Source organism: Cynocephalus volans, chromosome 1 (assembly GCF_027409185.1).
Source record: "Cynocephalus volans isolate mCynVol1 chromosome 1, mCynVol1.pri, whole genome shotgun sequence".
Taxonomy (NCBI): Eukaryota; Metazoa; Chordata; class Mammalia; order Dermoptera; family Cynocephalidae; genus Cynocephalus; species Cynocephalus volans.
In genome coordinates this window covers 180,002,987-180,147,165 of record NC_084460.1, presented here as the reverse complement: position 1 = coordinate 180,147,165, position 144,179 = coordinate 180,002,987, and the positions used below count along the sequence as shown (strand labels likewise).

The window sequence follows — 144,179 nt, the reverse complement described above, 5'->3', positions numbered from 1 at the left end:
ACATTTTAGTCCCGAGTGCAAATTCCACAGGGCAGCTGGCTGGACACTCAGGCAAGGGTTTCTATGCTGCAATCTGGAGGCAGAATTCCCTCCTCCTCAGGAAACCCTGTCTTTGCTCTAAAGGCCTTCAACTGATTGGATAAGCCCACACACATTATGGAGGACAGTGTGCTTTGCTCAAAGTCTATTGATTTAAATACTGATCACATCTAAAACATACCTTCACAGCAACATCTAGACTGGTGTATGACCAAACAACTGGACACCATGGCCTAGCCATGCTGACATGTAAAATTAACCCTCACAGACCCCTTCCATCCTGAAGGAGGCAGAACTTTGTCCTCACAGAGGTAGATGTATTTCTGATACAGACTTGTCTTCTCTGTTCAGAATACTTTTACCAGCACCACTGCTCATGCACTTGTAGAATGCCCCTTCCATTCCATGGTGTCCTACACTATCACCTCTGACCAGCAGACACATGTCCAGGCAAAGGAAGTATGGTGATGGCTCATTCCCAAATGCCACATCACTCAGAAGCTTCCCACTTTCTAGAAGAGTGGAAGGGCCTGTTGCAGGCTCAGGGACTGTGCCAGCTGGGAGATGACATGCTGGGAGGTTAGAATGCTGTCCATATCTGTCCTACATGCCCTTAAAGAGAGCCAATATATGGTGCCATCCTCCCCTTAGCCGGATGCAAGGGGCTGGGAGCAAGCGGTGGCAGTGAGAGTGTCCCTCTCACTGTTACCCTGTGTAACCGTTTGCAAGTATGTTTGCTTCCCATCATCGTGAACTTGAAGGATTTAGGGGTCTTAGTGCCTATAATAGTTTGATGTGCCACCTTGGCCAGGCTATAATACCCAATTGCTCAATCAAGCACTAATCTAGGTGCTGCTGTGAAAGTATTCTTTCGGCCTGATTAACATCTGGAGATCATCCTCCATAACCTGGGTGGACCTCATCCAATCAGTGGAAAGGCCTTAAGAGCAGAACTTGGGCTTCCCTGAGGAAGAAGAAATTCCACCTGCGGTCTGCGGCAGCATCAGCTCCTACCCAAGAGTCAAACTTGCCCTTCCTGATGGTCTGCCCTACAGATTTCAGACTTGCCTTGCCAGGCCCCACAATTCCATAAGCCAATTCCTTGCAATAAATGTATATATCCCACTTGTTCTGTTTCCTGGTGGAACCTGAGTGATACAATGTCCAAAGGGAAAGTGCTTTCCGAGTCACAGCTTTCTTTAGAGGATCCTGGGTTGCTTAATCAATAGGCAAAAAAAGGGATACCTGTGTTGGCCACGGTGATTGATCCCCATAACCAAAGGACTAGTTACGTTGTAGGGGAATGGAGCTCTATGTGTGGACCCCTGGAGGCTCACTGGAATACATCTTTTTTTTTTTTTTGCAGCTGACCAGAATGGGGATCCAAACCCTTGACCTTGGTGTTACAACATTGCTCTCTAACAGACTGAGCTAACCAGCCAGCTATTAGATACTTCTTAATACTTCCTTGTCCAATAGGCTAGACAATGGGAGAAAAAAAAATCTCCAAGGACATAGATCCTTCTGGAATGAAGGCTTAGGTCATCCTTCTAGGTAAAGAACTCAGTCTAACTGAGGTTGGCGTAAGATAATGGGGTAAGCCAGAAGAGTGGTGGAGAAGGCGGCTAGGATTGCCAACTTAGCTTTGTGACCTACTACATCAGGAACTAGGGCAGTTATATAAATTAACCTTTCCCCACCCCTCTTTCCCTCATTGCCTTGTATGAAGAACACTGGTGGTGGTTAATTTTTTAGGTTTTAGGTGGAATTTAACCGAGTTGATATCACCCCACGATGGTACAGTAATTGATAGGACTTTGTGTGACACCTGTGTGGGGGACACACATTTACCAACTGGATAAAGGACAAGAGAGAAAACTGGGAGCAGCCTGTGCTGGATGTCTTCCACTTGCTTCTCCAGCTCTGCTCCTCACCCCCCACCCCCGCCTGCTCTATGCCCAGGACTCTGACCTCCATGGGCTGCATCCAAGGGCTCCCGAGCTCTCTGACTTCCCGTTGTCAACGGGGACTCATCAGCTGGAGATGAGAGGGGATAGAAATGTAAGGTCGGGCCATGTGTTCTCCTTACCCCTCTAGTGGGGGTGTTGCAGGCTGGCTGAACCCCTCCAACTCCTGTCCCCTTCACCCAGCACTCTGTGCCTCTGGTTCCCACGCTCGCAGGCCTGAGGGTGATAACAGTGTCCACCACTGTCAGGAGCCCAGTGGTACCCACTGTTCCTCGTGGTTGTCCTACATCCTGCCCATGCCTTTGGAAGGGGACATTTTATTAAGCTTTCCTCATATACTACAATCTGAGCATTCTGTCTGTTACGTGCCTGTATCCTCACTGATACAAGACCATTTGGGCTCATTTAACTCTGAGCATTTCTCCAAGGAAGGTTATCAAAAACTCATAGGCTGGGAAAGACTGTGGATATGGGTGAGACCACATTCCGCTCACAGATGAGATGAACTGAGGTTGACAGTCATGAAGAGATAAGCCCAAGGTCATTTAGCCAAGCAGAGGCAGGGCACGGCCCGTCCCAGATCCCCTGGCCTCCTGCTCGGCCAGCTACCCGGCCCTTCCTTTCTCTGTCTCAGTCTCTGTGGAAGACCCTCAGGCTATTCTAGGTGTAAGAAGTCCTTTGTAAATTCTTCTGAAGTGAAGGAGGTAACAGCAAAAGTGAAATCCAAAATCAAGATGAAAGACTGTGGGGAAAATGTTTCCCAGGACCTTCAAACCACTCTGGGAATACTGCGATATATTTGCGGTCCTGCCACTGAGATGTACTATGGAGGGTTGCCAGCTCTAGGTCAGGCCCAGCCGAAACTGTAAAGCGGGGAGCTTGTTTCCTCAGCCTGTGCCTTTTCAGTCAGCCTCTTTGTTCCCTCCTGCCTCTATACCCACCAGCCACCAATCAATGCCTCATTCTTGGGAACCCCTGTTAAGATGTACAACCATTATGGAAAACAGTATGGAGATTCCTCAGACAACTACAGATAGAACTGCCACATGATCCAGCAATCCCACTGCTGGGTATATACCCAAAAGAATGGAAATCATCATGTCAGAGTGATACCTGCTCTCCCATATTTATTGCAGTTCTATTCACAATAGCCAAGATATGGGACCAACCTAAATGTCCATTGACAGATGATTGGGTAAAAAAAATGTGGTATATGTACACAATGAAATACTACTCAACAATAAAATGAATGAAATTCTGTCATTTGCAGTAACATGGATGAACTTGGAGAAAATTATGTTAAGTGAAATAAGCCAAGCACAGAAAGAGAAATAGTGCATGTCTTCACTCATATGTAGGAGCTAAAAAAGACAACAAAACAAAACAAAAACAAACAAATAATAATAAGTCAAACTATTAAAAGGAGAGGGAAGAACTGTGGTTACGTGAGTCAGGAGGGGAGGGGGTATAGTGAGAGGCTGGTTCATAGGCACAAAATTACAGCTAGATAGGAAAAATAAGTCCTGTGGGTATACAGTTGACCCAGGAATCTATAATTAACAACAATTGCTGAGTGTTAACAAAAAACGAGAAGAGAGGAGGTCAAATGTGCACATCACAAAAAAATACAGGGTTTTGCAAGGATGCGTGTGCTGATTGCCCTGAATGAATCAGGACACACTGCATACATGCACTGAGATATAACTGTGTATACCATAAATATGTACAATCAAAATGTGTCAATAAAAACTTTTTAAAAAATAGATGTCACCTGATAACTGAGGAGTTAACTGATTTTTCTGGGGCATTAGCCTAGCTGTTTACAGTGGGTGAGGAAACTCTCTCACATGTGAGTTCCTAGAAGTGATTATGTGATGAATGCATAAAGAAATTGCCTCGCTTAACTAAATCAACCTTATCCTGGGCCAGTGATGGGAGAGAACTTAACTTACAGGATGTGATTAAAGATGAGAACTCATTTCTGGCCCCTTACCATTTGAATATTCAGCAGTAATCATTTTCTCCCGCCTTTGAGTAAAAGTTCCTGCAGCCCAGGAGTTCGACAGGCACATAAAAACACAAACGCTGTCTTTTTTCCAATATTAGAACATTTGTGTCATATGTTGATCACCATTCCAACCCGTTTGTGGTGTCATCTCTCCTCAACCCCAGTTCAGACCTGTTTGCTTCAGGTGGGTAAATTTTATGTTATGTGTATTTTACCATTAAAAAAAAAATCCTTCCAGAAGAAGCAGAAGGAGAAACAGCAGCAATAGCTTAGTGACACACTTGGTTTCTAGACACTTTGGTATCAGTTGCTTTTCATTCATTAGATTTTTAAAAAATCCATAAATTTGGTAACACACTGTGCTAGGCAGGCTGGGGGGGAAACAAGGTACTCTTAGACAATGCTGGTGGGAATGTAAATTGGTACAACCCCTACAGAGGACAGTGTGGCAATAGCTATGAAAATAGCAGATGTGTATATCCAGCCATCCCAATTCGGGGGACATCTACAGATGAATGTGCACATGGGAAGTAACTTATGCCCAAGGCTATTCATTGTAGCACTTTTTGTAAGAGCAAAGGGTTGTAAATGACCCAACTGTCCGTCACTATTAATACGGGACTGATAAATAAATCAGTGCATTTCCACAATTGTTTTACTCAGTTTTGTGTTGCCATAACAGAAATACCTGAGACTGGGTAATTTATAAAGGAAAGAGGTTTATTTGGCTTACGATTCTAGGACAGCTGCATCTGGCACGGGCCTCAGGCTGCTTCTACTCATGGTGGAAAAGTGGCAGGCAGCTGGCAGGTACAAGCAGATCACATGGTGAGAGAGGAAGCAAGAGAGAGAAGGCGCCAGGGTCTTTTAAACAACAAGCTCTCGCGGGAACTAATAGAGCAAGAACTCACTCATTTATCCCCCTCCCCCAGGGAGAGCATTAATCCATTCATGAGGGATCTGCCCCCATGACTCAATCACTTTCCAACACTGCCACATTGGGGATCAAAATTCCACATGAGTTTTGGAGGGGACAACACATCCAAACTCCATCATTCTGCCCCTGGTCCCCCAAAACTCATGTCCCTCTCACATACAAAATACAATCATTCCATCCCAACAGTCCCCAAAGTCTTAGCTTGTTCCAGCACCAACTTAAAAGTCCAAAATCTCATCTGAGACCAAAAGCAAAAGTCCTTCCAGCTGTGAACCTGAAAAACAAAACCAAATTTATCTACTGCCAAGATACAATGGTGGAACAGACATTGAGTATACATTTCCATTCGAAAAGGGAGGAATAGGACAAAAGAAAGGAAGAACAGGTCCCAAACAAGTCCGAAACTCAGCAGGGCAGGCATTAAATCTCAAGGCTGGTGAATCAGGTACCTTGATTCCATGTTTGACTGCCTCTGCACACTGGTGTGGGGATTGGGTCCCCAAGTCCTTGGGCAGCTCCACTCCCATGGCTTTCCTGGTCTCAGGCCACACTTCACCTCTCCTAGGCTGGTGTTCCACTCTGGTAGCTCAACAAGTCTGGGGTCTCCATGGTGGTCCCACTCTCATGGCTCCACTAGGCATGGCACTGTTGGGGTTTCTCTGCTGCAACTCTGACCCCACATTTCTGCTCGGCATTGCTCTAGCGAAGGCTGTCTATGGTGACTCCACCCCTGCAGCAGATCTCTTTCTGGGCCCCCAGACTTTTCCATACATACTTTGAAATCTGGGTGGAGGCTCCCAAGCCTTCCCAGCTCTGGCATTCTGTGAGCCTGCAGACCTAACACCACGTGGATGCTTCCAAGACTTCTGGCTTATATTTTCCAAAGCTGTGGGTCCAGCCACAACTGGGGCTAATTTAGCCACAGCTGGAGCAGCCAAAGCAGCCGGGGTGCTGGTGCTGGAAGCAGCTTCTCAAGGTGGCCCTGGGCAGCGAGCCCATGGAGGGTGCCTCGGGCCTGTTCGCCAAGACCATTCTCTCTCCCTAGGTCTTTGGGCCTGAAATGGAAGGGTTGGCTCCAGAGGCTTCTGCAGTGCCTTCAGGGCCTTTTTCTCCTTCTCTTGATAATCCCTTTCCTTTGTACTGATCTTCTTAGTAATGATCTCTGGGCTGCACCATTGCATGCTCTCTGCTTTTCTACCACATGGCCAGGCTGCAAATTTTCCAAATCTTTATGCTCTGTTTCCCTTTTAAATTCTGGCTTTACATCATGCCTTTTCTGCCATAATTCAGCATAGGCTGTTAGAAATAACCATGCAGTGTCCTTAATGTTTTGCTGCTTGGAAATTTCTTCCACAACTCTTAAGTCCTACCTTCCACAAAGTCCAAGGGCATGGACACAATGGAGCTAAATTCTTTGCCTGTTCACAGCAAGGGTGATCTGTGCCCCAGTTTCCAATAAACTCCTTCTGATTTCTACCTAAGACCTCCTTAGAATGGTCTTTACTGTCCCTATTTCTATCAGCATTCTGCTCACCACCACATAAGTCTCTAAGACATTCCAAACTTTCCCTCATCTTTTTCTCCTCTTCTAAGTCCTCCAAACTCCTCCAACCTTTGCCAATTACCCAGTTCCAAAGCTGCATCCACATTTTCAAGTATCTGTATAGCAACACCCCACTCCTCAGTACCAATTTTCTGTTTTAGTCCGTTTTGTGTTGCTATAACAGAAATATCTGAGACTGGGTAATTTATAAAGGAAAGAGGTTTATTTGGCTTACGATTCTGGGACAGCTGCATCTGGCACAGGCCTCAGGCTGCTTCTACTCATGGTGGAAAGCGGCAGGCAGCCGGTGGGTACAAGCAGATCACATGGTGAGAGACGAAGAAAGAGAGAGGAAGCAAGAGAGAGAGAGAGGAGGTGCCAGGGTCCTTTAAACAACAAGCTCTTGCGGGAACTAATAGAGTGAGAACTTACTCATTAATCTCCCCCCCCAAAGGGTGAGCATTAATCCATTAATGAGGGATCCACCCCCATGACTCAATCACTTTCCAACACTGCCATATTGGGGATCAAAATTGCACATGAGTTTTGGAGGGGACAACACATCTAAACTCCATCAACAATAGAATACTATGCAGTTGTAAAAAGAGAATGAGCAGTGCCATGTAGATTGCTGTGGAATGATCTCTACGTTGTGTTGTAACATACAAAAAGCAGAGGGAAGTACAATGTGTATAGTGTGCTGACTTGTGTTAAAAAGGGGGAAAATAATACGTGTGTATATGTATTTACTTATATACATATGATGATACTCTGAATGTTACATAGGAAGCCTGTTTAGCTATGTGTGAGGATATGTATGGTGGGGGAACAGAAACTGAGAAGATGGGGTCAGAGATAGGAGAGAGACATATGATCTACCTATCTATCCACCCACACACATGCACATATGTATACATACACGAGCAGTGCCGTATGGATTGCTGTGGATATAACTCCATGTGAATATATTTTCTATTCAACACATTTTTAAAAACTTTAGCCAGAGGTAAAATTACACAGAATTTGGAATGCCCTGCCATAAATTGCCTCTCTGTGGTACTTCAGCCTGGCATGACTGAATGGGAGGGGATTCCACCAGTTAGATGAAAACCCTGCCCCATGCCTTGCAGGCTGTGAGCTGTAACCAGTGCTGGGCTGTGTAGCTCTGGGTTCCCTCCCTCATTATTGCTCTGGACACAGGCTCTGACCCACTGTTGAGAGGCCTAAGGAGGCAGGTCTGTTTCCTCATCTTCCACTGCCATTCTCTGGACCTTTAGAGACCAGACCTTTCCCCAAAACAATCAGCATCTGGCCATGTTTGCAAAGGACATCTGAGCCTTGGAGGATCTATTAAACAGAAAGATTGCTGCCTTTTCTCATTTAGATGTGATTTGTTTGATTTCAAAATATAAAAGTTATCCTAATATCGGAAGTCACCTTTTCCCCCCAAAGATATGCCAAAGAGCCTCACACTCTCTCCCCAGGAGAGAGCATTCCCTGCTTTGGATGCTTCATGGTCACCTGGTGTGGGTGGCAGACATTAAGGTGGCCCCAGACCCCACCCCCTGGTGAGAAAGGAGGGCTCAGTTTCACTGGGCTCAGGTTTCAGGACACACCTCTGGGTTTCAAGCCACTCCCCAACATCTCAGGCCCCTCTTCTAGCCCCTCCCCTAGAGGAGAGTTCCTGTTGCTTGTTAGACCTATTTCTGGCACCGCCTCAGGGAAATTGAGACCACAAGGGGCTGGCTTATGCAAATCAAGTGGCTGGGCATGCTCAGTAAGAGGGATTATATAAACCTAGCAGCCAAGCATGCTATTAGGAATTTATCCTTTGAATAACCTTGCACTAGAGGTGCTAAAGGACACAGAATATTCCTGAATATGTCCGGTGTGTATGATAGAATCTGACCAATGAACATGCTCTAAAAAGAGACCAACTGAGCAGGTGCAAGACTATGTTACATAACAGAGAGCCACCCTCTTTATTGAATATTCATTAGACAGAATGAATATGTATTAGGTGGTGAAAGTATAAAAGCTGAATCCTGACAGAAGGCAGGGCTGATGCTTAATCTCCTAGAGCCAGCCTGCACTCTGCCTGTGGAGTATGTATTTCTTTTTGTATCAAACTTTCTTCCAGCAAGCAGCTGCTTACTCTCTTGAGCCAGCCTGCACTCTGTACTAAACTCTAAGTGTGTATTGCTTACTTTTGTATTAAACTTGGTGTGGGTCCTGCTCAGTCTCTGATGCTAGGCCACACTCTCTCTGTGAAATCTGCACCTCTTATTCAGTATATTAAACCTGTTCTCACTTTCTACTGTGACTCTGCTCTTGAATCTTTCCTGTGGCAGAATCAAGAACTTGGTAAGAGGATAGGGTGGGTTGAGGCCTGACACTGGGCCTCCCAGACCCTTCCTCTGGCACCACTGCTACTCATGCCTTTGAGTATGAGTGGGACCTGTGACTTGCTTCTAAACAATAGGGCATGACAGAGATAATGGGATATTACTCTTGTGTTTATGTTATTTGCTCTTGCTCTCTGCCGGCTTTGAAGAAGCAAGATGCCACATTGCATGAATTGCCTGTAGAGAGCCCATGTGCACAAGAAGTGTGAATCATGGAAGAAAAATTGATGAATGGTAATGATGCATGGGAAAAGAGAAAGAAAAAGGGGAGCAAGAAAAGCAAGAGACCCAGAATCAAGGAGTTAAAGGCAGGGTGTTTTTTTGGCTAATGCCAAACATGGACAGTCAAGCAACAGGGTCATTTGTATGATGGGGTATTTAATCATGTTTCTCATCCCTGTCCTACCAGATACCTGCAGAGGAGGCAAAACCCTTAGGCGGGAGCCATGAGAAGAATTAGGGTGGAAAATTGAAAGGTGATACCAGAGGGACATGCTAGGATGGATACAGATTTTCAAACATTGAGATTTAAATATGTCAGCGACCTTGCTTATAATTAAATTGTTCAAAAAACATTATTGAGTTTCATATCCTAGCTTCTGATCACATCAAAATGAGTAAAACTTAGTTCTTACCCTCAAGGGGTACTTAGATCAAGGCAGCTTGTTGGTTTTTAAATTTTATTTGATAATTTGTTGGATTTTGCTAAATTCCAGATAATATTTACAGCTTCAAATCCATGTCTAATCATGCAAAATGAGGGACATGTGAAAACAACTGGGAGTGAATAGAAATTTGTTGAGATAAATCCAAGCGTAATTTGTTGTTTCATTGGAGCGAGTATAACTCTTTGCTGTTACACTGTGTACTGGTGTCCAGGAGCCCAGGTCTTGGAACCTTCTCCATCCAAAGCCTGCTTCACTGTTCTTCTACCAGATTCACTGCCCCATTCTTATGTACAGTTTTCATTAATTTCCCAGACCCTTGTGTTTATTTAGGTGGGGCAAATAACTAGTTCTAGCCAGTGGCATATGAGCAGAAGAGATGTGTACCTTGATCAAGCATAGACAATTGAATATCTGTGCCTCCCACATACTCTCTCTTCCTGTTTCACAGCATGCGTTAAACATGGTGGCAGGACAAGATGGAGGGAGTCTGGCTTCCTGAGTTACCACTTGGAAGAGAACTTCCAATCTAAAATGAGCTGTGATGTGAACAGAAAGACACCTGGATTGTGTTCAGCCACTGAGGTTTGGGGGATATTTAGTCAACACTTGTGACTAATATGCTGTTAGCATCCCTTCCAGGTCTCTCCATTTTTAATGCTACCCCTGGATTTTAGTGGGAAAGAGGTCTCAAGGACAGGGAATGACTCAGTATGTGAAAGTTGATGTTTCCTCTTCCTGTATAGATGAATGTTGGAGAGATCATGTTTGTTCAGAAAAGTTTTCTCAAATCCTTTGCTATGAAGATTTCAGGGAAAGGTGACCATGGACTGTGTTAAGGTGACTTTTTGTACACCAATTAAATAAGCTGATTCAGTGATTGCAGGGCATGAAAAGAACCGGCAACAACCTGGGGTGTTCTGATCTGAGTAGCTCATCAGTGCCTAATAGCTCCTTTGCCACATGTGGATATAAATGATCAATCCTGTGCTTTTTTTTTTTTTTTACCCTCTCTAGGCTAAATTTTCTCTCCTCAAGAAAATGTGAAAATGCCACTGGTCGCTGCCTCTAAGCCCCATAACTTTATGTCTCTATTCTGTGTTCTGGAGGGTGAAGAAATCTCACAGAGAGAAAACTAATTTTTCCAGTTGCTAATAAGCTACGTATGCACAAAAGGTTAGTTTCTGAATTTCTTTCAAAGATTTTGTGATTGAAAGTAAAGGATTTGTAAACTATAATGGATAATCGTGAGAAATGAGAAATTAAAGGGGGTTTGGAGTCTTTTATATATTTCAAGTTTAAAAACAGTTTGGTCTCTCCATCATTAAAACTAAACTTTCACCTGCTACAAATTTTCTTCTTTATTCCAAAGGCTATTGTTTGTGTGAACAGAGAGGAAAGGAAGCTGTCAGAGGCCTTTTACATGGTGCAAATGAGAGCAAAAATCAGCGGGGCCACGAGTGTTAATGAGAGAATGGCTGCTAATCAGAGGGTGGACTTGGCCACGGGAACTTATCTTGGATTTTAAAAAGTTTTTAAGTTGGTCATTGGTGGTCACAGTAAAATAGAGAATTTTTAAAAAATAAATACTGAATGATTCAAAATGTTTTAAATAATTATGACCACACTTTGAAGATCTTGTGTTATGACTTAAACCTCACACTTAAGCAATCAGCCTGTACTTAGAATTTCTAAATCTTAATATATATGACCGCACATATTTGAGTATTTTGAAAAATATATAGATGAACATATAGCATTTATATCGATACATATAAACACAGATTTCTTTTAAAAGATGGGCAAATTCTTCACCTACTCACTCACTGAAGTAATACTTATTTATCAATTTTTCGTATCTCTAACATTTTGTGCATTGGTCTATCAAATAGTTTTTCTGTCTGATAATATCTCATTATATCTTCAGGACGACTCTGCTAGTCAGGGACCACTATCCCCCTTTTACAGAAGAGGAAATTGAGGCTCAGAGGGTGACATTGACTACGACATGCATGTTCGAGCCAGGGAGATGCACGGGAAGATGATGAGTCCCTGAGGAGGGCAAAATAAATTTAAATGAAAGGGTGAATTATTGTGAATACATGAATACTCTAAAAATATGAGAAATATCCCTCCCCCACTCCGAGTGGGAGGACACTAAAATGCAGACAGGCGTTGACTATGAGGAAATATGCTTACACGAATGTTAGAAGGGCTGGAGAAGCAGAAGGCAGAGGCATTCACCAGGCTTCAGGGTCCCATCACCGCAGCTGTGTCCGGAGGGGAGGAAACCGCACCATCATCAGAACGCTCATTCCACACAGCCAGTGCCAGAGTAGAGCACCAGATCTGGCTGGTGCAACACTCGTGTTTATTGGAGCCCACCCACCTCCACCTCCTCTATAGGATGAGCAGCTCTGTCTCACCTCTGACTTCCAAATCATGCCCAAGTACGTCTGACTGGCAGAACCTAAACTGCATCCAGAACCCTTGCAGGAGAGGGCCTGGGAAATGTAGTTTAAGACTTCCAGTTTACGAATACAGGAGGGGACATAGAGGATGGGTATTAGGATAGTCTGAACTATGGTAACAAACAGAGCCCCCCCCTCCCAATTCAATACCTTTAATAAGGAACAATTTATTATTGAGGTAATGTCCAGGGCAAGGGTTTCAGGTTAGTGGCAACCCTGCTCCATGCAGTCATTCAGGGATTCTGGTCGATGATGGCTTTGCCATCTTCCACATGGTGCTTCCAAGTTCGTCTTGGGTGTTTGTCATCTCAATCATTAGAAGAGGGAGAGGGCATGGAGGAGCAAGTGTGAGAAGTTGGTGCGGCTGGGCCTGGAGTGGCACACACCGTTTCCTCTTTCCATCACAAAGAACTTAGTCTTGTGGCCACACTTAACCACAGGAGAGGGTATGAAATGTGCAGCTGAATAAATATGTGCCTGGTGACTTTACATGAGAATATAAATTTTAGGACAGACAACAGTTTCTCGTAATGAGTGGAAAGGATGCCAATTTCCAATGGTAATATTCAGCACAGAGAGAGACACGCTGTCTCTCTTGCCAGTTTTCATTTCTATTATTAGCAGGTGTAATCTGGAGTAAATTTTCCTAAAAAGAACTACCCGTCTCATTATAAAAGGATTTTGTGCATTTTCTCCGTCACTGCTCACAAAGTTAAATACGCACTTTCTGTAACTGAGGATTAATACAAGGATAGTTCAAAAAGTTCATGGAAAGATTCATATTATCTTTTAGTTCTATTTTTCCACAAACTTTTTGAGATACCCCTGTGCACTCTGCTCAAGCTATGTTTTCATCTATGGTCAGTTGTGACATTACAGTTAATTTCACCCATCAAAATACAAATCCCCTCTGCTAATCTGCTGTTACATGTTTTAATTTGTAAATTTGCCATTTGAATCTTTCTCCTCATCCTCCAACATGCACACTTGAGCACATATACACACACGTACATGCACACGCAAACATATGTGGTACTTTGCCTGCAATTAGAGGTGCTGCTAGCAGGTGTTAATAGTGCACTACTCAGGCAGAAGTTCTGAACTAAAGGCAAATGATCTTAGAAATAAAACATAAATTTTTAACTGATTTAAAAAAATAAATAGTGTAATTCTTTAACAAAATAGCCATCCTTAAAGAATAGTACTAAACCATATGTTTTAAAATCTACCCTTCTCAGACCTACATGTATACACCCTCAGAAATATGATTGAATTTACTAAAGCACAGGTCAGATCATGTCACATCTCTAGTCACAATCTCCTAGTACTCTATTAAGTTCAAGTTCTCCTTTGGTTTAATCCTAAATACCCTTATTCATTTACTGTGTTCTCTGGTCAAACTCCATTCCCTGTATGTAGCTCTCTTTTTTTTAACCCCTAGCTTTTGCCCAAAACATGACTTCTGCTTGAAAAGTCTCCCCCCATCTTCTCATTCCTCAATTCAAATTCTTTCTCCTCTATGGATGCTTCCCATGATACCGTGCATAAGGGAGCTCCCTTTCTCTAAACTTACTACTTCTCTCATGTATGAAAATCATTACTGTTTCTCTTGTGGTTGAGTTATTTGTCAAGGTCTCATATTTCTCATTGGACTGCAAGTGCCTTGAGGACAAAGATAGTATCTGACATCTCTGTGCCTCAGGACAACCCATACTTCCTTTCTATGTTTCTAACAACTAAAAGTGGTGTAGTTGACAAATAAATAAATAAGGGCATAGGTGAATTAAAACAATGCCTAAGGTATGAATTTGATACCTTTACCTTTGGAATTCTATTTTTATTTACTATGGCTTAATCTAACCCTTGTTTCCAGAATTCGTCTGCAATGCTTCTCACTGCTCCTATTAGAATCTTCTGACTTTGCCATTTGAATCTCTCCCTTCATCCTTCACATACCCTCCAACTTGCACATTTGAGCACATGCGCACACATGCGTGCACGCACACACACAGTATTTTGTTTGCAATTTAGTCTACAATGCTTCTGACTTCTGTCTTTGGATAGAGAGGTTTTTGGTCATCTTAAATTGTTTGCTTGTCTTATTTTAAATTTTTTTTCATTTTTTATTGTGTTAAACTATATAAAACAAAATTTACCATCTTAGCCATTTTTAAGTGTGCAATTCAGTGACATTAAGTACGTTCACATTGCTGTGCACTCATTGCCACCATTCATCTCCAGAACTTTATCATCTTGCAGAAATGAAACCTGTACATGTTAAATAATAATTCCTCATTCCCCTTTTTCCTCAGCCCCTGGTGAGCACTCTTCTGCTTTCTGTCTCTATGAATTTGATTACTCTAGCACCTCAAGTAAGTTGAATCATGTAGTATTTGTCCTTTTGTATCTGACTCATTGCACTTAGCATAATGTCTTCAAGGTTTATCAATGTTGTAGCATGTGTCAGAATTTCATTCTTTATTAAGGCTGAATAATACTCCATTGTATGCATATACCACGTTTTGTTTATTCATTCATCTGTCAATGGACACTTGGGTCATTTCCACCTTTCAACTGTTGTGAATAATGCTACTATGAACACGGGATACAAATGTCTTTCCGAGTCCCTGCTTTCAGTTCTCTTGGGTATATACTTAGAAGTCAAATTGCTGGATGATATTCTATGTTTAATTTGGGCGAGAACCACCATACCATCTTCCACAGTGGCTACGTCATATTGCTTCTTCTTGAATTCAAATAACTGATATTTATACAGTTACTTAGAATTTTCAAAGTGATCTTTTCTTAGAGTATGTCATGAAATCCTTTTGAAAGTACAGCGAGATGAGTGTTACTTCAATCCCCATTTTACATATGAGGAACTCAGGGTAGGCAGGTAGGTAGGCTCACAGGGGGTCGGGTGGCGTTCCCAGCAGCAAACAGCAGAACCCACTCCAGCTAGCTCAGGAGCAAGGCTATTCATCAAAGTGTTTTTTAGATAATTCAGAGTCTTGAGGAGGGCCGGAAGATCAGCCTGGGTGCCAGAAACCCAATCACATCGCAGAGCAAACCGCCCTCCACCCCACCACTAGCCCACTGGGCACAGGCATAGTGCTTATCATGGCAGCCACTGAGCCCCAAGACCTCCATTACTGCTGCCCCCAAAGCCAGGTGCCTCCACCACCACCCTTGACAGAGAGCAGGTTCCCTGTGGTGCCTGTTTTCTCTGAACTGGAGTCTCACACAAGTGCTCCCATGAGCCTAGCCTGAGCCATATGCCTTCGCCGTGGCCAACAAGAAGGCTGGAAAGTAAGGGTCTTACTTCGCTTTAGGGGGAAGAAAGTCCCAAGGTATAAGAGAGATATTCAAAAGGTGATGGGAAACTAGAAAATGTGACAAATATCCATACACACAGCTAGTAGATGCAGGACCACAACTCACATCCACTTACTTCTAGCTCTCATTCCATCCTCTTGGCAAACTTGTTTCTTTCTTTCTTTCTTTTTCCTTTCCTTTCCTTCCTTCCTTCCTTCCTTCCTTCCTTCCTTCCTTCCTTCCTTCCTTCCTTCCTTCCTTCCTTCCTTCCTTCCTTCCTTCTTCCCTCCCTCCCTTCTTTCTTTCTTCCAAGAGGAGGAGGAGGAGGAGTTTAAAATGGGATTTGAAGCTAGAAGGGCCCTCAATTGGGTAAGTCACTTTGCTTATGGTGGGGGGGGGCTCAGTTTCCTCAACTATGAACATAAGGGAACAAAAGCAAAATATGGAACACTTCACAACTGTGCATGTCATCCTTGCACAGGAGCCATGCTAATATTCTCTGTATCATTCCAATTTTATTATATGTGCTGTGGGAGCAAGTACTCTCTTGGCAAATTTCTACCACTTATTCCTATGACTATGGATGCTGATCTTCTCACATTTAAAAAGAAGAGAAGTCTGGCTGTTCAGCTCAGTTGGTTAGAGCACAGTGTTATAACATCAAGGTCAAGGGTTTGGATCCCCATACTGGTCAGCTGCCTCCTCACCCTCCAAAAAAGCAACCAACAGCATTGCAATACTGAGAGCTCAGGAGCCCATCAAAGGTGAACAACTAAGGGACAAGTTGTCATGCTGATGTTGCCTCTCTTTTTACCATTGTAACATGCCATCATTAAATGCAGACTTATCACATTTAATGTACTCATATGCACCTGCCACATGCAATCAAAGTTCAAAGCGGCTGCTGTCCCTTTCAAGGTGGTAAACTTGAAAGGTTTTTCGTAATGTGCTTATTTCAATAAGCTGCCATCAAATTCACTTAAAAATGGGGGTTTCCCTATTTCTGAATTCTCTTCATAGCCAAAGGCACCTTCTATTGACTGTAATCAGTGATTGCAAATTTGTGCCTCAGTTTTCTCATCTGTAAAATGGTGGTAGTGATAATTTACACATCTTAGTGTTCTTGAGAGCATTTAATGATGCAAAGTGTTCAGCACAGTGCTTGGCATCTATAAGAGTTTAACAAAAGTTAGCTATTACTATTGTTGTTGAGCCCAGTCTGGGGAATAAGATAGGAACTGATTTGAGATGTTATTTTGAGTCCAAAATGAGACACGACTATAAAGAGACAAATTTTCTTTTATGGCTCATAAATGAGCTCTAAAGGCAGTGTGCGGGGCTCCAAAAAAGGCTCACACAAGGGCAGTACCAGTGGCTCAGATCCCTATGGAGTTTTCCAGGATGAGGCAGACCGCACAGGTCTGGCAAGCAGTTCAGGTGTGTGTCTGTGAGTCCACCTGACTCACGTCATGCACACATCCTTCCCCAGTGCTGAGTCCTCCGACATTCTCTCCAGTTCCTCCAGAGACACAAATTCCATAACATGCAGGACTCCTTACCCAATTTTCCTTACATTGTCACAAGTAGCCCCCTCCCACTGACCCACCATATGATGGTGCCCTGACCCTCTGAACAAGTGGAAAGATCATAACAGAAAATCCATATAGATGCTTACTGCTGGCGCTCATCCCCCAAAATCTTTAAGGCCCTCTGTGTTAACATATGTACTCTTAACTCATCCCCTGCTCCGGAAAAGGAACTGTGCTTTGCCAAGTAACTCGATGCCCTCTTCACCCAAGGCTCAAGGTGCAGACTTGGTCAGCTCGGTGAACTCTGTCTGAGGTTTTGCCCTTCCCCTGCAGGGAGGCTTCTATGAATGGACATTACACAGACCCCTGGGAGGGAAACTGTCCCCTAAGATGCTGTCTGTGGCATCCCACAGGGGCCTGTGCACAGCAGGTGCTGGGAAGGGCAGGGCAGATGGCCTGACATTGCCCTCTTATCCATTGTCACTCTGTCACAGAAGGACTCAAGATCAGTAATGTCCAACATTCTCTTTTACTGTCTTTCACTCTTCTGTTGTTTCTTTTGTAGGTAGATGGATAATTGATTGATGATAGATAGGATGGGGGATGAATGGGTAAACAGGTAGATAGATGTGATACAGTGCAATGTAATACATAGCTGAGTTTGTTTAATTCTTTATTTCTTCCCCAAAACTCTATAAATGTATAAAAAGAATGGGCAGGCGATCAGTAAATAGCTATGACTTTTACTGTCATTATCACCTTTATATTATGTGCCAGCTATTCTTCTTTCTCTCACCTTTGAGCAAATATTAACTGAGTACCTAATGTGCCAAGGACCCTGGACAGGCTGACTCTAATTCAGGCTTCCAGACTCACCTCAGGTCACCATCTCAGCTGCCCCCAGGTCTCATTTCACTGAATTACTCACCAATCTTCTGCCCTTTCGGTAGAACTCACCACCTTTTCTGACCTCCTGCTACTCTCTCTGCCTAAAGCAGCCTTTCATTTTCTGCACCTGGCAAAGCTTATTCATCCATCAGGATCTCTACCAAATGTCACCTCCTCTCTGAAGCCCACCCTGATTGGCCTCCCTTCTTTTAGTGTTTATTGTATCCTAATTATTGGTTCATATGTACAATTATCTCCCTTAGGCCATGAACACCCCTTTAATCATCTTATTCTTTCTACCCACTCCCAGCCCCCCCGAAGAGAGTCTCTGGCACATATTGGACCCTCAATTAATGATTGTTGAATGAATTAGGATGCTAAAATTGGGAGGAGATACCAAAAGAGGGAATGAAGGAAGCCCAGAAGACACATGTTGCCCATTTCACAAAGGCAGGTTGCATTCGCCTTGGCACGACATGGCCGTAAGGGCAAGTTTTCCCTCTTCACATGAGTTTTCACTCTCTTCCCCTGGCACCAAATAGCTTTAGAATGGATTGGTCTTTGTATTAGTCTGTTTCTGTTGCTTATAACAAAATACACGGAACTGGGTGATTTATAAGCAAAAGAAATTTATTGCTTATAGTTTCTGAGGCTGGGAAGTCCAAAGACCATCTGGTGGTGGTGACAGTGACCCAGGGGTCTCACATTGCAAGAGGGTAGAGGCAGAGAGAACAGAGAGACAGACAGACAGACAGACAGACAGAGTCTCTTCTCTCTTCTTTTAAAGCCCTCAGAAGAACCACGCCCCTGACCACCATTAATAATCCATTCACTACAGCATGATCCTACAGTCCAATCACCTCTTTAAGGCTCCACATTTCAATTACCATAATAGGATTTCCACCCTCTTAACAGTCACAGTGGGGGCCAAGTTTCTAATATATAAAACTTGGGGACACAATTTAAGCTTCAGTGAGTTTGGGGGGGACATAATTCAATCCACTACAGTCTCGTTAATATTTTAGTTCTTCCCCTTTACCAAAATACATACTCCCAATGGCTGCAGGTAATTTTTGTAGAGAGCAACCACCCTGTGATGGGCCCCGTGAGCTCCGACGTTCCTGTTTACTGCACTGTGTACAACCAAGGAACTGAGGCGGTGTCCCACCTTTCCTGCTGAGGATGAAGAGGAAAATTGCAGATTCTGGAAGTCCAATGAGCACAACAGTCTCACAGTTCACCATGGGCATTTTTGCTGCAGAGGGCTTGGTGCACATGGGTCATTGCTCTGATCAGGCTGTGAAATCCATGCATTCCAAGACTAACAAGCAGATGGGCTGAAATGGCTGGTGGACACCTGCCCCCACTTGGGCTCCTGGTGTTGTCATCCCTGTGGCAATATCTGACAGCGAGCCTTTTGGGTGTCGTGGTGACCTCTCGGCTCTAATCTTGCTGAGAAGCCATTAGTTAAACTTCTGCTGAAAGAGCAGCAACTTCCTTGTACGAAGAGCAGGAGAGTCATTAACATTTCTCTGTGAAATGAGAGCGAGTTTCAGGCACAGCAATGGAAACCAGCAGGTAACGCAAAGAGTTTCCTGTGAAAGATGCTTCTCAAACCCCGGGTCACAACAAGGAGGAAAGGTAAAATTCACAAATGAAAAATATTCGGTGTTATCATATCTTCCCAGCATGCTTCAAACACCTTTTTTTTTCTTTTTTTTCTTTTTGGTTGTGTTGTTAATTAGTCCTATGGATCCTTAAAAGGCAATGCATGCAATTATTGAGCCAACACATATTCTAAAGATTCTATTAGAACATGCTCTGGAAATTCGTAATAATGTGTAGGTATTTTGTCTCACCACATACACATTCACACATGCACACATGTACACAAGCACCCTCTTTTATGATCCATTGAGGGAGACAACTATTGCCTGGTCCACCCCAAACGCCTACTTGTCTGGGAACAGCCTTAGGATTCCCATGGGGACTTCCACGTTCCTATCTCCCCCTGTCCCCAGCCTCAGATGTTTGTTTCTAGGGTTGGTTGCCAACCCAAGTGGACTGGGGCCTCCTTTGCCCTAAGAAGTGTAGATGTTGGACTAGAGTCAGCTCAGTAAGTCTGCGTGGCCAAAGGTATGAGACGTGAGACTCAGTAGCCATCATGACTTCTACATGAGATACACGATGGCTTGCAGCTAGAGAGAAGTGGAGACCGGAGGTGGCTGTTCCTAGGCCAAGCTCTGCCCTTTCCTCCTGAATCTTGGCTGGGCAACAATTCCTCAGATTTTATGAGCTCTCCCAGGATTTGCTGCCTAGATTTTATATGACCTGCAAGCTAAGAATTTACTTTCTTTAATGGTTGAGAAAAAATGAGAAGAATGAAATATTTTGTGACATGTAAAATTATATAAAATTCAAATATCATTTTATTGGAACAGAGCCACACTTGTTTATGCATTGTTGTGGCTGTTTTTGTGCTACAACAGCAGAACCCAGTAGTTGAAAAATATTTTAGCTGAAAAGCATAAACTATTTTGGCTCTGCACAGAAGCAACTGGCCTATCCTAAAATCAGCAACAATGGAGAGACTTTTAAGAAGCCATAAAATTAAAACAGCTTTTATGGGCCGACCCCGTGGCTCACTCGGGAAAGTGCGGCGCTGGGAGCACAGCGGAGCTCCCGCCGCGGGTTGGGATCCTATATAGGGATGGCCGGTGCGCTCACTGGCTGAGCGCGGTGAGGATGACACCAAGCCAAGGGTTGCGATCCCCTTACCGGTCACAAAAAACCAAAAATAAATAAATAAACCAGCTTTTAAAAATGTTACTTATTGCTACAGAAACTCTGGCCCACGTGTACAGTCATGTGTTGCTTGCTAATGCGGAGACATTCTGAGAAATGCGTAGTTGGCAATTTCATCCCTGTGTGAATATCATGGAGTGCACTTACGCAGACCTAGATGCTACAGCCCACTACACACCTGGGCTACATGGTGCAGCCCATTGCTCTTAGGCTACAAACCTGTATATCATGTTACTGTAGTGAATACTGTAGGCGATTGTAATACAGTGGTATCTATTTGTGCTCTAATCATATCTAAACGTAGAAAAGATACAGTGAAAGTACAGTATTGTAATCTTATGGGACCACCATCTTACATGCGGTCTGTCATTGACCAAAACGCCATTTTGTGGCACATGACTGTGTTTCGGGAGAAGTTTTAACTGCAACCATTATCCTTTAGGAAAAGAAAGAAAAAGGGAACAACTACAAAAAAAACCAAATAGCCTCTATATGCACAGGAGACCCTCAGTTATTTGCATGCATAAAATGCAGTGGAATCTCCCACTGATTAAGAAAAATAGCAGCATTGCTATCAGCATGTCATGAGCCCTGCCATCTGGAAGAACTTGACCCATCAGCTCCCCTGCCCAGTGATGTGTTCCAGGAAACCCCACGGCAAGCATCACACCAACCTGGCCTGTCATGGACAGCTCCACCCGATCCTCTTGCAGTGTCATCTTTTCCTGGGGTGAGCTCAAAAAGACCTAAATTTGCAGCCTTTGAATGTCTCCAGGATTGAATCCTAATTCAAACTGAATCTTTAGGGTCTCAGGGGTTGTTTATATGGATATTGGCAGAACGTTCCTGACAAATTACCAGGAAAAGAAATAACAGCGACATCCTGTATCAGACAGCTCTGACTAAAGGAAAGGGGGAATAATCCAGATTGGAGGGTGGAACAGATTGAATTGTGTTCCCCCAAAATTCATGTCCACCCAGAACCTCAGAATGTGAACTTATTTGGAAATAGGGTCTTTGATGATGTAATTCACTAAGACTCTCAAGATGATATCCTACTCAATTTAGGGTAGGCCCTAAATCCAACGACTGTTGTCCTCATAAGAAGAGAGGATGGCCTTGGGAAGTTTGGAGTGATGCAGCCACAAGCCAAAGAATGCCACCAGAAGCTGGAGGAGACAGGATGGATCCTCCCCTAGAGCCTTCAAAGGGAGCATGGCCCTGCCAACAACTGATTTTAGACTCTGGCCTCCAGAACTGTGAGGAAAGGAATTTCTCTTATTTTAAGCTGCTGTGTTTGTGGTACTTTGTTATGGCAGCTCTAGGAAACTCAGGCACTGGGGAATTGAGTTTCCATTGAAGTATGGTTGTGGGTCAGGTAAGAGGCGGGGACGGAGGCAATAATCCACACGGAAGATAAAGGACCTCATGGGCCATCCAACCCTCCCATGCAAGGACTGCCTCCTCTCAGTCCAGTCAACAATACAGGTGGCCAAGACTAAGATACTTCCAGGGAGCTTCTGACACAACAGATTCCAATGGCTGGGATTTCTTTGGACAATTCTTTATACTAAACCCCAAATCTCTCTCCTCAGAGGTTCCACCTAGTAGCTCTTTTTGCTCCTCCTGAGGTCATTCATATCAAATCTACCTTCCCCATGACAGTGTTTCTCTTAGTTTTCCATCCCAGTCCTTTCTTCTGTGTCTCCTGGAACACAGGGCTCCTTCCCTTGAGTATCCCAGTGCCTCTTCTATGAGCATGTTCCATTTCTTTGGCATCTCCCTTTGGAAGGGACTAGATGCCATAGTCCAGCCACCATTTGACCTACCCAGAGGGCAGTGAGATCATTGCTGCCCCTTTTTCTAGAGATTGTCTGTTGACTTCCATTTTTTCCTTTGAGTCATATGATGTTTAACTTAAGAAATCACAATGGTCTGCTCCATCCATTGGAAAAGTGGGACGTTTCAAATAATTCCAAGAAGTGGACCTCAGTATGTGTGAATCTTTCAGTTAGAGAGAAGGCTGCCTGGAATGGAATTCCCTTGGGTAGACAGGGAGAACAAAAGACCAGGACTCCAACTTCAGGGGAGATGGTATCTGCTAAAGGAGGTGGGGAGACACCCTGGATTCCCTACTCAGGGCAAATATCCAACCAATAAAACCTGTAATGACAGTCTTTGAAGAAAACTAATGATGCAAAAATTATTGTATTCACTTTAAAGCCATTTTAAAGAACATTTGCTCTTATTAGCAATAATCAGTAATAACTGCCATCAGTTACTGGGCAATCTCTATGCACCAGGTGCATTATGAAGTGCTTCACATCCATCATCTCAGGGAATCCTACAACAGCTCTATGAGGTGTACATAAGTAGCCCCATTTCACAGTTGAAGAAACTGAGGCTCAGACTTATCCAAAACCACACAAGTAACAAGAGTGAGACATGATTTGAACCAGGTTTATCTGAAGCTGAAGCTCAAGTTCTTGACCACCAAGCCCAAAATGAAGGTTTGGAAGGCCAAAGGTGTCACACAGCTCCAAACTGCACATCATACAGCTCTTCATAAGCCCTCAGTGCTGCTGTCATTACTGTCTGCACAGCCAGGTCCCACCCACTCATTTCTGCTCCTCCTTTTAACCCCAACATTCAACCTTCTTATCCTGACTCGAGAAAGACAAACCAGAAAATGAAGACCTGGTCTCTAAACCATCCCCACTGGACTACACTCTTTCCCCGTTTGTAAAATATTCTGTTTGTAATCCCGTATCCCAATTTGTATTTCCTCTATTACACTCTTTTCCTATTTGTAAAATTCCAACTTTCATATTACTACTGTCCTTCCTGTTCTTGGAGAAATTCCCTGCAGATATCATCATCTCTGTGCACAGGTGGATACCCACTTTCTCCCACAAACTTTAGTACCCACTGGACCATGACAACACCCCCAAACCTCACCAGCTCAGGTGAACAAGAAGGGCAGGTGCTGTAGGCTGGACACCCCCCAAACTCACTGAGGCTTAACCTCCGCTGTAACTATTGAGGGCGGGAAATCCTATTATGGTAATTGAAAGGTGGGGCCTTAAAGAGATGATTAGATTGTAGGACCACATTTAGTGAATGGATTAAAAATGGTGTTCATGAGTGTGTTTCTGGGGGCTTTAAAAAAAGAGCACATGTGAGACTCCTGGGTCACTGTTGTCACCACCAAGACCCTCACCAGAGGTGTTTCCTGGACTTTGGACTTCCCAACCTCCAAAACTGTAAGCAATAAATTTTGTTTTCTCTATAAATTACCCAGTTCCAGGTATTTTATTATAAGCAACAGAAACAGACTAATACAGTAAGGGAGTCATCTAAATTCTGAATATTTTAAATTGTTGCCAATGCATCATGAATAACCAGAACAAAGCTCCTAAACATTCTTATTTCTTTTCATTCCAAAAGTGTGAATGTACCCTACCCCTTACTAATGGTGTACTTTAAAGGTAATTCATTTGCTACTTCCCTGTTGAACTAGCTGAAATCTGCTATTAAAAAAAAATGTCACATATTATTTATACTCTTTGGAATGTCCTCAAATGGACTTTTTTTTTTTCCTGGTGAGGAAGAAAAATAATATTGATGTTAAGCACATCCTCCAAATATATATTTTTCAAGATTTCTGCTCTTCATAGCAGAAGAACGTGCCTATGGCTGACATCTAATATTTTAATCCCCTCATTTTGCATATGTCTTTAAAGCAGGTGAAAAACAAATATTCACTCTTGGTTGCAAATAGGTCATGAAGCTACAGTCAACAGGGCATTACTAAGACCAGATCTTGTCTTCTGTTAACTCATTTTGTGTCCTTTAGAAAATTATATAACTGCTTTGGAGTTTTGTTTTGTTTAAGGCAGGCTGGATTAAATGATCTGCAAAGTAATTTTTGGTTCTAAGAGTACTTCCATGATTGCTGCTCCTCTTTCCCTGTTATTCTGTGTTATTTGTGGTGCTGGTACTTATAAAAAGCTTCCAAACAAGTTCCATGGGCAGAATATAAACGCAATTGTGGGGAGCCATTAAACAGGTTAGCCAGATTCTGTTCTGGCCCATTTCAGCAAAGCTGGTGCCCAGTATTTATCACCCTCCCTGAGGCATTTATCTACATGGAAAAAATCTAGCTCTGAGAAATGATGCTGAATCCCACAGATGCTCGTCCCTGTGACTCATCTGGGGGACAAAGACAGAGCCACCAGCCCTCATTAATCCACGTGGAAATAAAAAAGATTAAGCAGCACAGACACTGTTACCACTGGGAAAATGACAGAAATAAAGATCATTATGTGCATCTGGTTTTCCAGGGGGAAGAAATGGAGATAATGCCTTAAGTCTTTAATAAGGCTAGAAATTAAAACTGGGATTAACAACAACATGAAGCATTTATAAGAAGCTGTACATGACACTCGTGCTTAGGTTTTGCTGGCCTGGTTTCTGGAACATTTTCTGTATTGTTAATATTCATTACCAGCTTTCTCTGTGGTTAAAAAAATAGCCACTGCCCGCTGATTGCAGGCTCACAGCTTTCTCCCTAGACATACTCAGCCTGCTTCAAGATGACACTGCTTTTAAAGAAATCATTCAGCCCCATTTCCACGAGGTCTCTGCAGAGGTGGGGAAGTGTGACTCACTCAGTTTCAGTGGAGCTTTGAGATCTGGCCTTGTCCTGTGATACACAGATAAAACAGCTTCCTATGAGAGGTGACCTGGGTTGGGGAGGGTGGAAGGAAGGACAGAACCTCCACATTTAGATACAATGGATATCCAGGGCACATCCAGAAGGCCCTGTTAAAATGTCATTGTGCCACTTGGTTGAATTGTCCAACCCCCAAAAAACTTGTCCACCCCCCAGAAAGATAAATTGGAGTCCTAACACCTGGTACCTCAAAATGTGACCTTATTTGGAAATAGAGTCTTTACTGAGGTTATCTATAAAATCAGGTCATTAGGGTGGACTCTAATCTAGTATTATATCTACTGGTTTCCTTATCAAAAGGGGAAATTTGGACACAGAGACAGACACTCACAGAGGAAAGAGGATGTGAAGACACACAGTAAATTGCCATATGAAGGTAGAGATTTAGAGTAATGCCTTTACTAGCCAAGGAACACCAAAGATTAATGGCAAACCAACAGAAGCCAGGAGAGAGGCTGGAACAGATCTCGCTCACAGCCCTGAAAAGGAACCCACCTGCTGACACCTTGATCTTGGACTTCCAGGCTCCAGAACTGTGAGACAATAAATTTCTGTTGTTAAATTTGTGGTGCTTTGTTATGTCAGCCCTAGGAAACTAATACACCAACACTTCAATCAATTAGAAATTATTAGTGCCTTAATTACTATCACCTAGCAAAGAAAAGAATTTTAAAGGGGTGGAAAATGTGTTAGAGAGGAAGGCTGGAAAGATCCAGGGAAGGGGTTGGTGTTAGCAAAGGCACATCAGAATGAATACTGTCACAAGGGCCATAGGATACCCAACACTAACCTAAGGGCACCGAGACCTCTGGGAGCTGGGGACAGCGCTGAAACTGAAGGTCAGGAAGGCATTAAAGATAAGCCGTCCCTCTATCACAGTTTGCCGAGGCTTAGGACACCAGGTTTTATCCATACTTGAACTTGTGGTTAATTATGGATTTTCAAAATCGATTATACCTAGTAGCACGAGCTATCAGATTGTCTAGCTCTCTTCACCCTTGACATTAACCGTTAGCAAGAGCAATGGTCAAATCTCCTATTACCCCCTGTTGCTTATAAACAGTGCTGAAGTAATCAGGGCTGCTGAGCCTGGCTGGTTGCAGAGATACAACCTTCGCTGTGAGGATGCTGAGGGGATAGTTGTGGACAGAACAGTCCTGGGTGAAATGAGAGTAGCCTGGCCATGGAGACTGGTCCTGCTGCAGGCCAACCCCCAGCCAAGCTTGCCAAAAAAGGTGAAGCCTATGTTCAAGCCCCTTCTGGTCCTTAGTCTGTTTCCACATTTACTTCTTTTCTTCTTTCCCACAACCTTCCCTGCCTTCCTCTGCTCTTTGCCAAGTTCAGTCCCTTCAAGAATGTAGCCCCAACCCAACACAGCGTGGCAGAGCTCAGTAAATAGAATATTTCAGAGTGCAGAAGGTCAGTGCAATGGTACACTGCACTGATTAGAATGAAGTTCAGCTGTAAGTAACAGAAAAAGACACAAAATAAAAGGGATTAAACAAGATAGGGGACTGAAGGAGTTCAGAGTGGATGGTCTCGAGTGGGTTGGTGCTCCACAGTGTCTGGGACCCTTCTTCCTCGTTGTTCCACTTCAAATGTCTCCAAAGTCATCCTATTGTCCCAATTCAATCTTTGTACATTGAACTTTTATCCTGCAACCTTGCTAAATTCACTAAAAAATTCTAGTAGTTTGTTTGTAGATTCCTTTGCAAATTTTATATACACAATGATATTATCTGAAAATAAAGATAGCCTTACTTGTTCCTTTCAGATCTTTAGGCCTTTAACTTCTTGTTCTTGCCTTATTGCAATGGCTTGGCCATCCACTACATTGTTGAATAGAAGTGATGAGAGTGGACATTCTCGCCTTTGCGGTAGGAGAAAAGCATTAATGTTTCTCGATTAAATATGACGTTAGTTCCAAGTGTTTTATAGATAGCCCTTATTAGAGAGGAAGTTCCTTTTTTTAATTGAAACAATTGACTGTACATATCTGTGGCATACAGTATTGAATATTAATTCCTGTGTGAAATATGTGATGCTCAAATTAGGATAGTAAATTCAACATGACACAATGTAATCATTTTTTGTGACCCTAACCAATTTCTCCCTAACCTCCCCCCACTTTCCCACCTCTGATAACCTCAGTTCTGTTCTCTCCTTTTGAAAGTTCAAGGTATTATTGTGATTGTTCATTCTTTCTTTTTTCTTTCTTTCGTTTATTTATTTATTTTTTTAGCTCCCATTTATGAGTGAGGACATACAGTGTTTCTCTTTCTGTGCCTGGCTTATTTCACTTCAAATAATTTCCTCCAAGCTTATTCATCTTGCTGCAAATGGCAGCATTTCATTCTTTTTTATGGCAGAATTCTATGGAGTTTATGTATCATATTTTCCTTATCCAGTCTGTCAGTGGACATTTAGGTTGGTTCCAACTCTTGGCTATTGTGAATAGAGCTACAATAAACATGAAAGTGCAGGTATCCCTTCAATATGATGATTTACATAACATTGGGTATATACCCAGAAGTGGGATAGCTGGATAATATGGTAGTTCTATCTGTAGTTGTTTGAGAAACCTCCATATTGTTTTCCATAATGGCTAAACTAATTTACAGTCCCACCAACAGCGTAGATGAGTTCCCTTTTCTCCGCATCCTCACTTGCATTTGTTATTCTCAGTCTTTTTGCTAATAGCCAGTCTAGCTGGGGTGAAATGATATCTTAACGTGATTTTGATTTGCATTTCCCTGGTGATTAGAGATGTTGAGCATTTTTTCATGTATATGTTGGCCATTTGTATGTCTTCCTTTGAACAGTGTCTATTCAGCTCCTTTACCCGTTTTTTAATTGCATTATTTGGTTTTTTACTGTGAAGTTGTTTGAGTTCCTTGTATATTCTTGGTATTAATCTTATCAGACGTATGGTTTATAAGTATCTTCTCTAGTTCAATAGGTTGCCTTTTCATTCTGTTGATTGTTTCCCTTGCTGTGCAGAAGATTTTTTAGTTTGATATAATCCGATCTGTTTATTTTTTCTTTTGTTGCTTGTGCTTTTGGGGTTTTATCCTCTGACTTTATTTCATGTGTTTGTTGGCCATTTGTATATCTTCCTTTGAGAAATGCACATTCAGCTCCTTTGCCCATTTTTAAATCAAGTTACTTGTTATTTTAACTATTGCTTGACTTCCTTGTATATTCTGGATGTTAATCCCTTATTGTATGCATGGTTTGCAAATATTTTTTCCCATCCTATAAGTTGTCTTTTTGCTCTTTTAATTGTTTCTTTTGCTGTGCAGAAGATTTGTAGTTTGATATAATCCCATTTGTTTAGTCTTTCTTTTGTTGCCTGTGCTTTGAGGGTCTTATTCATAAAGTCTTTGTCATCCTACTTTCTGAAGTGTTTCCCCTATGTTTTCTTTTAGAAGTTTTGTAGTTTTGGATCTTATATTTAAGTCTTTAATACATTTTGAGATGGTTTTGGTATATAATGTTGGTATATATTCAAGAGTTATTGGTCTAGTTTCATGCTTCTCCTAATGGATGTCCAGTTTTCCCAGCACCGTTTATTGAAGAGGCAGTCTTTCCCTCAATGTATATTGCTGGTGCCTTCGTTGAAGATCAGTTAGTTGGCAGTAAGCATGTGGGTTGATCTTTGGGCTCTCTTTTCTGTTCTATTGGTCTGAGTGTTTTTATGCCAGTACCATGCTGTGTTGGTTACTATAGCTTTGTAGTATAATTTGAAGTCAGGTAGAGTAATGCCTCCAACTTTGTTTATTTATTTATTTATTCGCTCAGGATTGCTTTGGCTATTCAGGGTCTTTTTTTGTTCCATATGAATGTTAGGATGGATTTTTCTGTTTCTGTGGAAAATGTCATTGGTATTTTGATGGGGATTGCATTGAATCTATAGATCACTTTGGGTAGTATGGAGATTTTCACAATGTTTATTCTTTCAATCCAAGAGCATGGAATGTCTTTCCATGTTTTTGTGTCCTCTTTAATTTTTTTCGGCAGTGATTTGTAGTTCTTATTGTAGAGATCTTTCACCTCCTTGGTTAAATTTATTCCTAGGTATTTAATTTTTTGGTGACTATTATAAATGGGCTTGCTTTCTTGATTTCTTTTTTCTGCTAGTTTATTGTTGGAGTATTAAAAACACTACTGATTTTTGTGTGTTGATTTTGTATTCTGCAACTTTACTGAAATCATTTATCAGCTCTAATAGTTTTTTCGTAGAGTCTTTAGGTTCTCTACATATAGGATCATGTCATCTGCAAACAGGGACAGGAATACTTTGTCTTTTCCAATCTGGATGCCCTTTATTTCTTTCTCTTGCCTGATTGCTCTGGCTAGTACTTCCAATGCTATGTTATATAGGAGTGTTGAGAGTGGGCATCTTTGTCTTGTTCCTGTTTTTGAGGGAGAGGCTTTAGCTTTTCTCCATTCAAGATGATATTGGTGGTGGGTTTCTTGTATGTGGTTTTTATTGCATTGAGATATTTTCCTTCTATACCTAATTTGCTGGGAGTCATAATCATGAAGGGATGTTGAATTTTGTCAAATGCTTTTTCTGTATCTATTGAAATAATCATATGGTATTTGTCCTTGATTTTGTTGATGTGATGTGTCACATTTATTGACTTGTGTATGTTGAACCATACTTGCATCCCTGGGATGAATCCTAGTTGATCCTGGCATATAATTTTTTTTGATGGGGCCAGCCTGTGGCTCACTTGGGAGAGCGTGGTGTTGATATAATTTTTTTTGATGAGTTGCTATATTCTATTTGCTAATATTTTGTTGAGGATCTATGCATCTATGTTCATCAAAGATATTGCCTGTAGTTTTCTTTACTTGTATCCTTGTCTGGTTTTGGTGTCAGGGTGATGCTGGCCTCATAGAATGAGTTTGAGAGAATGGCCTCTGTTTCAATTTTTTGGACTAGTTTGAAGAGAACTGATATTAATTCCTCTTTAAAGTTTTGGTAGAATTCAGTAGTAAAGCCATTGTTCCTCGGCTTTTCTTTGTTGGGCGACTGCTGATTACTGCTTCAATCTTGTTGCTCGTTATTGGTCTGCTTGGTTTTTCTGTGTCTTCTTGGTTCAGTCTTGGTAGTTTGTATGTGTCCAGAAATTTATTCATTTCCCCAGGTTTTCAATTTTGTTGGCATATAGTTGTTTATAGTAGTCTCTGAGGATTCCTTGTATTTCTGTGGTATCAGTTGTAATGCATCCTCTTTCATTTCTAATTTTTGTTTCTTCTCTCTTCTTTTTTTGGTTAGCGTAGCTAATGGTTTGTCTATTTTGTTTATCTTCTCAAAAAAACAACTTTTGTTTCATTGATCTTTGTATCATTTTTTGAGTCTCTATTTCATTTAGTTCTGCTCTGATCTTAATTATTTCTTTCTGTCTACTAATTTTGGGATTGGATTGCTCTTGTTTTTCTAGTTCTTTGAGGTGTAGCATTAGTTTGTTTATTTGAAATCTTTGTATGTTTTTGATGTAAGCATTTATTGCAATAAACTTTGCTGTTAGTACTGCTTTTGCTGTATCCCACAAGTTTGGGGATACGTTTTTATTGTGATGTGTCTTTATTTTCATTAATTGCAAGAAATTTTTTGACTTCCTGTTTAATTTCTTCTTGGACCCATAAATCATTCAGGAGCATGTTGTTTAATTTACATGTGTTTGTAATGGTTTCCAGAGTTTCACTTGTTATTGATTTCTAGTTTTAATCTGTTGTGGCCTGAAATGATATTTGAAATGATTTCAATTTTTTTTTTTTAGTTCATTGAGATTTGATTTGTGACCTAACATGTGGTCTATCCTGAAGAATGTTTCACGTGTGATGAGAAGAATGTATATTCTATGATTTTGTATGAAAAGTTATGTAGATATCTGCCAAGTCCAATTGGTCTAAAGTGTAGTTTCAATCCTGTGTTTCTCTGTTGATTTGTTGCCTAGATGATCTGTCCAATGTTGAGAGAAGTGTATTCAGGTCCTCATTTATTATTGTATTAGGGTCTATCTCTTTCTTTAGGTCTGATAGTTTTTGCTTTATATATCTGGGTGTTGGTCCATATATATTTATGATTGTTATGTCTTTTTGCTGGATAGATCCCTTTATCACTATATAATGGCCTTATTTATATAGTTTCTCTTCCTGTGGTTTTTGGTTTAAAGTCTATTTTATCCATAGTAAGAATAGCTCCTCCTGTTCATTCTTGGTTTCCACTTGTGTGGTATATCTATTTTCATCCCTTCACTGTTAGTCTGTGTGTGTTTTTACAGGTGAGATGAGTCTCTTGAAGACAGCATATAGCTGGGTCTAGCTTTTTAATCCAATCAGTCTTTTGAGTGGGGAATTTAATCCATTTGCATTTTAGCGTTGTTTTTGAAAGGTACTGTCTTACTCCTGACATTTAGTTGCTTTTTTATGCTTAATTTAAATATCTTTTGCTCCTTTATTTCCCTTTTATTGTTTGTCTTCAGTGTTCCTTGGTTTTTGGAGGTGGTTAAATATAGTTTCTTTCTCTTTCTTGTTTGCATATCTGCTCTACCAGTGGTATTTGTTCTTTCTCATGTATTTATGGTGGTGATTATCATTTTGGGAGTTCTAGGTGCAGGACTCCCTTAAGGATTTCTTGTCATGAGCTGCTCATGTGGTGGTGAACTCCCACAGCCTTTGTTTGTCTGGGAAATACAGTATTTCCCCTTCATTTCTGAAGGATAGCCTTGTTGGGTATAATATTTTTGGCTGGCAGTTTTTTTCTTTTAGTACTTTGAATGTCATCTCATCCTCTTCTGGCCTGTAGGGTTTCTGCTTAGAAGACTGCTGTTAGTCTAATGGAGACTCCCTTATAGATGACTTGACTATTTTCTCTTGCTGTTTTTAGGATTCTCTCATTGTCTTTGACTTCTGACAGTTTGACTACAATGTGTCATGGAGAGGACCTTTTTTCATTGAATGTTTTTGGGGATCTTTGAGCCTCTTGGATCTGGAATTCCATATCTCTACAAACAACTGTGAAGTTTTCTGCTGTTATTTCATTGAATATGTTTTCAATGCTTTTTTCCTTTCTCCTCCCCTTCCAGAGTATCCATCATTTAGATATTTGTGTAATTAAAGTGGTCTGCTAGCTCTCTTACATTTTCTTCATTTAAAAAAATTTTTAAAAATTTTTTTGTCTGCTTGGGTTATTTTGAAAAGACTGTCTTCAAGATCAGAAATTCTTTCTTCCATCTGCTCTAGGTTGTTGATTATGCTTTCAATTGTAGTTTTTATTTCATTGAATGAGTCTTTCAGTTCCAGGAGTTCTGCTACATTCTTTTTTATGGTCTTTATCTCTTTGTAGATTTCATCCTTTATGTCCTGGATTGTTTTTCTCATTTTGTATTGTCTGAGTCTTCTCGTGTCTCACTGAGTTTCTTTAAGATTATTACTCAGAATTCCCCTTCAGACATTTCAAGGGTTTCCTATTGTATGGGGTCTGGTACTTGAGAATTATAGTGTTCCTTTTGTGGTGTCATATTTTCTTGTTTCTCATACTTCTAGTATCCCTATTTTGATGTCTTATGGTTACTTCTTCTGTTACTCTGGCATGGCTTTTCAGGAGAGAGACTCCCTCCTGTAGATTTGTTATATATCGCCTATTTGGTGGGGTGTTTTAGTTTGGTTCTGGGTAGATTCAGTAGTTTTGATAGTTTTGGGTAGACTAAGTTGTTCTAGGTAGACTCAGTAGTCCTGGGTATACTCAGTATTTCTGGGAAATGCCAGCAGCTACGTCTGTAGCTGGGGCTGCATGCATGGCTGGACCCATGCAGGTGTGTGGGGGCTGTGTGGGACAGCCTGGGCAGCTGGGTCCATGCAGGAGACTAGATGTCTTGGCCCATGTGTATGGGTGGGGTCATGCAGGTGGCTGTGATGGCTGGAAACATGTGGGTGGGTGGGGCTACATAGGGGGCTGGGTGGCAGGTGGAGCCACATGGGCAGCCAGACAGCTTGGGCTGCAAGGGTGGCTAGATGGTTTGGCCCATGAAGGCAGGTGGGGCCGCACTTGTTGATGGGCTGTTGTGGTCACGTGAGTGGCTAGGGCCACGCAGGTGGCTGGCACTGTGTAGGCAGCATAGGCTGTGCAGTGGGGTGTATTGTGCAGCATGAACTCCTGTGCGGGAGAAGGGGCACAGTTCTGGGACTAGGCAATGTCAGAAGCAACTGCAGTGGTGGGAGGGGTAGGCTGGGGCAAGAGCAGGAGGAGGGTTACCTCTGGGAAGTGCTCACAGCTTAGCAGATTCTTTCTGCTGCAAGAGAGAATTCCTCCCAGCTGATCCTGGTTTGGAAGATGTGGTGACAGCTGAAGCCTCATGCCTCTTTTTCCTCTACATCACCCTGCTTGGTTTTTGTGCTCTACAGGGTTCTTAACAGGCTCCTGCTGCCCTACCACACTCTCCGGCCAACACTGTCCCCGTACTTAGCTGTCCTTTCCATGCTCTGGTCCCCTTCTGTGGAAAGATCATGTGCTGGGCACCTCTGCTCTGCCATCTTGCCCTGCCCCTCTGAGAGGAAATTTTCTTGCATTTCTAGTTTGCTGAGAGCTCTTTGTTGTTGCTTTGGTTTGCTATTTTGCTTTATTGTTGACTTTTTAATCCTGTATGAGTGTTGAATTTCACCAAGGATTTCTTCTGCATTTATTAAGATAGTCAGAAGGTTTTTCTTATTTATGACATCACTGATTTTTGAATGTTAAGCCAATTTTCCATACCTCATATAAATCCTACTTTGTCAAGATATACTCTTTTAAATATATTGCTGTTTTCTATTTCCTGATATTTTGGGATTTTTTTTTATGTGTTCTTTAATTTCTTTTTTTAAAAAAATTTTTATTGAATCAAAATTGACTATACAAATTTTGAGTGTTCAACATTGAGATATATTGATCAAATCAACATTACTAGCATATATATGTTGTTACATAATTACTATTTATGCCCCTTGTCTAGTTCCTCTCCATCCCCCTTTTCCCTCCCCTGACCCCCTCTAATCACCCTAGATTTCTTTTCTCACCTTCTGAAATAATAATGGTTACTCTGTTCATTTGCTGCCCAAAAGATCTGTCCAATGCTGAGAGGTGTGATCAGGTCCCCCAATACTATCATAGAGCAGATGTCTCTTCTGTCACTATGAAATGGGCTCTGTGGAGAGAGAGATCCTCCTCCTTTCTTTATCCCTGCTGATGACTCTCCTTGTGTCATCTCACTCCAGTGGCTGGTGGATGATCTGTATGGTGGTTGTGGCATCTAGCCACCTTCACGGCAGCCATGGTTATCGTGGTGGCTGGGGCGGGCCACCCCCATGGAGAAGATGTTTTTGGCATGCTCCTTGGTGCTGGCAGTGTGCCTGGTTGTAGAGAATGTCCGATCATCAGCTCCATACCCCAGGTCCCCAAGTGGGTCTTGAGGCACTGGCACAGTGTGCCTGGTTGTGGCAGGTGGGTCTGGTCCCCTTCTCCATGCTCCAGGTCCCCAGATGGGCCCTGAGGCACTGGCGCAGTGAGCCTGGTTGTGGGAAGGGAGGTCCAGTCCCCTTCTCCATGCCCTGGGTCCCAGAGTGGACCCTGAGGCACTGGCAAGGTGTGCCTGGTTGTGGGAGGGGGGTCTGGTCCCCAGCTCCATACCCTGGCTCTCTGGGTGGGCCCTGAGGCATTGGTGGTGTGCCTGGATGTGGGAGTGGGGTTCAGTCCACCAAGCCTCAGGTTCCTGGGTGAGGCCCCAAGGTGCTGGCAGTGTGAGTGATTGTGGGCGGGAGTCCTGCCCCTGGCCTCATGCCTCATGTCGCCTGGTGGGCCCCAGAGCATTGGTGGTATGCCTGAACTGGAACTGACTTTTTGTCCTTTGCTTACTTCTAAAATGGGGGAACTTCCTGTGGGAAACAGTACTTGAGCTGTGTAGTTGACCTAAATTGTTGTTTCGCTGCTGTTTCCCTAGGGAAGAATTTTTGTGCAGCTCAGGGTTTAATGGTTGACCTTATAGGTATTTCTGGCTCTGATACTCGGTGCACCTGGGTTGTGTAGAAACTCTGATCTGGGCCTGAGTTTTTTCATTAAACTGCACCCCATGCAATTCTGCATTCCCGACCAGTCTCCTCTGAGTGGTCCTGCACTGATTAGGAGGCGGATAGGCTGTCCTTGCTGTGTCCCAGTGATCTCCCAGTGGGCCTGTCTCACCCACCACCTGTGCTCCAAACAATTCCCATGGGACAATCCCTGCACCAGTCCCCTGCATTGACTCACTGGCTTCTGAATGGCTCCCCTTTTTCAGCTGTTCTGGATCCTCGCTCCTGCATGGATTCACGGGAACCCTATTAGTGGTCTTGCTGTCCTAGAAGCCACAAAGTCCTCTTCTCCCCTTCTGCCTCCAAGTAACTCCATCTAAAAGGCACAGCTGTGGCTTCTGCTGGCTCCTGCACCATGCGCTCTAGCATTAAAGCAACTGCAGGCTGAAACGCTGAGAGCAGTTTTTTCTTTCTCTCATTGTGGTTTCTCCTGCCTTCATGAGTTCCATAGGTCTCTCCTCCTCTTCACCTGAGCTCCAGTAGCCCCAGCTTGGCCGATGTTACATTTATCATTGTAAATTTGTTGTTTGTGGGAGAGAATGATGCTGGGGACCACCTATTCTGCCATCTTGACCAGAACTCCTCTTTTCGCTAATATTTTGTTTTCGGTTTTGGTTAATTTCAAGAACAGCTCTAATCTGAACAATAAACTGACTTCATTCTGTCAAAATGAAGGTCTCCACATCCCAGATCCAATAGCTTTGTTGTTGCCAAACAAGCCTTTCATGAACCATTGATTTTTTCTTATCTCATTTTTATTCTTCCTTATGAAAATAAAAAAGTAAAACTAAACAGAATTTACCACACCGAAATAAAAATTTATAAGCTGCAGACATTTTCTGTGAAATACGGATCATGTAAAAGCCATAACAAAAACAAATTCTATTTGAATTAGTAAAGCCAAACCAAAAACAGACCCTACAACCACTGTCACTGAGTGGACACAAAGGAACCTGGCTTTCTATTCTTTGTAACAATGTTTGTCTTTGTCACCTCACTATTCAATGTAAAAATCCTAAAATGAAAATTTTTATCCTAGGATTAAGAATGGTCCTTTTATAACCTGGAAACCAAAATTGTCTAGGAAATGTGTTACCTGAGTTTGAGGAAAAGAGAAAGAACCCCAGAATCCCTCAGAAACCTGGTCTCCTGCCATTTGCCTCTCACTACCTCGATTCCCACCCCAATTCTAGCCCCAACCACATCTTCCAAGTTAAGCCTGTGATTCAGCCTAGATCTTCTTCCTGTGCTAAAGTGGCATACCAATTCTCATGTCAGGGGATCCCAGTTGCACAGGGGCCCTTATAACCGTTCCCTGAGAGCCTCTTTTCATAGCATGCCCTTCTGGGAATGCTCGAAAAATTGCATAAAGGACCCATCTCACTCAGACCTAAAGTAACCTGCCTCAGGAAACTAACTCTTCCCAAACTGCCCATCAGAGCAGGGAATGACCAGGGCTGGGTTACAGGATGCCACAGCCAAAACCTCTCGTCTGGCCTGCCCTGAGGTGGACCCTGCTCCCAGGTAACCTGTCTCCAAAACCATTGCACATGTCCACCCAGCCAAGCCCTCTGGCACGCATGTCTCCAGTTCTGTGGATGGAGAAGGTGGCCTCCGTGCCTGACCAGTCTGCAATGGCCTTTCTTGACTTTTGGTTCTGAAAGCTACCCCTGAATCCTTCCAATAAATCACCCTCACTGCACACCCCTTCCATCTTCCTTATAGTTGCTTAAGGTTTCCGTTAGCACTTGCAACCAACAGCAGCTTGACTAGTCCAAGGGAAGCCAACATGTGTAAAAGCGGGGAAAATAAAAGTGTTGCAAGCGCCCTGCATGAAACAGGGCATAGCAAAGCCATGCTGAGGACATCAAGATAGACATTGGGGCAGTGAATCAAGACTTCAAGGCCACCTGACCCACCAGCTGTGCAGGAGCGGAGAAAACTGAATCACCTTCACAGTGGAGAGCTGGTGGAGGGTGCCCTTGGAGGCACAATTTCAAATCATGCACTGCAGCTGGGGGGTGACAGTGTCAGGCCCAACCTGGCCCACCTGAATGACAACATGAAGAGGTGGGTGGTTTCAGAAAAGCTGGAGCAACAGCAGCAAAATAACAGCGTGTCAGGCACAGCCTTTCCAAGATAAATAAAGACAATAAAGAGAGGCTTGCTGGTCATCCAAGGCTTGTTCCAGCCCTGCATGCATGAAAGTGCCAGCAGGACCCACCAACTCCAGTTTTCACATATGGTTATCACTATAGCCACCTCTACTCATTCTCATGCCAGGCCCATCAGTCAAAAGCTCAGTAAACCAAAGGTGTTTCTTGCCCTCGGGTGTTCACATTCTATCTATTGAGCACCTACGGTATGCTAAGCATGCTTCCAAGCACTTCATCTGCATTCACTCACTCAATCCCCGGAGCAAGCCTATGAGGCAGGTGCTGTTATGAGCTCTACTGTACAGGTGATGAAATGAGGCTCAGAAAGATGAGGGCACTGGCCCAAGGGCACACAGCTGGTAAGTGGTGGAGGCAGGACCAAGCAGCTCCAGAGCCAGAGGCCTTGATTTCCACCTAGGCTTATTCCCCCTGTCTCCCCTCCACACACACACATGTGCAGCTGGAAGCCCTTCTAGGCACTGGGATGCAGCGAGGAAGGAACGTGCGGCCCAGTGGGAGATGCAGCCATGTTTGGCTCTTGACGAGTGGGAGCTCTAGAGAGGGAGCTACTCAGGCCCCAGGATGTGGATTCACAGAGGAAAGCACTCCAGAGAGGAAACCACAAGGACAGGGGCCGAGGGGGGAAAAGCAAGGGACAAGGAGACCAGAGGTCCAGCATCCAGCAGGGCTCTGTGACCAGGCCCTTGTGGGGATGGAAATGAGGCGGGAGCCATGAGGGTGGAATGAAGGATGACCTGTGAGAAGCAGGGGTAGGGAGTGGCAGGACATCCTGTACCTAGCACAGCGTTTGTCACCTCAGACGAAGGGAGAGAAAGAAGAAGCTAAAAAGCCAAGGTGGAGACAGAATTCTGAAAGACTTTCAATGTCCTAGTGAAAACTTCAGGCTTTTTATTGTCAATGGGGAGACATTAACGATTTAATCAGGGAAGTGATAAGTGGTACATGACCAAATCTGTGTTTCTGTGTTGTTTAGATAGATGATTGATGCATTTATATAGGTAGATAGATACAGATCACGTAGATAAATAGAGGTAGGTGATAGATATAGATGATAGAGACAGATATAGATGATAGACATAGAAAAACAAATGGCTACAGACAGATGGATACAGATGATAAATAGATGGCTATAAATGATAGATATGATACAGATAGATATAAATGACAGATATAGATGATTGCGATAGAAAGACAGATGTAGATGATAAATCAGTAAATTGACAGACGTAGGTAGAGGTGGAGGTGGTGATAGGTGGGAGACAGGGATAGGGATAAGGGATCAGGGATAAAGACAGGAATATATATATTTTTTCTCATGGTGTTGGAGGTGTGCAGGTCACTAGGAGAGAGCAGAGACCAGGATTATTTGTTACATTTCTCCCCCTCCAGTGTTCTGCAAATGCCTTAGGCCAAAGTGTCCCTAGAGCTCCTCACTAACAGCGTGGGCTGGTGACCAGAGGACAGAAGACAGGCAGGAGGCGAGCCCTGGACTGAAAGAACAGCCTCTCCCCCTGACGACTGCCCAACACCAGGATTCAGATCACTTGCCAGACCTGCCGAGAACATAGCCACTAATCGCCGCTGACAAAGTCCCTCCCTGGAAATGAGGGGTTTTGTTTTTGTGTTTTCCCTTCACCGTCTTGTCCACATTGGCCTCAGTTTCCACCCCTCATTGTGACTGCCTGTTGGGTCTAAATGTTATTAGGAGGGGACAAATCGCGCAGGTAGCTGCCACCTCACCCACAATGGCAGTTGTTCAGAAAGCCAGGCTCCTGCTGCGAGGGGCCAAGCCACCCTGGGAGGGAAATGACCAAGGTCAATGTTGGGGACGCAGCATCTGCAGCAAAGCATTTGCCCCATTCTCCTCCTGTGGTCATTGTTACTTTCCACTGACCAGCTGCCTGCAGGCTCCAGGCAAAGACAAAGTGGGAAACACAGTCGCCATTCAGTGGAGATTAATGCCTGAAATGCGCCACACCTCTGAACAATTGCTTCCTATAAGAGGGACCGCACTGAATGGCCAGGGAGCCCCATTGATGGCTGTTATAAAGGAGGTGCAAGCTTGCATGGAGGGAAAGAAAAGTTTCACACCGTCCCTCAAACCCAGCTCTGATTCTTCCTTCTCTCCCTGCTTTTCCCCTCTGACTGCCCACTTCGCCCACGTTGCCCTAATCCAGAATCACTCTTTTATGCACAGGGACTTGGTCAGCAAGCTTAAAACTCACAGATTTGCTACTGTAAGTCACATCGCTGTGTGTTGATCACATTAGTCCTATTATCTGCGCAACTTTCCGACTTGACAATTAGTTACTATCATTCACACTGTGCAATCAGCTGTTAAATCCTCATTTATGCTCATTTGAATATGAATGTGCTGTTCAATAACATGTTAGATTGCCATGTTTACAAATATACTGCAGGTATTTAGAAATTTAGATGATGCGAAACATACTGTCTAAGTTGTGCTCAGTGCCAGTTTAAATAACTTAAGCCTATTTATCAGTCACTTAGAAATTCTTTTCACATACTCCTGTTTCCCTCTGTCCTACCCTCCTCAACCAAAATTAAAATATGCTCTTTCTGTTTGTTCTGTTGCTGTATTAAAGTAATCATCTTTAAGATGGAACTTAATTAGCAGTCACCTCAGTGTGGGCCTTCTTTTCTGATTCCTGATGATTTAATTCCTGCCTCTTTTAGAGGCAGATGAGACAGTAAATGGGAAAAAGAAAGAAAAGAAAAATGATCTCTGCAGCTGCAGCGTTAAATATCAACTCCTAACCACGCATCGAAAACAAATAACTTGTGTGTAGCAGAAAGGGGAGAGAAGATGAAATTTTTGAATGAAGGTAAAACCTCAGAGAGCAAGATATACCTGATAGTAAACTCCTGCCAGGAAAGCAACGTGAACGTTAGAGCACGGTTTTTCAATCCTCACTGTGCAATTGAATCACCTGGGGATTCCCTAAGACTTGTAGATGCTGATTCAGTAAGTAGGGCTATTGCTGGGGGCTGCGATGCTACAGTTTCAACCATCTCCCAAGAGCTGCTAATGCAGATGCTAGTCCAGATATCACGCTGGGCAGCAAGGCTTTAAATATTTCCGCCTTCAACTATTATTTTCATGGTAAGGACACACTTTTCCATGAAGAAATTTAAAAATCAAGCTTGGCAATTCCACCTCCGGATATATATCCAAATTGAATGCAGAGTCTTGAAGAGATATTTATACACCATGTTCATAGCAATATTATTCACAATAGCCAAGAGGTGGAAGCAACCCATGTTGTTATCCATCAACGGATGGATGGGTAAAAAAAACGTGGTATATACATACAATGGAATACTACTCATCCAGAAAAAGGAAGGAAATTCTGTCACATGCGGTAACAGGGATGAAACTTGAGAACATTATGCTAAGTAAAATAAGCCAGTCACAGAAGGATAAATACTGTATGATTCCACTTATATAATGTACCTAGAATCGCCAGATTCATAGAGGCAGAAAGTAGGATGGTGGTTGCCAAGGCTGGAGAGAGGGTGAAGTGGGGAAGTGTTTAATGGGCATAGAGTTTCAGTTTTGCATGAAGAATAAATTCTGGGATGGGTTATACAACAATGTGAATATACCTAATCTACTAAATTGTACATTTAAAGATAATTAAGATGGTAAATTTTATGTTATGTGTATTTTACTACATTTAAAAAATTTACAAAATAATTGAAAAAAATCAAGCTTGGTTTTAGGGACATTGTAAAAAAATTTTTTTTCTACAAAGAAAGCTGTATTTCAGCTGATGCCTACTGAATTCTTCAATGAGCTCATCAGATATCACCAGTCCTGACACCAGCCAAGAAAGAATTAATCAATTTTTCTTCATACTACCACATTCTTTGATCGCAGTAATTATCACATTCTGGTTGATGTTCAAATTTTCCGTGAGTGTCTTGTGTCACTCCCCGTAGTGAGAGGTCTTGAGGGCCATGTCTGGACACCTACAGGGCCGCAGCAGATGCTGTTGGCTGCCTTACTCTCAGGCACCACTCCTCTCCTCCTTCCTGACACCATCCTGCTTTTGTTCAGGTGTCACCTTCCCACTCATCCCTGTGCTTCAGAGGAGGCTGGAACCCCACTGTGTGGGACAGGAGGAGTCTAAGTCTATCAGTTTGGCACTCCATTTTACTTGCTGATGACTGTTTCCAGCATAGTCATGGGTCAATTCTGTGGCCAACGAGAAAGTGCTGCTGAGGGGTGTCAGGGACAGGTTTACTTGCTCTTAAAGAGAGACACAAGGAAGAGGTGTTCCTCTGCTTGTGAGGGATGTTGTCTTTCTGGATGAGGCACATGGAACGGAAGTGGCCATCCTGTCACAACCAGAGGATTAAGCGATCACCAGAGGAGAGCATAGCTGGAGGAATCCAGAGAGGTGGTGCCAGAGCCCAAGCCACACCACCTTTGGATCTCTGTCATGTAAAGTAATAAATTAAAGTGCCTTGTGATTTAAGATGGTTGAGTAGGAGTTTTCTGTTTCTTGCAGCCGAAACCACCTTCAGTGATACCAGTACTTGGCAGGTGAGAGATATTCTGGAATCTGCTGGATTGAGTTCAAGTAGGAAGATTGGACTGGTTCACTGTGCTTTGAGGACTCTTCAGGCAGACTGACAACTGCCCCCTGTGCTAAGCAACCACATACATGAAAAGACATTTTCCAACTAGAAAGAAAAACACAGGGTGTTTTTGCTGGTTTGCTTGCTTGCTTGCCTACTTGATTTATTAAAGGATTGTTAAAAGCCTACTTTCCTAGAAAACATTTAAAATGTTGTTCCATTTACAAAATTTTGTTTAATTTTATCTTTTTACAAACCTGTGTCTTACAAGAGCAACATTCAGGAATAGGCAATAATAATGGCTGATGCTTACTGAGCACTTATTACGTGCCAGACACTATACTCAGCTAATGCTACAACAGCCTGCAGATTGAGGCTATCATCACCCTCCTTTTACAAATAAGGAAACAGAGGCACAGAAAGTTTAATTTACTTGCCCACAACCACACAGCTATGCTTTGGTTTGGTGCACTGTGGCATTCCTCAATTCAGATAACTGCAGTCGTTGTTCTCTAGAGGGTGGTCAGAAAAGTCTTCTTGAAACTATTAAAATCTTCTCAAAACTCAAATCATGTTAACCTGCTGTTCACTGCTCTTCAGTGGATTCCAGTGGATATTCCAGATAATATCCAAATGACCAACACAGCCCCCAAGGCTCTGCCAATGCTGGCTGCCACCCTGCTGTCATTTCCAGCCCTGCTCCCCTCCTACTGGACGTTCTGGCTGCTCTGGTCTTCTTGCAGCTCCTCTAACACATTCAGGCTTTTTCACCTCAGGGCCTTTGCACCTGCTATTCATTCTGCCTGGATGCAACAACTCCACTCCCTTGGACAGACGACAGACAGACACACACACACACACACACACACACACACACACACACACACACACACACACCTCTTTTGCTCCTAGGTAACTTCTACTCATCCTTCGAGTCTCAATTTAAATATATTAAATCTTTAGACTGGACTTTGCTGGCCATCCGGCCACATTGGTCTCCCTGTTAGACCTTCCCCTTGTCATCTTTGTCACAGCATTTATCAGAATTTATAATTTCATGAGTCTGTGATTATTTGCTTTGTCTTTGTGCTCCCCAAGGAGAAGATCAGCTCTGTGTGCTATCACATCTGTATTGTCACCACTGTATCCTGAGTAACTGGCAAATCATAGGCCATAGATTCAGGGAAAGGAAGGAGAAGGGAAGTTGAAAGGGAAAGAAAAAAATGGAAGGAAGGAAAGGAGGTGAAATTGGGAGAACACTGCAAGGCAGGAAAGGAGTGTGAGGACACGGAGTTGTCACGCATGGGACAGCCTGTCATTGCGGTATCTTTCTCTATTTGAACAAGCAAGGGGCACTGCCTTAACAACAGCTAGCTTGTTTCCTTCCTTGCTTTTTCTTTCTTCCTGCTTCTTTATTCCTTCTTTTTAATCTCCATAAAACAAAAGTAAAAGTTTAAATGAAACCAGCATTAGAAATTAAATTATCCCTTAAGTTTTAAGGTCAAACATGTGCACTGGGCCAACAGACCCTTTTACCATTGCTTGACAGACAGCCACCAGGCTTTCCTCCCCACATTCTCTTTCACTTTTCAAAGACGTGTCCATACATACTGTGTAGACGAGTCTTACAATCTCCTCCACATTTCAGTGCAATAATACCCACCAAGCTAATGTACCGGAATGAGGCATATAACCTTTAGAAACTAAAAAGACAAATAGATGGTTTTTTTACTTATAGGATGAAGTGGCTACTAAGAAATTGTATCATAAGCTTAAGAGATTTACTGCTTAAATATTTTCCTTTAAGTAAATTAGAAAAGAACCTGTGAGAGAAATATAATAACTTGGAAATATCCAAGCCACCAGAAAACCACTAAAGGTGAGAATCATTAAAACATAGAATAATCTGGGAAAGCAATAGAATTTCTAGTACTTTACATCATTTTAAAATAGACAAAATAAATTCATTCTAGAACACGTCCAGCTACTTAGGAAATGTGAATTATATTTAGTAAATTGTCTTAAAATTTATTTTGTAGAATATTGCCTGAATAATTCTAACTAGGATGGTGTTGACCAACAAATTCTAGCTACACCATGAAACCATACACATTATTCCCCAGATTAGAAAGAGCAAAGTATTGTACTTTAAGTATGGAAAAGCTAGCAGCTGTTTTATTTCTTCTTTGTTTTACTACTTTTCAAATTCATTTTATTTGTAGGAACCATCAATTAATCACCTGGTGTGACAATGAGACTGACAGCAGAAAAGAAGAAAGGAAGGAAGGGAAGCAGGGACGGAGGGAGGAGGAAACCTTGCATCTAAATTAATATCAACATTCAGTAGTGTTACCCTGAGATTAGATATTTATCCTTCAGTACCTCCATTCTTCAAATCTTTTGGGAAGTTTCAACTTGGAACTGCCTTTTCCATAGTAGTTTTGCCAGCAGCAAGGTTAGATTATTCCTTACATGTGTATCACATAGCACGATAAAAGTTTAGGGCTCGAAGGGACTCTAGAGGTTATCAAGTGCTTATTTTATGGATAAGGAAGCTGCAATTCAGTTAATTTAAGACACTTTGGCAAAGTCATAGAACTTTCATTCACTTAAAAAGCAATGAAGAAATGAGAAAAGGGATTTACATCACTTCTACATTGAATTATTCAAAGCATATCATTCTTTTTTATTGGATTCCCTCATCTATTCATTCCATGAATATTTACTGAGTGCCTAGTAAGTGCCAGGCAGGAGACAGCAGTGAACAAAACAGACAACAATCCCCATCTTCGTGGAGCTCATGTTCCAGGGATTCAGTATAATTTAAATTCCTCATTCTATTTTCCATTCAGAGATTGCTGTTTTAACAATACTCAGGAACCACTTAATTAAAACGAAAGGTGTTGAGCAAATGCCTTACTGACAATTTAATGAGTATAAGAATTACAAATATGAGTCGACTCTATTGATTAGGAAGAGAAATGGAAGCAGTGTACCTTCAATTTTTGAAGAGACAGAAATCAGATCCTATGAAAAAGCATAGTTCCGACATAACATCCAGATTCATCAGCCACATCTCCTAAAACGTGGGGCAAGACTGTTTTAAGTAAGACAAAACACAACTAAAAGCATTTTTAAAGGCTCTACATACAGGATAAGAAAATGTTAAACTATTGGCAAGCATCCTGGCAGTTTGCAGAAGGAAACCATTCACTTTCTGCAAGTGTTTAGCCCACAGCTGTTGGAAATGAAGAATGTCAAAATACACAAATGCAAGAATCCATGCACACACATCAAAGAAGCAAAGCTCCAAGAGAAACACAAGGGTCGAAATTGGGCTGGGATGGATTGCTGGGGCACCGGAGAAGAGGCAGGAAAGGGAGATCCTGGACCTCGGCGTAGAAGACCAATCAACCTTGAAGTCACTACCACCATAAAGGGCTGTGCTCATTGGCCTCCTGTGCCATCCTGGAAAATCATCTCCATGACATTCTGAAATGCATTTTATAAGATGCAAAGCCTGCTGCAGTTGCATCATTCTGCTCATGGTGCCTCCTTGACTCAATGATGAAATCATGGAAACTGAGACAAGGCTCCCGTTTTGCTTTGTCTCTTTTTTAAAAAAATTAAACCAAATCTCATATTTACTGCACCAGTAGAAATAGTTATTTTTTAAAAGCCAAAAACGAATCCTATTTTACAAAGAAAAAACACTGTATTTTGAGAAGTCAATGTTCTGAAAATCTCTAAATCCCTGTACTTGTTTGTTTTAAGTAGAAACACCACGTTCCAGCCACAAGGGAGCGGCAAATTCATGAATGGGGCCAACATTTGTGTAGTCTTGTAAATGACCACTGTGAAAATGATGTCCTAACTTGGAAAATTGTAATATGCTTTCTTTTTCATTTTTCAATCTTTATGGAATTTGAATATGCTTTATAATTTCAGTAAACACTTGCCAAAAATAATACAGAACAAATTTCTATGACTAGAGGTGAGAGGTATATGCCAGCATTTGGTCCTTTCACATAAAATGACAAAGGAAGGTGACAAAGGTGGGAAAAGTAGTGGAGAGACGATCGTAGCCAACGAAGTCACAGAACACATTAAATATAAGAATTAAATTTTTTCTCTTACATCACCAATTTATTCAGATAATTCAAGAGACTTCTGTAAGTGTTAGAAAATTGGTCCCTAAAATGTCATATGCTAGTTAGGTGTGGGGGGGGGAAAGGGGGGAGAGAGTGGCAGAGCTACATTGTAAATTGCTCTGATGAGAACCGAAAGAGAAGGTAGAATAAGCCACAGTTACAAGGCCTAAGAGCTGCAGGCTGCAGAAGGCTGAATTAATAATGCAAATAAATATGGCTTCCCGACTCCACTGTGCACCCCACCTCCCGAGAGGCAGCTGGCAGGATTAACATTATAAGATAAATTTCCAGGGACAGAGTGACTATGTATACAGAAAGATACATATCCTTTGACCTAACAATTCTTTGAAGTGTTTATCTGAAAGAGCTAACCAGTGAAGTACACAGAGGTATTTGTAAAACGTTGCTCATTTCAGTGTTCTTTCTAATATGAAAAAAATCGACACCCCCTAAATGGCCCTCAGAAAGGATTAATTAAATAATTAAAGAGTATCTATATGATGGACTCTTACGCTGCCTTTAAAAAGGAATATGCAGATGTAGAGTCAGTGATTGGGGGGGGGGGGATCTCCATGACATATTATTGAGCAAAAACAAGCTGTTTATAAAATGTTATGTATGGTGTGGTTCCATTTTTCTTTGACAAGATGTATAAATGCATAAAGAGACATCTGGAAGGGTGATCTCCAGTCTGTTGGCAGTGGGTATCTCTAGGTGGAGAATTTAGGAAGACTTTCACTTTGCTCCTTAATTCTGTCCAGTATTTCTTGAACATTCTACAAGAGGAGGTGTGGACTTCGTCATCTGGTACTAGAAAGAAGCCTCTAGGACGAAATTGACAAGGCCTCTTGAGAAGTCCTGGGAAACCCCAGGAAAACGATCAGCGGAGGCTCCCGGGATGGGTTGGAGAGTGGGCAGAATGGCTTAAATAACGTGGAAGCAAAGACCGAGCCAAAACAGGTTCATGGCAAGAGAAAGGGCTGTGACGCAGGCGGATTTCCGGGTGCTTCGACTGAGTTCTCGCGAGGCTGCACGGGATTGCGGCCCGTCCGCCTTATTACTCACAGAAGTCCAGCCGTCGTAGGACTCAGCGGGCTTTTGCTTCAGCCTGGCTAACTGGGTTTTTTGTTTGTTTGTTTGTTTGTTTTGGTTATCTTGGGGACTGTCCAGGGAAAGCAAATACCAAGCTAACTTTCTCAAGAAATGACCTAGTCTTTGGAGGTGGGGGAGAGATCATTCCACGGAGCATACTAAATCATCAAGGTCCACAGGTAGGCTGCAAACTATCTTGATTGGCGGTTGCATTGTGCACTATGAGATATAGTATATGATTTTCTTTCCTAAAAAACGGTGAAAAAGGAGATGAAAAGATGCATCTCTCCAACTATAACAAAAATCCTGCAGTATAGAGTGACTATAGAATATTCCTGTAACGATTACATTTACTTTTGAAATCCTCATAAACCAAAGATGTGAATAACTATCCACTGAAAAGTATGGTAGTTCTAATGCTACAAATTTTCAGAGTGGGGAGAAATGAAAAGCAATTTTGGCCTAATTACTAGCTTGACTGATTAAATATTCTTATGGAGTGGGTGGAGCTAGCAACAGAAATCAAAAGTATTCACTTTTTGAAGAATTTTCATAGTGTTGGTCCAGCACAGAAGTACTGTTCAATACTTCAATAACATATTTTCTATTACCTAAATTCAAAAAAGATGTTATAAAAATATATCTAAAATACTTATTGAAAGGAAACTATCTTCAAACTTACTACTCAAAAGAGTTCCAATTTAAATATCTAGGAAAGTGACATCCTAATATACAGAGGGCTTTATTTTAATGGTGGTCAGTTAAAAACTTCACATTGGATTTGCAAACCATACCAAATTAAAAATTAAGCTGCCAAAAGAAAAAAAAAAGGCTGCAACAAAGAATATTGTAAAACCAAGCTGCAAAGAATCCTCAAACATTTGAGACTGTTTAAACATTCTAGAACATCTCAATGTAAAACAAGCATCTCTGTTCAAACTTAGTTACAAAATGTTTTATGTTGTAATACAGATTTTCTATCATGCACTTTGAGTTAACACAGAGATACAACTTATAATAAGCATGGCTTCTCCCATTTGGGATTCTTAAGTCATAAGAAACACGGCATACTGGCTATTTACTTGGTTTGAAGTAATAGCAATGTATATATAGGATATTATTAAAATCAAGTTATTCTACAACCATTTGTTGCTTAAAATTTTTCCATTTAGCACAATCCATACACTGGTAATCTTTAAAATGAGAGTTTTCTGTGACCCGAAAAAAAAAAGTATTTGATTGTGTAATCTTCAATGTGTTTAATTTGTATTAAAGCTAAATCCAGAGGCTCTGAAACCTTAGGAGCTCTTGATGTGGATTTTTGTTCTGGTTCACACACCTTGAGACAAAGGCTCATAGTCAAGATGTGGAGGAAAAAGACGTTTTTTTGTGTGTGTGGGAGATGCGGGGCAAATTTATTCCTGAGGCAGCCTGAAATGGGCTTCAGAAAATGGATAGAGTGTCTTCTTGGAGAAAGGACCTCTAAGTAAACTCGACTGCCATTCAAAAGATTTGCTCTGACACTTAACAAGTGGTGCAGGAAGAAAGGAAAATCTGTTGTCAGGTTTGGGGTGTTTATCAGCTCCCCTCCAGACACTTGACCTAATGCTGTGCTCCCCTAATCCGCTGATCTGCATGCGGTGGCCTCCAAAGCCTCAGCCCACAACTGCCAGCAAAATTGCCTGGAACACTTATCCCAACACATTGATCCCTCAGTATATTGTGCACCGCTCACCTACCCCCCTCCTCCTCCCCTACCCCCGCTCCTCACAACTCCCCCGAAATTTAATTCTGCTCACAAATTGTGAAATAAGTTGTTTGGGCTGGATTTGTCGAGTGAATTGTCCCACTAATGAAACAGTCTGTTCATTATACAGTTGTAGGATGGTAGATTTAGCGCTCCCATACCCCGGGACCCAGGCAGGTTAACGTTTTTAGACTGACAGTTGACAAAAGAATGAATAGCTCTCTCCTGTCAAATCAGGCTTACAAACAGCTTGGCATACAAACAGTTACTGCTTGTATGCATGCGGATTTAGGGTTCCCGTCTGCTAATGCCCCAGATTTGTAAGTACAAATTGGTTAGTCTTCAAACTGTTTGTGAAAGGAATAAAATGACCAAAAATTAGTTTGTTTTAGCCTTTTCCCCTCCCCTCCCCACTCCCGCAAGTGAAACATTAAAAAGAAAAGAAAAGAAAAGGATAAAATAGCGTGTAATGGTCTCATGGAATATTGTTGGGTTTTTGCTTAAGGCATCAAATTAAGCAGGACCATTGTTTGGCAGGAAACATTTTGTTCTGCTTGGGCACCCTGCTTCTCGGAAAGCAGCTGAAAATCTAATGGAATTAATTTAAGATGTGTGATTTTAAAAGATAGAGGGCAGAGGGGGAGGGAGAGAGATCAAAAACTTTCATTTCTATTCATTCTAATACCTGTTGCTTAAAACTGGTTATAATACCTTCCCTCCTTTTAACTGCATTGGTCACTTAAAATGGGTCATTTGTATTTCTGAAACTTTTTATAGGCAATTATGTGTAAATTAGAAAAAACATGTTTTATTTTTCTATGTTGGTTTGAATTGTTTTGTAGATAAATGAATGCAAAGTCATTGAGGGAGAATGCCTTACAGAAAAGAAGGTGAATATTTTTACTATGTGATTTCTTAGTGTAGGGATCATTTTTAGTCTGGATTAAGTTAAATTACTCTTTGGTATATTATAACTGCAGCAGAATAGTAGACATAAGTAATAATCATATATTTCTATCACTTTAGAGGGAAAACAAACAAACAAACAAAAGATAACAGACTAAGAATTTTTTCAACTTCGAGCTTGATCTAACATCTTTGAATTAAGAGCTCTTCTCTTCTTTATCAGCTACAACCCCGGGATGGCCAAACTCCTTGCAACACTATGCCTTACTCTTTTCTATTTCAGTAAGTTCATTATCACATCTTTCCATGTACGCTAAAGACAATTTTTAAAGATCAGACCTCTTGGAAACTTTGCAAGCAGCTGTTATGAGTTCAAACATTTCTTGAAACCTTTTCCCTGATTAGTGTCTGTATCTTGTACTGGTATTTTGCAGCTTTAAGAGTTCCAAGCAATAAGTATAATCTTAACTCATAAATGTACAAAGTCAATGACAGTTGGCTATTGGAAATCAGAATAAAGCAAGAGCATTAGACTACTAGAGAGAATAAGTGGGACAGCCTTTGTCTCAGATATGGTTGAATTGTTTTTTATGAAGTCCCCCAAGCCTATAGAATGTCCTGCACCTGTAAACCCTTATACCAAAATTGGTCATTTAAATCTGGGGACAGAAGTGGGAAAGAAAGTTACCAAAAAAAAAAAAAAAAAAAAAAAACCCAACAGCACAACGGCAAACTAATACTATGGCTGCACATAGAACAGACCCAAGTGGTCTCTCTACATTTTCTACCTATACCCACTGCTCCCAGAACTTTGCAAACATTTTTCTTTAACATTCATTCATTCCTTTTCCATTGAACTTCTTTCCTACTTTTTCACAACATGTTAGGCATTTCAAAGATAGAGGCTATGATTTATGAAGAACTTAGACCAAGAAAATGCATATGTTTAGTGAAATATTTTTAGAGAAATAAGTGTAGAGAAATGGCATGTCGCTATGGATATTATGATGCAATGACTCCTTGACAATGGAAAGCCATGAGAAAATGAAGGGGTTTCAGTCATCAGGTCACCTGTTGGAGGCTGGCTTCTTTATAATCCACTAAGATATCAAAGACTGCAGGGGTGAATAAGACTAAAACTGACCCAAGTTCCATGCAAAGGTTACAGAGAAATGAATAAATACTTAAGGTTGCTTACTGTCTTACTCCTTATGAGACTCAAAAGCTGCTGATGGAAAGCATCATTTAATAGCAAGCTGTAGTGCTAAAATACAAAGCCTTCCTGCCCTAAAAAGGAGCTGAGGCTAAAGAAAGCAACCTGCATCATTAGCAGGAAGAATGAGCGTGCTGCACAGGTCTCTGCAGGAAGAAGTTCCCTTGAACTACATGTACAGTCTTCCATGGTGGTAAAGCCTCAGCCTCCCAGTGACCTTAGACAGATCTCTCAACCTCTCTAAGAGCTTCCTGGTGTCATCTATAAAAGGGGGAACAGTATTCCATACTTTTGTTGTGATGAATAATTCATGTGTAGCACAGTGCCTGGTTTCATAGTCCAGCAATTAAATATATATTTTCTTCTTAAAAAAAGGAGATATGTGTGTGTGTGTGTGTGTGTGTGTGTGTGTGTGAGTGTGTATATATATTCTTATGAGGTTTCTGATCAATCTCAGCAGGCTGAAGCTGAAAAATACTAGTGTTTTATGAGGCATCCAGAAGGCCCAATGGAAAGCAGAGGGTTATGATTGCAGCTTAATAAGCAACCCAATAGTTAAACCTCATTCTCATGGTGCATCTCCAGCTAAGACTTAACTCATCCAAGGGTGGGTCTGAATATCCACCTCCCTCTTCTTACAGATGAGGAAACCGAGGTTCAAATTCACATGGGGTTAAAACTCAGGCCTCCTGATCTCCAGTCTAATAATGTACTTTCTCTTCAGCATATTCATTCTAAAGGAAGTGCTGTAATGCTGTAACCTGTTTTATCTTTTTGATACATAATTCTTATTTCATTTGTATAAAATGGGACATTTGGGTAAGTTCAGTGTATTTTCTGAATTGACATTGTTTAGGTACTTTCTGCCTTATAGATATGTTTATAGATCTTAAGAGCTGTTTTTAGAAGTTAATTACAGTGTGTACTTTTTTCCAGTTAAATGCTGAGGTGGTGGTTATTGTTGCTTTGTTGCTTGTGAAGTCAAATAAGCAAAACAAAAACAGCCTACTTATTTTAAATCTTCAAAAAAAGTAACATCAAAAATACATTTTTCACATTAAAAAAAGCAAAACTATTGATTTGCGAAAACTGTACCTAAACCATGGCCCAAGGGTGAAATGAATGGCGAGCAGGAATGCCAATCAAAACAGGTTGTAGGAGAAATGTACTTGCTTTGCCTTACACAGGTTTTCTAAGAGGGCCTAAGGTCCCACAGAAACCTCTAAAAGGTGTTTGTTTTCTCCTTTGTCATTCCTCTTCTGGGAAGGCTGCCAGACCAGCTTCATTCTGAGCACCAATTCAACATGAAAGGCCAAAGAGACTAAGACAGCTACCACGCAGGGCTCAGGTTAAGATATTACCAGCTTGTTGCTTAGGCTACATATTGCTTTGATTCAACAGATTCCTTCTAAACTTGTAGTATTATCAGTATCCCAGTTTGGCAGAGATTATCCTTTAGAGAAAAGGATACAGAAAGAGAAAGCTAAAGCCCCCAAGATGAACTTCATAATTTTGCCCAGTACAAGGCCATGAGGGAATCTGTACAACAGTCACTGTTTTTTAACTAAAACTGGGGCCAGAACATTAAGTCCCATGTGAAGAGGAATATTGTGTAGGGGTTGGAAAAAACAAACAAAAACAAAGAAATAGGCTGTGCAGTCAGAGGACATGGCTTTGAATTTTATTTCAACTACTTATGAGTGGTGTGACCTCAGTTATTTGGTGAGTTTGTCCATTGGTTTCTTCATATATAAGATGAAGGTGACAATCATACCTCCCTCATGAGGTTCAAAGTAAAGATTAAATAAATGAACACATACAACACACACAGACAGTACATATAACACAGAGTCATACAGTACTTACAACATGTGGTTCATAAATATTAGCTATTACTGATATTCTCAAGATCCTCTAATGCCTTGCTATTTATTTGAAGTGTGGGCCTCAGAGCAGAATCTGTGTGTGCAGCCTCTGTGCAGAATCTCAGGCCCCACCCCAGACCTGCTTTTTCAAAATCTGCATTTTCATAAGGCACTCTGATGATTCATGCACCCATTACAGTTTGAGGCATGCAGGCTCAGGACACACTTCTCCATGCACTCTGAACTTGTCCCTTGAGGCTTTGCTTGGGTGCTGGAGTCTTCAGCTGGGATTCCCTATATGTCAGCACACTGCCCAGTGGTGGGGCTTGCCAAGCTGGTTATTTAATGAGCTTTATGATACATTAAATCTTTCAGACCTCACGGCAATTTGACCATTAAAGAAATAACTTTTTTTTAAGGTAGCCCCAAACAAGCCAACTCAAGCGAGTAATGGGATTAGTGTGGTGATATTGAAATCGGAGTTGTACCACGAGAGTCGCTCTCCATCCATCAGGCTGCTGTCCTCACGGCTGATTCTGGCACATTGTCTCATCAAATTAAACACCAAAGGGATGTTGTAAAGGCAGCATATGGTTCTTTTTCAAAAGTAGTTAGCCTGGCATTGCACAAGCAGCCTCATCCTGGCTCCCCTGAAACATTGAGGGTGTTTGCTTTTGCAAAACAACAATGTAAAAGTGGCTGCTTTTAATTGCAGGCTTGCATTGTCGGAAGCAAGGCCAGGATGTGAGATGGAAAGGAGAGTGGAAGGAATCATGATGGGAGGGGGGAAATCAACTGTCCATCTTTTCCTGTTCTCCCTCTGTGGTGGCAGCAATTGAGTTGGAGGTATTCCTGTTTTACTCCTCTCACTTGGAAGGATGCTGTGCTTCGAAATCGACTTTACCTCCTCTTCATTAGGCAAAAGCAGACTGGGTAGGTTTCAGAATCAAGACAGGAATAATTACATGTAGTTAAAAGACCTGCTGAAAGGGAGAAGGTTTTTTCTAATGATCAGGAGCAACAGAGGAAAGAGCTCGGTGGAGGAGCAGCTAAGGGCACCTTCATCAGCTTCAGGGGGTTCCAGTGGAACTCTTTTAGCTTATAAGGCATTGTTTATATGCCGTTGGAAGGTGAGACCAGCCCAAGACTGAATTTCAAGAGAAAAGTCATTAGACAATATTAGGAGCAAGGTTTGGTTGTTATTTTGCATTTACGTGGCTGGCCTTTCCTCTGAGGAACATGAGGAACACAATGCTTGCCAATGAGTAATTAGCAAATAGCAATCCTCACAGCGCCTCCTGGGAGCTTGGTGTCAAAAGCAGAGAGTGACTCTTTCTCTCACCCTCCCCACAACGCACCCCCAAATAAGCAGGCTTGACCAACCTTGGTGCAAGGAATGGAAATTGCCATGGGGGTCCCTCCTACCTTCGAGAACGCTTCTGACTGCACAGTTGCTACCACCCTGGGTTGCAGCCTATGTCAGTAGCCCCTTCTGTCTCTGCTCAGAGGCAAATGTAACCAGTAGAGCAGGGAATATTTGAATCACGACCTGAAAAAAGATCTCCTTCTTAACTATTCTAAAGCAAAACACGATTGCTTTTTTGTTTTTTCAAAGTACATGGGAGGGGATAAAAATAAAAAGTGAAAGTCTTGTCAACTGACACCTCTTACCAACCTTTCTCCTTCTCCCAAGAGTGGCCACTGTTACTGGTATGTTGTAATCTGGAAAGGGATCTAGGATATGTCCATCAACTTCCCAATGGATGTTGGAATATCAACAACACTGAGAAGGAGCCAAAATCCTCCTGTAACTTCATCCTGGCAAGAATACCTCACAAACAACATAGCCTTTTACCCTGAGAGTTGGGAGGTGCTGGTTTTTATCCTGATTTACTTAACTCTGGTAAAGTAATACAGTATCATAGGGGTGCTGTTTCACTCTTGGTAAAATGGACATGGTAGAACTCACAGCCTTCCTACCAGGGAGCAAAAAGCCACAAATAACTAGGTAACGTGGGGTATAAAATCCACGAGAGCAGCAATTTACGTGCCCTCAAAATTTTAAGTTAGTTTCTTTAACCAAATGAAACCTTCAAAATTTCAAACAGCAGAAATGGAGTAAACAATTGTTAAGGTCATTATCCATTGAAGAAGTTATTAATAAAGGAAAAGTGTGATTTTATAAGAAATAGAACTCAATACTGGTCCGATTAAGAAAATTCAGCACGGAAAGACTTTATTATAAAAGTGAGGGAAACATTTTGTTCCAGCTTGAATAATAGGGGCATTTTTTTTTTTTTAAACATGTGTTTTAGAGTGGAGAGTGGGTTCATCCATGACAAGGCCTAGACCATGTTCTTAGCTTTGGCAGGGCAGGACCTCATGACCAGGTTGCTCCTGGTATAGGATTCATGGGGGTTGATGCATGTGTATAGTCCGTACTGCTTAGCTAAAGTAATGGCTACATTTAACCAACTTAAATGACCTTAATAAACTGTGTAACCCTGGTGTTTTGGCCACTTTGGGATCTGCTGCAACTGAAGTGTAGCAAACAACCAACCTGCTGGGGGAAGGTACTACTCAAAACACACCTGTGGTGAGTTATTTTTTGGTATCAATTTAAAGCCCAAACACTGATGCAATTTGGCTCTCTTTAGAGCTGTGCTTCATCAGCCACTGTCCCGTTAATTAGCGTGAGCTGTAAGATGTTGCTAATAGCTACACATCTTGTAAACATGTTGAGCAGGCCCTGCCCCTGAAGAGCCTGCACTGTTAAGTGATATCTCAGCTGGGGCTGGCAGAGCCCGTCTCCCCACCAGGGAGCGGCCGCAAGGTGTGCAGCCTCTGTTCAGAATAAAAACATCGTGCTCTGAGAACTCCTCTTTTTGTGTTGTCCCCATGGAGGTGCCTGCCTTTTGGTAGTAATGATAACAATAATGAGAGAGTACAAATAAAAAGGAGGAGGAGCAGAAAAGAAACTTGCATTTACATTCACTAGAGAATATTACTGACAAGGCTAGGTGGTGAGATTATGGAATTCTGGTTTCTTTCCACCAAGGTAAACAGAGTCATCAAACCTTGCAGAGAAGAAAGTCTCTGTGATCGTTCCTTAGTTTGCTGAGATGGCTGATCAGCTGCTCTGGAGCTGGCTACCAAACCTGCAACCATAACAATAGATGATTTAAAACAAGTTTGCAAAACAGCATTCAGCTAGGAAACTGCTAACACAGAAGAAAGGGTGAAGGAGGAGGTGATTAGGCACATGGTTGTGGCTTTGTCTGCTGACTTTATGCTTGAATTCTTTTGCAGGACTGTGTTCAATCTTAGGTATTCAGTTGGAAACCAAATACAGAGGAAGCCTGGAGTTAGGGTGAACAACCATCCCAGTTTTCCCACATTTTCCCACTTTTCCCACATTCTCCCACTTTTAACACTGTCCACATCCAGGGGAAACCCTTTAGTCCCAGGCAAATCAGGATGGTTGGTTGCCCTACCTGGAGTCACAGAAGTGCATGGTTGAAAGAGACCCTGGACCCTTGTCCAACTTCCTCATTTTACGTGGGGAAAAACTGAGGCCCATAGAGGTCAATGAGGCAGCACAGCACAGGGCTCAGTGTCTTAATAAATGATGAATGTATCTATTGTCTTGTCACGTGGGTAAAATCACCAGAGGTTACTGAAAGCAAACATGGTGCAAGACAAAGAAACAGCTCTAAAGTGAGGTGATGTGAGTTCTAATCAAGACTGCCACTAAGTGGGGACCTTGGGTAAGGTGACTCCCACCTGCCAGGTATTTTACAGAGATTATCTTATTAATCTGAATGATACTCCTTTTAAGGAGGATTAATATGCCCATTTAATAGATGGAAAAATGGGCTCAGAGAAATCAAGTGGCCCAATGTCACAGTAAGAGGTGATATTTGAAGGTGGGTTTCTCTGACACCAAAGCAAATGTCCTTCCCACAATTGTACATAAGCTGGTACAAAGCTGTCAGCAAATTCCAACAGCCTGTTGTGGGAATTGCAATTGGAAAAGGATTTTTTTTTTTTCTGTTTGTGCAATGCAATTACAGAGGTAACACAGTCATCACTGAATGATTGATAGCTGAGGGGTTAGTACTCTGCCTATTTCCAAGAAGGATTTAGATTAGCTAGATACATGTATTGACCTGTGCTCTCTTTTCTTTTCATTTTTGGTGACAAATGACATCTGATCAGCTTTAAAAATGTTTAAAGCCACCAGTTTCTTATCTACACCAGAATCAAATAAAAATTCCATGAGGACAGGAATATTCTTCACTGTCATAAACCCAGGATAAATATGTGCTATGGGTCAGATGTGTGCCCCAGAAGTTCATGTGTTGGAAACTTGACCCTCACTGTAACAGTGTTGAGGGTGGGAAATTCGATTATGATATTTGAAAGGTGGGGTCTTTGAGAAGTGATTGGATCATGAGGACTATGCCTTCATGAATGCATTAATCCATTCATGGAGTAATGCATTTTCATGGGTGTGGACTGGTGGCTTGATAAGCAAGACATGAGAGAGCTCTTGCCTTTGTCTCGCCATGTAATATACTAGCTGCCATGGGACCTTGTAGAGAGTTCCCACCAAAAGACCCTCACCAGATGTGCCTCCTGGACCATGGACTTCCCAGCCTCCAAAACTGTATGAAATAAATTTTGTTCCTTTGTCAATTACCTAGTTTTAGGTATTCTGTTATAAGCATCAGAGAACAGACGGATACAATATGCCTGACACCTAGTAGGTTTTTAATAAATATTTATTGAAAGAAAGGATGGAAGAAAGATAGTCAAAAATTCAACATAGGAATGTTAAGTAATTTTATTTTATATTTTTATTTTATAATTTATTTAAAAGTTGACCACAAATGCAGTAAAGGAGGAGGTAGAAATAAGAGAAGCAAGGATGTAGCTGTCAAAAAATTTTAACCAAAACAGTTATTGGATGGGCACTCAAATAGATCTATGTATTTTACATTTAGGTACATTAAATACTTTTATTTGTAATAAAGGTTTTTGCTATGTGAAGGAATCTTCTTTGTGTGTGAAATCTGTAGTGAAACAAAGAATCCATTTAGAAAGGTAATAATGACTATAAATTAATTTTTCTAAAACGTTTGAGGGTTTATGCTGGATTTGCTTCCAGTGAAGAGTTCTTTCATGGTAAAACTGAGTCTCTCTTCCCTTTGTTTATGTGGTGACATACATTGGGGAACATAAAACTGAGTGGTTTTCTATTTTATAGTTATTTTTGCCTGTAACATATTTATCAAGTATCTTTTGTCAAAGCAATATTAAATAACTCCAAATTCTGCAAGCTGATTTTTAAAATAAATTTTTGGGTCTTTTCTAAATGTTTGGCATTTTTTAAATAAAAAATTTCTACAAACATATACTAGCATGAACCTCTGTTTTGTCAGCATATATGTTGTAAACAGGATTCTCCTGATACTAAAGATGATATATGTGAGTTTGTAGTATTGGAGGTTTGGGGTTTAGGAGTGAAGATTTATATAATTTACCAAGTTCTGTGTTCTCTAACTACCTAGCACTTGGAAATTGTAACATATCTTTGAACAATGTATATTTGACAGTGAGGAATAAGTAAGAATAAATCACATAGTTTTAAAAACATTGTCAAACATAGCCTCAGCGCTTAAAACACATTTTAGAGGAAGAAATAAGCTATTGTATAGAAAAAATAAGCTATTATATAAGTAAGTTGTCAGATTTGATAGCAACTTGTCAGGTTTGATAGCAGGAGTTCACAAAATAAGTTTAAACACAATATATGGTATTTGGAGTTTATGTGTGAATTTAATGCCATTCTGTATTAGATGTACTATTAAGATAATGATGGAATATCTTCTTTCTTTATGGACACAACAAGTCTAGTAACATAAAAAGTTGCTTAAGTCTGTGACTATTTCATAAAATGCCCATGTTACAACAGGAAATGTGTCACAGCCTGGTTAATGGATGCATGAAACTAGAAGAACTCCACTGCCTTTGGCTTAGTCTTTCTATCTCCCTAGAACTATGACTAATCCTCTTTATTTGAACAACTTCAAAGACTCTGGTTTGACACACATGACACACATATAACAGACACACTTAGTTCCCGCCAGCAGGTAATCAGAAGCAACAAGAAGGTGTGTCTTGATGAAGAATTGACTTGCTGTCCAAGCCACTTCAGTTGGTCCAGCAGAAATTCATCCTGTCGCAGCTCACTGCTCAGAGCAGAGGAGGTCTGCTTTGCAGAGGCAAAAAAATTTATCCAGCCAGTCAACTTGGAAATGATCAATTTATTTCATCCCACTGTTTTCGTGGATAGAAAACCTGTTAACTTTTTATAATGAACTTTGGAATCAGGCACTTTAGTTATCTTGTTGTTTCTAACAGGTTCTCAATTGATTTTTATGAATTTTAGAGATATGTAATATCATCTGCAAATAATTCCCTCCCATATTTATAGCTTTTTTTCTCTTGTCTAATTGCATTGGCTAATACTCCCAGAACAGTATTAAAAAATAGTTTCCATAGTAATCTTATCTTTGATATTATCATGATAGTTTTTCAATTAACACGAGTGTATGCGTTTACATGTGAATTTATTGTGTCCAGAATCTATTCCTAATTAAAACTTTTAAGAACAAAAATGGCTGTTGAATTTTGATAAAAAGCTCTTCGGGACACCAAAAATATAATTATGGGTTTTTTCTCCTATGAACTACTAACCTAGTGAATTATGATAACAAGTTTCATAATATCAAACCATCCTTGCATTTCAATAATTTTTGCATTTTCATAAACTGAATTCTATATGCTAATATTTTCTCTTAGAAATATACTTAAGAATATGCAATATAAAGAAACAGTCTGATTATCCCTCTTCATATTGGCATTTTAATTCTCTTTGGCACTGTAGGAAAAGGGATGCTATTAATACACCTCTAGGGTTTATTTTCTGTAAGCAAGTAATGACAGTAAATGTAGCTGACACTTATATAGTGTGTGTTCTGTAACAGATGCTAATCTAACAGCTTTGTATATATTAATGCTTTCAGTCCTCAGAACAACCCTGTGGGGTAAGTACTAGTAATAGTAATACTGTCATCACCATCATCATCATCTCCATTCTTCAGATGAGGAAACTGGTCTTCAGTAACTTGTTCAAGGTTGCACAGGTAGTAAGTGACGAAGTGCAGGCAATCTGGCATGAGAGTTATGCTCTGACTCCCTAAGTCACTCACTTATTCAACCTGCAACATGAAACCTACTGACTGCCTCCTATTTTGAAGGCACTACACAATATTTTCCTTTAACAAAGCAAATGAACAATTTGACCAACATCTAGGTCTAAGTAGCGTATCTAAAAAGTTTGTATCCCTTTATTCCAGGAACTATTTCCACTTAGCTTTCTCCCCAACTTTTCCGCATTCCTCTCCATCCTGCTGTGATCCAGTATGTCAGACTGAGGGACTATTAAGTTAAGCCCAAGACACTATCTTAGTCTGATGGCATCCTGGCCGATTCTATAGGGACGCCCCTGGAAAAGCATGCGCTTGGTAACAAAGAAGAACTAAATATCCATGTCTGTTTGCTGATGAGGTTGGAAATAACATTACGAGATGCAATGTATCTTGTCTAGAAAAAATAGAAAACTAGCTAGACTACGATGTGCAGCAAGACACACCATCTTTGGTCAGTAGAAGGCACAAGAAAATACCTTAGTGCCAGCTACAGTCAGAGCATGAGTGGAGCAGTGTCCGGGACGTGGTTCTCACACCGTATGTCTTTTCCCTTGTCCAGAGCCCCTGTGGCATTTTTGAAGTGCTGGTCCTTGGTTCCTTCTGCTACCTGGTTTTCATTAACTTCCTGAAGCCCCTTTGTGTGGGTCTCAGTGTCGCATGTGAGGGTGATAAATAGAAGGCACCCCATCAATATTTTTTGGAAAGATCCTTGTGAATGGGCCTAATGAGCTGAGGCGGGGGACCAGAGGAGGCTAGAAGGAATGTTTCTTCTTTAATTCGGCATTTAATTACTGCAGTTGAGGGCAATGGAGGTCCCACTGTCAGCCTCCCAGCACCTGATCCCATTTGGCAAGCCCAGCCCTCATTTGTCAGTCTCACAAGGAAGTCCCACCTCCCGGCGCTCCAGACAAGGTTCCCTTCACAAGTGTCATTGAGATCAAACAGCCAGTACATGGCTGGCCAGCCTCTACCACCAGCACTGGCCCATCCTTCGTAGGCTTTGTTACTCTGTGAATCCATAATTCCAGGAAAAGCCTGATTTTGATGTCCAGGCACTTTCATATTTAGTGGTCTCAAAGTGAGTACAACCCAGTAGAACTAGTTTCTCTATACATTATTTTTCCTGTGAAAATTATGATTCCATTAAAGAGCTAAAGGGTGCCAGATGGTTCACAGCAACATGAAATTAGAAACGCAGTGGCACTAAACTGAAAGGAAACCTCTCAGTGACATTCATTTCATCCCCTTTCCCTTCCAGTCCTTAACTACTACCGTTATCTGATTTTTTTTTTTTCCACACCCATATCTCTGGTGACAGGCAGGGATACTCACCACTATACAAAGAGGATTTTTTTTTAGCTTTTGTTTATTTGTTCATTTTTGGCAGCTGGCTGGTACAGGGACTGAATCCTGGACCTTGATGTTGTCATCACCACTCTAACCAACTGAGCTAATGGGCCAGCCATAATCTTATATGATAATTACAGCAAAGATGTGCTTTTTGTGTACTTTATTTTCAGCCAAGTATTTTTAATATTGCTATGTTGTTTTGTAATGATTATTTTGTTGGCTAGATATGTATTTCGTATAGATAACCTTTCTATACGAAAAGTTGGACACAGTTGTGACACGAAAATGTCTGCTGTTGGACACATATGTGAGGGGGTGTCGTATTACTGGTGAGACAACCCAGCCTTTGGAATCAGAAAACGTCAGTTCTGTTCTGCCTTTTTCTGTCAGTGTGATCTGTGTACCTTAACCACTCTGAACACGAGTCTCTTCATCTCTGAAGTGAGGGTAGCAAGAGCGCCTACCTCCCAGGGCCACCGTAAAATCAAAGGACATGATGTGTCTGACAGCTGTTTCTGAGCTGCAGAGCCAGACAAGTGGTAGTTATTATTAGCTTGTTTCCAAGTTTTCAGTACTAAAAATAAAGATAATAGTGAACATTTTCAAACACATAGCATTCAACTTCTTTTGAATATTTTGCCTAGGATAAATTCAAAGAAGTAGAATCACTGGATCAAAAAATATAAACATTTCGAGAGTTCTTAGATCTGAATTCCTACCTGATTTTCAAAAGGGTTGAACTAGTTTACATCGTAACAGACTATGGATGGATGTAGCATTTTGTCAAGGCCTCACCAGCACAACAAAATTTCATTTTAAAACACGACAGCTAATTATATAAGTTACCATTGCATAAGTTACTGCCATTGCATTGTTTGACTGCTGGTGAAGTCGGAACACTTTTCATGTGTTCACTTACAAAAGAAAAAAAGGTGAGCTTTTATATAGTATTAAGATCATTTTTAAAAGAATGAAAACTTCCCAGGGTAGGGAGAAAAAGACCGTATCATGTAGAGAAACCAACCTGAGCTTTAAAGCTACAATTATGTATAAAAATGTTTGGAGAATTCTGTAGTCAGTGAGCTCTCAACAGCCAAGAATCCAAGTTTCAACTTTTCTCTTGAAATACATTCATCCACGATGGTTTACCTAAATCTGGTGTCCAACCCTGCATCTTTGGTCCTCTTCCATAGTGTAGATATCAGCTTGTGAAGGAGGCAAGTGACAGATATGGGGACTGACATATTCACCTGTGAGAAACTGAGGCCTGGGGGACCAGACTTTAACCAATGCAATAATCAACAAGTATTTATTAGGGTTATTAAGTACATATTAAAACATGGTTGCTACTCTCAAAGGAAACAATAAGCTGAAAGAACAACAGGAAACCATCACAGAACACTGAACACACTTGAAAACCCAGTGGTGTTGTTTCTAAGCACCCTAGTAGATCAGGAAATGGAGAGACCATGCAGCCTAGAATGAAGAAAATCTTCAGAGAAGAGACAAAAATTGCCCTGCCTTGGAACACAGACAGGAGTGGTCAAACTGTAGCATTGATCACCCAATCACTGTGCACAGCACACATCTGGATTTTTATCGATGAAGGGAAATGCTCCTGTTAATTTAAAATTATGACAGTTTTTTAAATGCATAGATGAAAATATTAGCACCAAAATGTTAATAGTGGTTGTATCTGGGGATGGAATTTTGGGAGATTACAATATTTTTCTTTATATTTGTATTTTTTGTACTAACCATAGATTACCCAAATGATAATGAAATATAAAATAGGAAGTAAGATTATGGGTTAACTCAGAAAACTAAGCACTATGTAAAACATTTTAATTAGAAAATGTATTTGGGGGGCTGGCCAGTTAGCTCACTCAGAAGAGTATGGTGCTGATAACACCAAGGTCAAGGGTTCAGATCCCCATACTGGCCAGCTGCCAAAAAAGAAAAAGACTGTAGTTTGAGCTCTAAAAATTTAAAAATAACAACCCCTTCACACATAGGGGACTGGCAGTATCATTTTTGATGACCCAATATGATTATACAACAATATAATACTACTTCTTCAGTACCTACCAAATATTTCTCTGTTCCTACCAAGGTGCTTGCATGGAATAAGCTCCATAAATATCTGTTGACGAAAAGGAGTAATACTAAAAGAAATGTTTTGAAAAGTTGATTGTTGTTGTTTTTTAATTAGGAGGCATGACATAACAAAGTAAGCATCTTATAAGGTGAATTGATCCCTAGCTGGGTAACAGTCAGACCTAAAGCAGCACTGCTTATTTTTCAGATTCTTTCCAAGATGACCGGATAAAGAAAAAAGGAAAGAAAGCTCCAGTCTCAAATCCAAAGTTCGGTCCAAAGACACTCCCTCAGAAAGGTGTGTTTTCACTGGAGTGTTCGCTGTACTTAGGTATACTCTCTCTCCTTTTGCTCACTCACTCTTCCCCTCCCTAGTTCTAACTTAGTCTCAAGCCTGAGGGGCCTGTTAGCATCACTTCCTCCTCCAGGTGAATGGGAGCGGATACCATTTCTAGTTCGGCTTCTTCGGTTGAGAGCAGCTGCTAGGTGCCTTGAGCCCCTCCTGGGGGAAACTGGCCATCCAGTCAGAGAATCTGTATATTTGATTTGGTTTGCAGAGAAACATTGCCCTCTAGTGGAAGAAAAAGCAATACTCCTATTTCTTGAGTTGAGTGTTATCTGTGGATTGAATATTTACAGAGCCATCTCACTGTTAAGCTAAATTACGTTTAAGCTTTCTTAGGAGAAGTTTTTATCATCTCCTTTCTACCTTAAAAGTTGTACCTCAGCAAATTGAAGAAAAGGTAATTGGGCAGTAGTTTCCTATGGGAATTACCAGAAACGAAAGCTTGACAGGAATGAAAATGAGCAGAGAATAAAGGTATCTTTAGTTCATGATCGATTTGCTGTTTCCCTCACTTTCACTGGGCATCTTCCTCTTGTTTATGTACACATTATGACTTCTGTGTCAAAAGATTCACCTAATACAGCCTCATCAACTCAGATTACAGAGGTGAAGACCGGAAGCTCCTGTTAACAAACCTTCCTGGTGTGGTATTCTGATTCAGTGGTCTTCTTTTAGAAATATGCTATCAAGAAATTACTGTCTAAATAGGGATAAGACGGTGGCCCAAAATTCTGTGTAAAGTCTTCAGATTTATGACAGTTGAATTGGGAATAATGAGCATTATCAGTTATGACTCATAAGCCTTGGCAAAGCAAACCTCAGAAAGTTTAGAATAAAATTAGAGGAGGTGATTGGGATAAACAAATAAATGTATTATGGAGTAAGATGACAAAAATAAACCTAAATATGTCAGTAATAATATTAATGAATCAAATTACTACATTAAAAACAGTTTGGATTAAAAATCTGGCTATATTCTATTTACAAACGATAAGCCCAAAATATGTGGACAAGGGAATAGTCAAAGTAAAATTATGAACAAAGATATACCAGGCAAATACAAACCAAAAAAATCTAGGATGCCTATGTTAATTTTAGATAAAATAGCAATAAAAAGGATAACTAACGTTCTGATACAAAATTCAACTTACTAAGAAAACAATTCAAAACTTTAGGGAATCACATAAAAATAGTATCAAAATATGTAAATCACTAATTGGAAAACAAGAAGTTCTAAAATTAAATGCAAACATGAAAGTCTGAGAGTAGCCACGCCAATCTTGAAGAACGAACCAGGACCTATTCATAAAAGACCTGTCATAAAGTTGTAGCAACTAGGACGATATGGTATTGGCACAAGAATAGACAAATAAATGAATTGAGAAACAGACTCACATATATACAGTCACCTGATTTATGAAAAGCTGACAATTAGTCAATGTAGTAAAAAAAAATGTTGATCCCTGCCTCCCACCAAACGAAATCAGTTCTAGAAAGACTGTAGGTTAAATTTGTTAGGTTGAACCATATGAAACTGCTATTTTTGTAAGTTGGATATTGGTAATTTCATATGGTTCCACCTAATACAACAATAAAGCTTTTGTAACAAAACACAGGAAAATATTTTCATGATATTGAAGTAGACAAAGATTTATTTAACACACAAAATGTGATAATCACAAAGATAAAAATAAATAAATGAGAGCATATTACAATTAAGAATTGTGTTTATCAAAGATACCATTTAGAGTGAGGAATTAGCCACAGATTGGGAGAATATATCTGAAATACATGTATTCAACAAAGGACTCATTCAGATGATATAAAGAACTCCTACAAAGCAATTTTTTAAAATGTCAGACAACCCAATAGAAAAGTGGGCAGGATTGGGGGCAATTATGTCACTTCACAAATGTGATATCTATCAAATAGTTATCAAGAAAATGTCAATTAAGACCACAATTCCATACACCCACCAGAATAACTAAAGTGAAGAAGACACTATCAAGTGTGGGCAAGGGTGGGGAACAACTGGATTTCTCATTCACTACCGGTGGAAGTGTAAAATGGCCCAACCCCCTGAGAAAACTGTTTAGCGGTTATCTACTACATCTGAAATACATGTGTACTCTGTGACCCAGCAATTCCACTCCTAGGTGTTTACTCAACAGAAATCTACGTATGTGTGTGTGTGTGTGTGTGTGTGTGTGTGTGTGTGTGTATTCACCAAAACACATTTATAAGAATGTTTATGACCTCACTATTTGTAATAGTAAAAAAAAATTGATACAACCCAAATGCTCATCAATAATAGAATGGGTAAATAAATTGTGTTATATTTACACAATAGAATAATATTTAGCAATCAGTGAGAAGGAATTATTTATAACTGTCAAATCTACAAGATTAAAGTGCCAGCAGATTTGGTGTCTGGTGAGGGCCTGGTTCATAGATGGTGCTTTCTCACTATGTCCTCACAAGATGGAAGGGAGAGAATTCTGTTCTCTTCTGCTCCTTGTAAGGGCAATAATCCATGACTCCACCCTCATGGTTCCACCCCTATAATCCAATCACCTCCTAAAGATGCCACCTCCTGGACCATCACTTTGGGGGTTAGGAATTCAACATATGAATTTTGGGAGGACACAAACATTCGGAATATAGATGGCTCAGAAACAATCTTGTACATAGATAGAAATTTTATATTTGCATATCAATAAATGGAACTGAGAATGAATTAGTTATTCATGTTAAAAGGGTACCTATATCATGCCATATTCAAAATTATAGATTAAAAACTTACATATGAAAAGCAGGACTTTAAAAATTTTGAAAGGAAGAAAATGTAAAAAATATCTTTATAACTTCAGAGTAGGGAATGACACTGGGGCCAGACTATCTGGTTCCAATCGCAGCTCTCTGACTTACTGGCTGTATGAGCTTGGACAAGTTACTTCCTATTCTTTAGTGTCCATGTTTGAAAATTAAGGAGGATAATAATAGTACCTCCTCATAAGGTCATTGAGAGGGTTAATACATAAAACACTGCCTGACTCTGACTCTGTGCTATATAACTTTTTGTTGTTTTATTAGTAGCAGCAGCAGCTGTTGCTGTTGAAGTACTGTACCTTGTTACAAGAGACTGGTACTGGGCCGAGACCGTGGCACACTTGGTAGAGTGCGGCGCTGGGAGCGCAGCAACGCTCCCGCCGCGGGTTCGGATCCTATATAGGAATGGCCGGTGCACTCACTGGCTGAGTACCGGTCACGAAAAAGACAAAAAAAAAAAAAAAAAAGAGACAGGTACTCTCCAGTTAGCAGATATATACCTAACACAGTTCGGAAATTCTATTAGTTGAGGGGAAAAAAAGGATATTCAATATTGGGGGATAGCAAAGAAGAAAAACAAAAACAAAAACATAATACGAAAGAAATTAAGAGTTCACGAACCGTAAACGTCAAAACCCAAAATATGTAAATGAGTTGAATTACTCTATTAATCATTTCATTTAACCATTTTATCTGTGCATTCCCTGCTACCGACCCCCAGGCTGCAGCCACCAGAGCACCATGGGGTCGTGTTCTTGTCCCCACTGTACTTCTGCATTCTGAAATGCACAGTGCATCACAGGTAGCCAGTAAAAGTCAGTTGATCACGGGGACACAGTCTCCAGACTTGATGCCACAAATATGGACAGGATGATGTGCTCTTTCTCTGTTTGGAGGCATATATTCTTGGTAATATGCCACAGAAATCAGAAACATAGCAAAACAGTCTTCTTGGAGGTTCAATAGAGTTTGCAGCAAGCCTCTTTTGTATGCTCATCTCTGACAAGTATTCATACACTTCTTAGTTTTTTTAAAAATAGTCCTTAGATTCCATATTTTTCCTTCATGTTTTTCAAACATTAAAAAACTGCAATGCATAGATTATTATTCACCTTCCAAAGCAAATAATAAATTACACAGATATAACATTTTATATTTTCATCATATAAGGGTGCAAATTTTCTGCAATAATTTTGCTATTATATCATGCTTTTTATTAGAAAATTTATTACTGTCATTCTAATTTTATCAGCCAGTGTAACACATCTGCAGCATTTGCAAAATGGTATTTCAAATACTGAAGAATTGATTTTTTAAAAAATCCTGTGAATCCTGACCTTAAATTTTACTTCTAACTATCCATATAGCAACATTGTTGCAACTGTTTTGTCACCTAAAACCAGAAGGGTTCCATAAGTTTGTAAAAACATTATTTGAGGTGAGTCACACAAGTGGTAGTTTATTGATCTGAAATGCCCAGGATTTGCTATTTCTTCCCCAATATACTTTAGAGATTTATAACCAAAACCCAAATCTCAGATTTGAAGGCTACATGTTAGGAGAAATCAAGTCAGAACGAGGAAGAGCGTGAGTAAGGGATGCAGGTGGTCTTTCTTGCCACCCGCCTGCCTAGTGGGCTCCCCTCTCAGCAAGACAAGAAGCTGTTTTTTGTTTCTGATTTTATCATATCAGTGTCTGGCTTATAATAAAAGTAGTCTCTTATTGCTTCATGAATAGTGCCTCTAACTGGCGTTAATTTTTTGTTAATAGTTTGAAATTTCTAGTAGTAATGGGATAAAGGTGTTGTGAACCTTCATCCTAACCTAACAGTCTGGAAAGGGAAAGTGTTGGTAAGTCATTGGGACAGCAGGGTTTAAGGTCTGAGTCTGTGAGAATCAAGTGTCACCAGTAGGTGGAGGACTTGGTCAAAAGTCCACAGGCCTGTACAGGATGTGGGGAGGTTGCCTGCTCAGCTATGGTTTGAAGAAGAATCTGAGGGGATACTCACAGCCCAGATAGTTTGGCAAATATCGGGGAGTGGGCATTTAGATGAGGCACAAGACTAACTGGGAATGTGGAACATAAGTGAAGAATAGCACCATTAAGTCAGAGCTTCCCCATGTTGAGTTCCACCAGCACCCTCCCTTGGGTGATGAAACCCCAGTCTTTACTGTGCAGCCTCATAGACCTCTCCTCTGGGCCAAGGTCCTCTCCCTGATGCCCTGGAACACACCATGGTGTGGAACCATTGGTGGATTCCAGCAACCTGCCCTTCAGCAGGCAGCTAGCAGACCCCCAGCTCAGCTGAAGGCACACTTTTGGTGTGGATTCAGGAACGAAGCCCAAGGAGTTCTCCAATCACTGGCTCTCCACCTGGATACATACATTTACCCATCCCATCACACTGGTTGTTCAAATATCTGGGCCAGTTGGGCCAATTGGCTTTCCAGATCTCTTACGAGTACCCTCTCTTGGACATATATTTTGCAAACTGGGCTCTTGCACAATCAGAGTTAACAAGTTAATAGCTGGTGGAGGAAGGGAGAATTTTCTCTCTTTGCTTCAACTGGGACATTCTTCTACTCCCATCCTCAGACACTGGTACTCCTAGTTCCTGGTCCTTTGGACTCAAACCCGGACATACATAGTTGACTCCTCTGAGTCTTAGGCCTTTGGGCTTGGACCAGATCTACTCCGTTGGCTTTCCTGGTCCTCTAGCTTACAAACAGCAGATTGTGGGGCTTATCAGATTCCGTAATCAAGTGCCAATCCCTCATAATAAATCTCTTTCTACATATCTGTATATATTTAATTTATTTGTGTTTCTCTAGAAAACCCTGACTAATATATTTCCTTTCTGACTTTTTCAATTACTTTTTTAACAGCTATATTGAGATATAATTCATATACTATATAATTCACCCATGCAAAGTGCAAAATTCAGTGTTTTTACAGAATTGTGTAGTTGTCACCATGATCAATTTTAGAACATTTTCATAACCCCAAAAGGAAACCCCACACAGATTAGTGATCACTCCCCATTTTGCCCCAAGCTTCAGCCATAGGCAACCACCAATCTGCTTTCTGTCTGTATGGATTTGCCTATTCTGGATATTTCACATAATATCCAGATATGGTGTGATAAATGGAATCACACCATATATGGTGATTTAGACTGGCTTCTTCCACTTAGATAGTGTTTTTGACGTTTATCCATGTTGCAGCACATATCAGTACTTCATTCCTTTTCATTGATGAACAATGTTCCATTGTGTGGATATATCACATTTTATTTATCAATTTGTCAGTTGATGGACATGGGTTTCTCTACTTTTCACTTATTGTGATTAATGCTGCTATGAACATTTGTGTACAAGTTTTTGTGTGAATATGTGTTTTCATTTTTCTTGATTATATAGCTTGCAGTGGAATTGCCTGGTCATATGGTAACTTTATGTTTAATCTTTCAAGGAACTGCCAGGCTGTTTTGCAAAGTGGAAAACACCATCAATTACTTCTTACCTAAAAGTTTAAAAGTTTCTCAGTGTTTCAGAGATCTAATCACTATTCAATTAATTTTCTTTTTACTTTTCTATAGTTTTAAAAAAATTTATTAATCCCACATGGACTTTATTCAATATGCACTGACTATCAATATTTGGATTTCCCTCCAGATTCATAGCCAGTGATTTCAGAATAATTGCTGAGTAATCCTTAATCTCCTCATTGATATGTATTACCTTCCTTTGTATATCAAATTTTTACACTTAATAAACTATAATTCTGGTTTGCTTGTACCATTCCATTGACCTATCTGCCTAGGTCCATATCAGTACCACACTATTTTAATAATTGTCACCTTGTATTAATAACTCGTATGACTAATATTCTCTTTCATTCTTCATTTTTGGAATATCCTTTCTTTATAATTTCAACTGAACTTCAGAATATTTATATCAACTCCTTTGAGAACAAAAATCCAATGAGGATTTTTAAAAATCACTATTGCATTAACTCTATAAATTAATTTGAGAGAAGTTATTATTTCTACATTTAATTCCTCCACTTTGAAACATGCTATTTCAGCAGAAGAAATTACAAAATAAGACTTGCAATACTTGGTGACTTGTCTGCTCTATGGATTAAAGGAGAAGAAAGGATCACAATGTTGCTGGGGTGTGGGGTCTGAGTGATTAAGAGAAGCTTAATATGAGCCAACAGAGTATTGTTAAGGGATATCAGAAAGAAGAGGGATGATTTTTTAATGTTAGTTTGGAGAGCAGAAAAACAATGTCTCAATACTCAAAACTGCCATACATAAGAAACCATTTTACATAGCAGAACTCTCCCAAAATGACAAAAGCTGCCATGTAAGGAGGTAAGCCCTTCATTCCTGGAAGCAAACCGAGGATGGATTACAAAGAATCAAGAAAACAGCCCTCCTATTTCTGTTAGTCTAGTTGGGCTTGTTCTCCAAGTAGGGTGACCTTCATATAATTGAAGCAAGGGACTAGAACGCATGAAGAAGATCAGGGTCAAAGACTGCACTTTAAGTAGTGCTCAAAAGAAGGAGAGAGAGGAGCCAAAGGAGAGAGAGAGATGGTGATGAGATCAATAAAATAAGATAAACACCAGAAAAAAATTATAGACAATGGAGGGCCAAGGAAAGGTTGGCTGATAGCCAAGTACCACAGAGAGGGAAAGTTTTGATTAAGGCTTAGAAAGAGTCACTAGATTTGAAAAGCGAGGCATGGGAAGACTCAAAGAGTGATGTTCTTATAGATCTGTGTGACAGTGCGATGACAGCTGAGTGGCACTGTAGAGTCTAGCAAAGGCTTATTTGTTTCAGGATGAGGAGGTTGTACACATCTGAAGTCCAAAGTCCAGACAGATTCAAGACGTGGTAATTTTTAAATTTTGCCAAAGCACACATTGGAATCACATCTGCTGAGAAACTGCTGTACAGGAGTGAGTCACTTATTTGGAGAGCAAGCCTAGCCAGCTGCCCAACATCTGTATCATATGCCTTTGTTTTTCTCTACTAATCTTTGTGTATGCTGTAACTATTACGAAGTGATGGGGATTCTGCTGTTCTGTAGATCCATGTAAGCTCATGGGTCATGTTGCTATTAAGGTGATGTACAATGACAAATTACTTTAGCACTTTAGGAAACCATATACGGGACTGAAGATATCACTTTAATGGTTTGGGTGTTCTCTCTGTCTTATGGAGGTAATCACAATCATGTGTCACTTAACGACAGGGATACATTCTGAGAAATGTGTTGTTAGGTAATTTTGTCAGTGTGTGAACATCATAGTTTACCTACACAAATCGAGATGGTACAGCCCACTACAAACTTAGGCTATGTGGTACAGCCTATTGCTTCTAGGCTACAAACCTATACAGAATACTCTACTAAAATACAAACCTCTACTGAATACTGTAAGCAATTGTAACACAGTGGTAAGTATTTGTGTATTTAAGCATATCAACATAGAACAGGTCCAGTAAAAATATTGTATTATAATCTTATGGGACCACTGTAGTATACGCAGTCCATTGACCAAAAGATCCTTAGGCAGTGCATGACTTTATATATGGAAGGTACTCCAAACAGTGGGATTTTTTAAGCTCTCAGGACACATTCCTTAAAACTATCAGATTCTACTTACTGGAAGAGGCAAGTTCATCATTATAGAAGAAACTCTTTCAAGAGTTGGGAAGGACTGGTTTTTAGCTTACAGGTGGAAGAATTTGTTTTAGAATCTGGAAAGAATAAAGGATATGTTGTAGCCTGATTTCTCCAGAGAGCAGAACATCAGGAGAAAAAAACTCTCTCTCTTTCTCTTAGATAGAGATAGATAGATAGATAGATAGATAGATAGATAGATAGATAGATAGATAGATAGATAGATAGATAGACAGATAAATAGAGATACAGATATCTGCAAGTACTTTATTGGGGACTGTGATCCCAAGAAGCAAGAGTAAAGGAGACTGAAGCTGTGAGAGGCAGCACAAGGCACATTATTGAGTTGCTGGGTCCCGTGGACCACCTGAGAAGCCATATCACACGCATCCCAGGACTGCCTGGGGTAAGAAAGGAGGAGGCATTAATCTTCCAGCTTGAATTCCCCGTTGGTCAGAGGACACCCCATTGAAGCATTAACTCCCTGGCACTTCCAAGTTAAACTGAGGATGCCAAGGGGTGCCTGTAATGTCCCAAGCCACAGTGATAACAGAGAAGCCTTAGCATGGGAGGCAAAAGGTGCTTGCAGGTGACTCATAGCAAAACTGGTCACCTCCGTGGTGGATGGAATAAAAGACAGGTGTGGCTGAAATGATCTGAAATGATGCATAAGAGATCCAAGATGTTTGTGGTTTAAGAGGAAGTGTGTTGGTGTGAGCAGGATGGAAAGGAAGCCCAGGCCAACTTCTCGGCTGCTCTCAGATGCAAGGCCTTCTTAAGCGAATGGGGACACTGTGATAGGAGTGAGTATTTGATACATGTGGATTAGAGATGCCACTTGGCAGGGGCTGACAGAAAGAACAGTGGGAGAGTGTCGGGCTCATGTGAAGCTGAGCATTAGGGACTTTTGGTTCTTTGCATTTTCTCATGAGCACCTGCACCCTATGAGTAGGAGACCAGAAAGCAGACCATGGGGGTAATCTGGGCTGGACTGGCCTGAAGCACAGGGCAAAGGTCATGGATGGAGGTCATCTGAGTGGGGCGAGGGCAGCGTGGAAGCAGTGGATCATGGAGGCAAGGGTGGATGGGGCAGATGAGGTAAAGCCAGAGGCACTGTTGTCTGGAGGTTTCTGTGAGAACGGAGCCGAGCAGGGGCAAAGGAGGAAGAAGGAACGCATAGTACCATGCTAGTGACAACAGCTAGAGCACAATCGAGGCCATGAGTTGAGGACATGAGCGTCCATATCCTTCAACAAGTTGAGAATATGGATGTTGATGTTGCCAAAGAAAGGGTTGAGAAGGAAAGGGAAAACCTGGGATGGCTCCTGAAGTGGCCCAGAATAGAAGAAACAGTGATGGAAGATTCTGGCAGTGATTTGGAGGCAGTTAAGTAGGTGGTGGTGGAGACTTCTGATGAGAATACACAGACAAAGCACGTTGAAAACAGTGGAATTGGAGGCCTTGGGGTAAAAGATTTTAGGGAACCAGAATGTTAATTAGCAATCAAAGCAGTTGCTAAAGTTTGAAAATAAAGCAAGATTTGCTTCAAATGCAGACTTACATCAGGCGTTGTTTCTGCAAGATAAGTTGGAGAGGTGAGTGTAGATTTTCATTTTTAATTGATACATTGGGTACTATTTGAATGTTCTATAAAGAGCTTGCATTGCTTTTGCAATGAAAAAGAAAGAAAGAAAACAAAATTAGTCGAGGACAAAACTAGAATTCAGTCCCATCGTGAACAAACACTTGTCCACGACTCGTTGACTCCACAGCTGAACAAAATGGGCGGTTGAAGGTGTGGTTTTATTAGTCTACTCACCACTTGTTTTTGCTAATTCAATCTAAACTGTGTGACCCAGTTAACACAAACAGCAAATGGAAGTAAATGCTGTAGCAAGATTAGGAGATATAAAGCCTTCGGTAAATATTTAACAGGTCACACGTGGACACCCAACCATATTTCATCAGCAGCTGTTTGTCTGGCTGGTACATTTCTGCTCTCATTCTCTGCCTTTGGCCTGGTGCCCCACTCAGCAAAAGGTCCTGGAAGGCATCAGGGTCATCAGTAATAATGGGTATTATTATTTATATTATATAAACTACCATTATTGAATGCCTTCTTTGTGCCCAGTTTATGCAAATACCTATGTTTTTTGTCTTAATTAATCATTAAGATAAAGAAATAGAAGAGGCAGTTCCAGCAAACTTTCACTTACCTTGTATGACCAGAACTAAGTCACTGGTATGTCATTCAGGGTTCCTGGTTACAGACAACAGAGTCTACTCTGGCTCTTTTAAACTAGCAAGGAGTTTCTTAAGATATATGGATAGTTCCTTGGGTCATTGGGAAGATTGAAGAAACAAACCCTAGGCTGAACTCTGAAAGTCACCATAGAATTGGGTCATCAGGGGAGCCGCTGCCTCTTCCACAATCAGGAAGTTGCTGAATTAAGAAGTTGCATTCTCCAACAGGAAGAGTCATGCTCCAGAGTCATGCTACATTGGCCCCAACCAAGAAGCAATTTGATCAGAAAGCCACCCCCACAGTGTCTAGTTCACAGACCATGCCCCTTCTGCTCAGACTACTGCCGGCAAATGATGCCCAGTATTCTCCAATCTCTCCCCCTAACTCAGCTCCCAAACAATGTCTCATGGTCCTGTCTCCATGTGACTCAGTTCCGATTCAAGTATAAATGATTAGTAAATCTTAAAGCACATCTGGAACCACAGATACAAGGAACTTTAGTAAATTGAGTACTGTGGCTATCCAGCTGCTATAGTAGAGGAAGACAAGAGAGAAAGGTGTTGGAACAGAGGTCAAGTACACCAAACCATTGCATTGGCCACAATTGCTCTGGAAAGTCAGGGCACCTGGTGTATTGCTGGCCAGCCTTCCCCTCCCCCGTCTTCAGGCATCCTTTCCACAAATATTATCTCCTTCCATCCTAGACCTCAACCTTTCAACAAAGTATTATTATCCTCACTTTCTAGATAAGGAAACCGAGGCTCATAAAATATAAATTATGTGCAAGAAGGTAACAGAATAAAAATTCAAGACAAATTCTGTGTTTCACTATTCTCATATGGTAGGATTCATATGTTTATTTTGCTGAAACTAAACACAACAATAGTTGATTCTCTCTGTTCTCAATTTCCTTTATTCTGACTATGATTCACTGGCTTTCAGAATAACCAGATAGGCCTGGTACTCTCCATCTCCAAACTTTTGCTCCAGCAGTTTTCTCAATTGATTGAGCTCCTTGATCCCATGGACCTCCTGAGAAGCCATATGTGGACCTCCTCAGCACTGTCTGGGTCAGGAAGGGAGGGATAATTTGTCCATCAGCTCCCATCCTCCACTGGTCAAAGAATCCCTCCATGAGGTATTATTATCCTTTCCCCCACCTCTGACCACCGGAATCCTACCATTCTTAATGAGTAGATCACATGCTACCTCTCCACAAAGACTTCTCCCCTCTCCCTGGCAAAAGGTAGTCCTGTCCTCTCCCATGTATTGTGTTTTTACCTCTCTTCAAACATTTTCCACAATCAGTTTACATACTTGCCTCTTCTGTAGTGTAACTTCCTTGAAGGCTAGAACCATGACGTTTATCTCTGTGCTCCTTAAATCTCTTGGCACAGGGTATGCGTGTGGTAAGGATTCACTGGATAAATAGTAAATGAATAAATGAATTTCCCTAGTGAGGTGCTCTCTTTAAAATATCAGATAATCTGTGTCTGAGTAATTACAAATCACTGGCCCTAGTCTACTGGTGTTTTTAGTTATTAAGACTTTCCTCCATCACTACTATCCATCTGATTTCTCCCATATTTAGTGAGCCCTCATCAGTTGCTAGGGACTGGATTTGTGTCCCCCCAAAATTCCAATGTGACAGTATTAAGAGGTGAGGATTTTGGCAGGTGATTATGTCCCCAGGGTGGAGCTCTTATGAATGGTATTAGTGCCCTTATAAAGAGCTGAAAACATCAGAGTTCTCTCCATTCCATCACAGGAGGGCACAGCTAGAAGGCACTGTTTATGAACCAGGATGTGGGACCTTAGCAGACACCAAATCTGCTGGCTCCTTGATCTTGGACTTCCTAGTCTCCAGAAATGTGACAAATAAATTTGTTGTTTATAAGCTGCCCCATTTACAGTATTTTGTTGCAGCAGCTCAAATGCACTAAGACCTCAGTTTAATGTGTACAGAATACTTTTACATATTTATTTGTTTTGTGGCTTCTAACATTTAAAAAATTAACTTAAAAGAGAAAGAGACAACAGGACTGCATCTTTGGAGTTGAAATGAGTTCATTTTCTCTTTGGAACAGCCATAATAGGACACTTTTTACACTAGCGCAGGCATTTACCATAAGTAAGAATTCATCCGCCCCAAAAGAGTGGAACAGCTCACGAAGGTAAAAGTTTATCAAGGAGTCTCCATAGTTTACACCTAATCTATTCAATTTCCTACTGAAGTGGAATTTCTTCCGTTTGTGTCAATCCTTCAGGCTCAGAATACAGCAGCAGTCTCCTCTGTTTCTTCTGGAAACTTCGCAGCATAGAACCCCAAAAGAACGGCCAGTAGTCACCAAGGCAGGTTCCTTCCTGCTGTGTGGTTAATGAAACTGGTAGGCTGGCTGCTTCCTCCTGGTTGCCATGGAAATGACCAGGCCGCTGGCCCTTCAAAAACGGAAAAGAACAGCAAGTGCGAGACCACGCATTCCACCCCGGCTCTCAGATTAAACCAGCTGTCACGCCAGGGCGAGGGATCAGCGGCCAAGCAGAGGTCTGCAGAGTGGAGAGGCGAAGGCTCGCGGTGGAGCTCCGCGATGTAAGTAATTCTCTGTTCTTCTTAGAGAGCGTGTCTAGCTTAACAGACAGTTTTTTGTCTTTTGGGGTTTTTTTGGCAGCTGGTCGGTTCAGGGATCCGAACCCGTGACCTTGGTGTATAGGACTGTGCTCCAACGGACAGTTTATAATAGGTTCAGAATTTCTGCTGCATGGCAGGAAGGTTCTGTGACTTGTTCTGTGATGGTGGCTTGAAGAGCCACTGTCAGGGTCACCTCCTTCTTGTAGCATTTGCATTCTCAGAACATAATGTACATATGGGTGATTTTCACTGTGAAACACTTTTTTTAGACTTGCAGGCATATGAATAGCTCTTTATTGAGATTCTGCCTTGAAAATATTTTCATTAGGCAAAGAATGAAATGATCTTCTCATTTAGTCCCTAAATAGATAAACTCATTTAAGGCTCATACAGCAGATATCTCCATGGAATCTGAGCTTGTTTCTATTTTAAAACATCTGGCTATACTTTTCTGTTCTTCAGTGCTAAATAACAAGTAAATACAAGAGATATGGATCATATCTCTTCCTTATCGTGATTGCAAGTAGAGAAAACTAGGAACTTTCAAAACGTCGGCTTATATTGTTTCTGTGTTTTTATCTTTAATAGTATATTTATTGCCTGTTTACACACTCAGTTTTTTACAATTTGCTCATTAGAAAGCACAGAAAGATAAAAAGAACCTAAGTTTAGATGAGCATTAACATTTGGATTGGATGGTTAACTTTTATAAAAATTGGTCTATTTATTCAAAAATGGGAAAAACATGATAAATAATGAATAATAAATGCAAAATAAGGGGGATATTTTAGTTCAAAACCAGTAGCCCATACACTGTCCTGTGTATATGTCATTGTTTAATAAACATGTTTTTGGACAGTTTTTAGCAAAAAGTGTGTTAGTTTATATTGGGGAAAGAAAATATTTCAAAAGCATTGTGCATAGTATTTATTAAAAACCTGCTCTTATAAGACTTCACTTGTTTGAAAATTTGTTTGAATTTTTGTTTAATGACAAGAATGATCGTTGAAAAGTTTTTTACTTTTTTCTTTTAGACTGAATAATGCAATATGTTTGGAAGATAAAAAGATTTTTCATTAACTTTTTTTCTGACAGAGATTTTCTGAAAATAACAATTCCAATAAAGTATTTGTGGAAATGAGTGCTTTTAACAGCCAACTTGGATTTCCCAACTTTCTTTTCCACACCAATATTTTTCATTGCTTAAAGCTGGAATACTGTTAGCTTTTAAAGTTCAGTGCCCAGTGGCTCACGTCTGTGTCTCTGGGACAGTAAGTTGGTGGGTCCTTGGGGAGGACAGACAAACCACACTGTTCTGTGGGCAGCTGTGCAAAGTTAGGGGTTTGAACTCCAGAGATCCAGTTAACTGAGCATATACCAACTCATTCAGGGAAAAATTTGGGGGGTTTGGCTCATTGGTCAAGTAGAAACATACAGGAGCCACATATTTAAGACTTCCCAGTGGCTCAAACTCTGGGGTATCCTTTGTCCCACATTCCATGACTTCGTTAGCAGAAGCAGCACTCAGTTCATATCATCCTCTATTTTGATTATGAACTTAATATTTTTAAATCTAATTTATAAACATTCCTTTTTAAAAAAAAGTTTCTGAAATATTTATTTATCATAGAACCCACTTGATTCCTTTCGTGCCCTACTCATTCAGCATGAGGTTTATAAATGTATTTTAGGTTAAGGATCACAGCATCTAGTAATAGAATACAAAGCATGGAATATCATTTGAGCAGGCACGTGACCCTGGAGTAGGAAATAACACTGTAATTGCCACCCATGACTCCTTAGAGTACGTGGGTACTTCAAAAAGTTCATGAAAAGATTTGCATTATCTTTCAATTCTATTTTTCCATCATCTTTTTGAAGTGCCCTCATATATTTAGCTGTCTGGGTTCAAATCTTAGCCATTACTAACTGGCTCTGTGTCCTTGGACAAGCTATTTAACCTCTCTGTGTCTCCATTTTCTGATATGAAGATGGGGCCATAATATCTACCTACAGGATGATTGCAAAAATAAAATGATATAAAACATGTGAAATACTTAGAGTAGTACATGGCACAAAAGAAGCATCCACTAGATGTTATTATTAATGAATAAAAAGTACGTACAGTTTTTGATTGGATTCTGTTTTCAACATTCATATATCTCTCATGTTTTTTATTTTAAACTACATTGCCCCTTATCAATGACTATTTTCTATATTTAGCTAGCTTAGCCTTGGGAACACAGAGCTGAGAGACAGTAAAATATTGATACAGTAACATTTCTCCTTTACCTAGTAGTCTGAACTTTCTTGGGAAACTAGAGCTGTACATTTGATGTGTTAAGTTAGAGATCTCTATTAGACATTCAGGAAGAGCTATCAAGTAAAATGCTGGACTCACGAGCATGAAGCTCAGGGAAGAGGTTGGGAGCTAGAGATATACCGTGGTTAGTCATCAGCCTATTCCTGTAGATGATATTTGAATCCATGGGGTAGTGTGCAATCACCAAAGAAGTTGATGCATATAGAGAAGGGAGCCAGGCCCTGAGCTGGGACATGCAACATGACAGGGTAAGAAGACCAGATGGCAGCCAAAGGGACTAAGAAAGAGCAGCCATCAAAGTAGCAAGAAAACCAGGAGAGTGTGGTGTTGTGGAGGAACAGAAAGTTCTTCACTCAAGACGAAGGGAGTAGACAACTATGTCAAATGTTGGTGAGAAGTCATGTGAAATGAATGAGGAAATTAATCACTGGATTTGGCACTTTGGAGGAGGTGAGCTTGGAGTCACTGGGACCCTGATGAGAATGATTCCAATGGAGTGAGTGGCTTTTTGGAGTAGCCTAAAAATCTAACACAAGCAGGTACTGGGCTCTGTATGATTACAGAATTGCTTATAAAATCTCGTTTTTAATTTATTTTATTGTAGACTGATATAGCAATCTAAGAAAAACAGGTTTGAGTCAAGCAAGAAGTGTTGCCTATGCCCCTAACTTAGAAAATTTTCATGAAAGAGGTGAAATTTGAAGGCAGTTTAAGAGATGATGATGGTTTCTTAGCTGATAAGACACAGAAGTCATCCCCAGACACCGAGCAACATAAGCAGCATGAGCTGGGAATTGAGTGCAGATTGGAGAATGAGAAAACACAGTGGAATCCCAGAGATCACACAGGTGTGCGCACATGCGCACACCTCCACCCCACTCTGGACTTGTTTCCACAGTACTCCTTGATGCCCATCCTTTCCCAGTTTTGATCTGTTTCCCATAAAAAGGATTACTTCCCACTTGCATCTCTGAAATGCCTGGTCTCCAAGGTCCTTAAGGATACCAGAATCTTCTCTGTGGCCAGGAGGTCTGAAGAATTCATCTGGAGTCATGTCTAGACACCATTTCATGGGCACACAGTTTAGCTCAAATTGTGATGTCCAAATTGTCTACTGGAGCTCTGCTGCTGTCACAGAAGTAATCTTCAGAGAGTCATCAATGAGATCAGGAGGCACTCTTTAAATAAACTTATTTTGGGATAATTTTAGGTTTATAGAAAAATTATGACGATTGTACAGACAGTTCCCATATAGAGTTAACATCTTACATTAGTATGGTATATTTGTCACAATTAATGAACCAGTATTGATACATTATTATAAACTAAAGTCCAAATGTTACTCAGATTTCCTTAGATTTTACCTAATGCCCCTTTTCTGTTCTGGGATCTCATCCAGGACACCACATTACTTTTGGTTGTCATTCCCAGGAGGCATTTCAAAACTCTTAAGAATCTTTCTAGTAAGCAACAAGGTTTAAATGTTCTTTGGTTCCAATATTTGCAACTAAAATCACCAAAGGAAAATTTAATTCTTGCTTTTCTAAAATTTAATGGTTGGAAGTTAAACTTGAACACAGATGAAAGGAAAAAGCTTAGGGCTGATATCTTGAGGTAATAGCTCAAGGTATTTTGTGGGAATGTGGTAATATACAACTGTGAGTGGAATATTGAATCTCCTTTATTGTTCTGGAAGGAAGTGATTAAAATATTAAAGGTTTGCCAGCCTTTTTTTGTTTCTCAGCTCCTAGCAAAAGGATTAGTGTCTGACTCATTCTCCTCAGCAACCTCTCTCATGTAATACTGGCCCAGTAATTTGAGCAAAGCTCTCCCTGAGTTAGCTTTAAGACTGTGCTTAAATGTCAGGTTGTGGGGGAGTTTGGAGCATGGGCTGGTATAATCCCTCAACTGAGAGCAATTAGGGCAATGGCTTTGTGATGCTCCCAAATGTCTGTGAGGCCATGATATACCAACTTGGCTCTTGTTTCCCTTAGGCCCTGGGAGGGTGTGGGGTGAAAAGGAAGGACAGCCATCAGGCTGGACTTGGGGCTCATGGCCCCCGTTCTAGGCAAGTGCATTTTACCCTGTGTCCCTATTAGATTCACAGGAATGTTCCAAGGCAACCTCAGACCTGGACTAGGCTTTTTGGTAAAAGTCATAGGAGGTTAGGGTTATATCCTGGGACTTTGCCAGATGTCATTCAAGGATGACGTACAGCCAAGCCATAGGAGAGTAAGATCAAATTCCCACCCTCTGACCCATACAGAAAACTCATTATGGTTTTCTTGCCATAGCTGGGCCATACAATGAAATGCCTGCTGAGGAAAATGGTACATTTTGCTTGCTGATTTGATAACATAATACACTCCACAACTCTAGGAGGTAAATGGCCAAAGAAGAAGTGAAAGGTCAATAATATGCATCATTGACTTAGCTAATGTAGGGATTCATTTGGATAATATAAAAATTCAGAGAGCACCGCTGTGTGTCAGGCACTGTGCTAAGGACTGGGAAAACAATGGTCAGTAAGAAAACCAAGGCTTTCTCGCATCAGAAACCTGACTTCTACAGCACACCAGCACCAAGAGATCCAGCATCCAATAAGCAAACTAAGGTTGGCCAGTTAGCTCAGTTGGTTGGAGTGTAGCCTTATAACACCAAGGTCACAGGTTCAGTCAGATCTCAGTACCCACCAGCTGCAAAAAATAGATAAAAATTAAATAAATAAATAAATAAATAAGCAAACTAGTGGGTGAAATCGACACCCAGCTGAGCTCAATGCTTTTGAAACACAGAATATCTGCTTTTCAGTCAGTTCTTATTCATCTTAGTCTAGAAGCTCCTAAGCCCTTTAGTCTGTGTCTATGATTAAATTGATTTAATCTCAAAGCAGTAATCCAATCAATACCTGAAGAGATCCTGACTGCACCAGGCAGTGGGCACAGACGAGATTCCATTAACACTAATAACTTGTATATCACTGGCTTGTGCCCCCACCTACCTGATACAGATCCCCTGCCTCTCCCCTACCACTATGTCTACACAACAGCCTCCTCCAATTATTTCTTAGAGTCCCCAAGAGGGTCTTGTGTGTGCTCACAATGGTTCTTTCACATACTCCTGTCCCCAACCCCCATTGGATGTTGACTGCCCCTTGCCTCTGCTGTGGGGCTCTCTGTTGATTCAATGACCAGAGAGCCGTGTCCAGGGGTGTTATCCAGGTGTCCCAGTCTGTTATCAAGGAGGATTTGAATGGTGCTGCCTGCCCTTCTTCCTTACTGTGCCAGAGCTGAGCTGTACTCAGTACAGAAGTGAGGAGAATGCCTTTGTCCATCACTCAGCGTCACACTTTGTCGCCTGGGCAGGGGCCACTTGTGCCCCACATCTCAGAATTCTTGAAAGCACTTCATGCAGCCTCTGCCTGCAGCTCCACTGGACTCAGCCTAAGGCTGGCCTGGGAAGACACAGTGCCACTGTACCGTCTCTCTGCTCATCCCCGCCCCAGGCTCTTATGCATTCTTTTCACTCTTCCTTCTTTCTTTTTCAACAATTCCACTTACGCAAATAACTGCCTAGATGTGCTCACCCCCTCAACTGTTTTTTGTTTTCAAATTGGTAGAAATTTAAAAGTCTGATACCAAGTGTTAGAAAGGATAACGAGCACTGACACTCTAATACATTGCTGTGGGGAAGGAGGAATAACAATCCCTCTAGAAAAACAATTTCATATTATGTAGTAAAACTGAAGATGCATGTACTTGATTCCCACTACCACCACTAGAGACATACCTAACATAAATGCACACCTGTGTACCAGGAGACACATATAACAATGTTCATGCCAGTATTGTTTGTAGTAGGAAAAATTTGAGATAACTCAAATGTTTTTCAACATTAGAAAGGATAAATAGGGGGCTGGCTGGTTATCTCAGCTGGTTAGATCGCAGTGTGGTAACACCAAGGTCAATGGTTTGGATCCCCATACTGGCCAGCCACCAAAAAAGGAAAAGGTAAACAAACTATGGTATGTAGATACATGGAAAAATCCACAGTATTTAAGATGAACAAATTATGGCTCTTGCAACCCGGATCAATCTCACAAATTTTATAACAATGAAAAAAAAAGAAAAGATACAAAATTACATGCGTATTATGTCTGTTCATATATAGTTCAAAACCAATGCTTCCCACTCATTTTCAAATGGTTCAGCAAATAAGATACACATGTCCAGTATAACCATCTATTGAGACATAAAGAAAACGTGGTAAAATGTTAACAACAATTGGGACTGTAGGTGAAGAGTATGCAAAGGCTCATTGTATTATTTTGCTACTTTCCTGTAGGTCTGAAATTTTCCAAAATAAAAAGATAGAAAAGAAGGCAAAAATCAGATGAAGCTAATTTCTATTGTTTAGCAGTAGAAATATTAGTAAAACTACAAAGAAAATAATTATCAAAATTCAGGACAGTGTTGACTCTGGAAAGAAGGATGAACTTGTGATGAGGAGAAGCCTTGTGGGGGCATCTGGTGCTGGCAGTCTCTTCACCTAAGTGCAGATGTATGAATTTTCCTTTATAAGTATTTATTAGACTACATGAATAAATTCTGTGCATTTTTTCTGTATGTGTATTTCGCATGAGACAATAGGTAAAAACAATGTGATGAGGTATACAAAAATACTTTCAAAGAAAAACCACTATATACTTGTTAAACATTATTATTTAAAAAAGACCTGTTTTTGCTTTGTAACAAGCAAATATAAGTAAGGGGGCTTTTGCTATGTTAGTCATTTACTTGAGATCATTCTTCCAAAAGGTACTTACCAAGGACCAATTTTTGAGGCTAACAATATAATAATGTCATCTTATTTTTTCATGAGATAATTCTTATGCAGCCATCAATTTTGAATCTTGTTTAGTTTGATATGAGGTATAACATTCTTCTAAATGATTTCCATGAACTGAATATGATACCCTGATACTTATTTTGGCAGACATTCTAGCATATGCGACTTAAAAATTTGTTGTGGAAAACTCTGGCTGAAAGTTTTATAATTATTCAAATATGATACACAATTTATATTATTCATGTATAAATTTTGCCTAAAACTTTTTCTGATTTCTTCATTAGGATTTCACAGAATTTTTTGTGAAACCCAGAAAGTCAAAAGTTGGTCAGAATTTCACATTTTCAAACTGACTTTTCATGTAGTTATAGTAATCCATTTGATTCCTTTTGCATATTTAAATCAATATCAAAATCTAAATCATCAACACTTTCTTTTTTCTACAGCTTCTTCTACCATTGGATCTTAGATTATTTTCAATATTTTCTGACTTTTCTGGCTCTTTATTAAACGGAATAACAATTTCTTCTTTCTTTCCACATTTTGTACAGACTTCAAGTTCATAGGCACATGGTCTACACATTATGCAAAAGACTCCTTTACTGTTTTTTGTAAACATTTAGCACAGTTTTTAGGTTTTGATAATGATTTGTATTTGCTATATTTTATATGCCATTCAAGAGCTTCTTTACAGTGTTGACATACTCTATCATGAAGTTTTGCATGAATTTTCTTGGTCTGAACACTCTTATCAAACATAATTTTTGAAGCTAAAGGTGTTCTGGTACTTCTGAGGCCTGGAATGAGCCACATTCCCTTTCTGGAAGCTCACTGCTGAAACCACAACCACCTTGAGCCAGATGCAGGGAAGAAGATCCCTCTCAAGACATGTCCAAATGCATCAGTTTAGACTTGGCTGGGTCCAGTACAGGGTGATTGCTCTGAGAGAGCATTGAGCTTCTCACTTCAGAAGTATAGTGAAGGAGCTTGAAACACAGTTGCTCTTAGAGTTTAGGATCCAGTTTAGTGAGAGTAATAAGCCACGTGAAACAATTAGCATACATTGTGTAGCCATGAATAAAGAAGGGTTTTATTGTTTGGTCCAAAGGGATGGTTCAATGTGGTAGTTTAGTTTCCTCATACTCTCTGTATTAGTTTCCTATTGCTGCTATAACAAATTTCTACACACTTAGTGGCTTAAAACAACACAAACGTATTCTCTTACATTTCTGGAGGTCAGAATTCCAAAATCAGTTTGACTGGGCTAAAGTCAAGGTGTCAGTAGGGCTAGTTCCTTCTGGAGACCACAAAGGAGAATCCATTCCTTGTCTCTTCTAGCTTATAGAAGCTGCCAGCATTCCTTGGCTTGTGGCTACATTACTGCAATCTTTGCTTCAGATGTTACATTGTCTTTTTCTTCTCTGTCTTCTCCTGAGTCCCTCTTACATGAACCCTTGTGATTACATCAGGCCTACCCAGGTAATCTAGGACCTTCTCTCTATCTCAGGATCCTTAACTTTATCACATCTGCAGAGTCCCTCTTGCCCTGTATATTCATAGGTTTCAGGGATTAGGACATTGACATGTTTAGGGGCCATTATTCAGTCTAGCACAATATCCATTGGGCACAGTAGACTAGATAGTGGATCTTCACAGGAGACCAGAAATAAAGTGTTTTGTTCACATCCCATACCCCTGCTGTTCCTTTAAACATTTTATACACGTTTAAATTAGTAGAAATGGGAATTTAACAATTAAATGGAAATTTAATTTCCATTTCCCAGACTAGCTTACTAATAATTTTAGGATCTCCTATTCTCCACAATTTACAGGAAGACATTTGTTCTGATTTGATTTGTTGTAGGAAAAAATCATGCAAAGAGGCCTTTTTGTTTTATGCTGGGCTTGTTCTGTACTCAAATTTTTGATACATGTAATGCATTAATAAACCAGTTACTTTAGACTTTTGGGGGGTGGTTTTTCAGATGCCCTGACAGAGCATGCTAATAGATTCCTGTTATCACTATAATTTTGACATTATAAAATATCATAGTTTATGAACAGTACTATAGTATTCTGTATATTGTAGCATACATATGAGGAGTGGTAATAATATTTATGAATAGCACTAACAGATATACGTATATATAACCACATGCATCTTGCTTTGCTCTTGTTATATAACCTTGTGTGGTAGGATTATCATCCCGCGCCACACTGAGAGAAATGACACTCTGAAAGGCTCTTGGACCTGCTCAACCATGTACAGTGAGTTGAACATGAACAATTTCAAAACTATTTTGAATTGTGTCCCCTTAAGACCCAAACTGCATGCTTGAAGCTAATGTTGTCAAAATTCCAACTTATAGAGACATGAACTTTTACTTCCTCTTTTTCTAGCTGAGCAAATATATCAGATGATAGCAGATAGTTTGGATCCTGCTATTACTGATCAAAGGAGATAGCAATACATCAGAATCATGGTGAACTCAGTTCTGCCTCTCACAATAAACGATGTAAGAGCCACAGTGAAAGGGAAGTGGTCTTCATCAACAGAGACTGCACAGAGTGGTGACTTCAGCATTAGACACTTGTAAGGGCATGTGAAAATTCAGTGGCTTGTACCAGGGATGGGGGTGAACTGTTGGGGAATGTGAAGAAGAAAGAAAAGACAACACTGATCACAGTAAGAAAACATTGGGGAGAGACCCAGATTAACTTAACCTTCAACTTTATACGCTTTGAAATATTAAACCACAAGGATATCATTCCCCTTTTAAATATCTTCTTACGTAATGTTTGTCTCTAACCTACCTCCTGCTGTGCATTTGTGGAACAGAGCCAAAGAAAAGAAAAATGCTAAAAATCCATGTTCTCAAGAAAAAGAAATTTTTCAAGGTCCCACACCTAAAGCCTTCACATAGTGCCTCTGTGAGCTTCTCACCCACATTCTGCAGAATAGCCAACCTTCCTTCTTGACCTGAATGGGAAGGGGGACTGCATAGCCATGGACAAGTGGGAGCTGGACCGGAGAACAGGTGACCACTCCCTTTTGGGTCCCTAGGGAGGAGTCTCCATCCCTGTCCCCCCCCCCCCCACCATGCTTTCTATTTCTCCTTGCTGTCCCTCTAACAAGGGGCAAGGTAGGGATAAAGCTTAAAGTGCAAACACCCTTGGGCAAGAACATGTTGGTTGGAATTCCTATTGGGGATTAAACAACTGATACTAGACCCCTCTCTGAGAGTGCATTTTCAGCCCTGGGCACCTGGAAGGAATGGATGAGGGATGATCAGGAATGAAGATGAAGATACGGCAGAGGGTTCCCAGGGATGGGAGAGAGACTCTGCTTACTTCATAGCTTACCCATAGCTAGTCCTCACCAGCAGCTGGGCTTGCTGCAGCCTAACGAGACCACGAAGAGGTTCCTGACTCTCAGAAAATGACCTGTGCTTCTCTCATGGCTGCTGGGGAGCATAGAGGATGTCTCTAGGAGTGGCATGCCCAGGCAAGCCATGTGGGATGCTGTGAATGAGACAGTGAATGCTGCCCAATGCTGCCCATTGGGCCCTCCTGCATCACCGGCTACCACCAGCTACCTCCAAGGGGTTCAGGCAGCTATTTCGACTGCATGCTCACAGGAGGGAGGGAAGCTCATCCTCATCCTCACCTCCCCAGTCCTGCTCTCTTGGTCCTTTCCACTCCCTCAAAGATTTCAGATATTGATATAGATTTAGAAATAGAGCCTGGAGTTAGAAGGAGTCAGCAAGCACAGAGATGGAAACCTTCAAAGAAAATCCAAAAGACAAATGTTCTCTTATTAGTAACTCATTGCCCTATCCCTAGTCTCCCTCCCCACAATCCAGTATCCACCTGGCAGCCTATGTTCCCTTCCTTAAATACAGCTCTAAACAGCTCTCCCCAACCACAAACCTTTACTGCCTCATTTGGTTACTTGCTGGGGCCTCCCAAGGGGGTTCAAAAGGGGCACACAAGCCAAGCAAGTGGGGTAGAGCTGAACATATTCAAACTTACATTTTTATGTTTCATCTCAATTTTTAAAAATTTCTACTGTTTGTGTATTGTTTATAATGTAAATAATATATGGTAATGCATGTATGGACTTTATAAATAAAAAATTTACATTTACTGGGGAGGGTTTGGAGGAATCAGTAAAGAGACATGAAAATCAACTACACTGTATATTGATAAGATAAAAATATATATATATATTTATTGATGAGGTGAAGATCAGAAGAGTTCAGAGACCAAATTGCTTCCAGCATAAAGTCCAAACTCCTTAGCGTGGCCAGCAAAGTCCTATCCAACCCTGTCTTGCGTATGTTCCCAGCCTCATGGGCCCCAAGACATCTTATACTTGTTCTAAACACACAAGGTACTTTAGTCATTCTGAGATTTTGCTCAAGGGACCTTTATATCTGCACTGCCTCATCTCTTTTAGCCCCAACTCATCTTCTGCCTAGGCCAAACAGCACCCCCTCTGAAAGCCTTTTCCTTTTCTTCCTGCCCAGCACTTCATCTGCATCTGCTAATCACATCGTCTCATGATTAGTTGCCCAGGTGTTTGTTCCCAGAGTACATTCTAAGTTCCTTGGGCAAATTTCAAGTCCCTTGAGGGCAGAGATGATATCTTTTTTTATTTCCAACCACTTAGGCCATTGCCTAGCCCCAAATAAATGTTCTCTAAATGTTGATTTCTCATTTTCTTTTGAGAAAAAAGGATGGAAAAATCATAGGTGGCAAAACAGTATTAGCACCTGCTTTATTAGTCAGGGTAGGCTAACTGCCATGAAAAACTTAAAAATGTCAGTGGCTTAGAATAGTAAAGGCCTATTTGTCCCTCACATCACAGTCTAATGCCATTAAGGGGGAGAGGGGAGTTCTCTGCTCCATAAGGTCATTTAGGGACTCAAGCTTTTGTCTATAGTTCTGTCATCTTCTAGGGCCCTGGGATCCTCCATGGAATCTTCCACCACATTCCACTGCCAGAACTCAGTCGCATGGCACCACTTCACTGCAAGAAGCTTGGAAATGAAGTCCAGCAGTGTGCCAAGGGAGAAAAGGAGAATGTGGGTGTTGGTGTGCAATAGAAACCTATGATATACCTGGCTTGTAAGGCATAATAAGTGGCTTTATGCAACCATGACATCAACTCAGGTGGTGTCAATGCATCTAAATTTTTCAGGCAAGCTGCTGATAACTGTGTATGAGAGTTAAATGTCTGAGCCTTTAAATCACTGAACATGTCTGAAAACCAGAGCTACTATTCAGAATAAGTTAAAATGTTATTTTTATATTGAAGCTGAAGAAATCTTGATTGAAATTAATACTAGCAACTAGCTGCATGAAGGCAAAGACTTCTGAATTGAGCAGATACAGGCATTATTTACTTCAAAACAAATTCCACACAGATTCCTTCTCAATCTAGGATTACACCCAACATTTAGATAATGTTTATACTTGGCTCCAAAAGGAATGTTTCAAACTGGACTAGTTCTGTTTATAAGAAGATATTAGTAGTAAGGAGATATTGTGTCAGTGGGAGGATAGCATTTGGACCACTTGCCCAAAACAGATTTAAAATTTCATGAATAATGATGTTTTGAATTCTATAGTCGTAACACAAAAGACAAAAAATAATTGCAGAAAAATCTAGTGACATTCTCCAAATCTTTACAGCAATTAAAAATTAAAAGCAGTTAAAAAATTTAATTCAGAAGTGAGTTTAATTAAAAATCAGAAGTGGTTTTTATTTTGAAAGTGAAAAGGCAATTAGAAAAAACTCAAGAGACTGGGATAATAAAAGAGCCAGAAACTGATGAGATGCTCCAGCAAGAAACAGATAATGTCGAATATAAATCTGAGCTATGGCCCTGGGGTTAAAGGCAGAAGAAAGCCAGGGTCTGAGCATGGCAAGAAACACATTTCAAAAGCCAGGACTTGGGGAGATAGGCAACGATGTCTCTCACAAATGCTCAAAGTGTGTCCCTGTAAAAATCCTTGAAGATTCTGAGGAGGTGAAAATAAGGGGTTTCCCAGTAAAGGAGACAATTAGGAATCCTAGGTGTATCCCACAAAGTGAGGCATATATCTGCACTCCTGGAGTGTATTTTATCAAAGTGGTGTCCAGTGTTTACTGAGACCAAAAGGAATTGGTGGCCATGCTCACACATGGACTTGTGGGCACCCACTGTTCTGACTGCCTACCTTGCCTTTTTCTGGTATTGGTCTCTGATTTTCCTTTGTAGAACCAGTTCTGTCCTCTCAGTGCATTGTTACCAGTGTGGCTGATCCTATACATCAGTTCCAGGGCTGAGCATGTTACTTAGAGAAGTCAATGCATTTTTGACTGATACTATTGGGAAAGAGAGACTTTGGTTCTCTGGGAATTAATCAGTGGTAAAAGGTACACCTGGATCTAGTAGTGACCGTCTTGTCCCCAGAAGGTGTGAGCTTGTCTGAGAATGAAGCCCACACAGACTGGGGAAAGAAGAACTAAGAAATGAAAAGATTCCTGACAACCTCTTTTTTTAGTAGTTGGATCAAGCCATGCCTGAAATCCTTTCTTGATTTTTTAAACATGTGAGCATTTTTTCTTTTTTCTTTTTTTTACTCAAGCCAGTCTGAATTGGATTTCTCTAACTAGCAGTTAAAAGAATTTTAGTAAATAAACATTTGGTGAACTGTGTTTTTTCATTTATTCAATGAAATTTGTTGAGTCCTTGCTACATGCACCGTGCCTTGCTATAGGCACTGTGCTGGAAACTGAGAAGATAAAGCCAAAAAAGAACTCCCTTAAGGAGTTCTGCCCTAGTGGAAGAGACACTTGAACCAATAATCAAAACATAGTGTGACAGCCACTATGATAACAATTTGTATGGGGTGTAAAGTCTGCACCTAACTGTGCCCTAACTATGTGTGTGGGTGGGAGAAGTCATGATGCTTATAGAGGAGGTAATACCTGAGTAGGGAAATACTTCTTGAGGGGGAAAAAGAAAAGGGAAATTACCTAAATAATTAGCATAGGATGACAACAGTTTGAAAAATTTAAAAACGTAGGGCAGAGAAGATTGATGGGCCATGGGGGTTGTAGGGGTGTCAGTGGGAAGGGGGGAGTCAAGGGATCCTGTTGGCCTGACACATCATTTTTTCAGCCTCCCCCCTTTCTGTATGCTTCATCACTGAGACTTGTCCGCTATCCCCTAATATGAGCCTGCTCCACCCCCACTGTGGTCAGAGCCATAGGAAAGGGGCAGGGACGATGTAATGTATTTGTCCCCATCTGCTTATGCCATACTGGAATATGCCCACAAATGAATAAATACGTGGAGAAACAAGGATATTCAAAATCTATATTCAACAAACCTACAGAAAGAAATTCATGGTAAAATGAAGAAGAAAAATGTTCAACTGTTATCTTTGTGGTCCCCCCTCCATAAACTGGCTACCAGGGATGTTTGCTCCACTGTGTACACTCTCAGTGACTCTTCCTGCATCTGGCCTCCTTGTTCTGGCCTTTGGGCTCCCTGATGTCCAGGAGGCAGAGACCACGCTGAAGTCCAACCAGGACCTTGACTGTTGCATAGTTGCTCACAAATCCTTTTGGAAACTGCCAGTCCCACATGTTCCAGCAAAGCAATATCCTTTTCTTTTCCCACCTTTTTCCTCTTCCATACACACCTCTGAACAGTATCAGCTCCTGAAAGAATCTCTCACCTGGTTCTGTATAGTTGCTCTTCCCTCCCTTTCGCTTTAAGCCTGGGGTCAGAGTGGGCCAATGGTATTAACAGTAGTCCTAGTTCTGGGATGACAGGGTTATGGGGACATGAAGTCCCAGAAACTCTGGTGGAATCTGGGACAGCCATTCATCTAAAATTATCTTGTAATGAATGCATCTTTCACTGTTCTTTACTAAGGGGGGTAATCACCACCACATTCTAGCACTAGTTAAAACTGTTTAGCCTCTTGTTCACAGAGAATTCTGGCTTTCTTGAGTTTTTCAATGCTCTTTATTTTGTTACAAAATGTACCTACTAATAAATCCTTTAAGAAAATCCTGTGCCAACTTCAGATAAACACAAAGCACTGTAAGCTGCCTATCCAGTCCCCCAAATGGAATTTATTCTATCTCTCTGCTATCTTCTTATAACTGTCTGTATGTTCAGTATAGCCTTCTCAGTCCAGCCGTATTTGTCTTCTTCCTTTGAGTATGCACCCCTGCAGGGCAGGATCCAGGCCTTGATTATCTTTGTTTCTTCTGCTTGGCCTAGGCCAGAGCTGGCGCATGGCCCGTGCTGGCGCATGGCCCGTGCTGGCACGTGGCCCCACCTGGATCCTGACCTTGCCTTCTCCCCTTCCCCACTACTGCAGTCTCTTGGTCCTCACAGGCAGGCCTGGCCTGGCCTTGGGCTCTGACACCACAGCCAATTGGAAGCAGAATCAAGTTCATTAGAACATTAGCTCCATGACAGCTAGGCCCTGGATTGTCTTGTTCTGGGGCTGGATCTCTGGGGCTAGCAAAGTTCCTGCCACTGAGTAAACTCTCCATAAGCATTTGTTGAATGAATGAATAAAGGAATACAGTTACAATTGCTGTGAACCAATAATATCTCACCGTCTGTTCAAGTTGACTCAGCTGAGCTTATTTTTATCCTCCCTGCACTTCAGCCACCTACTGACGGATTTGTGCTGTTTGCCTGTCTACCTGGTCCCCGTCACTTTTAGCTTTGCCTCCTTTGGATTCTCATTGCCTTGCTTTGCCATCAAGATGAGGCTGGCCTCATCTTGCACCCTGAGCTTTGCGTGTCTGCCTAGCCTCTCTCCTGCTGTTACCATACTCTTTGGACACATGTTTAACTCTCAGACTGACCCTTCCATCTATCGTGCAACCAGCCCAGCAATGACCACCAAGCTGCAGCAAGAAGGGTCCCAGCTTCCTGAGCTGGGACGGTGGGGGGCGAGGGCTTTTCCACACCCCCCTGACATCGCCCAGCCCAGCAATGACCAAGCCACCTCTGGAAGCCCCCCAGTCTCCCCTATGGGAATGAGGGGGTTGCCACAGGCCTGAATCCTGCCCCTACTCCTTCCTCCTTCCATCCCATTTCCTTCTCCTTTCTTCTCTTCTCCTCCCTCCCAACTGCTCCACAACAGCCTAGAATGTAAAAAATAATAATAAAATTTCATTTTCTTTATAAATAAATAAAAAATTGCCTCCTAATTTATTCAGATCATTTAGCAATTTTTATATATTGCTTAGTTTTGGCCCGACAATAAATTGTTTGACAAAATCAATTCATAAAATGTATTCTGGAATAGCAGTAGATAAATCAAGATCATTGTAATTGGTGGGCGATTAGTCTTTTCTTTGTCTACTACCACAGTTACAATTTACTCTGATATGCACATACATTCCAGGAGGCCAGGAAAATAGTGAATGGACCTAAAAACAGATAAATATGGTTGGGCTGAGGGGAGCATATTTGTCTAGTTAGGAATTAAAGTTTACCATTAACTACATGCTTCTTTGGTATTTATGCTATGTTGCTTAATAGGAAGTGCTTGGGTTGCTGAATCCAACAAGGAACTGTTTGTCTCCTGAATTCCAGGAAGTCAGATATTGGGGAGGGAGGAGCAATGCATGTTTAGGGGTGTACAGGTACTAAATGTTAGTAATTGGATGTGTGGAGGATGTGCTCACTCACGTAACTCCAAGTCCCCGCCTGTAGAGAGGATGCGGTAGGTCTCCTCTCTGACACCCACTCTCGCTCTTCTGTTGGCTCATTAGTCTCGCTGTCAGTAGACATCACTTGGAGTTTTATGCCTCTGGTTAGCAGAGTTCAGAGGCTTGGCTGCTGCCTCTCGTGAGGTTCTGAGAAAAGACCATTCCTGGTGCTTGGGTTCAAGCATTGCATGCCTTTATAAGAATTGCAAGAGAGAAAAGTTTACCATTTGTTATTTAGGGGGTTCTTTTTCCACATGCTGTGTATTTCTAATGATAGGCTGTGATAACAAAGCTGCATGTTTTCTTCCAGGTGAGTGCCAGTGAATTAGCTCATGAAGGTGAGACAGGAACACGCTGACCCACACAGGACAAGCATGGCACCGCCTTCCAGGCACTGCCTCCTCCTGATCGGCACACTGGGGGTCTTTGCATTGGAACGCTTCACGAAAGGTCAGGAGAATAGCACGCTAATTTTCACAAAGGAAAACACCATTCGGAACTGCAGCTGCTCTGCAGACATCCGGGACTGTGACTACAGCTTGGCTAACCTGATGTGCAGCTGTAAAACTGTCCTGCCTTTTGCAGTAGAGCGAACAAGCTACAATGGCCTTCTGACCATCTGGTTCACAGACACATCTGTGCTGGGCCGCCTGTTGAACTTCACGTTGGTCCACGACTTAAAGCTTTCCCTCTGCAGTACGAACACTCTCCCCACTGACTACCTGGCTATTTGCGGTTTGAAGAGGCTTCGCATCAACACCGAAGCCAAGCATCCCTTCCCAGAGCAGAGCTTACTCATCCACAGCAGTGGGGATGGCAACTCCAAAGAGAAGCCTGTGTTGTCACACGAAGGCTGGCAAACATGTATGTATATCTCATTGTTAGATATGGCTCTATTCAATAGAGACTCATCCTTAAAATCATATAGTATTGAAAATGTTGCCAGCATTGTCAACAACTTTCCCGAGTTTTCTTACTTTAAAACCTTCCCAATGCCAAGCAGCAAAAGCTGTGTTGTCACATTCATTTACTGACAGTGTAACTGTGTCCAGGCTCTGGGAACTTTGGCAAACGATGGTTATTTTTAGTAAGGAATCTGGGAATAAGGCCATGAGATAGGTATCCCTATACGTATAGGATATAACTGCAATAGCACCCTTCACCCCAAGCCCCATTCACAACAGAGCCACACGTACAAATAACCAGCTCTCTCTGCTCCACTCCACACCCAGCTGTGGGAGTGTTTTTGAAAAACAAAATAAAAAGAAACCAAAAAGCCAACTTGATTGCATCCAGAGACATGTCTTGAGAACCAGCTAGAGGCTCAATCTTTGCCACTGGGAGCCTGTGGAGAAATGGCGCATCAGCAGTGGTGAAAGCAAAGCACATCAGGGACTGTGCAGTGGAGCTCAGCATAGGAGATGACCCTCCAAGAAAGGAATCTTATTTCAAAATACTGCCTTAAATTTTTTCCGCTTCATTTTGTGACATCACCTGGAATTCCCCTAAGTAGAGAATGATAGATTTCGGAAGTTTGGGGACTGTGAATTCCACAAAATGATTAGGTTCCATTATACTGATATTTTTCAAATATCTCATTAAGGAGAGACGCATTGAGAAATGGGAGTTTTGAGAGTGTTTGTTGGAGGGGGGAGGTATAAAAGGTGTGTATCGGGAGGGACTTTAGGACCAAATGATAGCACCAGGGTCCACAGAGAATGAGGCAGAAATGAAAATTGGAGAACACAAAAACAATTGTATATACAGTATCTCAACATTTTGCTTAGAGCAAGACCTAACTCCAGAGAAAGTGCTTCTCTTTTGCCTCCTCTTTCATTTCCTTCTCTTTTCTTTCATGTCTTCTATCTTGTCCCTGCTATACCACTTCCCTTATTTCTCCTGTCATTTTCCTCTTCCCTCTCCTCCTCCTCTTGCTCCAGAAAATCAGAATGTGGATGAACACCATTAGAACTGCATTTAACTATGTTAAGGGCTAGCCTGGGACTCTACTACTCACTTATAGCATTATTCCTATTTGTACAAATGCCCATATTACTAATAGATAATTAACAAGAACTTTTAGGGCTCAATTCATTTGGAAGTTTAAGATTGGAAAGTTAAGACACTTTATATGGCATGGTTGACACAAAATGGCTTATATGTGTTGATAAAAGAAACCAAGGAAAGATACTTTTAAAAAAATTAAATAGACTCATCATTGTACAAAAATAATTTTCCCTCATAGAGACCCAACTTACCATTAAAGTGAAATGTAAAGAATCCATGACAATTTGGTACAAATGTCTAAATTTAGAGTGCAATGAAGTTGACATGTTATTGTGTTTATGATGCCATAATGATAAGAAATGGTTTGATTATAAAAATAACAGAACGTCCTGGGGTTGATGACTTTAGATCACATTCATCACATTTTTTTCCTCTAACCCTTAACATAGGGCAATTGACATAACCTGAGATTTCTACATTTGCTTAAGTGGTGGGGTATTTGGCCATTCAGAGTAATTAGAATGAGTTCATAATGTCAGGGCTTCAGATAGGCCAAAAGAAAGACCAAAGTATGAATTTTAATAGGGAAATGTAATGACCTCATTAGTGACATTGAACTTCAGAGGTAATATTAAAGTGATAGAAAAAGATAAAGGAGAGAGAAAAAAGGGGGAGAATGAAAGGCAAAAAAATATAAGTGAAAAGATTAATGATAAATATATATGTCATTTGTTACTGAAAATGTAACAAATTGAATTTTAATGGATTTTTATTAATAAGGCATAAAATTAAATGGTGCTAGAAATTGTATGCATCCTATAAATATCTTCCAGTTGGTAGCTTTTAATAGTTTTAAAGCCCTTCCACATATGTTTTAAGTCACACTTCTGAGAAATCATTGTGGGGCAATGTGACTTAAAACAATAGAAGAGAAAAGCTAATTTAGTTATAAATCAAGCCTGAGATTTCCAGATTTCTGGACTGAAAATGTGGGTCCAGTTGTGCAGTTGTGGGATAAATAAGGAGCAGAGAAAATCCACAGCACAGATATGGGGATAAAAGGCATTTGACACTCAGCTGCAGGTTTGGGGGACAACAGGTAGTGGTGGGGATGATGGTAAAGTGAGGGTGCATGCCTCATCTGAAGGTCCAGTGTGGCTCAGCTCCAGCTGAGTATTGCCAGGGAAGAATACAATGGAGCTAGATCTGATCCTTCAAGAGAATTAGGAATTCCAGGTTTTCATCTGAATTCTTACAATTTGTAAATGCTGTCATGCCAGTTAGCTTTTTTGTTTGTTTTAAATATCATCAGGTGGGGCAAACAAACTATGACAGTGGTTCCCATCTGGCCTGGGGCTAACAGTTTGTCACCTCTGGCCAGCAGTGTGCTGGTAACCGCCAGCTCTCCAAAAAAGTATGCAGATATATATGTACATAGTTCATTATAAATTTTACTAATATGAAAGGTGTGTAGCACACAACCTACAAATGATAATAAAATATATATTACTCTTTATTATAAACTCTACGTGCACAATTAATTCTCAAAGAATGCTTTAATTGATTTTTGCCAAACTCTTGTATCCAAAAGCAACCTAGGATTGCAATTGGTGAGTAAGTATAGTTTTGGCATTAATATTGGTTGATATTTTCATTTATGTTAAGAGTAAGAGGAAAGTTAAATAACAAAGATATACATGGGAATGTCATTTGTTAGTCAACTATATAAGCAACTTCTTTGCTGAAGCAAATAATAGTTTTCAAATACTGGAGGAATATTTCCTTGATTTTGGGAATTATTTACAAAGCAAGGGCTATAGACATGACACACTTTTAAGTTTAATCTGCATTGTTAATATTTTCTCCATCACACTCAACAAAATAATAACTCAAACTCTGATATGTAGTTTTTTCCAATTTCAGTGGTGTGAATACTGCCAGCATAACCAATTTCAAGCTACCAAGAAAACACGGAGTGGAGAAAAGATGCACAATAGGACACCATCATACAGTATTTCCACCCTGCATATACGATAGGTGCAAATAACCTCAAGAGCATGAATAATAGTAAAATGTAGTAATAATTAGGAAACAATGCATTTTGAGTATTTATTACCTTTGTTTTTGACATAATTTATTTAATTGTAAGTTTATATAATTTAATTTTAATCATGACTGTGCTTAATGATCTGCTTGCAAAATTCCTGAAAATTTAACAGTCAGCTCTCATGAGCCAGTACATTCCCACACCAGCACCCCACTGACTCTGGTGGAAAGAAACACTGAGGGAACTGAGTGAAGACAATGAGTTTAGGGTATGGAGGATCACTTGCAGTATTGAAATGCCCAATTTCCTCACCTGCCAGAACTGGAAGTGGAAATTGTAAGGGTTTGCACCCATCTTACATGCAGTATCTCACTCTTCAACATCGAAGGGTTGTGATCCTGAAAGTTCCTACGGTGGGAGATGGTGGGGTTGAGGAATTTAAGGCCATATGAGAAAAACGAGCTAGGGGTTAAAACTCTCGATTGAACCTATGAAAGCTTTCCAAAAGGAAGGAAAGAAGAAAAGAATGAAGAAAAGACATGAATAACATTTTACACACATTAAATAGGTAAAAATGGGAATTGGACAATCAGTTTTTATTTCCCAGACTTGCTCACTAATAATTTAAGGACCTTCCTTTCTCCAGAATTTACAGGAGAATGTCTGTAAATCTGATTTGATTTGTTATAGGAAAAATGATGTGAAGAGGCCTTTTTGTTTTATGCATTTTAAATTGAACAGAACCCCTAGTCACAACTCAAAGTAACACAGACTCATGTTTACCCAATCTAGACTTTAGAAAAGCTATGAGGGGAAGCTGGCTCTACAGAGAGTAGAATGTATCATAAAGCCTCACCAATTTAAATGATACAGGCACAGTATGCGGACAAATAAAGCAGTAAGAATAGCTCAAAAACAGATCCCAACTTTTTAAAAATTGGTATATGTAAACAGTAAATTCACAAACCCATAGCAAAGGGAAAGGTAATTCAACAAATGATGTAAGAAGCAAAAAAAAAAAAAAGATGATTAGAAGAATACACATTAAAATATTAGCAGTATTGTAACTGGGTGATGGTATTAGAAACAATTTTTATTTTCTTCTTCCTGAGTATCTGGATTTTCCAAATTTTTTTGGATAATCATTTTTGTAATAGAGAAGACCCAATAAGGGTATTTTTATATAAATAAGCAAATGATACTGAAACAAAGTCTTACTACTTAAAGTTACAGCCTTACCTCATAACAAACATCACAATGTTTACTTAGATATTAATTAAATAATATTAATTAAATGAAATATTAATTAAAATGAAACTATAAAACAAGTTAAAATATGAGAAACAAAAAGCAAGAGACTAACGGTCTAATAGAAAAAACAGGGAAATAGCTAATAACTGAATAAAAATTTTTATCTAAGAGAAATGCAATGGGATACTAATATTTCATCCATTAGATTGGCAAAAAATAAAGTTGTTTGATATTGAGTTTTGTCGTGCCTGTAGGCAAACAGGTATCCTCACATAATGCTGGTGGGAGAATAAACTGGCATAGTCACTTTGAAGTACTATTTAGGAATATGTCTTAAAATGCACTCAAGCTAGAACCTAATACTTCTATTTCTCTATATCTACCAAGAGAACCCCCCCACCCACGGATGCACATAAGTCAATAGTAAAAATTCATTTAGCCACCCACTTATAAGTGTACTTTTCTGTATGCATGTTATACTTCCATAAAAAGTTTTAAAAAGAAGAGAATGAACAATATGACTAACAGTCATGAAATTATCATACATAATTGACAAATATGAACATTTTTGTCACATTTAAGATTTTTTAATAAAAGAAATAAAGCACTATTAGTTTTATAAACTGCAAAGGTATTATAAACTGGATTTAGTAAGCTTGTTGTTGGTAATAGTTACTGGCACAACAATTCTGTAACTGTGTGTATTATAGGATTGGGCAAAAGAATAAATATATTGAAGTTTTGGGGGAGCCAGTGTTCTAACAGTGGGAGATACAAACTGAAGGATGGAGAAGAAGAAGGCTGAGGTGTTGTATTGCAACAGAAGATATTAGTACAAACTCATGATTTTTAAGACATAAACTTGTCTTTCTTAGCTTTTTCCACTGAGATGACCTAGAAGTTATGGCACCTCTGTGGCAAAGAGCACATTGGCTACCTAAATTTTGGTTTCTCAATACCATTCCCCATTGAAACAAACAACAAACAAAGAATAGGGCCTTGAAGATATGGCTGATTCCAGGGGGCCAGAGCAGCAAAAATATGAGGTGAACCTGGAACATCTCATTGTGACAAAAAGTGAGGAAATCTCTAAAAGTTGATGGGGACATATCAGAAGGACACAGGAGGCATCCTAAAGGATCCCACTGACCAAATTAAGGGCAATCTGAGCATCAAAGTGATCAGTTACAGGAATGGATTATAGCATATTGATTTGAAAAAGATTCTATGAGTCTGTACTGCCATTAAAAAAATAAAGAAATAAAAAAGTGGGAAGAGGGAAGAGAAAGTTCTGCTTTATGGAAGAATGGCAACTAAGAAATGTAGAAAGAATACTAGAGATACCAAATCAGCATTTTGCAAACACCAGAGTAATAATGAATTCTGAAAAACACAGTAGTAATTACAAATTCTGACAAGAATCATTGAAGGATACTAGAATGATTGGATGAAATACTGAGGAATATTCACACAGTTTAAAGCTATTATAATTCCACAGATTACTTATTAATTAGAAATGGCACCTTTACAAGGGAGTGATTCAACTTACCATGGGACAAACTGGCACCATGTGCTACCTGATGTGATGCACTGAGAAGGACACACATTACCAATGTGGTATTTTTGCCAAAAAATGTTAAGTTTGTATTTAATCCAGATCCAAATTGGCAGACATTTTGGAAAAAAACCAAAAGACAATAAACTGACCTGGACTCTTCAAAAATGTCAATGTCATGAAAGTTTAAAAGAAAAAAGTATGGGCTGTTCTAGAATAAAGGAGACTGACTAACCATGACAACTAAATGCAACGCACAATCTTTCCTGGATCCTGTATTGGGGAAAAAAACAACAGCTATGAAAGACATTATTGGGGCAACTGGGGGAAATTTGAATGTGGACTGAATGCTAGTTAATAGTAGTGTGTTAGTTTTAAATATTCTCAGTGTGATAACTGTATTATGGTTATGTGGGAGAATGCCCTTGTTCTTAGGAGATACACACTGAAGAATTTAGGGGTGCAGTGTGGTGATGTCTGCATGGAACTTCCAAATGACTCAGCAAAGAGATAGAGAGAGAAAGCAAACGTAGCAAAGTATTAGGTGACGAATCCAGGTGAAGGGTGTTTTAGTGCTGTACTATTCTTGCTTTTTAAAAATATGCATTTGAATTTTTCCAATAAAAAGTTCAGGGAAAGAATGAGGTGTATTTGTATGCACTTATAAGGAAAGTTCTCCAAATACCAAACTGAAAGGAAAAAGCAAATTATAAAATGACACATAGAGTAGGATGCCATCAAGTTTGAAAATACATACAGCATCACTACAGATAGATGCTGTACTGGTGCAGAAAGAGAAAACTCTCTAGGACTTTTGAGCAGAGAATGATTTAACACAGGCACACAGTTGCCTGCAAAATCTCAAAAAGGGCTGAAGGAGTGGAAATTGGGAGAGGCCACCAGGCTAATAAGTTGATGGGGATGCTACTCCTTACATCAGAGACCAGAAAGCTGCTGCTACTGACATTTGATAACATGCAGTAAATTATTATTAATTATAGATGCCTAGCTCAACTGTACACCAACAGAATTAATTTTTCCTACCTAGCTATTTCATGTCTATTTTTATACTTCTAAGCAATAATGATAGCATCAAAACCTGTCCCTCCTAAACTTAACATGATTAGCCTTCATACAAATAAAAACCCTCTTGTCCTCTGCCCTGAATCCACGGACCCCAAGTCTGACAGTCATTGTTCTATCTACAGGTGCTAGGCAATCCCTTTCTAGATTAGTCACAATCAACACTCCTTGGTATCTTATAAGGACAAAATTTTAAAGTTGATCACTATTAACTTTTCCCATATATAAGAATGGAAGAAGAGAGGGGAGTGGAAAACTAGACTGTTCAAATTATTATAAAAATATATATGTGCATAACAGAGTGAGGAAGAACATGAGGATGGCCATGCAATCCTCACGTTTGTAACTGTCACAGGCATAATTGGTTATCTGCACTCTCTGTCTCTGCTTCCCGTTCCATGTTCCTCTATCTCCTTCAGCTAATAAGTCAGCTAACCAAGGTTCTCTACCTGCTGAGATAACCCAAAACTTTATTCCAAGGGGTCTAAGCCCTTTGCTGGATTGCAAGAGTCTTCCACTGAACTTTTCCTCTAGATATGGAAGTGCTAGGAACTGTCCCTCAGGACCCCCTAAGTTCTAGACATGTTCTTCACCGCCCCCACTACACAACAGGAACCTTATTTCCCCTTGATGATCAGAATCAATCATCCAAGACAACACACTAACCCCCTTCTTTTCCTTGTGATTCAGCAGCATGAGATGACAAAAACAGCCAGAGTGCATACTCAGTTCCTGATACCATTGTTTCTTCTTCGCCCTGGGATAAAGGGAATTTTAAACTAGCAGAGCCTAATTTGTGAATACAGAAAGTGAAAATTTTTAAGTCCATAGGTATGATGGAGATGACTCTATCACTTCCATTTCTTGATTCCCAGACATATGTATTCTGGCTATAGGATTGTATATTGGTCACTGGTTCAAAACACGTACTATGCATATTCCACAGAACAGGACCCCAGTGTCTCAAGGAATTCCTCCCAGCTGGTGCCATGGCTAGGTCTTCAACAGGCCACTGCAATGTTCTATAAGGCAAGATTCTTCTGGGTAAAGGGATACATGGAAAGACTAGCAAATCCTGGGAACATGAGCCCATTGCATCACTTTTCTTACTGTAAAATTAGTCCCTTGGTCAGAAGCAATGTTATATGGGATACCATGATGGTGAAATAAAGGCTTCACTAAGTCCATGAGTAGTGGTATTGGCAGAAGTACTACAGATAGAAAAGGCAAATCTATAAAATAACCTTCTAAGCATCTATTTAATCCAGTGAGGATAAGTTGCTGTCCCCTTCATGATGGAAAGAACCTAGTACAATGAAACTGGCTGATTCTCCCCGGAAATGTTCCATATTTGGGGGATCAGCATTGATCTTTGCTGTGCTGGGCACTAAACAGACCAGTGAGGTGCCAGCATCTTGCAGGGGCCTTCATGCTGCATCACTCCAGGTGGAAGGGAATGGAATATAGTACACAAGTCAATGGGTTCTTATTTGATTATTTTATAATTTACTATTTTCAGTTTTATCTTTGAATATTCCTACCTCCCACATTCTTTGAGTTGTTTTGCTATTTTTAATTATTTCTGAGGTTGAATACTTTATTTTTGTAAATATTTTTGTAATTATAAACAATTTACAACTATGTTTTATTCTCTGGGTACCCCTTTAGCTATATACCATATATTTTATATGAAATATCAACATTTTAATTAATTTCTAAAGTTTTTAGATTATTATATAACATTTTGTTTCCTCTTAGATTCAGAGATTTAAGTAATTGTTCATTAATTTCCAAGTAGTTAGGACTTTTTTTTTTTAATCAGGAAGGGTTGCCCAACATTTTGAATTTGGTTTGTCATTTAACTTTTCCTCTGGTTAGAGAACGTGCCTATTAAATCTTTATTTTGGAGAATTTGTTCAAATTTTAAAATGTTATTGCCACGTTAATAATTGATATTTATAAATGTTTCACAGATTAAATAAATTATTAAGTAGACTCTGTTTGGAGAGTACAAAATTCTCTCTCTGTATCTGTCTGTCTATCTATCTAATTTATCTATCTACATTTCACTGATTATATTATTAAAATCTCACATGACTGTACATATTTTTTTGCCAATTGATCTGTGTGACACAGAAAGAGGCATATTAAAATATTCCACTATGAAGGAACAAATATACTGTAAGCATTTAGTGTCCATTTGAAGTTTGTACTTATGAATTTAAAACAAAACAGGAAAAGTTCATTCATCAGGGACAGATACAGAGAAGGCTACAGTCTGGCTCAACCACGGGTAGGGTTTTGCTGGGTGAGTACAACAAAGAGGGGGCAAAAGAGTTGAAGGTGTTGCAAGGGAGTGATTCTGATCTTGCCCCATGAAATCCAACATGGATAAGGAGAGAAACAAAGGCAGGAAGAAGAGGGTGGACAGTGAAAAGTGATGGGTTCGTTGGACTGGAGGTGGAGTAAGCAGACTGGATGGACAGGAGTGACACAGTTACTGGAGACGACTCCCAGTAACTCCCTGGTAACCTGGTGAAGGTCCAAGGTACAATCATTATGGCTGGTGGGTGAAGTGGAGTAGTAGATATGATTATTAAAGGTGAGGTTAGAGGTCATCCACTTGAATATTGAAGCCACTACAAATGAATGAGTGAATGAATATTCCTAAAACAATTCTGGAAGGAAATGCACCAAATATTAAGTGTTAATACAATTATAAGTGATTCATATTTTCTTCTTTTTATTAATCTGTATTTTCTAAATTTCTAAAATGTGCAGGCAGTGCTTTTATAATTAGAGAAAGGTTACTTTTTAAAGTCTACTTACAGTTTTTAACAAATCTGAAGCTGCATCTGATTATTGTCTCTGTAATCATACTATAATCTTACTGCTTATTTATTGTACAACTTTGCTGCCCTCTAGTAAAACTAAACAATACAGAAAAAAAGAAACGTAATTCTTCTATCTTTTATATCCAGAAGGGATGTTTATAACTCTGTTGTCTTCAATAATGTTTCACTTTTTAAAATTTTTTTTCCAAAAGTGATGGGCAATAATGTATGAATGATACTGACCCAAAACAGGTGATAAACGAGTTCTTTCAGAAGAGCTGCATTGCTGTTTTTGTTTTCACATTGGTCATACAGTTATTACATGTACATGTAAAGTGTCCATTGTGAATGTATATAAATATCTTATCAGTACTATGATCTGAATTAAATTTTTCACATGGTAACACTAGAAGAAGTAAAATACTGAGCTGGATAAAATGATTTCAACTGCGCATTTTACATAAAATATTCTAAGAGAAGTTTACTAAAGGAGACAGCCTGGAGCTGTTAATCGTAATTGTCTTGCAATGTTCTGCTTCAACCCCAGAAATCCTTACACATTTTCTAATGGTAGACAATTAAATGGCCATTGGCACATAGAAAAAATAAACCCAAATTGATATTCCTATTACTTTTATGTCTGTGATTCTAAAAATGTAGTTTCCTATTGATTTCCTTCATAATAATAACCACAATTAGTAAGTAATTTCTGTTTATTTACTTATGTCTCCAGCATTTGACTACAGATCTAGGAGAGTACACATCTGTCTTGTTCACTACTGTATTCCTACTACCTAGCACAATGCCTAGAACATCAAAGATGCTGAGTACATTTTGAACGAATGGATAAGAGAAATACCTGGTTTAAACAGCAGATATATTCTAAAGATAAACTGGGATGAACAAGGTAACCGCCATTAAAATATTATTTACTTTTGTCATGACATTCTCAGCTTGGGTAAAGAGAAATTTTACTAACTTTCTTTTGGTGGGAGAAAGTGTAATTTCAGAAAATGAAGGAATAACTATTATGGCTGAATTTCTGATACATAAGACTCTCCACTGGGGATACTAATGTGGCTAAAAAATTTGTTTTAAATAATAACTTTTTAAAGAAAACTCTGGATCTTTTCAACCTGGATTGAATCAATGATAATGATTTTATAGAAAAGATGGTATCACTAAAGTAAAACCAATGGCTAAATTTTAATGAAATTTGAGACAAAGAATTTAGAAATTTTCTAACATTTTTGATGAGGACCATTCGCATGCTCTGGATGGAATTGTCTCATTCCCAAGTGTGTTAGTTGGTTTCTGTTGCTTATAACACAACACCTGGAACTGGGTGATTTATAAGAAAATGAAATTTATTGCTTACAGTTTCAGAGACTGGGAAGTCCAAAGTCCAGGGAACACATCTGGTGAGGTTCTTCTTTTTTGATGACTTTACAGCAACACGGGGTCTCACATGGCAGAAAATGGCAGAGCAGATAGAGAGAGAGCAAGAGAGAGAGAGACTCTCATGTGTTCTTCTTTCAAAGCCCTCAGAACCATGCCCCTGACCACCATTATTAATCCATTCACTGCAGCCTACAATCTAATCACCTCTTCAAGGCTCTGCCTTTCAATTACTATAAAAGGATTTCCCACCCCCAAGAGTTACAGTGGGGATTAAGCTTAATGACTTTGGGGGGCTATTCAACCCACTGCAGCAAGTTACTTGCAATAACTACATACTTACAAGAGAAAGGACTTTCCTCACTTTTACCTGCTGCTTAAATCCCTGCCTGTGAGGATATCTGTGCGGATAGCTTTTAAAAAGACAAAAAGAAAAAAATCTCTTCCTTGAACAAAAGCTATAGCTGAAGTTATTAATTTCATAAACCTTTTAACAGTTATATAACTTGCATGGATAACATTAACACATAAAATTAAAATAACCCTTGGTTATTTTGTCAGAATTCTTTAGTCCTAGGGTTCCTTGGTTCTAGGTGATGGAAATAAACTTGAACCATTTTAAGCAAATGCACACACACTACACAATACCACATAGTCAGCAACAACAACAATAAAAAAGGAAATTATTACAAGGATTCTAGCGGTATCTAAGAGATTCTACAGAGAGGAGTGCAGTCCACCTTCAGGAAATGTGGAGAACAAGGACCTGGAAAGGTACCAGAATCCACATGGTGTTCTGTCTTCTGCTTCCTGGCACATCTGCTTTATTCTTCTCTCCTGCTACACTGACTAGTTTTCTGGGCTCCTGAGTTGGCACGGTAACTTGTGGCTTTCCTACAGCTTTTGAATTTATTGCAATTCCAGCCATAAGGAGAGATTCATAGTTTGTGTTTCATGTGCAAAATCTTAGGAGAATCTGATTGGTCCACTTTAGATCCGTCAGTACAATTTTACCCACCCTTCACCTAGTCAGTACGATGTAACCAGGTTTACTGTCTTGCTGGGTGGTGCCCTTCTCCCTAGAGGAAGCAGTTCCCAAAGGTGGAGGGGAGGTGTCTATTACTACTTTAAGAACTAATGTACCTCAGTAATTTATAACAAATACAAGTACGAAGATAGCACTAAACAGCACACAGAAATCTCTTCCTTCATGAAGCTTACATTCTACCTTTATGCAGATCTGCCTTCATCAAGGCAAGGTCTAAAGAAATTTAATTAAATTTTGTTTTCAGCTTTTTTCCAGAATAGAATTACTGTATTGAGATGTTAAGAGTTACAGTTTTAGAAAAGAGAAAAATTCCTAGATCAGGAATTTCTAGACTATTAGATTTCACCTGCCAAGTAAAATTTTTTTAAAGATAAAATAATAAATTTGGGAGAACTTTAATTTCACTACTTTTTAGTTTGCCAAATAAGGGCATGAAAACAAACACACGCTACCATATATCATCATTACCCGTAGAAGTAAAGGGATCTTCTTACGCTAACGTGGAAGAGAAAGAAAGACGTAATCTCAGAACAAAGGACCACTTTTTTTCCAAGAAAGGACATCTGGCTACTCTATATGGACAGACTGTTCTTACCCTTCTCTGTTGGCAGTTGACTAAGGAAAACTTTTCACAGGTTCATAGACCTACATTATTCTCAACTACAGGGTCTAAGACTGAGTTGGCAAACAACACTGGTTTGCCTACTTTGAATTCATGTGTCAATTAATCCATGAAAAGTCAATTTAGTGGGGAAAAAACTGAGAATTTTTGCTTGGAAAGAAGACTTTTTAAAAAAACTAACATTGTTTCAATCAAAATCGTTGATGTATTATGTACATTGTTTCAATCAAAATCGTTGATGTATTATGTACATTGTTTCAATCAAAATCGTTGTATGTATACAAAATAGTTGTATATAAGCAGTCTGTCTTCCCAGAATACTAAAGATACTCCAATATTAAATGGTGTATTTAGTCTGTTTCTGTTGCTTATAAGAAAATACCTGAAACTGGGTAATTTGTAACTTTGCCCTTTAATTATTATCTGAATAGGTACACTGACAAAGTTATAAATACATTTGTTGTTTTTGAATATTTTGGCTCACTTTAAAATGATGTGTTCTTCCCTTTATCCATATCCAGTCACCACTTTTACAGTGGGAGATCTTTTTGAAGTTTCAGACCAACATATTAACATATTCTGCTTCTTGACCTTGTCTTTGCCATTGCCAATCTGTCTCTGGGCTCAGGTATTTGGAGGCTGGCCAGGCACAATTTGAATCTTCTGTGATTGGAAATGGGAGTTCTATTTCACCAAATGAAACATTCTGTTGGAATCAGAACTTAAGCCAATGCTGAACAGCCAGAACATAAGAACTGAGTATAATGGGAAATAGAATGGAAGCCAGATGTTATTAACTTTTCCTATTGACTGTAAGAAAATGTTACAGAGGATATTCATCTCCAAAACTGGGTCCTGAGTGAGCAGATCTCAAATTCAGTCAAAGAAAACAAAAGAAAAGAGGCAGACAAGTATGAAATACAAATTCTTTTTTTCAAAAAAATTTCTTAAATTGGTATTCTTTTTTTACTTTAATTTTTTTATTTGAACCTTGACTTGTACACGTTTGTGGGGTACAGTATGTTGTTTCAATACATACATATACTGCACATGAAATAGGAATTCTTGGTGGGCTCGAGCTCTTCTGCTTCAATTTGGAATTTAAATCTCAGTGAAATTTTGACAGGATAATGTGGGCAAACAGGACTGCTCATGTTTGCTGGTAGGAGTACTAACTGCACAATTTCTATAAAAAGCAATTTAGAATAATTAGCAAAGTCACATTGGGATCCAATATAGTTCAACCAATTTTTTTCAAAGCTTTTCATTGCAGCATTATTACAGCAAGACTGGAAATAACCTAAATATCAATTTTTATGGAAATGGATCTATAAATCATGGTACATTCCAACAATGGATCACTATGCAGCTGGGTAAAAGGAGACAAGCTTTACGCACAGATATGGACCTATCTCCAATTTATGTTAGGCCAAAAATGCACTGTTTACACACCATCTGTGTAAAAAGGGGAATTCATTAAAATATGTATATTTACTTGCTCTTATATTCATAGACTGTCTCTGGAGGATCATGAGAAACTGTTAACACTGCTGCCGAGGGGTGAACTGGAAGGATTTTCTAGACATGGGTGGACTTTTTTTCACTCTATTGAATATCTTTTGAAATTTGAAACATGAAAATGAATTCACATACACAGGTGCGTACCAAGGAGAAAATGTAAAGTTTGGTGATGAAAAAAGAAAAGCATGTGAGTTCAACTTCCTAGACAATCACACTGTTAAGGCCTTGCCAGTTAAGATTGTCCCTTTGTGACGCAAGTCTAAAAGCTGTCAACAATCCTCACCCCCAAGTCCATTTTCCTTTGTTTCTGAAATTCACTATGCTTCGGAAAGTACTGTCATAGAATTGCCAGCAAACTTGGCATTCTTTTGAAAATACTAAAACACTTTTGCTTTCGTTGTAAAAGAGATGGGGGAGGGGACATCACGCCAGGTAACATTTTATCGTAAATGAAAGTCAGTCGTAGAAAGTGCTCTGTAGCTATAAGACCTTAGAAATACTTAGCATTAGCGAATAGAGTCAATAACAATTACCACAGTAACACCTCAGGTCACAGATTTGAAAGGAATACTTCACCCCCTGGACTACAACTTGCCCGCCTGAACCCGACTTCTGGCTCTTCCCCTCCTCTTCCTTTATTTGCCCCGCCCAACTCTTGGCGGGAGCTTTCCTCACGTGATCGCACCGCGTAAGTGCGGAAGACGCACTGCGGCAACATCGTCGGCTGGACAACAGAGCCTACTCTTTTCCTCTCATCTCTATGATCCTCTTTGTGACCAGTCGAACAACACCGTATTTTCCGCGTTCCGTGCCGATAGCCCTCCTCGCCGATAGATGACGGTGCAAGGAGCTGACGTTCTCGAGAGAAGCTCGGGGCTCTTCTCTCTCCAAGTATTGAGAGCGCGTGGGAGCGCAGGCGCATGCGCGTTTAGTGGTGTGCAGCAGCGAGAGTAGACACGATCAGACTAGAGCTCGGGATACCGCGCGTGCGCGGTCGCGAGGTTGGCGCTGCCGGGGCCGCTGTCGGGGAGCGGGTGTGTGACAGCCGTGCGGCCGCGGGAATGTTCCGAAAGGCCCGGCGAGTGAACGTGCGCAAGCGGAACGACTCGGAGGAGGAGGAGCGGGAGCGCGATGAGGAGCAGGAGCCGCCGCCGTTGCTGCCGCCTCCGGGCACGGGCGAAGAGCCGGGTCCGGGCGGCGGCGACAGAGCCCCCGGGGGGGAGCCTCTGCTGGGCCCCGGGCTGCCGCCGCCTTCCGCGCTGACCCCGGGCCTCGGGGCTGAGGCTGGGGGCGGCTTCCCCAGCGGTACGGAGCCCGGCAACGGGCTGAAGCCGCGCAAGAGGCCTCGCGAGAACAAAGAGGTGCCCCGGGCCAGTCTGCTGAGCTTCCAGGACGAGGAGGAAGGTAACCGCCGCACCCCGAACCCAGGGCCCTTCCCCGTCCTCGCATTCCCTGGACGCCCAGCCCCCGCACCCTGGAACTGAGCCCCTTCCCGCCGGGCCGGCTGCAAATCTTTCCCCGCCTCCGGCCTTCTGCTCGGTCAGGGGGACGCGTTCCCGCGCTGCCACCAGCCTTTTCTTAACAACCGCCTCCTCTTCACCGTCTTGTGCGAATTTCCTGCTCCAAGGTGCCAGAGCTCAGATCAGTCTTTGTGAGTTTCTTTAAAGTGGAAATTCAATGTTCCTTGTCCTGCCTCTTTCCTGCCGGGTGTGTTTCAGGGAGAGCTTGATTTGGTCCCCTGACTGCCTGCCTTGGCACGCTCTTTGAGCTCTCTGCAGGTCACTGTGGCCACGCCTCTTGGGTGCTCTGTCCAGGCATCCTTGACCAGGAGGGCCGGATTTCTAAAGTGGAGTACAGGTCGAGGAACAGAAGTCCGGAGTTATACCTGTGGTTCTGAGTGATCTCGGGCCGTTTCCTTGCAATCGCCGAGCCTCAGTTTTCCCATAGAAGTAAATAAAGGTAGCCTACTTGGTATTGGCTTTTGGAACAAAGAAGAGAAACATTGTCTGGGTAAAGAAGGCAATTGGTCCAGTCCGGTGTGAGAGGCCAGCCTGCAGTGGATTTAGATTTCTGATCTTATATGAGCCTTCAGTTTTTTTTATTTCCCAACTAGTTGAGAGTGTATAACCCAATTACATGTTAATTAAAAAAGAAATTAAGAGTTTTGGAAATCTTACTTGCATCTTAATTCGAGATGCTTTCATGTCTCCAGTAAGGTAGGTAGTGTTTCTTTGACCTTTCTGTTATTTTTTGCTTGATTTGAGAGGGGTACAGCAGGTTTTTGTTTTTGATGATACAGGGACTATTTGGAAATTATTTTGCGCTTGGCTTTTAAAATGTCAAATCAAAGAGGATGGACACGTCACCAAAACTTATTTTTGAAAAGTGATTTTCTCTCAGCTTAGTCTAGTCTTGAATAATTAGGTAAGTTTGTGATGAGTGTAGAGTTACTCAGACTTGACAGCATCTTTTGATTTTGGATATTTTGTTTCAGATTCCTTAATAATTTGGTGATTTGATTTTTCAGAAACATTGTGAATAATTTTTTTTCCTCCTGAAATAGATTGAAGAAAAACAATAGGAAATAGGAAAATTTTATGAAGTTACATGTATTATGCCTTTTTAAAACGTCTCAAAGACTCATTACTCGAAATGAGTTTGTGAGCTAGCTAGTTAGAGCATAGTGCTGATAACACCAAGGTCCAGGGTTCGATTTCTGTACTGTCCAGCTGCCAAAAAGAGCCAAAACAAATGAATTTATGAGGTTAACCTAAGTTTTTGAGAGTCTGTGACAGATTTGAAATGAATTCTAATTATGTAATGATTTTGGTGTATGAGTATATATTTGGAAGAATTTGTCTGAAAAGCACATAAGATCATGTGAAAGAACAGAAAATATTTTCTGAAAATGGTTGCTACAGACTTCAATTTTTTTTTAAGAAAATGAAGAAGTTTTCAAGGTGAAGAAATCAAGTTATAGTAAAAAGATAGTAAAATTACTCAAGAAAGAATATAAAGAAGATCTTGAAAAATCGAAGGTCAAGACAGAGCTCAACTCCTCAGCCGACAGTAAGTACCAAACTAATAGAATTCTTTTGAAATGACAAAAACTCTTCCTTACAGTGATTTGCTATATATTCAGTTGACCCTGTCATCGAGAATCCACATTAAGTAGCAGTATAGTTCTGTTGTTTAATTCTAACACAGTTCCTTCGTAAATGCATTTTTTAAAAAGACAGAATTGTTGCCACTGGAATATTTCTGCTGCAATGACTAATCCTCTCCCAGTTTTCCTGCTCTTGTACGATCTGCTGTTGAATAGAGAAAAGAAGCTTCCGATTTCAACCTAAGACACAAGTTTATTCCTGTTTGAAGGAGTGTTGTGCAAATTTCTATACTTGTATTTTTTATAGAGACAGGTTTTCAATTTCTTTAGTGGTGTTTCCACGGTGGCTTTAATTCTTAGAGAACTTTTAGGAATGTCCTAAGTTTAGTGTTGATAAACATTAAACCAGCTGCCTTATCCTCATAGATGGATGAATACTCCTCAGTATGAGGCAGGGGTATTGTACAAATCTGTCATGTCTTCTCAAACCTAAGTTTAAATTTGTGAGTGGTTATTTTGTCTTTAGGAAATTGTATCCATTATAATATGTTATGGTTTGAGTAATTCTCTTGTAAATGATTAGGGAAATCGTGATTTTATGAAATTAAACATAGAAATAATATTTTCCGGGTTCTTACGGGCCTAATGTTAACAAGTATGGCCTTATATCTCAAATTTACAATCTACTTGTGGAGACAATATCACGTGAATATATAATAGGATGCAGTGTTTCACAGAATGTCCAATGAGTACTCCACAGAATTACTACACTTTTTTTCCCCCAGAGGAGAGAGGACTGCCTCATAAAAAAAAATGGGACTTGAAGCTGCATCTTTGATAATTAAAATTCCAGAAAATAGAAGAGGGAAGGTGTGGGAGTATTATCAAGTGTTAAAATAACTAAAGCTGTTGTGGAAAAGAGCAAGTACACCTGACAGGCCAAAGTAGATGATTTATGAAGGAAGTAGAGGTTTAGTGTGAAAGATACATTGTTGACAGATCGTGAAGGGTGTTTAATATCCAATAAGGGGTTTACGGTTGCCGGATTCATTGGCTTACCAAGATGGTGACATGATAAATGCCTTTTGAAACCTTAACCTGCTATTAACATGCTTCATGGATTGACATGGAGGCCTAAGGCAGTTTAATGTCAAGGGCCAGCTTTGATCTACTAATAATTGGTTTAAAAAGATCTCAGTTGAGCAAGACTAGGGTTTTCCTGACTCAGTGGGAAATTGTGGATGGGTTAAAAATGTTTGCTCTGAGTGTGGGAGAAGAAATGGAAAAAAAGGATTATTCTAAAAACATTCCAAGGGATGAATTGATAGGCTTGATATGTGCTCTCACTGCTGGATTTAAAAGAAGTCAAATTTGAGCATTTCTTCCAGGATGGCTGAGAATAATTATGTATTATATACAGAAATAGGGAAGGCAGGTGGGAGAAGTATTTTTAGGGGAACTGATTATTTTGGAGTCTAGGGAACGGCCTCATTTTTCCCAGCACTCTTGAAAACCAGCTGTGTACAATGAAATAGTACGAGAAAGGTCAAGAAAAGTGAGAACTGAGAATGACCTATTGGCACCATTGCCATCTATTGTTGGGTTCACAGACTGAATCAAGTATGAGGTTTATGAGGCCATCTTCTGTGATTCTTTCCTTCTACTCTCACATAATTCTGGTGTTCCACTCACCATATAATTCAAGCAATTAAGGTCCTCCCCAAAGGTGGGGCCTCTGTTTGTTTTGTATTGTCATTATTGTTACTGAAATGATGGTGCTATGATGCTCTTTTGTTAATCAATCTACAGTCCAGAACTCTTCCTACTTGCAACCCTCCTTAGACAGGAAGAGACAAATTAACTTCAAAATAAGAGCAATATTGACTTGAAGGCCCATTTTTGTGGTATTTCTAAAAGAATGTTTACTCTTTAACTTGAATTTGAGCAGAAATAGCCAGTGTACAGTTGGAGATGTTGATTTAGGTATGGTGCTTATTGAGGTAATAATTAAAAGTGAATGGAATTGAGATGAGGGAGGAGTGTAAAGGAAAGACTACTGAGGACTAAAGACTTCTATTCTGCCCTGTAATAAGCCTGCATATAAAGGAGAAGATTTACCAATGAGATAAAAGAATCAGAAAGGCCAAAGAATAAAAGAGGAAACTTTCAAGAAGATGATGGTCAGTTATGTGAAGTAATATAAGAAAGGTCAGGAGAAGTGAGGACCAAGGAAGGGCTATTGGCATGGTTGCTAGATTTCTCTCTGGAGGAGGTCATCTGACAGAAGCCAGGCTCTGTGAAATATCTTTTTTGCTAAATTGCTCAAAGATACTGTATGAATTAGCTGTGGCTACAGCCATTGGGTTAGCAGTTGAGCTTAGAATTGGGAAAATCAAAAACCATTTGCTAGGGTTGAGGCATGACTGTTGGTGAGGAAGTGGAAAGCAACAGATCCACACTGCTTCTTTGAGAAGTTTGGCAGAGAAGGAAGTAGAGGACGATAGCCAGAGGGACCAATTGGATCAGGTAGATGTTCTTTTGATAAAGAGAGGCCTGTGTCTCTGTAGACAGAAGAGAAGAAGGAGAGGGAGAGCCTGACCAAGTTTAAGGTGAAGTGGATAGCTAATTGTGAGAGCAAGTTTCCTGACTTAATAGTAAATGAAATTGAGGGCACCAGTGGAGCCCTGAAAAAGGTTTTTTAGCATCTCTGGAGATGACTGAAGGATTACGTGACAACTAATACACATTCATTTATCACCATGCCTTGGCCTTGTATTTGCTCAGTCACAAGGAAATACTTGTGAACTTAATGAAACATTGAATCTTTTAAAATCTGCAGAAATCATTCATAATGTGAGTAGATCTGATCTAGTAGAACTTTTGCAGTTCTATTTTCAGTCTGTTAAAAGCCATTGATTTAGTGTGGGTTTATAGCGGAAGTAAATATTTTTTGACTCTGTCTAACCATATATTTGATAAAGTGAGTTTTAAAATCTCACAGCTTTATTTTTCTGCATCTATTGAGAAAAAGAAAAAAAAATCTCATACCTTGAGAATATACTTAAGTCTGTGGTTTACAAGATAGGATGGTAAATGAAAAAAATTAAAGCGCCTGAAACAGAGTACCTAAATCTTCTTGGAAAAGTTAAAAAGAGGAGAGGGATGTTATCTCTGGGACTATTATTTAAGGTAGTATAAAGTGACTTGAGATGAAGGGGGAATTTTGAAGCAGTTTTTGAGAGGGGAACATGCTGGGGAAGCAACAGAATATCTTTAATATTTAGAATAAATGTCTGCTTTACTCTTTCATTATAATTATGTGCCTGTTATGAGCATTACCAGGTTTAGTGCTTCAAGGTGAAAACATTTTAATTTTTTAAATTTTGCCTGGGATAGAGGGTATAATAGAACTACAAGTAATGTATAACAAGGGCAGTTTATCATAAAGATGTAGTGGTGCCTCCTGGACCCCAGTGGCAGGAAAGCAGTCTTGAAACAGGCCTCAGGAATGGACTGAAACTGAGAATTTGAGAGCTCTCTTTTCTGTCCACATGGCAGAATGTGGTCACTCCATAACTTACTTCCTGGTTTATATATGTTGTTCTTAATGGCATGTGATCTCTAACTTGACGTTCTTCCAATTCCAGATTCCCAGAAAGAGAATCAGGTTGTGTCTGCTTCAGTCGGATGTTTACTATTAAACATTGTCATGGCAGTGGGGTCAGGCCTGCACAGTGTAAAGGTGACTGTTAGGATCTCATCTCTTCAGTGAGCTAAGAAGATAGCCCACATTAGTGTTCGTTACAGAGAGACTTATCTGGTCCATACATTTACTTTGTTCTTAACAGAAAGCTGCCTTGAATGGGCTTAGAGTTTAATGAACTACCAACAACTAAAATGAAATAATGCTTAAAAGAGGTATGAGCAGTTACCTATGGGAGTTTAGAGGAAGGAAGAGTTAATTTTGATAAATTGCTAAAATTTTGATAAAATTCACTAAAGGTAGGATTGAACAGGGTCTCAAAAGTATCCCTGTGTCCTCTATGTTATTTTTACCTAATTGTGTCTATTGTGCTATTTCATATTCATGCACCAATATTTCAAATTTTTTATAAACAATTAAAATAATTCAAGCTTTACTGGATTAAGCCCGTAATTGAATAAAAAGTACCTCCTTAAATTAAGAATTTTATTTTCAATATATTTTAATTACTCTTTTCAAAAATGTAGACGAACAACCTTTGGACAAAACAGGACATGTTAAGGATATAAATCAAGAAGATGGAGTTGTTATCAGTGAACATGGTGAGGATGAAATGGATATGGAAAGTGAGAAGGAGGAAGAAAAGCCAAAGGCTGGTGGAACTTTTTCAAACGCTTTATCGTCTTTGAACGTTCTCCGTCCAGGTGTGTACTTGTAAATATTTCTCAGAACTGAACTGAGCCCTCAATAATGAGCTATCTTTAAAGAGGGTTATTAAGTTAGGAGTTAGCTAAGTGGTATTTCTCTTTGTGACATCTCTGCTTGACGCCAGGGTGTTTCCATTTGTAAATATAGAAAATGGGAGAACCAGAAGTTTCCTAACATTCCCCAATTTATTCACAGACAGGCGATTTTATTATTACTTTTTCTTGTTTGTTTTTTGTTTGTTTTTGGCAGCTGGCCGGTATGGGGATCCAAACCTGTAACTTTTGATTACCAGCACCATGCTCTCCCAAGTGAGCTACCCGGCCAGCCCTGCAATTTTATTATTAAAGCAAATGGGCCTTCAAGTGAATGGATAAATAGTTCTAATGTCTTTTTTTTATGTATTTCAGATTAAGACTTTAACTTTTTTCAGAACTGCTATGAAAAGCAAAATTAATTGCTGCTAGTTTTATGTTTATACTTCCATTTTAAGAAGAAAGCACTTATTTATTCAAAAGGAATAAATCCATAGGAAATAGCTTTTGAATAAATAAGTGCTTAGTAGCCAAATTTGAATTATGAAGAGTTACCATTTAACTTCTGTTAACATTTGTAAAATTTAAAAATGCATACTCTGGACTGAAGAAGTTGTGATAAGTTTTGTGCATACATGAACAGTGGCAGTCTAATCGGTACAATCCTTACAGGAAACTTTTTGTCAATATGAATCAATAAATTTCAAAATGTTTTTACCTTTGATCCTGTAATTAATTCCATACCTAGAAATTTATCCCCAGGAAATTATGTTTTATTGCAGCATTATTTGTAATGAACAAAGTTTAGAAAAAATGTCTAGCAGGAGGAGAAAAGCTTAATAAATTACAGCACATTTATTTGAAGGGATATTATGTATCTATTAAAATAATTAGACAAGCAGCAAGGCATTAATTTTTAGTGTAGGAAAAAGTTCAGTTTGATTGTGTAATTTAAGTATGCTTTCTCTGTTTAGGGAATGTTAAGCTATTAAAAATTATGGTTATATAGAGCAACAACATGGAGAAAAGCTTATTGTGGTTTAATATGAAGAATAATTAGGCACAGCATTATATATCTAATATCCTTACTGGTGAACTAAAAACAATATTTGTAGGAGAAATGTACTATAAACCAAATAGTGCTTTTTTTAGGGTTATGAGATTTAGGGTACCATTTTTGTTATTTATTTTCTTTTCCACAGTTTAAAGATAATTTATTGTACATATTTGTGGGACACAAAGTTGACTCTCCGTAGTTGTGTACAATGTGTGATGGTCCATTTTTATCTGTTTTCCAGTTTAGTAATAATGATACCATTACTTTTATTTCTTAAAATAGATAAAGATTACACTTAAAACTGCTTTGGTGGGTTTTTCACTTTTCCCCCATCCCACTCTTTCTTCTCTCTATGTATATATATACATACATATATATATTTTAGTTTCCTTAGTGACTTTTAGTTTGCATTTAAATTGAATTAAAAATGTCAACTGGATTGCAGACACAGTTTGGGGAGGGGGGTTGCTAGCAGCTAATATTAAAACACCACTGTGACAAGGCTATCTTTCATTATTTTACTCTTCATATTTTTAAGAAAATAGAAACTTCACACCCATAATACTGCCGTATTTTATAATTCTTGTTTCCAGGGGAAATTCCAGATGCAGCTTTTATACATGCTGCAAGGAAAAAGCGTCAAATGGCTCGTGAATTGGGAGATTTCACTCCTCATGATAATGAGCCTGGAAAAGGCCGCCTTGTTAGAGAAGATGAGAATGATGCCAGCGACGACGAAGATGACGATGAGAAACGCCGGATAGTTTTTTCTGTGAAAGAAAAGTCACAAAGACAGAAAATCGCCGAGGAAATAGGTAACTTGATTTAATTGGATAGTAAGCCCATTGCATAGCTATTAAATGTGATTTGATATTTTAGTCAAATAAGTACTTATTTAACTGTTTTATATTAGAGACTGCTCTTGCTTGGTGTCATATTGGAATTTTTTAAAAACTATAGCATGATTGTAAATAATATTTATCAAACACTTCTCATGTGGCTGGTGTTGTACACTTTATATGCATAAATTTATATAAGTGTAATCCTCTCATTATTCTTAAGAGGCATGAGGTTTTGTTCTTCCCTTTGTTGAGTTGATGTCAAACTTACAGAGATTAAGAAACCTGTCTTAAGATTTTAACCATTACATTAATGGTTAAAACAGGCGATACTGTGTTAAAGACAAGTAAAGTCAGTATCAAATGAGAGAGGAGCTCATAATAGACATTTTAGTAAGATTGAGTTAATAACATAGTTTTGCTCAATTCTTGTGAAATATCAGCATAGCATCTCTTTCTCCCTGCTTTTTGGTTATTAATTGCTTTCCTTTGTGGCTCATGGTTGCAGGTATCGAGGGGAGTGATGATGATGCTTTAGTAACTGGAGAACAAGATGAAGAGCTCAGCCGATGGGAACAAGAGCAGATAAGAAAAGGAATTAATATCCCTCAGGTAAGAACTAAAGAATTATACTTCAAAAATTAAAAAGTAGGTAAAAAAGCATTTTTTTGTTTGTTTTGTAAAAACGTATTTCATATTGAATCTTTGTCATTCATTCAAGTAACATAATCAAAAAAATCATATGAGGTTATGTGAAACTGTTTTATATTTTGCTTTTTACAGTCAGAATGAAGCAATGATTTCCAGCTTCTTAGGTCAGTGTTTCTCAAAGTGGTTCTTTAACCAGCAGCATCAACATCACCTGGGAGCTCATTAGAAATGCACATTATCCCCCCACCTCACCAAGTTACAGAGTCAAAAACTCTGGGACTGGGGTCCAGCAATTTGTGTTTTTAACAATAAGCCCTCCAGGTGATTCTGATACACACTAAAGTTAGAGAACCCACTGCTTTAAATAGAATGTTTCTTTTCTGTATAGCTTTTTTTTTGGAACTTTAAAAATTATTTTGAAGAAGATAAATTTCTCAATAATGCAAAAACTTATGGAGATAGATGAAAAATATCTTCCCAAATAGTTATAACAATTTGTTTTATAGTAATAAATAGTACAGTGAGAAAAGTTCATAAATATAAAGTATTTTTGATAATAGTGTTTTGAGGAAGTATTTGCCTGCATTTGAGTGGTGTTAAGAAAACAGGATATAGTAGGGAAAGTCTTGGACTAGATATCAGAAATTTTAGATTATAATCTTTGGTTGCCCATTTATTCTATAACCATGGGCAAGTCATTTATCCTGTTCTATTGATAAAATGATGGCCTTGGATTATTTTTAATGTCCCTTTCAACTCTGAATTTCTCTGATAATCTTTTTTTCTGGAAATTATTGGAAATAAATTCAGTGATTCCATCAAGAGATACAACATTTATTCAAACCTACCTTTATTTGATTTTGAAGAATTCTGCAACTGTTTATTTTAATTACATACTGTTTGAGAAATGGGTATAAGTTTTGGCCTTTTTTTTAAACCCTAAAGGTATATTATTCTTTTCTAAGGTTTTAATTACTAGTTTTCATATATATTCCATTTCTTTTCTAGGTTCAAGCAAGTCAGCCTACTGAAGTGAATATGTACTACCAGAACACTTACCAGACAATGCCTTATGGTTCATCCTATGGCATTCCTTATAGTTATACGGCCTATGGATCATCAGATGCCAAATCTCAAAAAACAGATAATACAGTCCCTTTCAAAACTCCCAGTAATGAGATGACTCCCGTTACTATTGATTTGGTAAAGAAACAGCTTAAAGACAGGTAGGGCAGATCAACTTCTTAAAGACCTGTCCTCTAGCTTTCGGTTCCCTCAGGCAACATGTAGTCTGGGGTAGCAGATGCAGAATATCGGCAAAGAAGATTCACTGGCCCATCTTCAAAAGCTAAACAGAAGATGACTTCACACTTTGTTCTGCTACCTTCTTGGATTACTTCTTTGGAAGCTTCGAAAAGTTATAAAAAAAAAAAAATGCCACTCCATGATCTTGTTGAAGACAGTTCTCAGTTTGCACTTCTTGGACTCTGAAAAAGTGTAGTCAAGATATGGGGGGACAAGCAAAACAGATTTTGGTTAGCCCACCAAATAACTTTATGTGAAGTCTGTAAACTGCCATTTGTTGAGGAAAAAAGCAGTACAGATGAAAAGATGCCATTCCAAGTGTTTCTGTGTTCTAATAGTGGAACTAAATGCATTATTATAAGTCCTGATGGCATAGACTTTTGGATGTAAATGTGTTATATTTATCCTTTTGTGTTCTTAAGGTTGGACTCCATGAAAGAATTGCATAAAACAAATCGACAGCAGCATGAGAAACATCTGCAAAGCCGAGTGGACTCTACCAGGGCTATTGAAAGATTAGAAGGGTCTTCTGGGGGTATTGGTGAACGGTATAAATTTTTGCAAGAAATGCGAGGGTATGTCCAAGACTTGCTTGAGTGTTTCAGTGAAAAGGTAAGAATGCAAAAATATTAATCTCTTTGAATAAGGCAATTCTAGGGAGGCCTAGACAGCCTTGTGTAGAACATTCTGTAGTTCTCAGAGAATATCCAGTGAATTCAGCTTTAGAAGTGATGAAAATTCATGCTTCATTTTCATCACTTCATTAGTGGCATTATCTTTCAGGGGCAATTTAGTGCCTTTGGCGAAAACAGAAGAAAAAGAAAATATCTCAAACTGCATTTAAATAAGACTTTGGCAAATCTTGTCTCGATATAATGGTAGATTATTGGCCTGCTCTGAATTATTAGACTGTAAGGGACTCATCTGGTGGAATTTTCTTTTTTATGGTTTAGATCTAAACTTATTTTTAGATTGTTCTTACAAGTAATTCTAAATACACATAAAGTTGCAATATTTTATTTTATTTATTCATTTTTTACCCTAGATAGTTGGTTGCTAATAGTTTTCCATCTAAATAAGTCTATGCTTCATTCATTTCAGAAACCATTCATTGGACATAATTTCTTTTAAGGTTTCATTTTTTCCAAGTTCATTTTCTTCAGTATGTTAGTTGATTGGCACAAGTTTTTGCATTCTATTGTACCATTTATTGTTTGCATTTTTAAAAATTAGCTGCACATAGCTAATTTTGCAACTGACCTCCCAACTGATTATTTTTCTTTAAGATAAATGTATTGTTTGATGCACTGGTTTTTAAGCATTGTGGACTTTGCTGCCTTACCTTTAAAAACATTTAATATCACAGACTTTAAATATCTTGTCTCTGAACTTTGAATTGGAAGGCACATTTTCCCTTATCATTGATTGTGCAGGTTAGTATAGAATATATAAGCATATAGTATGGTTAAATGAGTATTTTTAAAAAAAAAAAAAAAAAAAAAAAAATGAGTATTTTAACTTTTTATTATCTCTGTTGATAATTTTAATACCCTAAAACTAAAGGCTGGCAAAGGAATACTGCCAGACTGTGTCTTCCTGATGGGTCTTCGTGGTTCTAGTCAGTCTGGTCAGATTCAGAATGAGGCAGCATTCACTGTTTCTGGATAAGCAACTGCAGTCTGAGCTATGATAACCCTTGTGGCAAATCAGTCGCTTAGGGTGACGGGTAGGGAAGAAGCATAGGCTTGACGATGTTCCTCTGTGCGGGGGGCTGGTGTCAAGATTGGAAGTGGGACCTACATATCAAAGCTGGCAGTTGTGTCCTTCCTACTGGTAAAGTGCTTCTGAGCCAGTGAGTGCTGTGGAAGCTGGTCTCATAACCTTTGTGACAAGAGAAAGGATCTTTTGTCTTTAACCATATTTTGAAAGTTAGGTTTGTCCCTGAGGAGCTTCTTGAAGTATCTTGGCCTCGCTTTGGAACTTACTTGAGTAAACTTAGACACTCATACTTGCAAGCACCATTAATACTAAAAGATTTGACAATAGTATGATCAGCCAGATCATACCATTCTTGAATTAAAACGAGTAGTAGGATACCTATTTCATACAGTTTTAAGTTGCTGAATTATTAGTATATTTCATCTCTCCCTGATTATTATCCTGTTCCTAGAGAAGTCTACTTCAGATTGTGTTAAGATGGTTATATAGAATTAGATATTTTTGGAGCAGATCTTAAACCTTATATATTTTATGGTGATTACATTTTAATTAAAAGAGAGTTAGACATACTCTCTTTTAAAGACGGGTATTTTATTCTTACATCTTCGTATGCAGTCAGTTTGGTTAGAGAGTGCAGCTGAGTTGATAATATCATAAATTGTCATCTTGGAAATATTTAGAAACTATTGGATAGATATAAATATTCAATTTAGTTATTATGCTGTAACAGTATTGTTCTGGGGTAAGGCCATAAAAAAGATAAACATTCCTTTGTTTTTTCCTCTTTCCTCATAAAAGTTTAAGATCTTTGAACTTAAATTATAAATTATTTATAACCAGTTGGCCAAAAACAAAAATCAAAAAAATTATTTTAACTTTTCATTATTTTGTTTCCCTGTAGTCATCTTTCTTTTTATGTTCTTTGCCTTAAATTTCATTCTAAAATATAACAGTTTTGAGTTTGGAGAGGGTAAAGAAATTGTCATGGTACAGACTCTTAAGAGAAATCAGTATTTTTAACAAATTTGAATGAGAGCTAAAAATGTGTTTTAGAGCTTTTATTCTCTGTAGAGTTTTTCTCTGGGCTTTGTTAAAAGGCATTCCAATTACCTAAAGAGAAAAATAACTGTCATATTAGAATCTTAACTATAAATTAGATAATTAAATTCTGTATGATGTGAGCTCAGGTACGTAGCTGTTGTAGTAGAGGAATGCTAACGATTTTCAGAAGTAAAAAAAAGGAATCTTAGGTCTTTAGTCCTGCGTGTTTTTTTTAAAAAGGAGGGTGGGTGGGGAAGTGTAAGTCACAATGTGATATGGCAATAATTGCTTTAAAAAATCAGATTATAGTAGATTTTAATGATAGAGTCTCTGGACTTAGCTGTCAAGGATAATTATTGCAGATTTGGGGACATTGTTGCCCATGGTGTGGCATATTAAAGAACAAAATGACTCCATTAGTTTGTCCTTTCTGTGAACATTTGCTGCTTTTGCAATGGAATCATGCAAGTATGTAAAATTGCTTTTATTATAGACATCTTTGTATTCCACCTGCCTCTTTTTATTTTCCATTTGCAGTCTGTTGAGTTCAGGAAGCTGCTATTACACTTGGTGCCAGTGTTCCCAAACTCTAAATAATGTGTTTTCCATTTGCACTAACCATCAGGAAACTAGAATTTCTGGTTTCCTCAGGTATGTGTAGTGGTTGTTAGTGTTCTGTGAAAGTTTTATATAGCACTTGGTTATAATATAAGGTATTTATATAAAGAGAAAGTTTTCTGGGTTTTTTGTTTGTTTTTTTAAGTTAGGTCTCACGTAAGCTTTTGTATTCTATCTGAATCAAGTAAATGCTTTAGCTATGGGTATTAATCTGGAAAAATTTATTGACTTTCTAAGCTGATAGTTCATGTGAAGAATTTTATTACAAAATACGGAAAACTTAAACATTTGTTAGGAAAAGAAGAACTTTTTAAGTTTGAGATAAATTGATTTCAGACAGGTTAGTAATAGCTAGAAATTTTATTTGCCCTAGTAATCATTCAGTTTACATTTAAAATATGTAATAAAACTGCAAAATAGTATAATAGATTACTGTCAGGTTCTTGGTACATGTGAGTAGCAGAACAATTTAAATGTCCAAAGTTGGGCAGTTAGCAGACGCATGTTCTTACTTCCTCATAGAGCCATTGCTTTTTTTTTTTTTGGTATTACACAGAGGTAATGGGTTAAACTACAAAAATTGCACCGCAGAACATGCTGCTGGAAAATTAAAGCTGGCCATTAAAGAGACTTCTAAGTACTTAAATATTCTCTGAAGAAAAAGCACTAAAATTTTTGACATTTCTTTACTTGCTCTCTCTATTAATATTGATGTGTTACATTTCTTAACCAAACTTTTGCTCCAATAACTAGGCATTGGACATTATAGCTCTGTACATGGATTAAAAAGAAGTGATGTTTCCTAAACATTGTAAAACTGAATCGCTGTTTGTGTCCCTTGGGGATTCATGGTTATTCATGGTTATTCTGTCCATAGAGAGGGTACTTTTTCAGAAATCCGGAAATAGTGTGGAACCCTCAAATGAGTAAGCAGCTGAGGAGTTTGGTGTTACGGAGTGTGTTGTATTTTTACAGGTGCCACTGATTAATGAACTTGAATCCGCAATACATCAGCTGTACAAACAGCGAGCTTCACGCCTTGTCCAAAGACGACAAGATGATATTAAAGATGAATCTTCGGAGTTTTCAAGCCATTCAAGTCAGTCCATCTTGAAGGTTTTTATTATTCATTAAACAACCTTGTTTACTTAGTGCAGCCTAATTAAAAATTATAGATCTCAGAGCATTTTTTTTTTTTTTAAAGAAACAAGTTTCCTTGCTCTTGTGTCAGGTAGATATAAAAATTACAATAGCTTGTACTTGAATTGTATTTAAGAAAGTATGACTTCACAAAGGAGCTCAAAAACATGCGCACAAATATTCTATCAGTTTTATTCTTTGGGCATATTTTTTCATTCTCTTTTAGGGTATAGAAAAGGCATTATCAGTATTTTATCTTAAAACCACTGTCCGTTTGGCCTTAACTAATTTGTTCTTTCCATTTTCATCCTGTTGATAACACAAATACAAATGCTGTTGTTGATCACAAAGATTTTTAGTTTAGGGATTGGGAAATTTTGTGGTGAGGAAGAGGGGGAGCTATTGCATAACTAATGACACACTTTAAGATTAGGGGAGTTTTGAGCCTCACCTTTTGGACAAAGCAAAATTTTTGTATTTTCCTCTTACATGTTCCTTTCTCTAGTTTGCCTTTATATACTGGGTTTTTTAGTAAATCACTTAATGCTTACAATTCTCAAAACTCCGTGTAGAAATGTAGAAATTGAATTTATATTTAATTATAATACATGTTACAGAAAACCAAAATTAATTGGAAACCTCTTTTTAAATAGTTTAGCTGAGATTCTTTAACCAGATGTTTTAAAGCTTGTAATTCCATTTTTCCCATTGCCCTCCATATCCTTGGGTACTCTAATAGGAATTTTCCTCCTATGGATTCCTTGTGGCCTCTTTTGTCATCTTTTTGTTCCCTGTGTCAACAGTTCTCAAACAAGTGTGCATCACTGTTACCTGTGATATTCATTTAAAATGCAGATTTCCTGTCTTATCCCTAGAGATTCCTAGTAGGTCTTTGATTGTCCTGAAATCTGCCTGTTGAATAATCACTCCAGGTGATCCAAGTGCAAAGGGCCCTAATGTTATTCTTTCTGAAAGCAGTACGTTGCCTTATAGGGTATCCTGTAAGTCAGGGAGACTTTGGATCCCTGAAAAAGCATCCTTAGCTTTCAATGTGATGAATGGGTTTTGGAGAGACATAAAGAGATGGTAATATGGCCCTCAGATCTGAGGCAGATTCTGCTGTGAGCCATATAAATGGCTTTGACCTTCTGTTTTTGCCACACAAGTTTAAATTGGATTGTTGATATTAGGCACCTAAATGCATCCCTCCAAGAGCACTTTTGATCCAGACAGAAGCAGATTTCTGATTACAGGTAACCATTATACTATGAAGGGAAATAATTTCCTTTTAAGTTAGATGGTTTATGTGAGCTGTACTTTTCATCAGATACCTTTTCCCATCTATAATCTTCTTCTTCATAATATGAGCTGCATGCTTACGTGGGCTTTGAAGAGTTGAAATGTATGTTAACTAGATTGAAACTTGGAAAGAAATTGAAAGATAATGGGAAATTGAAAAATACTGTCATAGAGGGAATATGCATTAATTGTAAGAGACGCTGAAGAGTTCATTCATTTTCTGATTTTTTTTAAAGAAGCAAAGGATAGCCTGAAATTCCTCTGTTTAGATATACACATACAAGCCCTTATCCACAGTTAATTGTGTGTAGTTCTTAACAAAAATGAAGGAGGCTATCACTTGAGTCATCTACATTAACATATCTCCCCCAATATACATTTTATAAAACTTATAGCGATGTTTTAAGCATTTAATATAGGAATATTCTTTAAAATATTTCTTTAATGAAGGATATGTCTTAGAGAGTCAGGAATCATTTCTGTAGTTTGGCATTTTCTAGCAAATTTATGTAGGATGTGTAGTGAAATCACAAATGAGGTGAGGTTGGGACATCTTGTTTTATCATAGTTATCTTTCATTATATTTAGTGAACTCTGGAACCTTTCTTCGTAATATCACAGCTGTTTTGAAATATGAATGAAAAACTCAGTTTATAAAAGTGCTAAGATAGGATACACTAAAGTAGAGAGCCAATTTTTGGCTTTGTTTTTCCTGTGCTGATTTTGGTGACACATCTCTGGTATCAGGGGAAAAAAAATGCACAAGCATTAAATGGATGTCTTTCATCTTCCATGTGATTTCCCACCCCCAGTCCCATGGGTTGTTTGCTTCCCATTCTGTATATTCCAGGATACCTTCATAGTGTGGAACTCAAATGTAGAAATGAGGGAAATATAGCAGACAGATGTTTCTCCCATCCCTCCTTCTACTCTAGGCAAGAGGTTAGAAGAATCTTTTCTGGTGAAAGAGAGGGGGTCTAGAGAAAATATCCTGACATACTAACATTGGGGGTCCCCAACCAAAGATTTGATTGGAGTGATCTGATGGAGATGCGTCCCACCTACACCCACAGAGCTTTTAATCTTACTCTTATATCTGAACAGGCAGTTAATGGTCATCAGAAAGACCAACACAAGCAACAGAACCAAAGGGAGTGAGGAAACAAGGATAGTGGTAGTGGCAAAAGAAAACTTCAAGACATACTCGATCTCCTCAGGGAGATAGTAGAAGGTATCCTATTCAATCCAAGTATAGGATGCTATAGTAGAGGAATAATGTAAGAACAAGAACTGTCTCCTGGAAACTAAAAATATGGTGACTGAAATAAAAATCTAAATAGAAAAGTTGTTAATTAAAGCTAGAAAATGATGGAAAATAGGGAAAAAAAACGAAAGGGAAATATGCTATGAAAGAGTAGTGGTTCTACTTAGATACAGTTTTTAGTCTACAAAGTTGCGTTCTAAAAATAGTGATAGAGAATAAATTTTCACAGAGGAAAATTAGAATAAAGTGGAATAAATTATTAAACTCTTGCAACAAAGCTGTTTTCTTATGTCTTCCTACCTTTGTTTCTTTGCTGTCATTTCATATCATTCAATATGTGATACTTAAGTTTTTCCTTAAAAATGTAATCTATTATTTTTCCCTCTGCACAGGTAAATTTAGATTTTTAATTTATTTGGTCCATCATGATAGCATAAACTGGTCCTGTTACTTAGACATAAAAATAATGAGTAAGCTCAATTGCATTTGTGTAGGGTTGTTGAATTCTTAAAAAGAAATTAATTTTCTTTATAATTTTTCTACTTCTTTTCGTGGGAACACAGAATAATACTGAGATTTGTTCTAAACTAAAAACCTACCCCATTTACCAGTTATTGCAGAATTCTGTTGAGATTAGCAAGCAGTCTATTATAATGGCTTATTCTGTGTAGACTCTTTCCTCAGGATTGTTGAAGGAAGGCTTTTAATTTTAACCATTGTTATTTTACAGATAAAGCTCTGATGGCACCAAATCTTGATTCCTTTGGACGAGATCGGGCATTGTATCAAGAGCATGCAAAACGTCGGATTGCAGAGCGGGAAGCCAGGAGGTAATTCTAAAAATGCTTGCTCTTGGTTTGTTTGGGAAGGGAGGAATCTCTTTTACCTAGTTTGGGAACTCGATGTTTGTTGTTTAGGACTCGTCGTAGACAAGCCAGAGAACAAACCGGTAAGATGGCCGATCATCTTGAAGGTCTTTCCAGTGATGACGAAGAAACATCTACAGATATTACTAACTTCAATCTGGAGAAAGGTTAGACATTTACTTAGAAATGAGACTCACTGTCAATTTGGTTTCTACTTGGATGTGGGTTTTACCATGAAATGGTTTGAATTTTTGTGGCCTCTGGATTTTTTCTTAATTGCAAAAACTTGCACTGATTTTTATTACTAAATATCATGATGAATTCTCAAACATAGGGGCAACACCTTGTCATAGGGTTTATTATGTTATTCTTCAGAATTGTAGAATTTTAATTGACTGAAAAATATGTCAGATCCTGCGGGCAGCTCTAACTGCAGTTTGTTTGATATAGAAAGGTAATGCTTTTGTTCATGAAATTAATTATTCATGATTTTGGGAATCATGAATAATTTCAATCTATAGGAATAGTTAGTACTGTTATGTGCTGGGCATTTCCAGAAAGATCCCTAAATGAAAGTCTTCATTTCCCACCATTAGCTATAATTATTTGGAATTATGGGCTGCAAGCCATGTGGAGAAGCTTATTTTTCTCCAACTTTTTTTGTGGTGAACATTTCTAAACATATAGGAAATTTGAAAGTGTAGCACAGTGATCACTCGTATACCTATCACCCAGATTTCACCAAATTTGTTTTATCTTTTTGTACATGAGGTGGTGTGTGCGTGTGTTTTGCTGACTTATTTGAAAATAACTTATATATATCATGGTACTTCACTCCTAAAAACTTCAGTATGTGTTTTGCAAAAATGAAGATATTTTTCTGTGTAATCACAGTACTGTTATCACACCTAAGAAAATTAACTACTAAAATTTCTTAATAACTTGTCTAGATTCAATTTTCCTCAATGACATCCCCCAAACCCTTTGGAACGGTTTTTGAAGGTTGTTTTGTCATTTTTGTTTGTGTTTTCCAAGCCAGGATCTACCCAAGGCTCATCCTCTGCATTTGGTTGTTACATTTTTTAATCTAGAGTAAAATAGTATCCACAGGTACACTACACATTCACACATCACTATTATTTGTTTGAGACATTAACTTTTTGAAGAGATCAGGCCACTTTGTGTCTTGTAGAGTGGCCTGCATTCTTGATTTGTCCATATGTTTCCCCATGGTGTTGTTTAACTTGTTTTTCCATTCATTGTATTGTAGACTGGAATTTGGGGTGAAGGCTAGATTAGAGTCAGGTTAAACTTTTCTCTTTTTCTGGCAAGAATATTTTATATAGTATGCTGTTTCTTATTGCATAATATCATATGACAAACATTAGATTGTCCCATTATTAGTGATGTTAAGATTGATTTTGTGATGAAGGCTGTCAGGACTTAACTCTCCAATTATAAAGATTCCCTTTTCCCAAGTCATATGGGGCATCATATAAATATCTTATTCCCAGTTGTCTGTCAGTTCTTGCAATCACCAACAGACTTTGCAAGAAGCGATGAGATTGGTCACTGATCATTATGCACACCTGTTATTTACACAGTGATTTGTGGACTGAAAAACCAGCAGCAAAGTTTGTACTTTAATACAGTTATAGTTAATATACCATGGTAACTGAAATTTGAACCATGTTGTTGGGTCACAGGTATTATTTAACTAAACCCTGGTAACAGAAACTTGTACACATTGAAACTGTCCAAAATGAGGACTAGCTATACTTTAGTTTGTATAACAGACAAATCGATACGCAAACTTATCTTTTTTTATCCTTCTAAGTTGTGATTAATAGTTAATTCTTTATTAATTAGCCTATCTTATTGATACTCAAACTACAAAAATAAAAAAACACTGTGAATATTGAATTGTTTTTTTTTCTACTTCATACTAAATTATGGTTCTCTGTGGGATTTTGTTGTTATTCTTGTTTTTAGATCGCATTTCAAAAGAGTCCGGCAAGGTTTTTGAAGATGTCCTTGAGAGTTTCTGTTCAATTGACTGTATTAAATCACAGTTCGAAGCATGGCGCTCAAAATACTATATGTCCTACAAGGATGCTTATATTGGTCTTTGTTTGCCAAAGTTGTTCAACCCTCTCATAAGGCTGCAGCTCCTTACTTGGACTCCTCTTGAGGTAAGTGGCTTCTAACACCATTAGAAAGCAAAGTAACCTGATGTCTACATAATTATAGTCTCAAAGCTAGAGTTGTAAGCTTAAGCAAAATATTTTTCAGGGGAGATTAATTAATACAGGTTGTATCTGGAAATAATCTTATGATCTTTTAAGTTTCATCCCTTCCCAAAAGAGTTATCTGTTGGTTTTCAACTTCTTTATATAATTCCTTTCTTAGTTGGCTAAAATTATATGTCCTGACACTGGGATATGAAAATGAATAATAAGAATTTGGTCCTTTGATCCTGGAGTTGCTTAGAATTTAATGGGAAAGCACAGTGATGCAAGTGTGAAATGAAGATCTGCACTGAGTCAGTGGTACAGAGATTGGGAGGGTGAGACAGATTGATAAATTTAGGAGAGGTAATCAGTAGGACTTATTGGCCTGGTATGTAAGGGAGGAGACTAGAATTGATAGGTCTAGTAGTGATGTTTACAATGTGGTTTTGGAAGTTACCAATAGCATAATATAAGTAGAGCTGTGGACATGATTGAGATTGGCTGGGTCGAATGTGTAAACTATAAGGAAAAGAGGGCTGAGGTTGAAGCTCTGGAAAAACTGAAAAAAAAAAAGGTGAGCTCTGGGAACCATCAGCTCACAGCTCTTGGATGCCCTTTGCCAGACCTTGTGGAGTTTCACCCTGTGCGTGAGTGTCTTGGTAGACAGCAAAGGCCCTGGACTGTGTGTATTTTGGGTTCTTTTTCTGTGTGGCTCCCTCATCTGCCCCACAGCTTCCAGCTGTCTCAGCCTCCCCGAACTCCAGTTTGTGTTTCCTCAACTCAGCAGGACTTCTGTGCTCTGCTTGGGTATCCCCTACCTTGCTCAGCTGTCCTGATCCAGTGGCTCACCTCATTTGATTCCCTTCTATCAAGGAGCATAGTCCTGTGCTGCCTGTGGTTCATTGTCTGAAAGCGGATGTTTCATATATTTTGTCTAGTTTTTAGTTGTTTACAACCAAAGACTAAATTCAGTTTCTGCTATTCTTATCATGGCTGGAAGCAGAAGTAGCCACTATTTAAAATGTTTAGGTAACCTTTTTAATATTTTTTAGGCAAAATGTCGTGACTTTGAGAACATGCTGTGGTTTGAGTCTTTGCTTTTTTATGGTTGCGAAGAACGAGAGCAGGAGAAAGATGATGTTGATGTTGCACTACTACCTACCATTGTAGAAAAGGTGATTCTTCCTAAACTCACAGGTAAATCTCCCATTTTCTGAATTGAACATTCAGACACACTGGGTTTCTCAAATCTATTTTTAAGGGAATTTTTAATCCAGAGCATATTTCCTTATAAAAATGGCATAATAAATGAAATTACCACCTGGCCCAGAGATGGCTAAAAGGTAGGGGTTCTTAACCTGGGACTTGAAGACCACCTTGGGGTGGGACGAGTTAAGGGCAGTGGCAGTAATTGATCCATAGATGAGTTTTAGAGACTCAAAGACTGCCTGAAGCAAAACTTGAGTTCTAGGTTGGGGAGGATATGCATTTATCTGGGGAGCAAATTCAATGCCTTCATTCGTTTCTCAGAAAAGATTAGGAGTCATTGATAAAGGAACCTATTTTAAATATTAAAAATAAGTTTCGAGTTTAGTTAGAAGTTTTTGGTGTTGAGACAGCATCTTTTCAGATACAGAAGTCTTTTTTTTTCCCCAATCTTTTTTCACTGAATAGCACAAATTAGAGCAGTCTATACCCTCTCCACATCACCCCCACTCTCAGAATCCTCACAGTTAATAGGACAAGACTGAAGCTTATATTACAGAGAGAGGAAATATAAATGAGGATTGGCATTTATTATTAGAGGACTGCTTGACATCAGATTTAAGTAAGCAGCAATTTACTTCTGTATCTTAACCTATCCTATTTTTTTTTTTAAAAAGTAATAGCTGAAAATATGTGGGACCCTTTTTCTACAACACAGACTTCAAGAATGGTTGGAATTACACTAAAACTAATAAATGGATATCCTTCAGTAGTGAATGCAGAAAATAAAAATACACAGGTAATTTAATTATTATCTTTGGGAAGCTTTTTTTTTTCTTGTCTCCTTTAGAAAATGAGCAAGAGTGAAAGAATGAATGGTTATTCTAAATCAACCAGAAATCTGATTCTCCACTTGGGCCATCTAGGCCTTTAAAGCCTGAAATATATAAAATTTGAAATATTAGTTTTCAATTTTAGAAACTTTGTATGGAAGGAAGATGTTCTTAATTTAGATAGCCTCTCATCTGTACTGCTTCTAACCACTACATCCCCACTCTCAGTTCAGCTAACCAAGTGTCTCATTAAGATTGTATCTTCAGGGAGAAAGAAAAGTGTAAAACTATTAAAATGGTTTTAATTGATGATTTAAAAGGCTAAAACATTTAAACAGCATATAAAACACACCTAGGTATTATTTTATAACTAGTAAAGTTGATGTGTTCCTCAGTGGACATTCGTATGAGCTGTTTAAATGTGGAAAAGGTGCTCTTTATCATTGTTAATTTTCACTGCTCTCATTTTGAGAAGACCCAAATTATGTATATGTGTTTGATCTTAAATCTTTATATAGTAGACTAAGAGACTGGAAGATTTTTAAATGGCTCTGTTGCTTGGTAATTGTTGAGGGATGAATTAATAGAGTAAAGCATTAATGGCCTAAGGGCCTTCAGGGAGGAAAATATAAAATTTGAGAAGTTGGTTCACTCAAAATTCAGTACTCAGTTATGTGATTTGGAATATGGCTTATTGTTATTATCATAGCTCTTATTAAAATATGTGATCTACTTTTAACTCCTTAGATATACCTAAAGGCACTTTTATTGAGAATGAGAAGAACTTTAGATGATGATGTATTCATGCCCTTATATCCCAAAAAGTAAGTACCTCTTAATGATATAATAATTCTCCATTAAGAAAAGGTTTCTAAAATTCTGGAAAACTGAAGTTAGCTTGAAATATAAACTATACCTATACTGGTGAAAATCAGTATCCGAATAGACTACGCTGGTGGGGAGTTTGTTCTCTTAAGCAGATTAAAGCAATTAATGCTCTTTTTTCTCCCTAGTATCTCAGAATAAGTTTCCATTGCTTTTTAAACATAATATCTTCCGAAATATAATTGTTTGAAAATTTGAAAGAGTACTTAATTCTTTAGTTTACTCATTTTACTTGTAGAAATCTTTTTCTCTAGGTATCATATGGCGCCTACATATAAAATATTTGACTATGGTGTGTTTCTCTTTTTTCATTTAGTGTCTTAGAAAATAAAAATTCTGGGCCTTATTTGTTTTTTCAACGACAGTTTTGGTCTTCGGTTAAGGTATGTGTCCATAGACTATCTAAAAGATTTCAGATTTTGTTTGATTTTTATATATTTTGAAAAGTATTTTAGTTTTTTATAAACTTCATAGGCTTAGATCTATTTATATATACAAAAATCTCCATTTTACAAACTAAATTTATTCCAAAAGTTTATTCAGGTTGGTGTTTTGACAGGAGAAAATGAATTCCGAGTTTCAAATAAAGGTCCAAGCTACCCAACAAAACGTCAGACTAAGCCACAGTTAATTTATTCAGCAAATAGAGCACCAGATACTCTTCTAAGTTTGGGGATATAGCACTGAATAAGATAGAAGTAGAGCCTTCATGAAGTTTACAGTCCAACATAATTAACAGCAAACAAGTAATCACAGGTATGATGAGTTATAAAAGGGGAAATTCAAGGTAATGTGGGAGCATGTGATGAGGAGCACAGAGACCTTGACTAGCCAGTCACAGAAGATCTTCAAGTGATATTTAGGTAATTAGACCTGAAGAATAAATAGGAATTGGCCCTGAGGTGAAGAGGAGCAGGCTGTGCTAGAGCAACTGAGAAAAGCGCAGGATGGCTAGAGTTAGGGAAGAGGTAAGGAGCACAGATAATACAGGATCTAGTAGGCCATGTAATAAGACTTTGGTCTTTATCCTAAAAGTTGTAAGAATCCATGGAAGGATTTTCTTTTCCCATTCTTTAAAATTGGTATATAATTTATGTACAGTGAAATTCACTCTTTTTAAAAAGTGTACCATTCTGTGAGTTCTGATGAACGACTACAGTCGTGTCATCACTACCAAAATCAAGATGTGTAACACTTCCATTGTCCCCCAAATTCCCCATGTCCCTTTGTAGTCAGACCTACCCCTAATACATGTCCACCTTCCTATCTGTTTATGTGCTGTAGTCTTCTTTGCAAGGATTTTTTATGAGTGGAATTATGTAGTAGGGAGCCTTTTGAGTCTGGCTTCTTTCACTTAACGTAACGTGTTTGAGATGCAACCTGTTGTGTGTTATCATAGTTTGTTCCTTTTTATAGCTGAGTAGTATTCTGTAAAGGTGGATGTTGTTTTTTGTGATTTTTTTATTCATTCCCTACTTGAGGGGCATTTGGATTGTTTCCAATTTGGGCTAGTTGTGAATAAAGCTGCTGTAAAGGCTTTCTGAGTACATACATTTTCATTTCACTTTGGTAAAACAACCAGGCAAAGCTGTTTTCCAACGTGACTGCACCATTTTGCATTCTTAGCAGCAGTGTATTAGTGTCCTAGTTATTTCTCACTTTCACCACACTTGGTAGTGTCAGTGTTTTAAGTCATTCCACTAAGTGTGTAATGGTTTCTCATTGTGGTTTTAATATGCATTTTCATAATGACCTTTGATCATGTTTTCATGTGTTTATTTGCCATCTTTATGTGTTCTTTGGTAAAGTGTCTGTTCAAATCTTTTGCTCATGTTTTAAGTTGGGGTGTTTTCTTCTTATTGGGCTTTGAGTTCTATATCCTGGAGAGAAGTTCTTTATCAGATAAATGATTTGCAAAGAGTTTTTTCAGTCTGTGGCTTGTCTTTTCATTCTCTTAGCAGTCTTCCATGTGCAGAAATTCTTAATTTTTTTTTTTTTTTTTTTGGCAGCTTGCCTGTACAGGGATCAAACCCTGGACCTTGGTGTTGTCAGCACCAACTGGTTAGCTCTAACCAACTGAGCTAACTGGCCTAGAAGTTCTTAATTTTGATGAAGTCCAATTTATCACTTTTTCCTATTATAGATCATGAATTAGATGTCCTGTCTAACAAATCTTGCCCAACACAGGGCTACAAAGTTTTTCTCCTGTCCTTTCTTTTAGAAGTTTCATAGTTTTAGGTTCTACATTTAAGTCTATGATCAGTTTCCAATTAATTTTTGTTACAGGGTGTGAGGCCTGGATTAAGGTTTATTTGTTCCAGTGCTGTTTATTGAAAGGACTATCCTTTCTCCATTGAATTGCTTTTGCACCTTTGTTGAAAATCAGTCGACCATGTATGTGTGGGTCTTGGGAGGGTTTTTAGCAGGGAAGTGAGATGAATAAATTGCCATTTTTAAGATCATTTTGTCTGTTGAGTGGAGATAATGGACTGAAATAGGTAAGGATAAGTAATAATGAAAATAGGAACTGGTATTTACTGTGTGCCAAGCACAGTGCCACACCCTTTTTATAGATTATCTTGTTGAGTCCTCAGAATGGCTCTGTAAGGTTGACACTATTATCTTCACTATTATCCTCACTCTAGTGATGGGACAGTGAGGTACAGAATAACCTGCCTGGGGTCATTCTGTTGGTCGTGGTAAGAGATGAGAATTTAACACAGGCCAGTCTAACTCTTGAGCACCTTCTCTCAACTGGGGAGATTAAGTAAAGAGTCACTCAAATAGTTTTCTGTAGGTTTATTTCTCTTATGGAGCCCTGCTTGAGGAAGGCTGGCTAATCCAGAGCTCTTGCTCATAGTCCCTGGAGTAATTGCAGGGTCCAGAAAGAGATGCTGATGGCTCAGATTAGGGAGGTGGCAGCAGGAACTGAGAGAAATGGACAAATTGGATGGAGGTGGAATCAAACAACTTGAAGGAGAGGCCAAGAATGACATCCAGACTTCTGACCTGAGCAATTGGTTGGATAGCGTTACTATGTACTGAGTTGAGAAATAACTGGGCAAGTAGAAATTTTTATGGTGGGATGGGTTGGGGCTTTCATTTTATGATAATGGCTTTTATTTTATATTGGGCTTGAATAGCTTGAGATGTCCGAGTGATATAGCTCAGTCCGGGTTTGTGAGACCTGGTAGCCATGCAGTGCTATAGTCAGAAAGAGAATCTCCCATTTTGTGGGGGGGATCATAGGACTAGCCTCGGCATAATTTTGAAAGAAGGACACTTACCTAAGAATCAGCACCATCACAGAGTACTTTCTGTGATGATGGAAAATGTTCTATATCTATGCTGACCAGTACTGTAACCACTAGCTACACGTGGCTATTTAAATTTTAATTAGTTACAATTTAAAATTCAAATCCTCAGTCATTATAGAAAGTATTGGGAACCTTTTAAAGTTCTTATTATACTTTGGCAAGACATTGTCCACTGTATTTCATAAGGCATTTAACTTTTTAACTGTATTCTGTTGCTTATAACAAAGTGCCTGGAACTGTGTGATTTGTAAGAAAATGAAATTTAATGCTTATAGTTTCTGAAGCTGAGAAGTCCAAAGTCCAGAGAATACATCCAATGAGGGTCTTCTTTGGTGGTGGCTTTTCAGCAATGCATAGGTCTCCCGTGGAAGAAAATAGAGTAGCAGAGAGAGAGACTCTCACATGCTCTCCTTTTAAAGCTCTCAGAGCCACGCCCCTGACCGCCATTATTAATCCATTCACTACTGGCATGGTCCTACAATCTAATCACCTCTTCAAGGCCCACCTTTCAATTACCGTCGTAGGATTTCGCACCCTCTTAACAGTCACAGTGGGGATCAAGCTACTAATACGTAAAACTTGGAGGACGCAATCTATATCAGTAACTGTTTACTTTGTACCTAATTTAATTGCTTAACATTGCCTCGCAATAATTTTTTTTTTCTTCTTTCTAGCTCTTAGGGAATTTTCTTCAGTGGTATGGCATTTTCTCAAATAAAACTCTTCAGGAGTTATCAATAGATGGCTTATTAAATAGATACATTCTCATGGCTTTTCAGAATTCAGAATATGGAGATGACAGCATCAAAAAAGCCCAAAATGTGAGTTAAATAACATATAGTATAGTTTTTAAAGCCCATAAGTTAAAATGAATTAAATTAATTAATCAGTCTTTGTTTGAAAAGGATTTGAGAATTTTATGAAACCGCCTTTGATTATTGGACTTGGTATAAGGTTGATAATCATTGTACCTAACCACATAGTTACAAATCCCATTTTTTTTTTTAACATAAAAATGTATACTGTTATATATATATATATCCATATCAATATTTTTATAGGTATTAGTAAAAGTGTTTATTTGGGAATAATTTTTTAACAGTTGAATGAATGCTATTTTGAGTTTTACTAAATAAATTTTTTTCTCTCATTTAAGAAAATAATATTGTCTTGTGTTCTAGTTGATATGCATGAGGTATATAAGTTGATCTTTTTAAAGAATATTTTTTAAACAATCACAAAATTAATGAAAATTTGCAAGTAACAATACAAAGTATTTTTTCCCTGAACCATGTCAGAGTAAGTCTGACAGATGCCTCACCATGCTCAAATACTTTTGTATGTATTTCCTACAAACATGGATATTCATCTACATGATTACAATAAACCATCAACATCAGGAAATTAACATTGATATATATTACTGTCACCTAATCCTTAAACTACCCCCCCACCATGCACGTTTTTTCAGTTATCTCAATATCTTTCATCGGTAAAAGAAATTCCCAGATCACACATTGCATTTAATTGTCATGTCTTTTTAGTCTTCTTTAATCTAGACGAGTTCTTCAGTCTTTCCTTGACCTTTGTAACCATAACACTTTTGAAAATGATGGGCCAGTTATTTTGTTAGAATTTCCATCAATTTGGGTTTATCTGATATTTTCTCATGATTAGATTCAGGTTTTGCATCTTCAGCAAGAATTGTCTCAGATTTCCTGCATGGGAGTCTCTTAAAGTAGACTTCTGTGATTTTATGACATGTCCCCTCATTTGGGAGGAGCACTTTCTTCCTTTCTAGCATGAGATGTTTCAGCTCATCTCCTACTTGCTCTGTCCCAGCCCTGGAATCAGTCATTTCTGCAAGGATCACTGGGTTCTTTTAGTGGTGAGCCTTCTCTACCTATTTGTACTCTGACTCTCCGTACCAGGCTGCCCTTTTCCACAAGAGAACCAGCCTCATCTTGCTTGAGTTTTGTCCCTCCGTGACAGGCTGCCATCATGCCCCGTTCTTCCTGCTTGGGCTCCTGCCTGGGCTGCATGCATCTCTGGTATGGATGCTCTTAACCTGACTCTGGGCCCCCGCTGTTGCCACTACCAGGTGGATGCCTGCTCACTGAATTGTTCAGGAAGGGGGGTCTGATTTCATATTTGTACTACACGTTTTTACATCAAAAGCTGCTCAGTTCATTTAGGGTATCCTGGAAGATTGGAAAATGAAGCAAGTGGTTATCAATTTATGTTCCTAATTTGCTTAAATAACAGACAAATTATCTATTGCTTTGAGCCTGACCCATTGGTTGGACTAAAACTTCAGGTATATTGGTATAGTTAATGTGGGAAGTGGGGCTTAAAAGAATATTCCTTCAGAGTAATTAGTTGTTATAGCCCAGTAACAAGTCTTCTAGTTAAATACTTTATACCTATTACCTAGACTGAGCTTTTAGATACTTTTTTGTTTGTTTTTTTAAGGCTGGTAAGTGAAGCAGTGGGAGTGGAGAAGGAACGAAGAAATCTGTAATTGGTTGTGATCAATTAGTTGTAAACACCACTGTACTCAGACTGGCCAGATACCTTCATTTATCCTGTTTTAACTATTTTATGTCTTTCTCCGTAGGTAATTAATTGTTTCCCCAAACAGTGGTTCATGAATTTGAAAGGAGAAAGAACTATTTCTCAATTAGAAAACTTTTGTCGATACCTTGTACACTTAGCAGATACAATTTACAGAAACAGCATTGGATGCTCTGATGTGGAAAAAAGAAATGCAAGGTAATTTTTTGTAATTAATGAAATTAATATAGAGTTTCTTTAGTTGTCAGATTCAGTATTGTTAAAACGTTTTAAGTAGAGACATGTTTATATTTTACTTTAAATTGTACATTCATTTAGTATTGTAAACTACCAAGAATACATGGGTGATTTTGGTTTATATTTTAGTTTATTCTTAGTGTGTGTCATTTTGGTGTTGTGTTATTTTTTGGTACTAATATTTTTTCTCTGTATGTTTTTTTTACTAGATAAATCCTATCACTTTTTAAACTTTTATTTATATATATTTAACAGTGTTTTTGCTTGAGAGTTAAATACCAACAAATAGTGTTTACTTTTCTACAGAAAAGAACTTCAGTCGCCATTTAAGCACCTGCTCTTTGCGTTGCACATAAAGTAGGTTTCACTTGTGCTGCAAAGTTTTACAAATTATAATCCTTCCCTAAAAGGTGTTTACTACAATTTCACGGAGATAAGATAATAAGTAGTGTTGCATTGTGTGCTTTCTCACAAGTGGTTCCAACTAAATGTTAAAACTGTCATATAACGTGTGGTTCCTGGACCAGCAGCATCAGCATCTTCTGGGAGCTTGTTAGAAATGCAAATTCTCAGGCCCCAGTCAAGGCCTTACTGAATCAGAACTCTAGGAGTGGGGCCAGGTGATCCGTGTAGATACTTCTGATGTGTGTTCAGATTTGAGGATTACTTAATAATATGAAGGCAGAATGACTTCTAGCTGGATAAAGAAAGCCAGATTATGCTTTATTTAATGAATTTTGGAGGAGTGGAAATTAGGCTGGATCCTGATGGATTGATGATGAAGACATGAATATAATTTGTTCGTATGTTGTAGGTATAGTCCAAAAGAGCAGGGAGGGACTCATTTGGGAAGGAATGGGAGAGAGAGGGCTCTGAAGTATTTGAAAACAGCTTGCTTTCTTTTCTTCCTAGATATTAATGAAAATCATTGATCTAAATGATATTTTTTGTTTTTAAAATGGGCCCCCTGTCTCTGGGCTAGTCATTTAAACATATATGATTTTTGTTGTATATGTATAAATATCAATTTTTTTTACATGCTGTAGCTTGCATATCTCTATTTGTTTCCCTTCTTTAGAAATGTATGCTCAGAAAAATTGATTGCCAAATCTCTAAAATGGTCATAAAGTCAGTAACAAATTTTCCTTTAACTGTACTAATTAATGAGATGCTGCTACATTTTTTCTTTTTTAGGGAAAATATAAAACAGATAGTAAAACTCCTTGCAAGTGTTCGAGCTTTGGATCATGCTGTGTCTGTTGCAAGTGACCACAATGTGAAAGAATTTAAGTCTTTGATTGAAGGAAAATAGATCTATGAGACTGAAAAGCCTATTTGCTTTAGTACCATTCCCAGTGTATAAATTTTGTATATATGTAAAGTTTCTTAAACTGTAAAATATTGATTCTTGTTTTAATACAAAAAACATTATATTCAATACTATGTCCTTAAATGCGATTTCTTCAGAATGAAAGGAATTCAGATTATTTCTAGGAGTCTATGAATGTTTTCCTTACTGCCTGTCATACTTTGTTTACAGAAGTATTTTGTAAGGTCATTCAAATTAATCCTCTCAGTTAATTGTCCTCTGTAAACGATGTGTGCAGTGTAAATTGTGTAATTATGCACATATATATATATGTATTTATACCACCATGGACTTACTTTCACACTGGAATTATTTGTGATGTTTTTCTACAGAGGAAGCCTTTTAACAGCAGAAAATTATCCAGTAGCAAATTGTCTTAGGGAAATGACGACACTGTTGCAACAAAAGGGCTGGCAAGTGACTAAATGTCCATCATCTTTTGGTTAGCGTTGCTATCCCTGTAGCTGTGCTGCCTTAAAATTAAGATTTGAGTTGTGGAATTAGTCATTGAGTGAATGGTGAACTTTCTTTCTTGAATCAGCATTTCAGTCAAATGTGGGTTTGATGTGAACTCTAAATAATACATGCAACATAGTTTCAAATGGAAGATAGAAGTTTAGTTTTTGAAAATAATAAACCCACAACCTAACTGCATAGTTTTGGGCTGATTGTCCTGTCTCATTCATGGTTTTACTTCCTGCCCAGCTTACAGATAACATGAATTTGAATTTTAGTAGTCTCTCATTATATTTAAAATCCCACATGTGTGAGCTATATATGCAATAAAAATATGCCTTGCTAATCAGCCACACCCAGGCAATTTAATATCCATGGTCTTCTATAATGTTTATACCACGTTGTAAATATTTGGAGAACTTGTTTTAAAGTTTATGCTTTCTGATTCTGTGATTTTCAAGAGGAACTTTTTGGAAATTAAGGACTATTGTTTGATAATTATACATGTAATTAAGCTTTAGCCAAGCATTAAATTAATTTTTAAATATATTCTTTGTTGTAGTCGGTGACTAATTTTAGAGCATTTCAAATGACACTAGTATAGTGAGACTATTAGCAGATACTTGTGTACCCTTAGTCAAATCAAATAATATTTAGGATAGTTATGTACTCTGGTCTGTCAATTTTATCTTGATTGTAGGAACATTGCTTATCTTCCTACAGGTTCATTCTTGATGAATTTTTTGTTGCACCTTAGTGGCCTACTAAATAGAATTAAAATCAGAACACTTATTCTCAACTTCAGTGGAATAAAACATAAACATGCATATTTTGGGCCTTAAACTGTGTTTTCAAGCCCATTAGGATTACTCTTCCTACATCTGCTCTTAAGAACTCTTACAGTAAACTCTGAGACTTTTTATCCTGTGAAATTCATCAGGCTACTTGGGTTTCAGGAATGAGTTTGAACACCACACTGGGACTTTGATTTAAGGTGAATTTAGCATAGTACTGTGCAATAAAACAAGTGGTTTTCATATCTCAACTAGAAAATCTTCATTCCTGAAATAGCCAATGGACATTATTTCTTATGAGGAGAATTCTCAAAAGATAAATTCAGAGGATGACATTTTAATAAAGCTCAAGTTTTATCTTTTCAATTTTTTTCTTTTGGAGCAGTCCTTTGAATTAACTCCAAAACAGGTGAGAAAGGTTTTTGAAAAGGAAAGTTATTTTATTGAAACAATATAAAGCACAGTGACAATATAAAGAGTGACTAGTATTAGTACTATTGTAGCCAGTGATGGTGCCTCACCCATATTCCTGTTTCTGCCACTGTTGTCCTAATACAAGCACCTGCCCCTCTGCCTGAAGGCTTTTCTCTTGACCTTGAGGTACTGTCCTTGGAAGCAGTACTCAGCCAAAGAAGGAAAGGAGTTAGAGGATAATAAATGCCCCAGTGTGTCAGTCTGGGTCCTATGCGGAGCAGATACTAAGATGGCATTAGATGTACAAGAGATTTATTGAGGAAAACATCCATACGGGAAAATGGAGAGGTAGCTAGAGGAGGCTCAGAGAGCTGGCAGACTATGAGGCAGGCAGGTCTGACCTGTGAGAGAGCAACAGAATGGAGGTCTTAGATACTGGTGCAGTTCTAAGAAAGTCTCAGCAAGGCTGAGAGGCAGTTCTCAACCCAGAGTCACTCCAGATGAGTACCATGTCTCCAGGAGTGACCAGCCTTTGCATCTCTGCCAGTCATTGGTGGAGAGCATGGCTGGTACAACCAGGGTTTCCTGGTAGTA

The 144,179-nt window shown here is 39.4% G+C and overlaps 2 protein-coding genes, 1 non-coding gene and 1 pseudogene across 6 annotated transcripts; 2 read left to right on the top strand and 2 right to left on the bottom strand.

Annotated features, from left to right (window-relative positions):
- Positions 1-15,786: 15,786 nt before the first annotated feature.
- On the bottom strand, positions 15,787-15,893 carry LOC134365173 (U6 spliceosomal RNA). The gene has a single exon (XR_010021946.1). It is a non-coding gene; the product is annotated as a U6 spliceosomal RNA (small nuclear RNA).
- A 61,648-nt stretch (positions 15,894-77,541) lies between these two features.
- EPCIP (exosomal polycystin 1 interacting protein) lies at positions 77,542-106,207 on the top strand. Of its 4 annotated transcripts, none has more exons than XM_063115717.1 (3): positions 77,542-77,606; positions 94,866-95,419; positions 106,066-106,207. In XM_063115717.1, the coding sequence occupies exons 2-3, from the start codon at positions 94,888-94,890 to the stop codon at positions 106,128-106,130; spliced, it is 597 nt and encodes a 198-aa protein (XP_062971787.1). In that variant the 5' UTR covers positions 77,542-77,606; positions 94,866-94,887; the 3' UTR covers positions 106,131-106,207. The 4 variants fall into 4 exon arrangements, with proteins under 4 accessions (XP_062971787.1, XP_062971793.1, XP_062971778.1 ...); XM_063115723.1 differs by lacking the exon at positions 106,066-106,207 and adding an exon at positions 98,486-98,657; XM_063115708.1 differs by lacking the exon at positions 106,066-106,207 and having other exon boundaries at positions 94,866-96,124.
- LOC134365455 (uncharacterized protein C9orf85 homolog) lies at positions 85,182-94,637 on the bottom strand (annotated as a pseudogene).
- A 4,699-nt stretch (positions 106,208-110,906) lies between the features above and the next one.
- Positions 110,907-142,926, top strand: PAXBP1 (PAX3 and PAX7 binding protein 1). The gene is made up of 18 exons (XM_063098520.1): positions 110,907-111,325; positions 112,862-112,990; positions 117,258-117,434; positions 119,121-119,342; positions 119,875-119,978; positions 121,026-121,243; positions 121,745-121,934; positions 125,676-125,799; positions 129,134-129,233; positions 129,321-129,436; positions 131,262-131,461; positions 132,553-132,697; positions 133,384-133,505; positions 134,287-134,363; positions 134,741-134,807; positions 138,416-138,562; positions 140,359-140,513; positions 141,747-142,926. The coding sequence occupies exons 1-18, from the start codon at positions 110,983-110,985 to the stop codon at positions 141,862-141,864; spliced, it is 2,754 nt and encodes a 917-aa protein (XP_062954590.1). The 5' UTR covers positions 110,907-110,982; the 3' UTR covers positions 141,865-142,926.
- The last annotated feature ends 1,253 nt before the right edge of the window (positions 142,927-144,179 follow it).

Excerpts from the sequence above, each read along its gene's own strand:
- EPCIP (XM_063115708.1), top strand. The coding sequence starts at position 94,888 with ATGAAGGTGAGACAGGAACACGCTGACCCACACAGGACAAGCATGGCA.
- PAXBP1 (XM_063098520.1), top strand. The coding sequence starts at position 110,983 with ATGTTCCGAAAGGCCCGGCGAGTGAACGTGCGCAAGCGGAACGACTCG. Across the intron at positions 129,234-129,320 it reads GCAGAGCGGGAAGCCAGGAG|GACTCGTCGTAGACAAGCCA; the intron begins GTAATTCTAAAA and ends TTTGTTGTTTAG. Across the intron at positions 140,514-141,746 it reads GTGGAAAAAAGAAATGCAAG|GGAAAATATAAAACAGATAG; the intron begins GTAATTTTTTGT and ends TTTCTTTTTTAG.